We start from the raw sequence: 144,179 nt of genomic DNA on the forward strand, positions 1-144,179 counted from the left end.
TTCGAAGGCAATGTGATATATATATATTTCTGATGATCAACAGTCGCGCATAGATGACACTGCCAAAATTTCTTACGTTAAGTGCACTCGTTGCGGCGTCCATTTCTGGTCTACCGAGCTTACGCTCTCCGTAATTAAGACTGGCTATTCAGTTACCATTCGAGAAGTGTACGGTCCAGCCTAACAATTATTAGTGTGATGTACAGAGACGTCCATGGCAGCAATGAGAGAGACGACGAAGAAGAAGGTTTTGTTTTCGACATTTATATTTCGACGTTTCATGAACTCGTCCGTAAACGCCTCGGTGAGCTTCAAAAAGGTGCGCCGGGGTAGGCAAAGCTGTCGCTTGAAATCCTGCTGCCATTGCCGGAGAGTGCTGGAAAGCGGCTCCTGTCCACCTTGAGATGCCAGGAAAGAAATGAAAAATAAATAAATAAAAGACAGCACGGAGAAATGAACAGACCGGAGCAAGCAGGACAAACTACGCATCCCCATGACTAAACGTGAGATTGAACGGTTGTTAAATGAATGCGCGACGTCAGTAGACTTCACGGCATGCGTGAGTGTTGCCGTTAGGAATGCAAAAAGGACGAAAATCGGAGGGAGTCATTATTAGACTGGGGGGCCTCAAGCTCTAGAAAACGACTAAAAACCGGCTGACTCGGCTTACTGCATAATACTAGCTTAGTTTCAGTTCTAGCTAAAGATGGAGCTTGTGCTAAAACGAAAAAAAAAAAGTGCGGTTTCGCCCGAAAGGCGAAGCCCTCGCTGTCACAACGCTGGCGCGAAGAGCGCCCACCCCGGCCGCGGCGAGCGAATGCTTCGTGCTGGCTCTCGATTTACCGCGTCTCCAAAACTTGAACTTGCGTGACCTCCGTCACTATAGGCGTTCGGGAAGACGCCATCTCACCTCGCCCTTGGACTTTCCACCCACAGCAGATCGCGTTCAAGATACGGCGCGCTGGCCCTGTATACGCTTAGCCGCGCATACAGACATGCGCGGCCACGGACGCTAAAGGAGGAATGTTATCCTCCGCTAAAGCCCCTATATATTTTTTTCTGCTTTCTAAAGTAGAAAAAGATATCTAGGGGTTCCCCTAGCGCGCTCGATCACGTGACCTCCAACATTGGGTGCGCATGAAAACGGTGCGCATCATATAACCGTTTGAGGAAAAGCTCCCCATAGCGCTCATGCATTGACCGTATGGACGCCGCGCGCCATGACCGCCATGATAAAACTCCGAAAAAACAGCAGGGGCGTAGCCAGGGGGGGGTGGCTTACCGGGCTTCAGCCCCCCCCCCCCCCCCCAAAGTTTTTCGTGCTGTCATGCGCCGCCGACCAAAACAACCCCCGGCGCCGGAAATCATGCTCGATTTTGCCTAGAATGTCCTTTTCACGCTTGAAAAGACATTTTAGCGCGAACATTGCGCAATCGGGCTGGATTTCGCGGCAACGCCCATGCACAGGGAGTCACATGTCGTAACGCCAAGGAGCTCCATCCGAGCACAAAGTTTCAGAGGCGTTTGGATGGCGAGCGGGCTCGTCGCGGCATTTCGCGGAGGCCGCGGAATCTATAGGGAGCGCTTGGATTGAAATTCTGAAACTTTATGGGTATAAAGTTTTCATAAACTTTTGATGCGAAAGATGTATTGACATTTCCAAAGTAGTGCTTTAGATTTTCAATTCCGGAACTATGTGGGTTTAAATTTGGGGCGCTATAACGTAAAACTATACCAAACATTTCTATTCTAATTCAGCAATCAGCCCTCCGCGATTGGTCGAGTACTTTTTTCCCGACGTCACGAAAAGCGCGATAGCTCCCCATTTGATATGACGTGTACACAATGATTATGCGTGATTTGACTGAACAAAAGAAAAATATTTATTTCTGATTTGTCGCCTTTTCGCCATTATCCCTCGGCTACTGGTCAAAAGTTTTCGGGCTGCACCCACTTCACCTGTCTCTCACGCGACGTCACAAAACCGCAAAAACTCCCCGCGTCAAAGTGACGTGTACGCGTTAAAGGTGCATTAGTGAGCCGAAAAAAAAACTGAATTTTCTTCTGAATAGCCGCAGGCTGCCCCGCTCCGAAAGGAATAAAATATGGCTGCCGCCGATCGCTCAGGCACTGGACTCGCACCTGCCGGAGCGCACAGGTTTATTTGCGTGTACTAAAGGTTTTTGCGTATCCGTGTAATGTTTTCGAGCACTTTCGGCACGTTTACTTCCTCGTTCTGCCTACTATTTTTTGCTGAGGATCCGTTTTAGCGTCATTATTAGGCTTCCGTTGCATGCCGCCGCTACACCGCATGCAAGCTAAGTAATGGAGAGAGACCAATCGCAGACGCCGGCACCACCCTCTTTATCCGGTTATCAATTTTCAGTGCACATTTTCAGTGCAGTGGCTCGGCCCCATCGAATCTCTCTCCACTTGAGCGTGCTGCTCGCCTCTAGTGAGCCAATTAGATAAGACAAGCCGCTCAGTGTAGGCAATGTTATTCGTTTTTCAAACAAAGAAAACTGACCTCCTATGAACGAGGAGAGCGTTTGATTGGTCTGTTCAGACAACCCTGTGGTTGACCGCGCGATGCTTCCGCCGAAGGTTACGCAAATTTGACATCAGGAGATTGGAATAAAAACATACTGGAATACTTTTACGTTATAGGGCCCTCGTTATAAACATTTGACGCCAAAGGTGCATTGACTTTTCTAAAGTCGAACATCGGACCATACAACGAGACAAGCCAAATCAACACACTATCACACAAGTTGACAAAGCACGCGACGAGGTCCGATGAGACGAAGCGTTGTGGTGGTTCATTTGTGCCGTCATGTCACGGAAAAGAATATCAACATTTCTTTTCATCTGCGCCAAAGCATCCATGTCATGGCACTAAAGCCAGCGAAGGTAACTACGTTCGTGCTTATTTTTCTACTTGGACTTTTATTCGCGAGGATACACTGAGCCTCTTCAATTTTATTGTTCTCGCTACGCGCGGGCTGCCAGAGTCGGCAAGAGCGCATGCGTTTTTCTCGTGTTACCCCGACCACCACCAACATGTTTATTTGCCTTGTTTGACGCATCATATATAGTTACTTTTTCTTAGATACGTATATTTATTGGAGACTTATACGTATATTTAAATATCTTGTTGAGAAGTTTTGTGTATACGTGCAGTGAAATTTGTTTCCAGTGACTTTATTGCCCTTTATCAAGCTGTATCTTCGCATTTGTATATTCCATTGTATCTTCGCATTTCTAATATACAAAGGCGAGTCAAATGATAGTGAGCCAACCCACCCTGCGCAATAATGGCTTCGTTCATTATCTGCGAGACATGCACGTGGCACAGAGGCATCTCTTATTTACAAAAGTGGCACACAGGTGTGAGGATCAGGGTTCTTTAATGCTCTCATACACTGGGTTGAACATGGTTGTGCGACATAATGGGCACTCCAAAAGTTGAACAGCGTGGTGTCGTGAGGTTTTTGACAGATGAAGATGTGTCCCAAAAAGAAATTAGTCCCCATATGACTGCAGTGTACTTTGAACATTGCATTTCATTGGCCACTGTAAAGCGTTGGAGCAAACGGTTCAAAGAAGGACGTGAAAGTTGAAAAGACGATCCAAGAACAGGCCAAAGCCACCGTGCAACCACCCCCAACACAATTACAATGCCTGGCTAGACAAGAACGGATGTTAAGCATCGATGAATTGGCAGGGCGTATGAACATCAGTCACGGTTCGGGTCACACCTTAATTCATGAACATTTCGGTTATCGGCTCTCGTGTGCGCAATGGATGCCCAAGATTTTGAACCGCCGCCAGAAGACGGAGAGGTTCGGTGCTCTTGACACATCAAATACGGTTCACGATGGGGGTGAGGACTTTTTGTCTGCAATTGTGACCAGGGACCAATCATGCTGCCACTACTACGAGCCTGAAACACGACGGCAAAGCTTACAGTGGAAACATTTGAATTCATCGCCCCCAAGAAAAGGAAATGTCGTCATTTCTGCCGGAAAGGTGTTGTTGACTTTTTTTCGATCGTCAGGGGCCATTGTTGATCGAATTTGCTAAACCTAGAGAGGCTATTAATCGTTTCCGATATTGTGAAACGTTGGATCGGCTGCTTCTCGCAATCAAGAACATACGAGGTGGAAAATTGAGGAATGGAGTCATCTTTCTCCACGACAGTGCCCATCCCCACGTCACTGAAGTGGTTAATACAAAACTGGCAAAGTTCAAGTGGGAAACGCTTCAATATCCGCCATACATCCCAGACCTGTCGCCTTGCAACTTCCACATTTTGGAGCATTTGAAAAAACACATTAAGGGAATTAAATTCGTGTCAGACGATGACGTGAAAAAGTCAGTTGCAGACTTTTTTTGAAACAGCAGCCCAACGAGTTTTATCTGATGAGAATCACGCAACTGTTTTGTCAGCGGGACAAATGTCTAAATGCTCATAGAGACTACTTTTGAATAAAGTGCCCCGTTTGTCATATATTCGCATTGGCTCACTTTCATTTGACTCGTCCTCGCATATTTTGCAGAACTTCTGCTTTCTATATGTGCTCTCTGTTGCGACTACAATTTCGGAGCAATTACTCGCAATACACGACCGGTGGCAGCTGCTCCTGCGCAATACATTCTAGCAAAGGACAGCGTTAGTGAGATTTTTCCTTGGTCGTTGCATACGTACAAAAATGAAAACAAGGTTCTTGAATGACAGAGAGAGAGAGAGAGATATGCAGATGAGAGAAAGGCAGGGAGGCTAACAAAGTTGTTTTAAAATATTCGTCCTCAACTTGTTCATTTCATGGCCTTTACATTTTGCATATCAGCGCCATGCACTGCTTTGCTGGTTTCAAACTGATATAGTTCTAAACTTCGTGGGATATTTGCTTTACTTCTTAATTATACAGAAAACATAGAAGCATTTATATCAGTTATTTCGGGCACAATTTTTGAGACTTACAGGTATATTCTTATATGAAAAAAAATCATATTTTACTTGTCTTGACAGTGCGTAGCGTTCAAGAATTCTTTTGTAGTTTCTCTGGCAATGGCATCGCAGTTAGTATTAATGTTTAATGTATTTGATCCCTCGATAATTTCTATAAGGAGGAGGCAGAGCTGCAAAGTAATCCCCCCCCCCCCCCCCCCCCCGAACGAAATTTCTGGCTACGCCACTGAAAAACAGTTTACACTTTTCGGGGTGTATCTTTTTTCCACAACCGTAATCGTCATCTGTCTTGCCTGCGTTTCCTCTATTGAAAACTCTGCACTTGCTACTTTCCTGTCAAGAATGCTATGTCGCGCTGATAAAGCGCATGCCGTTCGTGACCTGAAAGTACCGGGAGCGCAAAGTTAAAAAATGGAAAGGCAGGCACGGTAGATGACGATCATTGTTGTGGGCCATTTTTTTTTTTTTTGGAGTGAGCGATGTCGGTACAAAATATGATTGCATAGTGAGGTGGAACAATAAAGGTCTATCGTATTTAACAAAGCTGTGTTTGTCACGTCTAGTACGGGTAAAGTTGAGTTCTCTGTACGAGTCAACACCAAGTGTAAACCACGAAATGCGATTCAGATGAGACGCGCGATCGTACGCGATACCGAGCCTCCCTGGATGTGGTTGGGCCATCTAGTTAACGCGCCTGCCAACGCACTCTATCACGCACAGTATTGACCCTTTTCGCTGAATAGCTTGTTCTAGAGAAAAGAGATGGCGCTTTCGGCGCCATCTCGTAGTAGAGCAACAGCTTCCAGGTTTATTTTATGCGGACGACATTGTGTTGCTAGCTAGCAAGAAAAGTGATTTGCAACGTCTGGCTAATATCTGTGGACAGGAAAGCGAGAATTTAGGTTTGAAATTTAGCGTTAAAAAAATCAAGTGTTATGGTATTCCATGGCGATACAGTGTCAATACAGGGCCAGAAAATACCTCGGGTAAAATAATATAAATACCTTGGTATACGGATAAACGAAGGCAATGGATATATGGAAACACAGGGAAAAACAATAACAGTAAAGGGGAAGAGAAATGCAGCCATAATGAAACACAGAGCTCTATGGAAATACAATATGTATGAGATGCTCCGGCTTATGTGGAAAGGTGTAATGGTTCCAGGACTCACATTTGGAAATGCGGTTGTTTGCCTGAAATCAGGCGTGCATTTAGGACTCGATGGTAACCAAAGGTCGGTGGGACGCCTCGCATTGGGCGCTCGCGAGAAGACTACAAATGAAGCTACATATCACCCTGCATAGGCAGGGTGATATGGGCTGGATAAGTTTTAAAGTGAGGGAAGCTCACAGTAAAATTGATTATGAAGGACGACTGAGGGAATGTGGAAGAAAGTAAATGGGCTGGGAGAGCGTTGAGGTATTTGTACAGGAAAAACGTTGATTCACAGTGGAGGAAAAGAGCCAGGAAGCTTACCAGCAAGTATGCGGCCTGTAGCGTGAGCAACACAGGAACAAAGAATGTCAAGAGGAAAGTCAGAGAGGCTGACGTAATCTCATGGGTGGCGGCAATGGAAAAGAAACCTGTCATGAGTAACAACTTAAGAGGAAAAAACGAAATCAAGAAAGAAACAATTTATGATAACTCAGAGGGAAGCTCATTACTTTTCGAAGCGACATCAGGATGCCTTAGAACACGCACCTATAAAGCGAGATATGAGCAGGAAGAAGAATTATGTGCTTGCGGTAGAGAAGCTAGGGAAACGATGGAGCATGTTTTATTAGAATGTGAAGATAGCTGCCCAGCAGTCGATTTAGGCACCACTGTCCTCCTTGAAGCCCTTGGATTCAGCGATAGCAAGCGGAAAGTAAACATGTCCGCAATAGAGATTAGTAAGAGGCGATCGGAAGATTGGTGGAAGAAAAGTAGTGAAACGACAAAAAACGGAGACATACAAAAACAAAGTTCACAATAGGGGGTCAGAAAACTTGGTTAAGAGAATTCATCGTGGTATTTTTTTTTTCTTTTTTAACCTAGGCAGGACATTAGGCAGTAAAATAGAGCTTGGTGGGGCGACCCACCGCCCCGTTCCAAAGGGGACGCTAATAACATCCATCCATCCATCGCACGTAGCCTCAGCGACACTGCACGAATGCGAAACCATTACCGCTTCTACCTTGCTCCTGTGGAATCAGCTCTCGGAAATGCGACTGAGTTTTCACTAACGCACTTTGCTCCAATCATGCTGGATTGAAACATGTGGATTGAAAGTGTGTGCAGTAGTTGCCTACAAAAATAGTGACTGGCATATTAAGGAATGGAATGAATCTGTGTAGCCAAGTTCGCAGACTGCTGGTGCAACTGTCCGTACGTGTTACCGGCACTTTCAGATGTACGGCTTTCCTCGAGGATACAGAAATTTGCTCATCCGCCACCGTTGTATTGCTAACCTTCAAAGAAAAGGCGTGAGCCCCGGAACGTAGGAAAGAGTGAGTACCGCTCGTTAAACAATGGAGCAGCGCCGCGTCCGATCATAGTGAGTTTTGAGCACAGTATCTACACACGTCTACCCCAACTGGCACGGAAACTTACGTCCACTCTATCATCAAGGTGTCAAGAATAAGTGAATGGGCGTACACTTCAATATATGCGCACTATATACGCACACTAAATGACGGACTACACCGATAGCACACGAATGGTCGAAGCGGAATGTTTCGTGACGGCCCACAAGAGTAAACGAGTTACTAGCAATAATACATATTTGGTACAATGTATTGCAATGTACAAGATAGCTATGTATTAAGCGTTGTGCACAGCAAGAACAAATCTATCGGAACTGAGCACACCCGCGAGTTATTAGGCAGAAAATAATAAGATACCTTACTGAATCAGAAACATGAAAAACCGCTGCTTCAAAATATTTGCCAAATCAAGAACGAAGAGCAAAACACGCTAATCTTGACTCATTTCATGATCGGAAAGTTTGGATAGCTTGGAATACATATAGCCCCGCTTTTTAGAACAAGCACCATATACAATGCTCGCGCCGTTTGGACATAGCTTAATCAGCTCTGAAAGCTCTTTTGCATGTTCTCTGAAGCTGTGGCCAAGGCTTCGTGTCGTCCACCCAGTAACCGTCCAGAATATCTCCCCAAACAGGCGTCACACATCCATTGTAAACACGGAGGCAGTTGAGGCAAGAAATGGACGCGTCACCACGTGATCAAACATGGCAGCGCCCACGGGATCGCCGCGAAAAGGGTCAATATTTTAAAATGGCCATCGTATATTTTTTTAACTATACAGAATGAACTTGATGCGCTGTTCATGCTCACGGACTACGTGGAAATGCTTATTTTCCATTATATTTCGAGTATCTTCAGGGTTTATATAAAACTAATTCTAGCCAATCTGGAGATAATTCTTGGCTCGCCCTGGGCTCACCTTCCCGGCTTACCTTCTCGGCTCACTCTCGGACGTTTAACCTCGGTGCGTGGGGCACGATGGGATCTTACCACACTTGGATTTAAATACGGAACATCACGGCAACGGCGGCGGTGACGGCAAAAATTTGCCTGAGTCGTCCATATAATTTCTTACAGTTCTGCACACGTACATGCTTTTGCTCATCAATCGCCGCATCAGGTGCCTCCGAGATTTTGATGCAAGCCTTGCGTATTTTTTCGGGCTTTTTTTTGCATAGACATAATAATTATCATGTGCATAATAGTCCTGACACGCGAACCGGGCAGACACTAAAATAACTTGCTATCGCGAGTAAAATTGTGACACAAAAGTCTTCACTAACGTGAAAAGATTTTAAGTGCGAACACTAACTTGCTGTCGCAAGCAACTGCCGATAGTGTAACCGTGTTATCTGGCCAAGCGGACACGATTTCTAACGCGAGAAATGGCTGTCTCTTGTGGCTGCTTCGTGGTTACGTCCTTCTTTTGGTCGACATTGTGTGTGGAAAGCGGGCAGTTTTCATTTTTCTTTTTTTTCTTTTTATTTCCTTAAGGACCCCCGAGGGAGCTTTACATAACGGGTGGGTTTTGGTACAATCAATATTGTTGTCATAACTATCAACGTGATGTTACATTTGATATGCTATGTATATCAAATGCAGCTATGACATCTGACTCAGCGGTTCCGTGAAGATCGATAGTGCTAGCACCCACCCGCGTTTGCGGAGCTCAGACAGGGCCGACACCCTCTCCACTAATCTGTTCTTTTTGCGCTTATGAATGTATCAAAATACTAGTTGATGCAACCGGCACGTGAAAGTGAACCACCATCTAACTCAGTGACACGTACTTCTATATTGTCCCCTTGACGAAGAATGAAGACGCCCAAACAGCCCAAATGCCAACATTATTGCTGTACTCTATAATGGATAATGTGCGCGTATACCTGCGTGGCGATAAACTTGGAGACCTCATCCTGCAGAGCGGCCTCGATGCGTCCCTGGAAGTGGCGCGCCACGCGGTTGGCTACGATCCTGAGCAGCCAGTTGAAGGCCGTCGACACGCCCGTGATGCGCGTCACCTTCAGACCGTCCAGTTTGTCCACCTGCGGATGCGTCCGGCCCTTTCCAGTTAATTCTTTGTCTCAGCCGTGTCAATTCCGACAAGGTCACGTCTGTGGCAACCTCCTAGAGATGGGACGCACTAGTCTGCGCTGTGACGTCCTCCCACTCAGCAAACCGGCTCCTATGCGCGAGCCAGCACTGACTTTGAGTTCTCAAGCGTAAGAGTTTCCTCCTAAAAATTTAATATGAAACTGTATATGGCTTTCTGAGCAGTATCGGTGGGTTTGGCCCTGCGTTTACGTACAACGGTTGCTTATGGCAGCATTAATTAGCAAAAGCGCAGTTACATTTATACGTTTCAAAAGTTTCTTAGGGTCTTGTTAAAGGCCAACTGCAACAAAATTTCACTTTGGCTAAAGTAGTTATAAATGAGTATATACCGCTGAACCAATCTGGCAAAGCCGCGCAGGGCTGGTAAATGTATATTTTTCTTTCGTGGTCTGAATATCCTTGGTCCCCTTTAGAGTATACTTTTCTCAGCAAGCAAGAAGGGCTGAATTCTCAGTCGCCGCTTGCTCCGGTTTTCCTGCACGTGGTTAATCAACGTTTTTCCGCGGCAAACGCCGTGGCCGGCAGTACGATAGCTGGTAAGTCGGAAACCCATCATTCCACTGAGGAGTTCCTCAGTGGTGCCATCTACAGCCATAGCTGACTAGACTAGCTAGACTAGCTAAAACAAATAGTTGCAGACGTAAGAAATGCTTTCCAAGGGCACACTTTGATGTCGTCCATTGTTTGCTCAAGGTTGACCCACACCGCTGTCGTCGAACAGGCGTGTGGCAACCGCGGTGCTCAGAGCGCCGTTGGCACCCCGCATATTCCTGCAGCTACAATCACTCTAATGATTTGCTAAATGAACTAAAATTCGCCAACTAACCTTGAATTGGAAGGTCACTCAAGAACTAAACTAATTATTTTTTAGTCTGGTGAAGTATTTTTTCAAGGCTCATTCTGCATTTATTTAGCGGAAACAGGTTTGCTATCGGCAGATAAAATGAAGGACTAAGTTTTCATTTCTTGCCTTTCGTGCCCAAACGCATCGCCAGTATATTAATATGACATCACGAATTGCAACAAAATTTCGCATGCTCTGGCCATTTTTGTTCAGCAAACGTTTTAATTGAGGCTTTTTTAGTTTTTTTTTATAACCCACGAACTATAGTCACAGGGTAAATGCGACGCTGTCCAAATCTGAGGATCGTCACAAGGAGCTGGCGCTGGAACTTCAAGCGCTTGTTTTCGAAGGAGAGCTCCAGCAGTTTCTACAAGTGGGCGTTCGATGGTGTCGGAGTTGGGGCGTATTAACTATCCAGCATGACACGGCCAATGGCCAGCTGCCAGCGTGCGTGATACTCGGGAAGCTTTTGGACAGAAAGGGACACGTTTACTGGCCTGAAAGTACTCCAGGCGTGCCTCTCCGCCCTTGATCGGCGCTCGGTAGACGATGAGCGTGTTCACGCGGTTCACCGAAGCCTCGATGTCGCCGGTGATGGTGAGACCGAAGCGCGACGCCCGGTGTCGGCCAGTGAAGAAGACGTCGTTGACAGCCGCTGGCGTGGTCACGATGGCCGTGTCGTGCGACAGCTGGACGGTGCTGTTGCTGGAGCGGTAGAAGGCGGACAGGCCAAGCACCTGGCCGCCCGTGATCTGGAAGCTGTTCTCGCCGACGTCCGGCACCTGGAGGGGGTCAATCGCGGCCAACAAATCGCGGTCGTTGCGCATCTTCTCCAGCACGTTGTCGACGTAGTCGTTGGCCAGAGCCACGTCATCTGCGGAAAGAATCGGGGTGTGTATGTGTGCCGTGTCAGTGAAGCGGCTTGCTAAATCGATATTGTACGTGTTCGACCTAAAGTTTCGGAATGATTCGCTGGTTATTAATTTCACGAAATACAAGCAACGAGTGTGTGCTACATATCTGTAAAACTGCTTGGAAGCCCTTCGCGGTAGCAGTCGTTCTCTGCAGACGAATCGCGAACATACAATATGTAAATGTATGTACACAGTGGATGCCAGGGCTTTGTACACCGTCAAAAAATAAGTACCTTGTTACGTTCTTTTTTTAAATTACTTTTTTCTTGCAGTTGAGCTTGCCGAGCAATGCAGGTGAGATTTCGTTGAAATTCAAGTTTCTTTGGTTTATACTTTGCCTTTACGTACAGCTTCTTCCCAGCTACCCATTTTGTCCCCTTCAGAAAGACATCCTGTTGCGAAAATCATATCATGTGAGCGCATGTACAACGTTTTGATATCTCTTTTTTGTATCGCCGTTTTCCCCCTCGACCAGTATAGAGAAGCAAACCACGAGCAGCTTGTTTAAGCTCCATGCCTTTCTGTTTGTTCTCCATGACCGGTGAAAAAAAAAGTAAAAACATATCGGCACAAACGAGCGAGCTTGCACGGACGAGCGACTTGACAACTTCAGTTGAGGCTGTGAAATTCTTCTGTACGTGGAAATAGGGTGGCCAGGGGTGTATTGTAGGAGACCTCGCTCTGCCCCGCTGTCTTATAATCAGAAAGGCACGTCTAGCTATGAGCATCAGATGTTAGTTTTGGCCAAGTTTACAGGCTCGATTGCTCGGCACGAATAATATTCATTGTTTTTATCTACCGCGACGACGAAGGCCACGACCGTCACGGGCGCATAAAACACAAACCATGAATTAGACGCCAAAACAACACACTGTCGCAAGGCAACACGGATCGGAATAGGGGTCTCGCATGGAGAAACACCCTTTCGCTGGCGGAATTCGCTATGGCTGCATTGTAATGAAATTTGTTTATTTATTTATTTATTTCAACATACTGTCAACCCTGTGACAGGGTTATTACAGGAGTGGGTTACAGGAAGAAACAGTAATAATAGTAATAGTCAGGGTAGATATGCTAAACAAGTACAAATAAGAAGGAAAACTATACGTACAACAGTAAGTATGAATACGAGTATTGACAAGCATGTCAATAGAAAAAAAACATGAAAAAAACAACAACAGAAAAATCATGTTGATATCGAGCGCGTGACGTTGCGCTGTTGGCGGTGATGTCGTATGTTCTTGAGTGTTTTTTTTTTTCTTATTGCACTACCAGAATATGTTGACGTCGACACGCAATAACATTGGTTGTTAGTCGGCGCTGTTTGTCTCCCCTTGTCTTGGTCCTATTTTAGTGATGTTACCTTCAAGTTTCAAAATATACCAACCAGACCAATTCAATACGCTACTGGAACGCGCAGCATTACATCTTCAGCAACGTCAGATTTTCATGGGTATACATTAATGTATAGAATATAAATATTCGTGAAAAAGAACGGTCTCGAATATCCAATCGAATATTGCGTATTTTATCACTTCTGAACAAAGTAAAATACAAAAGCTTCTGTGTGGTCTGTTTGGCAACAAAATGTTTATTTGAGTTATTTGATACATTTAATGCCGTTGTCAACTGGATTCTAGCTCATTTGGAAAACTTGTAAATGGGAAAAAAGGAAATGTGACTCTATCTGACGCGCTATGACAATGACAGTAAGCAAAACCGAGCACGTCAGCAGACTCACATGTAACTGTAGTGCTCATTAAAGGAGCGAAGCACATTACCATACATTGCCGCACGCCGTTGTAAAGGGATCCAAGCATGGTGAGTTACCCAAATAGTGAGTAAATATGCCTAAATATGGAAAGAAAATTGGCAGGCTACCTAAGGAGAGGTATGCGTGTTTAACAACTGGAAGCTATTGTGCATAAATGATTTCCTCCATGCACTCTCGCACGAACTTATGCGTCTGCGCAAGAACCGTGGTTCTCGTGCAGCAGAATCATTCGGAAGATTCTCCACTTTCATCAGTCTTTCCTCCTGTAGGCTTCAAAAAAACCCTTTCTGTCCGCTTGCAGTGGGACGAAACGAATATTCGACAACTTGGAATATTCTAACTCGTGAATGGAATGGCGAGAACTATTCGATTCGTATTCCAAATTTCTAATATTCGAACATCTCTATTATGATAGAAAGTTACGCCCTTCAGGCAGCAACAAGAAGTATAACTTAACTGGAAGGTCGCAAATAAACAATCTTGATGCGTTATGAATCAATCGTCCATACTCTGACTGAATATTTGCTAAACCTATTTGCTAAACAAACGAAATAAAAAATAAATGCATTGCGAACTTTGCATTTTGGTGCTAACGCCAACTCGCCATAATCGCCACTAACGCCGCCAATTTATAATACAGGAACCACAAAGTAAAATCGAATAGCCCACACGTGAAAGCAAACAGGAATCATCAGTTAGAACGGCGAGTGCGTGTGTACTTTGCATAAATACGCGATTATTTGCGCACACTAACAAGATCTATTGTGCACGCTTTCGTGTGTTAGTGGGCAATGCATAATAATCAATTGAGCATCATTTTGTAAAAACAAAGATTGACATAGATATTTTCTAATGTCACCATCATAATTACTGCCAGTACCAAAACACCTCTATAATCTTATAAGGATTATACTCAGTGCCTTTCGTACATCCTTAAATCCATTAAAGGAGCAGTATGAGTGTTTTCGTGACGGTTACGCCGTACGAAAAATAGAATAGGGTTATAGGGTTGAGTCAAGTGCGCTTGTACGGCATTTTATCCTTAAGGGTGTAAATTGTTTCACGTTGTTGAAAGTTTGGCTTCTGGGAACCGTGCTCGTCCCGCACTACGGAGGCCCGGGTTCGCTTAACACTCAAACCGAAATGCAAAGAAAGAAATTTTTTTTTTTTTGAAGTCACTGATTTACTTTGTTTACAGGAACCTTCCCTGAGAAGTGTGGCGTTAATCCGAGCATATTCTGACGTGTTTTTACTCTTTGCGTCATCGGCCATTTTTCGTCACGGCGCAGTTTCGCCAAGGTCACCGCCAACATAGACACCTAAGGCTTTCGCCTTCAAAATACAATAAAAATATCGGCCACAGCCGCGTAATAAAAAAGGTCTGAATGGCTGCCAGTACAGTTATTAGACGTCACGTCGCGCCTACTGTCACCAGAGACAGCGCGTGCGCGCGTGTTTAATTAAGGAAGGCGTACTATATGTCCCATGGCAGTTTTTACTCTTAATATGCTTCACCGCATAACACGACTGTATAGAGGCAAACCTGACTTATGTGAACCGGCCGTTGTAGAAAGCATATTTTAGACATTTGCTTCACGCGCACTTCTCAACGTACTATCGCGCTCAATGTGAGTTGCAATATGGGCGTACACTCGGCAGTTCTTTCAATAATAAAAATTAAAAGTGGCATTTTTATTGTAAACAGGGTGCTACTAGTGATCGGAACGGTGTTCAGCAATCTTTTTGTGTAGGTGCCGCCATGCTACCATACGGGCACTGTATGACAACGCCTACACACACAAAAATAAAGAACAAATTAAAAAAACGCACTCGTGTTGCAGCTCATATTGAGCGCGATAGTACATAACGATGGGAAGCGAACTGAGTTAGGCCGACACTGCATACACTCAAATTTGGCTAGGTACCGAGGACATAATCGCAATTATGATGCGTCTGTGCTGCATGACGCGTTTTCTTTCATTCATCTTTTTTTTTTTTTTGCGCTGGGGTTGCGGCAGTTTTTCGGGAGTTTTATGGCCGTGTCCGTACAAACCGGGAGCATTGGCAGCTATGGATGTCATTGCGATTCATAATTCGTCGTTAGATTGCAATAGTAAATCAGCATGGAAACTTTAGTGTGGCTATTGAAAACAGAAGCGGTCCTCGAAAGTAATAAATTTACCATGTTGGGAACACCTTTATTTATAGTCCTGCACAGCTTTCGCCGACGGGCCCTTAGGTCTCCCACGTGGCGACGTGGAGGCGTTGCCTCGCCGCCGCCTCGCGGGCCTGCTGCCCAGAGTTGGTCGCCGAGGCAGTCGAGGCTGGGGCTGTGCAAGGCAGCGGCCCACCGCGGTAGAAGGGTTCCAGAGTTAGCACCGACCCGCAAAAATATTCAGGAATATGATTGTTACTTTTTATACAATCAAGATATTCCTAAATGTTTTTAGATCACCAGGCTGCTTGTTTTAAGCAAACTTGCATCAAATTGCACCTTCGAGTCGCAGTAAAAACGTACTCAGAACCCTTTGGTTTCACGATATAGAGAAAATGCTTACACACTCTTAAGCAAAATTACACCCTTTTGCCACACAACAGTAATCGTCATCTGTCTTTTCCGCATTTCCTTTCTTTAACGTGGCCAGCCCGGTACTTTCCAGTAACGAACGGCATGCGCGTTATCAGCATGACATAGCATTCCCGACAGGAAAGTAGCGGGCGCGGCGTTTTCAAGAAAGGAAACGCAAGCAAGGCAGATGACGATTATTACCTTTAAAACGGTTGCACCCTTCGGGGTGTATATTTGTCCCACAACAATAATCGTCATCTGCCTTGTTTGCGCTTCCTTTCTTGAAAACTCGGCGCTCGCTACTTTCTTGTCGAGAATGCTGCGTCACACTGATAACGCGCATGCCGTTCGTGACTGCGCTCTAAAAAAAAAAATTATGGGGTTTTACGTGCTAAAACCACTTTCTGATTATGAGGCACGCCGTAGTGGAGGACTCCGGAAATTTTGACCACCTGGCCAGGGTTCTTTAACGCGCACCTAAATCTAAGTACACGGGTGTTTTCGCATTTCGCCCCCATCGAAACGCGGCCGCCGTGGCCGGGATTCGATACCGCGACCTCGTGCTCAGCAGCCCAACTCTAAAAACAGTTGCACCCTTTGGGGTGTATATTTGCCACACAACAATAATCGTCATCTGTCTTGTCCGCATTTCCTTTCTTTAACGCGGCGAGCCTGGTGCTTTCCAGTAACGAACGGCATGCGCGTTATCAGCATGACGTAGCATTCCCGACAGGAAAGTAACCAGCGCAGCGTTTTCAAGAAAGGAAATGCGGGCAAGACAGATGACGATTACCGTTGTGTGGCAAATATACACTCCAAAGGGTGTAACCTTGCCTAGGAGTGCACTCTTAAAACCGTTGCACCCTTTGGGGTTTATCTTGTCCCACAACGAGAATCGTCATCTGCCTTGCTTGAGTTTCCTTACTTGAAAACTCAGCGCTCGCTACTTTCCTACCGAGAGTGCTCTGTCATGCTGATAACGCGCAATCAGTTCGCGACTTGGAAGTACCGGGCTCGCAGCGTTAAAGAAAGGAAATGCGGGCAAGACAGATAACGATTGTCGTTGTGGGACAAGATAAGCCAAAAAAGGTGTAATTTTTTAAGAGTGTAATCGCTATATCTCTCTTGCCCGAATTTCCTTTCTTTAACGCTGGGAGCCCGGTACTTCCAAGTCGCGAACCGCTTGCGCGTTATCAGCGTGACACGTCATTCTAGACAGGAAAGTAGTGAGCGCCGAGTTTTCAAGAAAGAAAACGCACTCAAAGCAGATGACGATTATCGTTGTGGGACAAGTTAAACCTCAAAAGGTGTAAACTTTTTAAAGAATGTACACTCTTAAGCAAAATTACACCCTTTGGCTCGCACACTCTTAAACCAATGTACACCCTTTGGGGTGTATATTTTACCACACAACACACTCCTAGAAAAATTTACACCCTTTGGGGCTTATTTTGTCCCACAACAATAATCGTCATCTGTCTTGCCCGCGTTTCCTTTCTTTGACGCTGCGAGCCCAGTACTTCCCAGTCACGAACGGCATGCGGGTTATCAGTGGGACGCAGCATTCTCGATAGGAAAGTAGCGAGCGCCGAGTTTTCAAGAAAGGAAACGCAAGCAAGGCAGATGACGATTATTGTTGTGGGACAAATATACACCCCAAAGGGTGCAACCGTTTTAAGAGTGCAATAATCGTTATCTGTCTTGCTTGCGTTTCCTTTCTTGAAAATGCCGCGCTTGCTACTTTCCTGTCGAGAATGCTCTGTCATGCAGATAATGGGCATGCCGTTCGTGACTTGGATCTACCGGGCTCGCCGAGTTAAAGAAACGAAATGCGGACAAGACAGATAACGATTATTGTTGTGTGGCAAAAGGGTGTAATTTTGCTTAAGAGTGTATCTTGCCACGCAACAATAATCGTAATCTGTCTTGTCGAATCGCTATCGCGCTCACCTATCACCATTTTCAGCATGCTTCCAGTAAACGACTACATTCTCACTGCAGATCGAAAAATTCTGATAAAAAATGCTACACTGCGTTTTCCGCGTAATCACTTCATCATTAGACGCTCTGACGGGTGAGCTTTCCATTGCACTAAAAAAAGAAAATTGGTTGTCAGTCCCTATAGGAGTGTAGACGAAAAAGTACATAACATACGAACGTTTTGCACTAACATTTATTTCGCCAGAGATGTCTTGTAATAAGGAAAAAAAAGACTTAAGAAAATTGGCATACAGTTGCTTCATTAGCGCGGTATGTTATGAATCGCGCTTTTGTTGTGTAAATGACGGCATTTCTCTACACTTCTGTCTATGGATTGGTGGGTCACGTGACAGCCGGCTGCATCGTGAGTTAGGTCTTTTTTTTAAAGAAATGTACAAGGGTTAGGGGGCGGCAACTCTCAGCTATATGCTTTAAGCACGATTTACATAAAGTACTTGTATTAGCAGCATCTTGCGGTCAAGTAATTACCCGCTTCGATTTTTTGCCAGAGAGTTAATTGGGAAAGTTTGTTGCACCATGCCAATCTACAATGCGTATCACACACACACACACCTAAAAACTTAATTATTAGGCACAGCGTAGATATATTTTTAGACAACGCATCATTCGCGGCAGCAGCCGAAAAGATGTATGCGAATCTTACTGATGGTGCGAATAAGTAACAGAATGCACTAAATAATCACTTCTTCCCTGAAACACCTTATATAACGACGTTTACCGCCATGTTATTCTGGCTTTCCGGGAAGTAATACGTTCTTCCCACTGAACAGTGGACACCGAGAGTCCGATTGAGCCCAGATGGTCGACGGTGCGCTTCAAGGAACTCGGAGAAGTTCTCTCGCCTGCATGCCATCGTGCGTTCATTCGACGTGCGTGCTACTAATTGTGCAAGGTCTGCCTATTACAACAGCGAAGCAGAGCGCGGCGCATTTTGACTGGCGCGGACGCTTCGTGCAGCCGGCGCGGCGGCGTCACTTGCTGCTGTCTATGCCGAGCGGGCTGTCGATGGGCGGCTCGTACGCGATTATGGTGTCCGCGAAGAACGTGAGGCTGTTGAGTACGCAGAGCGCGGCGGCGAACAGGCCGGCTTTGGCGGGCCCCGGGTGGCTCTCCTGGCTGATGTACGTCAGGCCGGACACAATGAAGCCGACGGTGGCCAGCACGCCGTGCACCCGGTAGAAAATAGAGTACGGCACGTCCGTGCTGCCCATCACGATGGACATGAAGATCACCAGGCTAGTCAGGAAGAAGCTGAAGCACACCATGGCCATGAGCAACGCGTGCGGCCGCATCGTCAGGTAGTTGGAGTTGAGGTCGTAGTGCGCCACGGACAGCAGCACGATCGAAGTGAGCGCCGCGATCACCTGGAAGATCTTGAGCGAGCCCGTGAACGTGCGGATGTAGTAGACGTGCCACGTCATGGTGGCGCAAATTGCGGCGCTGCACAATCACCGGGCCGCTGCACGGTTTTCGGGAGATCGCGGGTGTGGGCGAGATGCGGCAGTGACTCAGCGTGCGCTCAGCATGCCGACCCTTCTTCCTTCTCGTTGGCGGCGGCGGGTGCCACGAATTGTTGACGTTGATTCCTCCGGACATGACACGTATGCCCACGGCGGGGATACGAAAACTGGCTCATTGGGCTCGACCGGCTGCGTCCGTGACGATGATGATACTCAAGCACGGGTCGTGTCCGCAACGGAGAACCGGGGGGGGGAGGGGGGGGGAGGGGGATTAGGATAAACGGAATAAAATATAATAAATACGGAAATGAAACCAAAAATGTATAGGAAAAAGAACTGAAAAAAAAAAGAGAATATTGCCTAAGTGTGTAATCAGAGCAGATGAACAGACAAATAAAAGATTTAAAAGACAAGCTCCGCTCAACGATGCAAACCGTGCCACGGCCGCATCCCGATGGGGGCGAAGTTCCGAAACGCTCATATATACTTAGATTAGGCGCACGTTAAAGAAACGCAGGTGGTCGAAATTATTTCGGAGTCCCTCACTATGGCGTGCCTCGATCATAATCATATCGTGGTTTTGGCATGTAATACCCCAGAATTTAATTTTTTTAATCATACAGAACAGAAAGGTTTTGAAAAAATGACATTAGTGAGAGTAAATAATTCATTATAAATTTTTTGTTTGGAGGAAATCATTTCGCATATTGCACCAAACTCATCCCTGCGGCTAAATGCGGTGGTGCCGAGTTCCCAGGAAAAGTAAAACCGAAACACTCAGATGCAATCCAAGTTTACAAAGCGGAGCTTCGAGAAGCCTTTTTCTTTGAATAAAGGAATCGACGACAGAAAAAGAATAATAGGTATTGGATTCAGTTTTGTTTTAAAAATGGCACAGATCACTGGACCAGACCTGTGTAAATTTAATAGTGTCGTGCGGCAGCGTTATTGACGTAATCTTGTAATCGAAACCTCACATTATCTTAAGGAACGTGTACTCCTGATTCTTCCAGAAAATATGGAGATGCTCAAAGTCGCATGATGTTATTGATGATTTTATGTCATTTCTGTGTCGGACAGAGAAAGACGAGCCATTTTCTTTTTTCTAATTTGCTTTCACTAATATTACGAACAGGTTGGTTGACGTGCAAAAGTCGAAACCAAGAAATTATTTAAGTGGACAGCCTCGGTACTTGTATACAATTTGTAGCCTAACTCGCAATCTGTAGGGAGTCTTTATTTATGAACTCGTTAAAATACGAAAACGCGAAATGAGAAAACTTGAATGAGCTGGCAGAATAACTCTTCAGTCATACATCGCTATTTCAATGTTGTGAAAGCAGCCGTCTCATCATCACTACGCCGTATTTCCAGCTTCGAGAGCAGTGTAACTACGACGCACCGCCTCCGCAGCGGTCGTGTTGCGGTGGAAGACGACGAGGGCGCTGAAGCAAAGCCGAGCGCGCGCTGCCGACGGGCGCATCTCTGGGACGACGCTATCGGCGCAGCGATGACGAAGCACCTGAACTACCTCAACACCTTCTCGGGAGCCATGAAGGTGTTTCAGGTGGTGTCGGGCCTGATGGCGCTCACTTTCCTGGTGTACTCGCACTTCGACACCGAATCCAACCACGTGCTGATGGACTCGCACGCCCTGTTCCTGTCGCTCATCTCGTTCTGCTTCTTCGTGACTTGCACCATCATCCTGTTCGCCGTGCTCATGGGCAGCACGGACGTGCCCTACTCCATCTTCTACCGGGTGCACGGCGTACTGGGCAGCGTCGCCTACATCGTAGCCAGCCTGACCTACATCACGGAGGCCAACACGCGCTCCGCTGACACGCCGGGCCTGCTGGCTGCCTCGCTGTGCGTCATCAACAGCCTCACGTTCTTCGCCGACACCATCATCGCGTACGAACCGCCCATCCTGTCGCCAATGATCAAGAAGCTCCAGGCGCAGCAGGAGAGGCAGCGCATGCGCAGGGGCTACATGATGTAGGCACATGCGGCATCGTGAGGCTTGTGCCGCATACCACGCCGCAGCTGCCTCGCAAATGTGTGCCGGATGCTGTGGCTACAGTGACCGCACAGAAAGTAAACAGTGGCATTGTTTCGCCGTTTCTCACTTAGTTTGACTCAGTTTCTTGTTACCATAGGTCGAGCCGGCTGCAATCATTGCTCATGGCCAACAGGTGAAACATCGCTTACTGATTGAGGCAAATTAGTATAAGGTGTGAAAAGCGGGCTTACCTTGAGCCAGAGATGCCCGGTAAAATAAGATGATGACCAGTGCCGTCTCTTTGCCTATTATCTGCAATGATGCAATTATACAAGTACGTCGTTAAAAACGTTGGCTATAGGGATGTGACTCTAAGCGAGGTACGTCGACACCATATACGTATATAGATTTAGAACCTCTTCCTGGGCAACAAACAGCTCGTGTCCCCATTCTGTTTAGCCGCTCCTTGAGAGATTATTGACATATATAGAATCAAAAGACGAATGCATGGCAGGTGCTTCCTTCGCAGAACTCAACCATGCAGCCGTCGACATTGGGCACAAGAGCGTGTGACCAAGTGCCGCAGTCACGTGCAAGAACATGAGTGGCCACGCTAACATGAATGCTCCACAGGGTGTCGAACTGAACTGGAACCGAACCAAACAGTTCCCGCCATCTTGGAACTGAACTCTAACCAGAACTTATCGGAGGAGCCGTTCCGAACCGGTTCAACGGATGGTTCAGAAGGCCCTGCATGTGGACCTTGTGCTAAGGCACGTCAGAGGGGAAACGCTAGGCAAAGGCTTAAATGCTTCCGTAGTCGGCAAGCAATTCTTACGCTACAGGCAAGACTCAAATAACTTAATATAAGCTCAATTCAGTTCTGACACTCAGTGTGCTGTTAATTTTATTGCAACCAGGACTGGTGCAGTGCCGCATGTGCATGAAATAATTTTTCTCCATCATATATACAGCAAACTGCAGAATGGTGCAAAAGCACGTAACGTGATAGGCGTTTAAGTTCCAGACACTTGCATGAGTACGTCGTTAGAACACGGCTGTAGGGTATACAATACAAATATTTTTTGTAAGAGCAAGGCCTGTCGCATTAGCTTGTGTCGTTGCCAAATCTTATTATATTAGTCCCTCATTAGTCCTCCAACCTCAGTGAACGAGGTCTCCGCACCTGTAAGACTGTCTACAAGCACACTAAATGGAATTAAATGTGTTTTTAACGAAGTGTGGCATGGTGGCCTTCGAAAAACAAATGACAGTACAGATGCGTGTCTCGGGTCATGGTGTAATCAATTCCGTGCGTGATATTAAAGGCACACAGATACATCTGCCCATGTTACGCAAAAGTAGAAATACTGTAAAGCCCTATAGCTTCGCATCCCCGGCTCTTCACGAATCGGGAACCTTGAACATATTCGTGGCTGCTAAACTTCGCGATTTCGGCCTTGTACCTATTCGGCTCACTTCTGCAACCTCTAGACATGCACTTTACCACTGATTAAAACACAACGCCGCCCGTCGATTGAAGACAACACTGCCCTCCAGCAACGCTCCTTGGTGATTCCTACGGCGAGGAATTCCCTGAGAGACACCGTGACACCTTCGCTCTATTGCAATCGAGTTTGCGCCAATAATGTCTGGTTGTTCGACGTTTCTCCCAGAAGTTGCTGCCATTGAAGCGCACTGAATCATTCAGTCGAATGGCGACACTTACTATACTTTCATGCAGGTTCCCTACTGTCCGATATCGTTGAGATGGTGTATCGTGTGGAGGAGCGTTCTGGAACACAGGCAGAGCTTAAAGACAGGACATGGAGATGAGCGGGGATGCATAAGGGGTGTGCTCCCCAGTAAATTTTAGTGGAGAGGCCTGGCTCTGTCGTATGTCCAAAGGGCTTATCTGCTGGGAGTTAGAAATCCTTATTTATTCCCATTGCCTTGTTATAGCAGCCGGAGAGGTTTGCGACCATTCTATTGATTGCACCCCTCAATGCGCCCGTTATCCTTTCGGCACGTTTACTCGTCAAGCTTTAAGCATACGCAAACGTGGTTTGTTGTATACGTCTTCTCAAATATAACTGCAGTCAGCACGGGGTATCTTCTTTTTCGTTAACCTTTCTCGTTCTTCGAACGCCGATCTTTTCAGTGAGCTGTCGGCCGGCGCTATAGTTGGCTTACGCGTACAGAAAACCGTTCAGGAGGTATACGGACCAGCGTAGGTAGTTGACACAAGCGCTGCGCGTCGCTTCTGTTGTCTACTCACTAGTCCGTATCCTTTGCATCTTCAGCATGCAGCCAAGCTTTTGTAGTCGCATAAATACGTTTTTTAAGAGCTAAAATGTTTCGAAAATGATGTATTAGATTAACACGACCACCCGCATATATGTTGCCGGGCATTAAACCGCCGCACCATACGTCGGCACATGTCACGGGACTTGCAGCGCAATGCAAGAATCCTGCATCGCAGCACCACGGTGAGCGAGTTCCAGCCGACACTCACCATTACTGCGCGTAGATGGCTTTCCTTCAGACAAAAATCGTCACTGGTAGAAAAGTGGGTTTTGACGAGTTCGCTGGGCTGTGTGTAAATGTAGTCTGTGCACATAAGCGCCCAGAAGGCGCAACTCCGCGGTGTCGCACGTAACTTGTGAACACAGCCGCCAAGGCCGGGTGGTCCCGGAGGGCCACGCGACAAAACCGCGGTGTGCAAACAGCTGCCGGGCCTTTTATTCTGTGCCAAGGTCTCTCGCCATTCGACTGCGCCCCGTCACCACAAAAGGCTCGGAGGGCAAGAGTTTTGTTGATGGGTCCCAGATGCGATAACAACCGCGCCAAGGTACGTAGGAGACGTGCTACACACATGCCGCCAGGGTTTTATCTACTCGTATTACATTAGTTCAGATTAATGTAGTCGCTCACGCAATAAGGAATAGCGTTACAGAAGTAATGGAAAACGGAAACAAAATTATATACGAGTTAGACGGCAAGAAGTATACTAACCGACAGAGAGAGAGGAGGAAGGAAGGAAGCGAGCGAGAAAAACAAGAAAAATAATGGGAAGACTAGAACACAACTAAATGTGCGATTGTTGCAAAGTCAAACAAGAGGCTGCTCCCATCTGCTGTGTGGGATATTTGAGCGGCACCCGCCGTGGTTGCTTAGCGGCTATGGTGTTGGGCTGCTACGCCAACACCCTCTAGAAAAGCCGAGAAAAGCTTAGGGCCTTAGCTCTCTCCCCGTGACGTCACACGAGGAGGCGGATTGGTAAAAATACGGAGCGCTGTTGAAGAGAGGTTGTCCCACAGATGCACCGTGCGGAAACTTTTTTTCTTGCAAGAACGAGCATCCATGTATTTTAAAAGAAATTTGACCGCAAGGAAGTTATAGGATAAAAACATATATTTACACAATCCAGTTTTGTGTTGTGGTTGCGCTTTATCAGGAGCAATACACCTATTTGTTCTGGAGAGTTGTAGCTTTCCTTTTTCTTTTTTTTAACTTAATTATCGGCAGCGTCGAGATTTGTCATTTAGCTTGCCACAAAAGTTATTCAGCAAAACGTTCGTGCTGCACCGCAGGATATGTTTTAGTACTACTTCGCTCGTCGTTCTCACAGGCGGAGTCTGATTGCTCTTCGTTAGCCAGCAATTGCAGTGTCAGCTTCGCGACAACCTGGCGTTGTTCGGGCACTAGTAGTAGTTCTGGCTCCGTAGCATGTTGCTCTACGACAACGTAGCTGCGAGCAACAGCGTTAAGTGGAAACATCGGTGGGTAGACTAGACCTGCTCGGTCCAACTGCTTCACGAGGTCGTAGTGTTCATGAGCGGCAAAGACTGATCGTCTTATCCACAGTCAACGCGTCCTCGCATTTCGCGCAATTCAACTTTTTCAGGGTGCCGTACGCTGCATATCCTGCAACGTTGACCAGGATCGGAAGGGCGCCCTGCATCTTCGACAGAGTCTCTCTGCTTACAACAACGCTGCAGCTGCATGGGATGTAATGGCTTTACCTGGTTGCGCACACGTTCCCAGCGGTGGTCGGTGGAAATAGTCGGCACGGTGCTCTGCAGGCGCAGCTTGTTTTCGACTTCATAAATCTGCCTGATAGAAACGTGATACTGCGCACCTGGCCAGTTGCCTCTCTTTTCCGAACCGATCTTCTAGGCAGTCAGTCTGTATTAGTAAGATCTTGATGAGGGCTAGTTGGTTCATACTTAGAACTGAGGTTAAACAGTGCGAAAAAGACGAGGACACAAGGAAACAAATACCACAGACAAGCGCTGATTACCAACTGGAAGTTTATTTGAAATTCACCGGACATTTATACCTTTTTTCAGCATAGGCATGCGCACACCAGTCGCAGAAACATCTGCAAATCAGCAACATTATAATCTTTCATCCAAAAATGTTATTTCTTTTCCCGACAAGGGAAGAGAGGGGGTGCTACACATTTATCTCCTTCCTTTCTAATGTGAAAAGCCTCTACTATTTCACTTTTCCTCTTACCTTTTCCTTTCCCTATGAATTTTGTCTTTTCAAATATGAGGGTGCAGTGACACTTGTTACAGTGCGCAGCCTGTAACGCGAGTGTTTAGATATGTTGACGACTACTTAATTGTTATGAAGAAAGATACCTGTATGTATTTTCATGACGCGGTCGAAGAAATTTTGGACTTGTTCATCAACTCATCGGGAGGACTTAAATTCACGTATGAATTGCCAATTAACAACCGTATTCAGTTTCTTGATATTAACCTCTGTTTTTCTTTGGACGAGCATGTATCCTGGGGATATCATCCCAGATCTAAGAAAACCTTGTTGGGCTACGACCGCGCACATTCTAAATTGATTAAGAGAGGCATATAGCTACAACGTGCATTAAGGCAGCACTTAGTAAGTCATGTGAGCATGAGTGCGATCAAAGTTTTTTTAAATCAGATAGCGCGATTACAGAACTCAGGCTTTCCCAGTTCTGTGATCACTTCAGTATGCGAAGCAATTTTGCAGAAAGAGAAAAGAAGTTCCGAAACTTCCCAAAAAGAAAAGAAAGACAAAAGACAAGCACATGTGGTGCCATACTTGCACAAGTTGTCACACAATCTTAAGAAAGTTTCCAATAGACATAATATTAATTTGGTTTTCAATGCCTCTTGTAAGCTGTCCTCAATATGTAATCGCATGAACAAGCGCGAAAGGCACTTGTGCACCATAAATCATAAAACTCGTTTCACTGAGTGCAGGCGCAACGTTATCTATCAGATACCGCTAAGCTGTGGAAAATCGTATATAGGTCAAACGGGACAGTGCTTCAATGAAAGAGCTCGTCAGCACAGCAGTAACCTAAAGAATGGCTATGGGAGTCATTTAGCTGCACACTGTAACAAGTGTCACTGCACCCCCATATTTGAAAAGACAAAATTCATAGGGAAAGGAAAAGGTAAGAAGGAAAGGGAAATAGTAGAGGCTTTTCACATTAGAAAGGAAGGAGATAAATGTGTAAGCACCCCCTCTCTTGCTTTGTCGGGAAAAGAAATAACATTTTTGGATGAAAGATTATAATGTTGCTGATTTGCAGATGTTTTTGCGACTGGTGTGCGCATGCCTATGCTGAAAAAGGTATAAATGTCCGGTGAATTTCAAATAAACTTCCAGTTGGCAGTCAGCGCTTGTCTGTGGTATTCGTTTCCTTGTGTCCTCGTCTTTTTCGCGCTGTTTAACCTCAGTTCTCAGTCTGTATCTTGCCAAAAAAGGACATATGACATCCCAAGCTCTTCGAAGCTGTACCTAGCGAGCTCAACAAGCGCATAGGTAGTGTGCTCGAGAGCAGCGTGAGTCTCCTTTGCCAGAGTACCCTTGTCGAGGCCTTTGTTTTTCCACTCATCCAGCCATTTCAAAAGCGTGGGCAAGAAGTCGATTTTTGGATCGTTATCAACGGAAGACACTGGTTTTGTAACTGGTCTCTCAGCCTTCTTCCCTTTTCCCGGAGTTTTCAGGTTTACAATTTTCCACTACTTGTAGTAGCAGTGACCTCAAAAGAGAATAGGTTGTGCTCTGCTCCAAGTACACGTAACGCCTCAGGTAAGAAATCATTGAAGATTTGTAAGGCAAGCTTTACGTTCTGCCTTTCAATATTCGAAGGGTAGAGGGCTTTTCTCGACAGCCCATAGCCATGTTTCAACAGCTGGTCACACTCTTTGCTGTGAAGGTCCCTGATTGTCGCAAATGACGCTGTTTGCATGCGCCTTTACTGTGGCGCGTCTATTTGGACTTCAGGGAAGTAGAAGCAAACTTGGTCATTCTTCTGGTTGATCCAGTTATTTCGTATGAATTTTAGTATGTGTACCGGGTCTGTAACGAAGAACAGCGGCCTGTGGCCTTGCAGGTTCTGACGGGTGTTGACACACAATTCTGTTAGAAGGAGGTGATTCGAAGAGGGACATCGCTTTTCTGTTCACAGAGTTCTCGCTCACGACGCACGCAACCCGGTCCCCAATCTTTTCCAGCCCGCAAATCACGTATTTAAGCGTATTGTGCAGGAACTTCGCCTCTACTCTGTGCACTGGCACGATGTGCGCAACTTCTTTGAGTTTGCATATCAGGCTGCGCACCATGAATATGAGAGCACGGTTTGGAGCTTCGTTTGTGTTAAACGCAGCGCCGGTAGTATTACCCCCTTTGTAGTCAAAGTAGGGATGTACTTCGTCTACCATCACCGTGACAAAGCGCTGGTCATCTTTCAGGTCGGAAATCGTTCTTGCCATGTAGGTGAGGAATGATTCTCTAATATCTTTGTTGAGGGCAAATACCGTAAGACGAGCTCACTGACCTGATTGTCATAGGATGCGGCAAGGTGATGCTTCCATGGCTGCGTACGTAAGCGTACGCATGGGGCGATATAGTGAAAAGAATGCAGCAGAACACCACGAAACCAGCATAGTGTCTGCGCTGTTTTTTCGATAGGTACACGGTGACTTGCTTTTTCAGAAATCGAATGCAGTCGGCGTCGTCTTCTGGTTGGGACGTGGACGTGGTTGGTGGTGGACGTGGCTGGGACGTGGTTGGGACGTGGACAGCCTCGTTAATTTCCGCGACTGAGTTGGACACCACGTCACCGTCCCACTTCTCGATGCCTTCGAGGAGTTTCACGATACCCCTTTTACTGTTAGCAGTTTCGGGAACGCACACATTTGCGGCTAGCTTTCTTACGGCCGTTTTCATGACATGTAGCGCCTCGCTCAAGTCTCCTTTCATGCAAACAGATGATTTCAGCCACGGTGCTTCATCGTCGACGATGTGAACGAGAAGAAGCCTTTCATTTTTTTTTTCGATTACGTCCCAGGGAACTTCATCTCCTGGTTCCTCAAGTGGTTGGTAAGCTCGCTCAAAGAATTGACTTTATCCTCATCGCGTGCTCTGTTAAACGCCTCGTTGGATTCAGCGATGGCTTTCTGGAGGGCAGCATGCTCTATATGCGCGCGCGCTTGGAGTCAGGGCCTTCCCCTTTCGCAGATTTCTTAGACATGTAGCTCGGACACAGTTCTGGAACTTCGACGGTACAGCGTCCGGGTGAAGGCGCACATGAGATAGCGGCACTACAGGTGATGGCGCGGCCAGTTGTTTGATCGGTATCGAGGCTATTCGGATAATGTTCTCCTCCGTGAAGTCAAGTTCGCATACCTAGAAATATATTTTACCTCCAATGAGCAAACCCATGTGTAATAGACATACAAAAGTGCGGCTTGTGAGCAATTTACACGTGTATGTATATCTTCTTTCAATGAAATTGTGGCAGCACCAACGAGGCAACGCGCCGAAAGATGGGACAGAGCTACCGCCGACGCCGTCCGCGGCGACGGCAGCTTGCGACGTGGGGAGTGACGTTCCTAACCTTTCGTATATAAAAGAACCAGCCTAGCAACTTATTTAAATGTTGTTGCAGCACCCCTATGGGCGGCGGCGTACTGTCAGTTACAATTACTACAATTACTCTAAATTACCATTACTGGCATACCCGCCTCAGCAGTTGTAGTGGCAGTTTTCAACAGCTTCGCTGGACATCCACTTTCGCAGGGTAGGGATGGCGACTCAACTTTTTAATTACTACGTCGAGTAATGCCTCTGTGGCCAAAGCAATACAAAGGAAATAGTTTATCTCAGTCATTGTTGTGTGCGTTACCGAAAACATAAACGAAATACATTACTCGTTTCGTTCAAATGAAAGGAATGCGTTACCGCCTTACGTTACCTACAAATGATAAGACAACGCGTTACCGTTACAAAAAAAAAAAAAAGAAATAGTGTAACGCACGTTTCTTAGTTGTTACTCCATGCTAAGGAATTTGCGACAGTGGGCCAGCAGCAGCTATAAAGTATTAGACGAACAATTCTCTAATATTTACAAACTGCTGTTGAACTTGAGCAATACCTGCATTTTAACGTTGGAATCGGACAGCTTGCCTGGATTCTCAGTAAATACGTGCGTGCCGACGCTATATGCATACCTGCCAACCTGTGAACATTAAAATTCGTAAAAATCCCACGGACGTGACTATGGGAAGAGGTGAGGGGGATAGCGTGCATTTTTTAAAACTTCGCCCAAGCCCGGACGGCCCCCTGTGTGGCGGTAATTATGCGGCCTTCGAGCATGTCCTGTGGGGCTGCGCCTCTGCCGGTCCCCCTTTCACCGAAGAGGAAATGATGAAGCTTATTAAGGCCCAGGACCAGACCTCTCAAATCCTGGCAGTCCAGAGGGCCCGCGAGAGGGCCGTCAGGTATGACCCGATTGTCCCCGAGTGGGCCTATAGCCATGTGACGTTCAGTTTACTCGCGTCTATTGTGGACCGAATAAAGTTGCTGTCAAGAACAGATGCAGCCACAAGTCTTCGCTCCCTCGCATGCGAGCCTTCGCTAACTCTGTGGAACACCAGTGAATTCACGAACACACGTCTTCACAGATTGGATCGAAGTTTGCAACTCGGTCTTCCACCAGGGTTGCCACGAGCGGAAGCAACACTTCTGTGCCGCCTATGGCTCGGCGTGGCATTCACGAACTCCTATTCCTTCCGCATTGGAATGGCCGACAGCCCTGCTTGCGACACCTGCCGCTGCGAGGAGACGATCGCGCACCTCCTCTGTGACTGTCCACGTTACAATGTGCAAAGAAAAGTGCTCGTGACCGTGCTCGAAAAACTGGACAATCGCCCCTTAACAGAAGAGAAAGTTCTAGGACACTGGTCCAGACGGGTTTCGGCACTCAAGGCCTTGGCCTTTGCTCAAGTTCTTAAAGGGACACTAAAGGTTACCAAAAACTCAAGTTAAAGTGGTAGAGCAATGTTCTAGAACGTCTAAGGCGTCAATGTAATCACGAACAAAGTTTTAGTAACCGAGAAATTGAGGTAAATGCATGACACGATTTGAGACCCCCCAGCGACATTCCGGTACTAGCCCAATGACGAAAGCACTCCTCATAATTTGTGTTACTAATACTCAACTACTCGTATTAAAAATATCATTTCATTCGATTATAAGACGGAAAAAAATGCTGCTTGTCTACGTCTATTCGATTCTAAGAAAAAATAACATTTTGACGTTACCCTTCAGTAATATGGGTATTCGAAAGGTTTCGTTTTCGCTCGACTCTGCGCCGCGCACACTGGAGTTTCAGTAGCTTCGTTATCGCGTCGTGCTGTGAGGGTTCTGCTGGCTCGCGAAACTTTCATTTGGAACAAGCAGCGAGAATGCCACGTCCATGTGATGTCGTGGGAAGCCCTCGTTGCTTTCCCGCTCCGGAGAGCCGGTGTCGAGGCCGCCGTCGTAGTACGCAACGACGCCGGCAGTGCGAGCCCTCAGCAGCAGGTCGCGCTCGCCGGTGCTCAAATCGCTGAAGTTGAGCCCACCATCGCGAGCCAATCTGTCGGTGTCAGGGTCCATTGCGACGAGCGTCGAAGTTTGCGTCATAGAATGAAGTACCAGCTTCTGGGCGTCTTGCGCTGGAGTTTGAGGTATAGTAGCGGCGCCTGGTGGCAGTGCGGGAAACGACATCTGGTTCGTGCCAGCTTGGGTCGTATTGAGCCCTGGCTGTGGCGAAGCACGTTTCTAGGCCGAATTTTGCGTCGATTCGCACTCTTTTATGCCCTGTTGCGAGTGCGAAAAGGCTCGTCACTTCTCACAGACCACGCCGACCACGCTGCGAGCTCGCCGCAGCCTATTGGCCTCGAGCTCCACCACTGGAAAAGCTGGCGCCACCGTCGGCGTGACGTGCTAGGAGGGATCACGTGGACATAGCGGCTGCGTCGGCTGCTTCGGGCGCGCCGAAGCGAGCTGAAAACGAGTTTAAATTCCCTCGTACGCTGCCTGCGGTCCTCATTTAGTGGCGAAATTTTCCCGCTTCGAGTGTCTCCTTTACAACGCTTGAAAGCACTACAATAGGTAGTGGCTGCCTTTGAAGGCGCGCAACATGGTAGGCTACTGCTCGGTGCCGCAGGGCCAGACGCACGTAACGGAGGCCGGTGTCAGCCTTATTCACACGTAGCCGCAGGACAAGAAGCTGCGTGAAGCTCGGCTCGCGAAACATAAAACCGGCAAACAGTCATCGGCTACAACTAGGGTATGCAGCAAGCACAGACGCGAGGAAGATTTCTGCTACGACGCCGGGTCTGCGATGTTCGGAAAACGCGCGCTGAGACGCTCGCCCGAGTCCGCTGCCCGACTAATGTCATGACGGTTTGGTGTATGAACTTGTCGATGCTATAGATACTGGCAAGTTCACTGGAGTGGAAAGGCAGCGGCAAGAAGCACATTTAAAAAAAGCATGGCATATGGTCATGTTTGTGTTATGAATTAATGCACTGGATTACAAAAAGAGGAGCAGCGGGAAATTGCACGCTGAGAACAGCGATAAACATACAGTGCGACGCAACTCGAGAAATAATATTGAAAGGTCAAAAAATTTAGAAGAAAAAAAGATTGAATCGTCGCGACGGCACATTACAGTCCCCGTAGGCGTGGAAGTCTCTACAATGAAATTATTTTTGAACAGCTCTGATAGCGCCCACGCAACAATGGTTGCTTGTATACTGTCAAATGCTGACATTCTGCGGCCTAAAGCTCATGGCACGGTGAGAAAACGCGCGCGCGGAGAAAGCGAAACAGTGCGCGGACAAGCATGCAGACGCGCAGTCGGTCGCTGCGAATCTGCGCGATCGCTGCATTAAGGCTTCGTTCTGTTACGCTCCATTTAGTTATACAAACACTATAAGAACATATTTCACATAGTTTGCTCTCGGCGTTTACCTACCTTTCACGCAAGAAGCCGGTTCGGGAGACTCCATCGCGGCGACCGCGCGCATGTGGCGTTCACTGTACGCATTCGGTAAAGAGATAGCGTCTGTAAACGATTCTGTGCTTTCAGTTTGCCTAAGATTATTATTTAGACACTAAGAAACCTCTCTCGTTTCGAAAGTACGTACGGAAATGTCCGGGAGAGGTCGCGCGTGGTGTTTTCAGTGAGCGCTGACAGCAAAACCTATGAGGAGCGCGCCACGTGATCCCTCATACTACGCCAGCGAGGCGCTTCCGATAGATGGCGACTCCGTAACTCCTCGCCGCCAATAGTTTAACGAAAACGGACTCTCCGTGTGCCGTTGGACGTAATTCGTTTATCTTCCCGCTAGCCACCATACTATGCCACCATAACCATACTCCCGCTTTCGCTCTGCTGTCGGCTCTGTCTTGGCTCTGTTTCTGGCCGCGCGTTTGCGTTTTGCGCAGAAAAGCCGTAGCGCCGTCTGCGGACGCTGTTCTACTCACCGATGGCGCAACGTCACTATGAGACCATGATGTCAGTACTCCTCGATCGGAGTGCGGGCGATTTGAACTGCGCTAGAGGTACGCGGACGCTTCAGAACGCATTTTCTCTTAAAATATGTCTCTCCTTGGCACGAAACAAGCGTTTCGAGGTTTCTGTGATGGTATTTCAACAGTCCACGTTGACTTAATAGTAACCTTTAGTGTCCCTTTAAGGACATGTGAATTGTGCGAACGCCTTTGACTATTGTTGCGCGTAACATCGCGTTACTGTGTGCATTTTTCTTGTTTTTCTTCTCTTCCTGCTCCTTTTATTCCCTTTACCCCTTTCCCCAGCACAGGGTAGCCAGCCGGTATTTACACTGGCTAACCTCCCTGTCTTTCCTTCCCTTTTGTCTCTCTCTCTCTGCTTCACTCACTCACTCACTTCGCCATGAGCACACAGATATTGTGGAATACATATGAATGCTTTATTAACTATGGCTTACACTTAGACACAACAGCAGCAGTAACACATTCTTTGTATCAAAGTGACCTTTCAAGCTATATTGATGCTGCCGACGGTGCCTGGTTGAGGAAATACACCGAGTAAATTTACTCGAGGCAAGTATACCCATCTTTTAAATGGCGTACGTATTGCGATGCCAGAAGAGGGCGGCGTAAGTACCATCACAATTTGTTTTTTGCATGCGTTCTTGTTTGTAATCTTGTGCTGCTCACTCTTTAAACACTTTAAATTCTATTCTCGAAAATGTTCTCACTTTTCCTAAAACATGGCGCCATATTCGTAAAATCGTAGAACAAGCCCAAGTTCTTAAATTGTACAAAAAATTCGGGAGCGTTGGCAGGTATATGCTGTTCTCGACGGATGCACTGTATGGGGCGTCTGTATTAACTTGCGAAACCGCGGAAATTGTTTTGCTTGAGCTCGGTCAGCGCAAAATTAAGCAGCACAAAGGAGAAAGCTCCTCATCCTAAGTTGGCGACGAGGAGTGACATTTCGAGAATGCGTTCCCAAAGAAGTCGTCAGCTCGCCATCATCCGTTGTGCTGGATCATGCGTGACTGCGCGCTCGTGTTAAAGCTTGGTGGGAACTTTATGATTTATTTTTGCCTGCATCGTCGAGGGAACGTGTTTTGTGGCCCGCGTGCGAGCTGGGGAAAATGGTCGTCGCCGAAAACGTCTGAACATATTCTTTATTTGACACGCCGCTTTAGTTCAAGCGCTGTACGCCCCTTTTTTTCTTGCAAAGTGTGTGTGTAGTGGGTTGGGGTAAATAAATTACGGTGTTTTACTTGCCAAAACTACGATCCGATTACGAGGCACGCCGTAGTGGGGACTCTAAATTAATTTTGGCCACCTGGGGTTCTTTAACGTGCACCTAAATCTAAGTACACGGGTGTTTTTGCATTTGGCCCTCGTCGAAATGTGGCCGCGGTGACCGGGATTTGATCCCGCGACCCACCGATCCCGCTTAGCAGCGCAACACCAAAGCCATTAAGCAACCACGACGGGTTGTGGGCGGGATGAGGGTACTGAAATGAAAGGTAGCTAGAAAATGTTAGCGTTACCTGTTAATTAGAAAATGCTAGTACGTTACCTGTTAGTTTATAAAAAGCAACGAGTGCGCTACCAAGTTTTAAAAAATTAGCGCGTTACCGGTAACGCGTCACCACAAACGCTGATCTCATCTTCCCCAGTTAAAAAAAAAATTGGAACGCATTTCGTGACGCGCCCTGTGTACTCACATGCAAGCGCGCACCCCCGCCGTCGCTACCATCACCCAACACTCGACTGCATCTGAGTGCCATAACGGAACATTTCGACGAGGGCCCACTGACATATCAGCGAACTGCAGCACAGGCTGCGCCTAAGTGGAATGCCATTCGTCCGAGTCGCGACTCGGTGGCTATATCTACACACAGGTGGACAATTAGCGCAGGCCCTATAGGTGCACCATATGCCTATACGGTGCGAGCCGGCAACAGCGATACAACACAACTGCTGAAAATTCCTTCGCTTAAGCTGCGGCCCCGGTGTAATTTATTCCTCGTGCGTCATGGTGGCCTGCACGAGCCTCCCATGCATAGAGTAGAGTTCACAAATGGCATCCATGTCCCTCGCGCAACCCCCAGGCGGTCTGTGTGGTCAGGCGCTACTCTGTGGCTGGTCGCTGGACTGTTGCTTGGCGTCTGGCGCTGCCAGTGCGTCCTTCAGCACAGATGTCAGGTCTTGGTCGCCGATCGCTTCCTGAAGCACGTCTTTGACCTCGTTTGACGCTAGCCTGGCGATCACCTGGCTGTTGTCGCGAATGACTTTCTTGATGACCTTGGTGGCCAGCCACTTGAGTACTGTCGGCACGCCTATCAAAGACGACACGTCAAAGTCGCCGATGTTCTCTACCTGGAAAGGAGAAAACGCTACTCAAGCTTTGTGACTGCGCAACGAGATGGTAATATTAAAGTGCTGGCCTTCGACTAAAGACACGTGAATATACCGGGAGTTTCAACGAACACTTCCATTTTTTTTTTCTTTAAATAATAGCATAATTCTAGACCATGAGCTGGTCTACTCGAAGAGGCGGGCATTACTTGCGCAAGAAATTGAAATGCATAATTGACTAATTAACGAAAATTGCAAATTAAGTTTTTAACTAATAACCTGATGGCACATACTGCAACTTACAAATTCTAGCCGTGGAGTGCGCGAGGCGGATCCAATTCGAACAAATTCTCAGGATGACACCAGTTTCGAGGTATGAATTCCCAAACTTTGCGGAGAAATGCATTGGCATTCCAGTTACTTTTGCGCTTCAATGCAGGAAACGACGTTTTGTTAAGAAAGTAAGTGGAACGACAGGTCACTTTTACCGCAAGTTTTGCGGCACATATCTCGTAAATGGTGTCATTCACAGAATTATTGTTAAGTGGATATGCCTTGCAGTCTCACCCACTAGAATTTGCAAGTTGAAATATGTGCCACAAGGTCATTAGTTAAAAAAACTTAATTAGTGAATTTTCTTAATTAGTTGATTACGCATTTCATTTCTTTCTTTTTTTTTGCAAGTAATGTCCACCTCATCGAGTAAACCAGCTCATGGACTAGAATTGTGCTATTTGCCACAGACACTTAAAACATTTTGAAAGTGTTCGCTGAAACACTTCTATGAACGAAAGGCTGGATCTTTGCTGCATTAGGTTGTACGACAAAAGTTCCTCCTTTCATTTTCACGTATGCATGGAAAAATGTTATTTTTGCATAGACTTCGTGAAAATAAACGACCTTTTTACTACCGCACGGGGAGCAATTGACGCTTGTTGGTAGGTTTATATAGCTCGCCACTCCAATCTTTGTTAATGAGCTAGCACTGTCCAAGCAGAAAGGAAAAATGCGGTTTTTTAGGTAGCTTTAGTCATGCTTCCTGTGAAAACGCGTTGGCAGTATAGTATATACAAGGTGTCCCAGCTAAGTTTAGCCAGAGATTAAATATATGCGAATGCCACGTATACGTGGAAACAACCAAGGTAAGTTGTTTGCCGTCGCTTGTACATGCTCAAATTATTTCTCATTTTCTCATTTTTCTCAAATTTTCTCATTCCGCCTAATTAGATTAGTCTTAATCAATCTATGATTTCCTCAAATGTTATGATTAGATAAAAAGTGTCCTTGAGAAAATTGTAGAGCGACATGAAAAACTCCCGATACAGCTTTCTGTTACTCAATACGTGCTTTAATGTGTTTTTTTCGAGCGTGAAAGAAGCCCGCAAATGCACACAACATTGCCGCACGACTGGCCGCTCGAGGCACTGCGTGTATTCGCGGGCTGCTTTCACGCTCGGAAAAACACTTTTATGTAGCAACAGAGAGCCGTATCTGGAGTTTTTCATGTCGCTGTACAATTTTCTCAAGGACACTTCTGATCTAATTATAATATTTGAGGAATTGATAGATTGATTAAGACTATATAATTAGGCGGAATGAGAAAATAATAATTTGAGTATGTCCAAGCGACGGCAAACAACTTACCTTGGCTGTGTTCAGCTATACGTGGCATTCGCACATTTTTAAACTCTGGCTAAAGTTAGCTGGGACACCCTGTATACACGCTTATTTAGCGAATGGTAACCACGGCCGGAGGCCCAGTCACATTTCCTTGAGCGACCCTTACAAACTCTAGAGCTCTGATCTAATGGAGCCCTGTACCAGCGCTGTCGTCGCACACACAACGCGCACTCGTAGGCCGTACCTGCAGTGACTTGACGTCGGGGAAGCCCCCTCTGAGCACCAGCAGGACGCCTATGAGTACTCGCTCGAAACTCAGTGCCACCTGTCCGCGGAAGTAAGAATAGGCGAAGTCGCACTGAAACTTGACTTCCCGACAGGCAACTCGCGAGCGTAGCCGTACTTCAACTGGCAGCTGTCCCGACGTGTACGGGCTGGCACGCATGTAGGCGTCCCCCTCGCGAAACACGGCGTTCAGGTCCCAGAAGCGCGGCGAGTAGACTCGAGCCTCGCCCGCGGTGAAGTCCGGCAGCGGCACATTTCCCAAGCGCGCGTGGACCACGGGCCGCGCGCGGAACTCAGCCAGCACGCAGTCCATGACGCGGTTGGCCGTCTTCAGGTCGCTGAAGGTCAGGTCCTGACCGCGGCTCGGGCCGGCCTCGGGCTCTGCTGGCGACGTCGTGGTCACGCTCACCGTGACCGAGGATCCCTGGCCCTTGGCAGCGGGCTCCACGTGGAATTCCACCTCCGGCGCGCCGTCTGGGGTGGGTCCCAGGCGGAACTCCACCTCGCGCACGGTCGCAGCCGCCGATGGTAAATCTACAGAGCAATCGTCGGTGTGAAACGTTAGTTCAGCCTGGTAACGGCGGCATTAAAACGTTGTTCCGTTCGCACCGTCGCCGCGCTACATTTCGCGTGTGCCAATCAATTGAGGCGCGTCTGATACTCGAGACGAAGCAATATAAGCTTCATGACCTTCAAGGTTAGCCTGTCGGTGACTTTAAAAAAAATCTACGTTATAGCTGCGCAAATGCTGATTCAGGCGCTTTGAGCGCTTTGGCGGATACGCTTATAACCAAGTTCATCAAACGAAAGTAATTGAAACAAGACTGCTAATAAACTTTCTTTCAAGTATTGCGATTATGGTATCTGTTTATATTAGAAGCTTATAAAGACAAGCGCATTCGGAAACGACTTTATTCTGTTTAATGTTTGCAGATCACTTCTGAGATTTGAAAAAAATCAAACTTGATGCTCAGTACGCTAATTTCGCATTCAGAGTACGCGCAGCTCAATGCGAGGAAAAACAAAAACAAAACAGGCTTCTCACTTGATAGTGATCTAAAGAAAGGAAAGACGCTTGATTCTCACGGGTTGCAGAATCAAGCGTCTTTCCTTTCTTTAGATCACTATCAAGGCAGGAGACAGTTTTTTTTTTTCTTTCCAGAACGGCACGACACGGTTATTTGGTGTGGAACAGCTATTCGTCTTTCAGTGTGGGCATAAACAATTTGTTGAACGAAACAAATTGAATGCGCTGACGCTCAATTACGCGAGAAGGAAGGAAAGGTCATGAACTATTTTTGTTATCAGATATTTTAAAACTGATGAGTGTGACATACCTGACATTTTGGGCGGCCAGGGATGATGCTGAGTCGCAACGGTGAACGGGCGGGGGAGGGGGGGGGGGCAGGGAGGGCGCCGGTCTTTTGCGGCTTCACACCTGGAAGTAAGTTTGGGTGTATATCAGTCATTCGGTCACTTTGTCAAAATACATATACCAGTGCCTTCTACAGAAAACCGAGAGCGGTCGGCACTTGTATTACAAATCCTACAGGGCTACACACAGGGAACGTAGGTGATCAGGATAGGATGTACGCTGCACAAGGAAGCATCATTCGTTTAATACGCACTTAAGAAGCGCACACCAAGTTGTCGTGAAGTGTTGACGCGTACGCCGCCTAACAAAAATAAGATAAAGGAGCATTGTTCTGACGCCCATGCGCGCCAGTGCGCTCTCAGCTCTCCATGACAACCTGCTAAGGCTATGCGTGCGTGGGGTAGGCATAAGGGTTACTTAAGGGTGAGGGTTCCAGATCATGAAAAAAGAAAGCGCAAACGCCTACTATTCGTGTGGGTCCGCTCGCTGTCCCTGCACGTGCCCCAAGCATAGTGCGACGCCATTACATAGTCTGCCGATACAATGTTAGAAGTTTCTGTCTATTCTGCGATATCGGCGTGCGGGAAATTCTGGTTACAAGAAGAAATATCAGAATTACTATTCCGGTATTGTGGGCAGTTACTGCTAAACAGCTATTGTTGGCAGTTACCGCTATACCGCTATTGTGGGCAGTTACATGGGTTTCTTTCGCATGCGATATTTGAATCGGGCATTCTCTTCAACGATTGCTTGATCACGGCGCGTTTCCTTTACTAGGATAACAGTATTAAGCTATATAGAGAATCACGTCCAGATTGCGTATTAAATTTAAAGCATCTTAATTCAATATTGAGGTTATTACCTGTTCCATTGCCAAGAGGTACGGCAATTGGTCTTCACTAATTAACAAACAATGAGTACTCCTAGGAGCACCAAAGTAGCCCAACAACAAAACTCCTAAGATTTCGTTCGTTATCTCGATAGCGTATATCTTTATCCATATATGCACCCGAAGCACTTATTTCGGATGTTGCACTCAGCCCTACATTATTTCCGTTAAGTTGCTGCTTACGTAGTGACGTATATACAGGACCTAGCTTAAGGTAGGATGTATAATCGAAAGCGTAGTAGTATTTGTAATGAATAACTGGCACTGACGCTATAACACGGTATTATCATTATTGTTTCCCAAATGTATGTGCGACGCGTGAAATATAGCAGCCTTCGCACCCGCTACATCTTCAGTTACTTACAATGAAAATTTGGAACAGTATATCCGCTTGCGCATTCCGCTCACATCGTGCCTTCGCTAGAGAATGCCGCTTCAGGGGCGAAACTTTGCTACGTTCCGCTTGATAGCTGGTTCATACAACCAATCCATCTCGTGGAACTACCTTTTTAAACGCTTCCACATGAGCAAGATACCAGAAATGATGACGTCTTTGCTCTGCTGGCCGTAATGCTGTGCTAACTTTATCCAAGCTGTTCAACGAAAAAAAAAAGAGATTAATAAAATACGGCGCAAGGTATAATTATAATACGGTTTCAGGTCGTCAGACCTCTGACGACCGAACACCATAGGTCTTAAAATCGTGTCTTCCACCGTGCTCTCTCTAAAAAAAAAATTTTTTTTTTTTCGTTGAACAGCATATATTGGTGCAGGAAAGAGGTGACAATCTTTTTGGAAGTAAGACTTGTTAACGCTTTCGGCTGGTGGACCAGCCTTCGTCAGAGTACAGGGCACAAAAGTTCGTCGCCTCTTTCTTTCGTCGGCTCAACGGCTCAAGCGTACTGAACTTTCAAGAAACCCCCATATATATATATGCGCATTTTGGGCGGCCAGAGATGATAGTCTGGCGCAACAGGGGCACGGGACGCGCACACATACACACATACAAAAATGGTGTGGGGAGGGGTGAACCCTGACGCTAAGATAATCTGGCAAATAGCGAGATGCGCGCTTGCGTCGTCTTTTCTCGCTTACAAATTCCCGCTGTAATACCGAGAAATGTTATACCCTCCACACATTTAATTTCCACAGGCCGCACAGGACATCATACGCGCGTCCCCATTGACTGGTAAGCACCCCACGCATGTCCGATTCGATCCCCTTTCGTACGAGCTCTGGCTACGCTTGCACTCTCAGTTGCCGATCAATACAGTTCAGAGGACTGCAAGTCCCCAGCGCTTTGCATCTGCCAGTCAGGCACGCCAGATATCTAAGACATAATGATTAATAAACGGTAGAGGCGTACTCACCATGGCCGTTTACCCGACTGCTGTCTTCGTTTTCATCGCAATCTTCATGTGACCTTCGCGCGAGCTACAGCAAAAGCGCGCACTTCTTGTCGGGCCTGTGCAGGTCTTTTTCTTTTTCTTTTAGTACCACGTACGCAGACTTTCTTCCGGTAAATCGATATACTTGAGTGAGTGAGTGAGTGAATAAACTTTTATTTGGTCCAGCAAAACGCGATAAAACGCGCACCCGGCTAATCCCACGACGGGACTGACCGATCTAGTCTGCCGGCCCGATCGCGGGCGCGCTGGGCGGCCAGGATTTGGTCCTCAAAGATGGAACTTCGCAGGAGCGCGTCCCACTCTTCCTCCACGGCCTAAAATATACTGAACAACAGAGCTAAGGTCTTCTCAGAGGGAATTCGTAATTTGGATTGACAATACAAAGGAAACAATTACGGCTTTACTTCAACAGGTATGACACATGTACACACGAGGGGTATTAGCCACACTGATAAGGTGATAAGACCTTTCATTCTAGACGGCACTTTTTTTTCTTCACCCCCAACTTGTCTTGCGAACTGACATATGTCACGATGGTGTGATGTTTTTACTAAACAGTGCATGTACAGCGCCCAATTTCTGTATGTTAAAACGTGTTCTTTTATTACGCTACCTTGTCAGGCCACAGATGACCTAGCTAGCTGACATAGATTCTGCATAATAGTGCAGTTGGATAGAAAATAGATAATACTACGTCATATGTTTTGTAGTTCTACCCGTAGAGTTGGCTCAGCGGCTATGCGGTTTTGCTGTTGAGCACGAGGTTGTGGGTGCGATCCCAAGTCGTGGCGGCCGCAGCATTGCTGTGTTCTAACGGATCGAATGACAAACCCTGTGAACACCATGCAGGTGGTCAAAATTAATCTGGAACCCTCCACTGCTGCGTCTCTCATAGACCGGAAGCGCCTCTCACAGTCTAGGAGTTTCCGAAAATTTCGATTTGGAATCATAAAAACAATTAATTAATCTTTTTGCGGCTTAATGTTCTAATGAGTTGAGCGGAAAATGCTGGATTTGTTATGCGTATGCGCATTGATTAGTTTCGGTTTCGTGTTCTTGATAGCGAGCCAAGCAGCGTTGAAGCTGTAGCTAGTCACAATCGTAGCCAATCCGACAAGTGCGTTTACTGCATGGTTCGCTGAAAGCTTCGCAATGCCGAGTGTTTTTAATCAATTCTAACTTGTTGATTTGCTTAGAAAATGATGTACTCTATGCTAAAAGTGAGCATTATGCTTCAATATTAAGACAGTACAACAACAAAATGACAGTAAATCTTGTGGACTGTTGCTTTACTTGGAATTTCCTGCTTTCCGTTTCGGCATTCATTTTCACAGAAGCAGCGCCTGTGCAGAGTAGCTTCTTCTTTTTCTTTGGCTGTCGAAAAGAATATTCATATGAACATAATTACAATTCCCTTAGTTAAGACGTTGGCAGTGGTGGTCTGTGTGGCTGTCGTCCTTGTTTCTCGGACGTTATTTCTGTGAGCGACCAGCCTCAAATTATATTGTAAATAATGTTTTAACTATGTATCGTTTTAATTCTGTATGTGTGACTGCGAAACACCCACACGAGTTTTTTTCACACATGCGCACGTAGGTTAATTGCCACTCCGCTTCTTGCATCGCTTTCATATCCGTGCTACATTCATTGAGGATGCACGCTTGCTCGCCTTGCTGCGTGGGTGTCGCCATTCATTTCCGCCAACAGCTGAATGCATGAATTTCGCTTTTTGTGATGTGGCGTAATTATTGACCTTTGCAGGTGGCGAGACGGTGCTTTTGTTGCACAGCAGTAAGGTTTTCTTTAAATGGCGTTGGTGCACGGTCATTAAAAGTTGCGACTCCAAAAGTCAAAAGCCAACGCAGTCCCTACGTTCTTGCGTTTATTGGAGTTGCCGTCTCGGCCCCCCTTTTATGGTACCAAACCCTGAGTACCCCTGACAAACGCTTTGTTCGGACCTCTCTTGGAGGACTTGTCAGATTTGCAAAGTAAGCACCATTGCTCAGGGTAATCGATTAGCTTCTTACCCAGTTTCTTTCCATCTTGGCAATCTACTGTGAATACTGAAATTTGGTTTGTTGCTGTTTCTCTCATCCTAGGACATTAAAAATTGGTCTTACAATATCTTGCGACTACTCGTACAGTGCAATGGGATATACTGAGGTAAGTAAGAAGTAACATTATTCTGTAGTGTTCATGAGGTGTGCGTCTTTTGTGTTCTTTTTTTTTTTCACTCTCATCTTCGTTGGCGTAGTAGCTTGATATATATATATATATATATATATATATATATATATATATATATATATATATATATGCTTGCTGAAGAGCAGCTTTATTGAATGCAACTTATAATTGCTCTTGTGTAAAATCACATACAGTGGGCTCTGGATAAACGAAACTCGCTTAAATGGATATACCAGATAAACAGAATGACAGTATTAACTTTGGTTGGCCACCCATAGGCTCAATGTTAACAAACTTTGGTTAAACGAAACCCATAATTTTGTGCACACTGGCTAAATGAAACTTTGAAACTAGCATCTACCTCAACGGCGTTTGAAACAAGAAAAGTAGGAGAAACATGTGAACCGATGATAATATATAGAGTAAAGGAAACCTAATCCATATAGCAGTTTTGCGAAAGTTAGTGCGAGTTAAAGAAGTTGAAGATGCAATGGTGTTTTCAACATTAGGAATTTGCTATGCATGTAATAATCCCTGAGGAGAAAGGGCAACAAATGTGGTAGTGCCTAGCTTACAGGCTGGTTGTCACTAATGCTTCATTCACAAAATCGGGAATTAGAGAACCCAGATGATGCTCTCATTACCTTCTCTGAACAGACAGTTGGAAATATTCTCGGTGTAGTTTGTGGCAGAAGTCACGATTCTGGTAACAAAGATATAGGTGTTACAGTTCCAGTGCATGTTACTGTTTCGGACCAAATGGGAAGAGATGAAATTCTAAGCCCTAAGCACTATGTTGAATGCAAGGACTATGCAGAGATATACTGGGTAATTAGTCATTATTGTTGGTAGTACTTGTGTACTTCGCTTAGATGAAACTTGTGTTGACTTGGGTACAGTAGTGCATGCAGTGCAATGTAAAGTTTTCCAATGATTCACTTCTCAATGAGGTGAGTTAGGGTGGTGATTTAAACAGCATTTACAATGGCCTGCATTGATGTTGCAGGGAACTGAGGATTACAAGGCCATGATGAAGCGCTGTCACCAGCGCAATGCTGAGCGAATTCTCAAGGGTTGCCTTGAGAATGGTGGCCTATACATCAAGCTCGGACAAAGTCTGGTTGCTCTTAATCACCTTTTGCCACGAGAATACCTTGACACCTTAGAAGTGCTTCATGACCATGCATTGGTGCGCAGCAAAGATGAGGTGAATTCTGTCGCCAAGTGTTGATCTGCATGCAGCTCATTTTGTTTGAAAAGGTTTGAAATGTGTTGCTTTTTCTAAATTCACTTTATTTTATGCACATTAAAAACTACTTATGAAATAATAGCTGGTGTACTAGAATGAATACCTTCCCTTAGTACAGTGCCATTCAGTTTTATTGCCTCGTATTAAGCATTCTACAAAATGCATTGCCGGGTTGGTGGTGATGCTGCAAAAGCACTCAAATGTAAAAAGTTTTATATTTGGTAGAACTACTCAGGCAAACCTTTGCCACCGCAATTCACCCTGAAGAATGCATATAATGTTAAATTGCCTGATGTGTTGGAAAGGTTTCACATTCCTTCTGTGCACATGTAGCATAATGTAGCATTTTAAATTGTTCTGTTTTACCAAAGGATACATTTTTGTTGCAACTAAAGTTTTTCTGATGTGCGAGGAAATGAAGCACCGAAAAATGTGAACTGGAAAAACAGCGTATTTTGTCATACATATTGAATATGTATTTCTTAAAACTGGCACTATACATAGGATTTCTAGCAAATGGTTATGTTTTGTGTACTGGCCGGCTTCAAATTTCCAAGTAGAACATTCCCATTAATATGGTTAATTATTGAGTTAGTTTAGTTAATTTTCAAGTTTAGTTAATTATTCAAGTTACCAGTAATTCTCGCATTGAAGCTAATGTCTGCTGCCATGACTGACACATTGTAAAAAAATTGTCGTATTTACTGTTGTGCTGCATTTAATGATCACTTAACAACCTTCCCTGGAATACACTGTGTACTAACACTTTGCCCTGCACTTTCACATCTCTAGGCTGCATACTTGGTTTCCGTGGTACTACAGATTTTCTTGCTTGTTTTAATCCATATGCCAAAGAAATCATCTGTGCGCCGCACTATTTAGTCCCATTTAATCTAGGTTGCAGCAGAGCTCAGCCAAGTGCCAAGAAGTTTAAGTTAAGTGCCAAGAAGTGCTGGCACATTGTTTTCAAGTACCACCAAATTTAACCCAAGCACCAGCCAAAGGTTACTCAAGAAAAAAAAAGCATATATGCAAATGATAATGGCAAGAAGGCAAGGCTAATTTTGGTCATCATTTCTACCATGTGTGGCAATTCTTGCAGTATTCTTAATGGTGATTACTGTCTCTCTGTTACCATGCAAGTCTTAGAAAAGTAGTCTTGTGAAAATTGGTGTCGAGTCCAGTCAGTGTGTGTATGCAGCTCCTTGAATGTGTAAATATTACGTCATGCCCTGCTGTTTATATGGTAAATTGCATCAATGAGAATAATTTATGTGAAGCACTCCTGAGATAGTACATAATTTCAGGTAAGTTACTGATGCCAATTTAGTACACAAATATCGCTGTAATATTAATTATAACAAGCAGAGAATGGATTGTTAAAAAGGCATTATGCCTTTTTCATACATTTCTTTCTATCATACGTAGTTTGTAGCCATGGTAAGTGCATCCTTGGTACCTGCTTTCATTGGTCTGCAAATAACTTCAAATTAAGATTAAGTTGCAGTCCTTTAAACGTTCTCTTGCCAGTTGCCTGAAAGTCTGTTTGGTAATATTTCATGATAATAGCTGTGTGACTTGAAAATAGTGGTTACTACTTTCTTCTGCAGCCTATGCAGGGCAGTGTAAATATTTGTTCCCCTTTGTGTGTTACGTAACGTGATGTAACTATAATTTATTTGATGCTTTTCAGATCAGTGAACTGTTTAGGGAGGACTTTGGTTGCTTGCCTGAAGAAATGTTCAAGGAGTTCAACCGCACACCGATTGCAGCTGCCAGCCTAGCTCAAGTTTTCAAGGCAAAGACTACCGAAGGAAAAGATGTTGCTGTAAAAGTAATGCCTGTTTTTGTTTATGTGTTATCTCATATTTAATTTTCTGTAGATTATTGCACATTTGAATTTAACATACTGGATTTTATATTGAACATTTTGGAAAGAAATTCATCCAAATTCCAACCTCGTTTATTGCTTTCATTCCTAAGAAAGTGATGTGCAGGCAGCTGAATGGTATAGTTACTTTCTTAAAAAGGAGGAGTGATAAGCAATTTGAAATAGTATACAGGGCTGTTGTCCAGGTATCACATTCCAGTTCTTGAATGAGGTACTAAGAAAAACATTGCAGATGTATGCCAATTCACGCAACTAGTACTTCATAGACAGCAAAGCTGTGTAAGGGAGTTCTCACGCCCGATCAGGAGTCCTACAGGTCTTTTTTGTCACTGCCCCGAAATCTACCCAAGACTTGGTAAATGCGTTACTATATATGCTATAAAATTCCTTTGCTGTGCACGAGCCTTTTCAAACACTTCACTATATACAAGATTAGCACTTCTATACTCTGTTATAATCCATGCATTTTCCTGTATGTTGTGCCAGCTCTACAGATGCAGGTATCCACCTGTGCATTCCAGCAGCCTGGTTGAGCTGTGTGTTTTCTGTTCTTAGTGATAGCTCATCACTGATGCCAGCATTCGGCTGTACATACGGCTACTTTGTGGCTCCAAAACAGGCTGCTGCGTTGCTTGCTGTTCTTTGATTGACATTTGATATGGACCATGCTGCTGCACACTGCTGCCGGTTTTCACTGCTGTTGTGCACAAACCATTGTAGAACTCCCTAACAGCTTCACTGTATAATTTGTTTACTTTTCTTTTGCCTTTGCAGGTGCAGTACATTGATTTACAGGAACGATTTAGTGGAGACCTGCACGGTATTGGCATCTTGGTGAATATCGTCAGTTGGATGCACCCTGATTTCAACTTTGCTTGGATCCTTGATGTAAGTATGACATTGTGGTTGGAAGCTTATACTTATATGTTTCAACGCCATACCGCCTCATAGCTACCAGCTGTGTACAACAGGACAGACTTACATCAGGTGCTTTGTAGCACAGTGTACTTTGGGCAAAGAAAGCATAAAGTAACAGAAGCCACTGGATTAATAGGAGTTGGACTACGACTGTGATTTCCTTGTTCATTATGCTGCCCCTTTGCACAAGTACTGCTTATCTGAATTGGCAGCTGCTTAAAAAGACCATTTTCTTTTTTCTTAACACAATGTCCGAATGTGCTAGACAAAAGTGTGATGTCCTTCACTGACGTCCTTCCATCAAGCACTTGCTTCAAAGCATGCCGGGCAACAGCCGAAAATGTCACATCTCGCAGAGTTAATCTATTGCAGTCCCCGAAGAGCTTTCTACAAAAATTACCAGAGGGAAATCTGGCTCTAGCGTCTACGAGAGCTGCAAGCATGCAAGTTCAGCCAGCCTGGGAATGATGTGTAGTACATGGATTTGCCTGAACTTCGTTGTTCTGGCTTGAAACAACTCTTCGAATTTGCAAATGGACAATTTTCAGTAAAATATTGCATTATGAATGCAACAATTTGCTATGATTATGATTGTGGGTAGCACTTATTACCTTGTTGTGTTTAGAAAACCATGATTGCTTCGAAATTTAGAAAGATAAGATATAGTAAGTTATGCCACAAGAACATTCGAAGCCACAAGCATAAAGGTCAAACACTTTCATGTGCTACCAATCATTACCATGGTAGCCAAACAATTACAGCAGTAACCCGAGGCTTACACATTACTTGATGAGCGGCATTAGTATTGCACATGCACACACAATAAAATACTTGGGAATTCATTTATCTTCCAACGTTTCATGAAATCAACACATTGAAGCGATTACTAGTAGTGCATGAAAACCCTTGGCTAGATTAGGTGTAACCTTTACTCGGTAAACAAGTCCACTCAATTATTGTGTAGCCTATACGACACTGGTTCGTTCGAAAATGGGGTACGCATCTTTTATTTGGAACCCACATCAGTCGTACTTCATAAACAAACTCAAATCAATCCTAAACAAAGCAGCCCACTCCATTACAAAAAGTTACGAACTTCTAGCATCACTAACATTAAAATATCTCTAAATCTCCCCTCTCTAGAAAATTGAAGACTGGTAGGACTTCTTTCCCATTTTCACGAGCTTTATCTCTACAGGTTGTCTTTCAGCGCATGCCACATCAGGCCCCCCCATCGTATCTTCCCCCACCTTGATCATCCTTTTAAAGTTTGACATAATAGTTTGGCAGAAACCCACAAGTTGGAGAGAACTAATTAATGAAGGGAAAAAAATCAGACATCCATCCAATCGTAGCAATTGCTACAATGGAAACCCATACGGGTTCCTTGAAAGAAAAGCCTTTCAGTTGAAGAAAAATTCCCTTTATTAATTACTTCTTTCCACTTTGCGGGTTTCCTCAGAACTAGTATGTCAAACTCTTGCCTTTCCTTCGAGTTGTTAACAAATTTGGGATGCAAAAGTTGTTGACAAATTTGGGATGACAAATTTGGGCTGCCTGGTTAGCTCAGATGGTAGAGCAGCTGCCTGGGAAAGGCGGTGGTCCTTGGTTCGAGTCCCGAACCAGGGCGAATTTTTCTTCAACTGAGAGATTTTTCTTTCAAGAAACCCGTGTGGGTTTCCATTGTAGCAATTGCAACGATTGGGTGGATGTCTGATTTTTCCCTTTATTAATCCCTTTAAAGTGCAGCCCGTTCTTGCGCGAACTAACTTCTTGACTCATCCACCCTTCTTTCTCGTGACATATCACTGGAATATGTTACCAAATGAAATTGTATCCGCTTTAAGTCATGATGATTTCCTAGCAAAACTAATACTATTTTAACATACGCACGTAGGATTCTCTTGCTCATTCATTCAAGGCATCAGTGTGTTCTTGTGCTCTTCTTGTTATTTTTTTTTCTTCACCATATTTTGATGTTCCTTACACAAATGGCTTTCCTTTAAGTTAGCACTGAGTTTCTTGCACTGCATAAATTTTTTTCTTGTTGTGTTGTTCTTTCATTGTTACATGCGGTATGTGCTGGTATGTGTACCTCTTTTAGCAAGCACTTACCTAGTATGAAGTAACCAAGTAACATTGATATTGTGTAACACTGATTTTGATGCTATAAGTACCTTCAACGTTTAGGATGTGTCGTGGTAATGCTCTTACGGTTTTTGTTTTTCTTCCGTGTTATTTCTGCTTGTGTTGTTTCTATTTTAACATGCATTATCTGATTAAATGCGTGTACTGTAACTATCACTGATTTATTGTAACACCCTTATGTAATGCCCATATGGGCCTTTAGGGTACTTGAATAATAATAATAATAATAAAAATAATCAGAGTTCCCTCTACTAATTTTTTTATGAAACTCTATGCAGTTCACACTGAGGTGCATTTATTTGAAACAAGTGCTGTAATTTTTTGAGGAGACTGCGCACAAAACGAAATACGAATCTCTCTGTATGCAGCCAGTTGTATAATGTATATGCTAAAAAAACGATGTAGATGAGTTATGGCACTGAATTTCCTGAGGTCGAGGTCACAGTATCAGTTCGTTCTGCGTATTTAAAGTTTCTTATAATCATGAGAGTTGATCATAACTTGCACTAGTTTTCCTCTTTGTTCATTCTGCTGTACCTCTCCTCCTTTTTTTCCCTCTTTTGTCTGCCTTGGACCAGGTGGGGAGGTTTGTATTGTGACTCATGTCTTGAATGGTAGAAAGTCATAATCATTGATAATTGCTAAATGGCTTCCAAAGAAAATTTTTTCTTTCTTATAAATTCTTGTGTATGTTGCCATGCCTGTTAATCCTTAAGAAATAGTGAATCATAGCACTAAAGGCATCCTGAACATGTGCAAAGCACCTTGTTTTCATGACATCTTGAAAGAAAACAAAATACATTTGTGACATTCGCATTAAGCTCATTTTCCGCTTGCATATTTGGGAGCGGTTCTCATCATCTTCTTTATACATAGCTACAGTACGGGATTATCCTATATTATACTGACCAGGAAATTAACTTATGACTAGGGATGTGCAAATATTTTGAATTTTGAATACTAATCAAGTGGTCTTTGCTATTTTATTTGTGTTCGATTTATCAATTCACCATTGAAAATTGTTTATTATTTGTTTCCGTCCGTATATTAAGGTCAGCAAGAATCGAGGGAGACTCCTCAATAATATACAATCATTCAATAAGAAATCCCTGCTTTTAGCAGCTTATATACATTTTTGTAGTCTCAACTTGGTCAAAGCAATTTATCATCTTGCCAGTCTTGCCATGCTTGCATCCCATTTAAGCAGTGTGGAGTGCAGTAATACACGCTTCTCTCCTTCCAAAGACACAGCAGTCTATGTGCTGTTTCCTTGTTTCATTACTGTCCTTGTCATGGTTTACCAGATAACTGAAAGTAATTTTCTCATTTCTATGTTCCTCAGTTGACCAGTCGTTCAGTTTTGAATGGCATTACATGTGTTAATCAAGTAGTGTAAATGAGCCTCATTTTTATTTACCGAACAGACTCTGCTCAAACTTCTCATTTCACTTCATTTAGAAATGAGAAAATATTTGCTATTCGATCCGATGTTCGGAGGTGGTTTTTCTTGAATATTTATGTGTGGTTCGATTTGGAAGTTTCACTATTTAAACATCCCTACTTATGACTTCTCTACATTAATTATGAAGACCACCTACTGCTCCAGCATGCATTGTGTAAACCAAAGAAATGAAATCATTTTCATGTCGAACTATTTTTCCCCAGTATCTTAGGTCATGCTTGGTAAAGGAGTTGGACTTCCTGCATGAAGCTGGCAACATGGAGCGTTGTGCCCGAGATCTCGCCCACCTCCCCTACGTTTCAGTTCCTGGAGTTCACTGGAGCAAGACAAGTAAAGTAGGTAAATACTGCCAAATTCACATTAATATCTTCTATGAGAAGCACCTGCTGTCTGCTTGTTTCTGTGTTGAAAATATTGTTGTGGAAAGGAAAGCTATTGTGATAAGACACTGCACAGTTGCCATCTTCAATTGCTGACCAACAGCTCCATTTAGAGGGGAAGTGAAGCTAGTGCAGCAACATTTAGAATTGCTGCTTTTGGAATTTGATGGGCTGCATGGACTTGACTGTGTTGCAGCTTCTATGGTGTATGAAAACGTTGCCATCAGAACAGCTGAGGCCTTGCTGGTTGCAGCCTGTTGTTCTGCTTTTAGTCAATAAGGATCTCCTGCAGTTAATTGCTACATTGATTCCCAATATATAAGTTCACTCCGCATTCATTAATGTGCAGTTGAGAGCTTGTGCAACCTAGAATTCACTGTTGTTTTTCAATGACTGCCTTCACATGTTGGTGTCGGATTCAGTAAAGTTGCTGTCGAATTCAATGAAGTTGCTGATAGTCTTGCATGCAAAGCCTTGTAGTTTAGGTCAATACAAAGGGTTCCTCAAGACACTAAGGAAATTTTAAAACAAGCTTCCTTAAAGGGCCTCTCACCAGGTCTGGCCATCTTGAGCTGACAAGCGCTGTGCATACAATGCGTGCTAATGATCATATCTGCTTTGTATTACATCGCTACACGCCGAGGAAAGAGCTGAAATTTCAAACCGGACGCCGTTTGCCCTTCTCCTCATGGGCGCTGCGCTCCCAGCTGGAGAGTCGACATATATCGCACAAGTGCACCCACGTACATTCACTGCTGTGACGTCGTTCGTAGAGACACGTGACGTCGAGAAATATTCAAGGCAACATCTGTTATTTGTGTAATCTGTTGCTTCAACAGACGAATTAAAGTTTAGAGAAATAATAAAACACACAAACAGAATGTCTCCATGTTCTTGTTTTACATCGCACCGCAGCAAGGGAGATGTACTTCTGTTTTTGTCTACTTGTTCCCACATTGTGCAGTCGCGTGCACAGACAACGAAAGTATGTCATTTTCTAACGTGTTCCAGCACGTGATCATGCTCTATGAATTGCATGTGTCTGCCTCAGTATTTGTGTAGCACTGACTTATGCTACTAGTCAGGTGTTCTTGTGCACAGCACGCAAAATTGTGCGCTGTGCGAAGTGAGAAAAACAACAGCTCGGGCACAATGCCGTCAGCGGAACATAAGTACGCCGCGCGGCAAAGAAAGCGCGGGGAAAAGAAGTTACGGTGGGGCCCGTGATGCATCATGCGATCCTCGAGCTCCGGTATGGGAGAATGCAGGAAAGGAATTTCGCTTGAAGAGGCTAGATGGGGCACGTGGAGAGAGTGTCTCTCTTGACAGTGTCCCTTGCCTCCTGAAATCATGGGTTTGTGGCACTGAAATATTTCTATCTCGGCTATTAATAAACCAGATTGAAAAGTTATTACGGCAGAACGCTTCCTAGAGGGCACATAACAACTGCCAGTGTATAACCGAAATGTACTATGTGGCCTGGTGAGGGGCCCTTTAAGCCACTTCCGTTTGTTGTGGTCTCTGCTGCATCAACTTTCCTTGACTAAAGGACTTCATAGAACCAAAGCCATTCTCCCGCATTGTACGTATAGGGGATCAGCATAACTCCAGCACAATGATGCCTTGTTACAATGTTGATCATTACCTCACAAGATTTCTGTAACAAGTTGTGGCACTGTATACAAGTGCAGGTGACATTGTGTTTCTGCCAAGACACTGGATATTTAAATTTTTTAGTTCCTGAATGCCAGCCACAGGTGCTGGCTGGCCGGGTGAGGAGGTTAGATTGGGTGCAGTCTTATCTATTGAACCTTGTTCAAACCACTCCACTCCTTTGGTCTTGTCCACACATCTCGTGACACACTTTTGACAAAGATGCTGTTTGTACTCGCCCACTTTTTACACTTGCTGAGTTCTCAGTATCCTTACACATGCATCCTAACACAGCATTTTCTGCAAGTATAGGTGCAGCTGCCTTGAGCAGTGCCCCTCTTTCTCATTCACTCAATGGCGTGAACATATGCTTTTGTTTTGTCGTCCGAAACTTAAAAAGGCACTTGCTAATTTGGCTCCATCGTGTTTCAGAGAGTACTCACTATGGATTTTGTCAATGGAGTCAAGATAAGTGATGTCAAGGGAATTAAAAAGCTTGGTCTTGACCTTGCTGATGTGAGTAGTGCCCATGTTTTATTTTCCTTTAGTTTCTTTGCCAGTATAATTGTGTTTGATAAAGCTTCCTTTTTGCCAACAGTATTCTGCATTTTAGTGTGTGTGAAAGGTGATGTTCTCACATCTGCCAGAAAGACTTAGGCTTGATAAATCATTACAAATGAAGTAGGTCTTTTTACTTGAACTGAAGCAGTTTATCATGCACAGGGTGTCGGAACGAAATATTTTTTGTTGTGGTTTTAGTTTCGTTCCACTGAATATGTTCCGGTTCTGCTCTGGAACGAAAAAAAAAATGATGTGTAGTGCATAATGGTTCATAACAGTTTTGGTTCACACACAAGAATTGTCGAAGCAAAGTAATGATAAAAACATAGTATTTATTTTTCTTAGTAAGTGAATTATGAATCTCAGAAGCAGCACATCATCAAGCGTGCTCGCCAAAATGTGAGGCCACTGTTCTGATAAAACAAACATAAACTAACGATAAAACATTGGTAACAAAGTGTTGTACCCGTAGAAAACAAAACTGTAAGCTCTTTAGCATGCAAGCCCCGGGTTTTTCTGCACTGCCAATCAGCTAGTGCACCGAGCGACAGGCTTAGATTAGTGGAGCGCTTGACCGGCTTTTGCTCTCACTATCCTTGCCAGAGATACACATGCTGATTGTGACGTTGCCTGACATTGGTTGTTTCGAATTTCCGGCTTTGCTCTTGAACCAAAAACCAATCAAAAATATTTTGGTTTTTGAAGCAAAATAATAAATAATGTTTCAGTTACATTTTCGTTCCGGGCAAAAATATTGTTTTTTTGTTTTCGTTTTTATTCTGTTCCAACAAACTAGTTACGGTAAAAGCTCGTTAATTCGAATTCCGCGGGGATGCTATGAAAATTCGAATTATACAAAATTCGAACTAATGAAAGTCAGAGAAAAAAATCGCTCGGTTAAGGCGCGTATATAGTCTGACGTGGCGTGAGCACGCGCGCACACGCTACGTCACGTTGGCGTGAACAACGTTTATACTTCGAAGCTCTGGCGCAACCAACGTAACCGGACGCGGCCAGCGCGGTCCGACGCGCCCGACGTCGAGATGGCTCTTGCTCCATCTGCGCGTTTGTCGCGCTGACTGGGGCGGAGAAAAAAAAAAAAAGAGTCTCCGTCTCGCGCGAAAAGCGAAGCACCGATTCCGATAGAAAATTAGTAGATAGCTATACGAAGTAAGGATAATAGTTTTATCGGCCGTATAAACTTGTAAGCATGCGCTTACTAACTAAATTAACAAGCACTGTGTCACGCGCGCACAGGTGAGCATGAACGCATCTCGCTCGATGACCGCGGAAACTCGCTGAAAAACGCTGGAGTGAGGGCACGCAGCAGTAGCAGCGAGCGAATTGACGTTCGTACAGCCCTCGCTTTAACGCGAACGAAACGTAGAAAGCACATCGCATATGAAGCCACCGGCAATACGCGCACTACTTTGGCCACGTCGCAGATCGCTTTCATGGCCGCGCGGCCGCGCCAAGCAGCAGCCGCCTCAGCCGCCGAAGATAGGCCCCCGGTCCCTCCCTCGCCTCACCCCTCTGCCTCGCGCGCGACAAGAGAGGGCGCACTCCTCCCCACCTTCTCCTCTCGCGCACGCGAGATTGAGCCGCGTTCGCCGGCTCACCCTCGCACGCTCGTACGCAAAGAACATGGCGCGCGGCGAGGGCGTTATCGTCCTTGCCGCTGATCGAAAAAGCAAAAGCTGCGCGACCCGCGAGGCGACGCCAGCGTGCTCCCGCGCTCTAGCACTCTCCCCATCCACGATGATGCGGAGTTCGAATTATCTGTGGCGGTGCGGATTTCAGTGTGAATTAGCGGGATGTGTTACATATTGCTTTCAATACATTGTGGAACGGACCGCGGCAACTAATTCGAATTATCCGAAATTTCGAATTAACGAGTAGTGAATTAACGAGCTTTTACTGTATACATCTTTTAAAACATTTGTATTAGTATTTCTGTGCTGTTTGGTCCAATTTGTAGAAGGTAACCCATACATAGTTTATGTGGTTAAAGGTCTCAAGCATGATGTTCACACAGTTGCCAATGCTTAGGTTCATTAGGACAAGTGCCCTTGCATGCCTACACATGTTTGCTCATCTTGTGTATTGCTTACCTTTCACCCATCTGTTTTACACCTATCAAAAACCTTTTATGAAATTGACATTTTGGTGAATGGTATGATTGTTATATACTGTTGAGAAGTGGTAGGTCTTTTTTTGTAAGCTCTACAGCTTTGAAGAGCACTGGCATGTAGTAGTTGCTAAGAGTTCATTTATTGCTATTATCAGATTACCCTGCTAGCAGACAGGCACATGCAAAACACCTCCACTAGTGCTACAGTGTACTGACTGAAAAATCAGCATGAAATAATATAAGTTGGTTTGTTCTTCAAAGGGCCCCTCACCAGGCCACGTAGTAAATTTTGGTTATATGCTAGAAGCTGTTACGTGCCCTCTAAGGAGTGTTCTACCGTAAGAATTTCTCAGATTAGTTAATTAATAAATGAAATGGAAATACTTGAAGTGCCGGGAATCCATGACTTCAGGAGGCGAGTGTCTACGCCATCATACACACTCTCTCCACTTATCCCACCGCAAGCGAAATTGCTTCCCTGTGTTCCCCCATTCCAGAGCTGTAGGATTGCGTGACGAGTATGTTACGGGCCCCACCTTCTTTTTTTTTTCTTTTCTCTCTCTTGTGTTTTTTTGCTGAGTGGTGCTCTTCCAGTGACAGTCTCGCCCGCATGCTGTTGCGTTTGTCTCGCGTTGCACAGCGGACAATTTTGTGCACTCTGTACGAGCACACCGGGTTGGGGGTATAAGTCTGGGCCACAATTACTGAGCACTGAGGCAGGTGTGAGAGCATGTAGCGGCACTGGAACACAGTAGAAAATGGCAGTTTCTGTGCACACGACTGCACGACGTTGGAACAAGCAGATAAAATGGAAGTACATCTCTCTTGCTACAGTATGAAGTAAAACAAAATCACGCAGACATCTTGGTTTGTATGTTCTATTATTTCTTTAAACTTTAATTAATGTATTGAAGCAACAGAATAAACAAATAACTGATATTGCCTTGAATAATTTTCGAAGTCACTTGTCACTATGAGTGACGTCACAGCACTGCTAATGTACGGAGGCACACTTGGGCGATAGACGTCAACTCTCCGGCTGGGAGCGCAGTGCCTGTGAGGAGACGAGCAAACATTGTTTTGTTTGAAATTTAAGTTCTTTCCACGATGCGTAGGGATGTAATACTTAGCAGACACGATTGTTAGCGTGCATTGTATGCACTGCTCTTGTCAGCTCTTGTCAGCTCAAAATGGCCAGACCTGGTGAGAGGAACTTTAAAAGACTGTGACATGTAACAGTTGGCAGCCCTACATAACCGTTGCCATTGAGATGCATGGTGATAGACAAGCATTGTGAAAAAGGATGTGGACTTGGAAAAGAAATGGATGCAATAAGTGCTGACTTAAAAGCAAGGTTGGTTCAGAAGAACACAAGTAATATCTGTATACATCTTATCCCAGTAAACTTAGTAAGAAGTGAAAACAAGAAAATAAAGATTCATCAAGAAGACTATTTAAGTAATGATGTAATAAACCATGGCATCGCATAGTGCAGGTGCACATATTAAGCTCAATAATGAGCAATAGTATCAACAATCCCCCCCTTCCCCCCCAAAACAGTAAAACTTCATTTTTATTATCTAGTCAGGTAGGCCATCTCATTTTCTAGTAACTACACAGATGGGTAGCTCACAAACATGGCACCCCGCCTTTAAAAGGACACTAAAGGAAAATACTAAGTTGACGTGGACTGTTTAACTATAATTCCAGAAACCTTGAAACGCTTATTTCGTGTCAAGAAAGGACTTAGTTTATGAGAAAATTGCATTGGAAGCATTCGAATACCTCTATCGCAATTCAAATCTCCCGCCACCCAACCGGGGGAGTGGTGACGTTCCATACGGCATCACCACCCTTTGCTGCTGTCGGTGAGTAAAACGGCGCCTGACAGACGGCGGTACCGAGCCAAGGTGGAGCCAAGACAGGTGGACTCGCCACTGCAGCTGCTTTTCGGTTAAGAGGCATAGACCGTTCTGGCATCCGACGACTTCATATAGAAGTTGAATTCTCTGCTACTTGCAGTTTGTGCAAGCTTTGCGAGCCAGCCAAACCAGGGCAGCACTACGCGATAACTAAATTACTGAAGCGTGAAAGCGTGTATGGCGTGGAGTTGAGCGGAAATGAAACCTTTTTACCGCCCGCGTCGTCGTCAATGTTAATTTCAATGAATTCCTTTTTCTAAATATGAAATAGAACTGTACAACTAGCATTTTATTTCGTCTTATAATACAATACAAGGATTTCTTTTGCTACGAGTGGTTCAGTGTTAGTCACAGAATTTAACTGAGGAGTGCTTTCGTCATCGTGCAAGTACTTGAATGTCCTGGGGGAGTCTCTAATCATGTCCTGCATTTACCTCAATTTCTTGATTATTAAGGCACTGTTCACGATAATATTGAATCTTTAAAGGTTCTCGAGCACTAATCTATAACTTTAGCTTGACTTAATATTCGCCTTTAGTGTCCCTTTACATACAAGAAGCTTCAGGTATCGCCCTATATATCTGGTGCCTGTGGCGAAAAAAGAAGTTTCATTGTCACAATAGTGTTGATATTGCCCATTATTAGTTGACTCTGAAATGTTTGCGTGTGCTGCCATCAAGTTTTTTCATAGTTGCCGTCGTCTTTTTTTTGTTTGTTTCATTTTGCTAATGTAAGATCGCTGGAATAAGATTTGTAGTATTACTCACGTCCTTATGAGAAAGCCTTTGTTTGAAGTCGGTGCTTGTCAAGTACACTTTTTTCAATGAAGTCCATGTCCTTTGAGCTGTTTATCCGTTGTCATGCAATTTTACCAACTTGCCGCACTGGCCATTAAGGTGCCACTTAAAACATCATCAGACCCACCATAGTGGCTTAGAGCCTATGGCATTGCACTGCTAAGCATGAGGGATCAAATCCTGGCCGCGGCAGCTACATTTTTATGGGGGTGAAATGCAAAGATGCCCGTATACCATGCATTATATGCAAGTTAAAGAACCCCTGGGGGTCAAATAATCTGAAGCCCCTAACGATGTGTTCCTCATAATCTGATCATGGTTTTGACTTGTAAAACCCCATAATTTAATTCTTAAAACATCATCATATACAACACATGTGACATTTTTCACTAACTTTTATGATTCCTCTCTTGCACATTGTCTTTTTGTTGAGTAAGCTTTTATTCTGTAAGGAACAGCTAGCTTACCTGAATTATAGATTACGCAATTTAGTTATGGTAATGAGAAGCAGAGTATGTTCCAAGGAGCAAATGAGGTCCACGTAAGTGCAGTTGATGCTTAACAATTCTTTGTAGAAACTCTCTATCTTCCTTGGAATTCCGCTGTGGATACTGGACCAACATATCTTGATTGTGTCTCCCTCCTTTCCTTCTGTGATAAAGAGCTGAGAGTGTCACTGTGTATACAGGGTGTCTTAGCTAAGTTTAGCCAAGGTTTAAAAATATTCTGAAGTACTCTAGGAGGATGTGGCTAAATGCATGTCGTTGGATATTGTATGGAGGAAGTCGGACTATTTCTTGTATTCTGCTTAACTGCGTAAATAATCAAAATTAACAAATTAACTTTTCAAGCATTACTTCATGTCCAATAACAAAGTTATAGAACCCTCTAGCAAACATCTAATTCAGCAGCTTCTAACTTTCTACTTGTTAAGCAATATTTTTTCTTTTGCATCCTAATGAAAGGCCGTGAAATATGAGAAAGAGCACAAGACATGTCTGCTTGAGCGCCATGATTGCAGTGCTCACAAACGTGCCAAGTACAGTAGTACCTCATGGATGCGTTCCCGTTACGTACGTTTTCCCGGTGCCAACATTCGCAATGATGAACGAAAAAAATGACCCATTAGAGTTGCGCCCAATTTTTACCGGTTCATACGTTCCCGGAAAACACGATTTGTCGGCAGCAACATTCAGTGCGTTGCCAAACTGCGATCGTATGATACTTTTTCTGGCCGCAAGATCCCATGTAAACAAGAAAATGCGCGAGGCACACGCGATCGGGAACAAAATATAGCTGCCCGCCACGGCAGCTTCACCGCAGTACTCGCCCGACCATCTCACATGAAAACGATGGCGCGCACTCAATTTCTCATTTCAGTACCAGCTAATTTTCCCCGGGGCATTCACAGCTATCGCCGCCAATCCTATTGCGATAAGCATCTTCGCCTATCTGTTTCACAGCGTGTGGTTTCGTCGGAAGCAAGCGCAGCGCACTCTTTTAACAAGCGATAACTGAAACGCGCCGCCGTTCCCTGCTGCAGACGGTGATCGTATACGTTTTCCGGCTGTTAAATCCCATGAGAACAATGAAAGGCGCGAGGCACACGCGATTGAGAACAGCATATAGTCGCCCGCCTCTCGTGAAAACGACGGCGCGTAGTTTCTCATTCCGGTACCAGAAAACCTCTGCCCAGGTCATCGCACGCCACATTCCAAGCTATCGCCGTCAAACCTATTGCGATAAGCATCTTCACCTATCTCTTTTACAGTGCGTGGTGCGTAGTGCCATTGGTAGCGCGCTGCACCCTTTTAGTAGGCGATAATCCAAATGCACTGCCGTTCTCTGCTGCAGGCGGCGCGATGTGGGTATCACGTTTCGCTTAGGCGGCATCGTCGTCGCCCACCAGCTCGATTTCATTTCGGTTTCCTGTCGCCTTCTTTAAACACCACGCAGTTGGAAAACAACAAAACGCATCTTGGTCCGCCGGAGCACCACCAGCTCGACGTGTGTCCGTGTCTCGTGTTGCAACGATCCGTGCGATGCTTAGCATTATGGAGATGTCAACAGTAGTTGAGTCTGACGAATTTTTTTAGTTACTTCGGATCGTACGTTTTTCCGCTTAGTACATTTTTCTAACATTTTTTTTTAAACGTATGAATGAGGTTCTACTGTATTGGCGAACAGCATATTTACCCTGGTGTAGTGGCGCTTAACGTGGGATGGGCAGTGATGTAGGCGTTGGCTGCTCGGTTTAGACTAGGGATATGATTACCTTGCGGCGGTTCATGATAGTGATAAGCAGACGAGGCAGTTTACCAGGCTAAATGTACGCTAAGTTGTAGTGTTATGGCATCTTCATTGTATGCTCACTGTAGTAATGCAAACTGTATTTTTACTAATATAGTTGCTGTTTATGGTAATTGCTTGCTTTTATGCTATTTACGTTGTTTTCATTAGATGTTTTCACTCATGATTGCAACGTATGTGTTTCATGCATCGACCCCTTTACTCTATGCCCCACTTGGGCTCTGTAAGGTATTCTTAAATAAATAAATAAATAAATAAAGTATGCTATTTGTTCAAATGCAGCAAGCTTGAGAGCACTGCAATCGTGGTGCATAGTTGAGCATGTCACATGCTTCTTGTCATATTTTGCAGGCTTTCTTTATGATAACTATTACACACAGCACGCACTAAAAAACACAGACGAAGAATAGACAAACATGAGGATTATCTTTATGATGCAGAAAAAGTTATTGCATAAGAAATAGTAAGTTAGAAGCTGCTGAATTAGATGTTTTCTAAAATGCTTTGCAACTTTCTCACTGGTACTTTTGCCCTAAAGTCAATGGTTGTGAAGTGGTAAATAATCTTGGCTAATTATCTAATGTAGTAGAATACAAAAAATAATGTGACTTTCTCTGTACCATATCCAGCAACATGAATTTAGGGGCATGCTTCTAGAGCAGACTTTTACAGGTTACAGAAAAAATGTAACCAATTACAATTACTCCATTAAAAAATGTAACTGATTACAGCACCAATTACTGTTCCATGACAGTAATTGAGGAGTGAGACAATGGTAATCAATTACTTTTATGTTACTTTCCTCCAAACATTTATTAACATCGCATAGGTAAGTAAGCGGGACAAGCTTGCCTGGCACTTTTCAGTGCGTTCTGTGCAGCCCTTCATACATTGCTTATCTCCACTACCAATTGCTTTAAAAAAATTTCTTCGGTGATTGTCCTTCTTTTATACTTGTGACGATATGAGCAGTGACTCTGAATACTTCCTTAAGGAGGAAAAAGAGTGACAAAGAGGGAGGTTAGCCAGTTTGCTCGGTGTGTGCACAAGCTGGTAGGGCGGTGTTGCAATGTGTACAGATCTTGCACACAGGATTGTGGTTGCTCAGCATCTGGGTCCTCTATGGACAGCAGCGCTTCATTGTTGCTGGGACTTGAAGAAAGTGCTCCCAGTGAGGCCAATGTAAAGCTGAAAAGTTTATCTGTATGTGATTTCCTGGCTTTAACATCCTAAGTGGCCTTTGCTATTGAGAAATGCCAGCAGCTGGTCAACTTATCTGCCAACATCTGCTGGAGCATTAAGATGAAACTAATACTCAGCCCCCAGGTTTGCCTGTCTGAATATGTGCATTGGTGAGGCTGCTGCCTGGCACTATCTCTGGTGTTATACTGTAGTTTCCGCCAAATTCAGGTTCTCTAAGCTGCGTCATTTCTTACAACTTGTCTCGACAATAAAGTAACTGGTGACATGTAATTGGTTACTGAAATAAAGTAATTGAATTACAATGATAATTACAGAGTAAACAAAGTAATTTATATATTACAAAAATGTAATTGATTACAAGTAATTAATTCAATGTAATTCTTTACGTATAAGTCTGTCCTAGAGTGCTTCGGCATATTTTTAAACCTTAGCTAAAGTTGACTGGGACACCCTGTATAAGGCAGTGATGCACGTTGGGGGCTCCTCATACAGTTGACTTCCATTAATTAGACTCTGGTTAATTCGATTTGTTCGGTTGACTCGATCTCGACCGAAGGTCCTGACCAGTGCTCGTACATTTCTATGGGCCCGAACTTCTGTTATTTGAATCTCGGAGTTGGCCTTCACCGGATAATTCGAACTTGACTGGTCAGGTTTGTCGCAACACAGCTGTGTTATGCGGTGAAGCATACCAAGACTGGGAAAGAGCCACTGTCACGGGAAGCATTTCTTAATTTTGCTGATGCGCACGCGCATTCTCCGTTCACAGTACAGGCACCTAGACGCCTAATAAGCATATTGGCAGCCATTCAGAGGTGTTTCTGATGTTGCTCTGGCGATTTGAGCCCTCATTTCGCCCGCCATGCGTTGTCAGAGTTTTGCAGTCGTAGCTGTAGGAAGGAGCTTGACTCTTCGTCGGGACTTAGGAGAGCAGGATTTATTTGCAGTATTTACATATTAAGCAAGATACATTGACAGTCTAGCGTGACTCCCATATGGAGCCCACAAGACTAACATACAGCAAACAGCTTACGAGCACACAGCTCACGAGTACATTTCGAGCATGACAACGAGCACTCAGCTCACTACGACGAGCACACAACGAGCACACCCTAGCAGCCGGCAAATGCTGCTTATAAGCACTTATCCCCCCCTTGATTCCAAGCGAACGGAAACGTTCGTCCAGTCATCGTTTGATGTCACCGTTCGACGGCACCGAAGATGACCCGCCCTTTTGGAGGAGGCGGGCTCACATACTCGTGTTGCACACACACACAGGTGTAAAGGTCCGGAGCCGACGTCAGAGGGGCTTCGTAGAACTCTGCTCCGTCAAGGGTGGTGCTGGCAGGTAGCACATTCCTGAGCTGACCCCGCGCCACGTGGCTGCCAGTTATTCGCAGTTCTCTGAAGTGCGCCCCGTCCGGTTGATTGGGAACACGTGCAGCGGGCTGAAAGCTGGCATGTTGTCACCCCGTACGGCCATTCCTAACAGCGTGTCTCGTATATGGATGCCGTTAACGGGGCCTAGTACGCGTTAATTATACGCACTCACGCATGCCGTGCACCAAGAAGCAGAGAAAAACCATCTGTATTTTTGTAAAGCTAGTGAAAAGGAAGGCGGTAAGATGAAAAAGCTTGGATAGTCGAGGGGACATTTAAAGCCAGCAAGAGACCGGGGGGGGGTTCTATTTAAACCTCTGAAGGCCTGCCAGTAAACTTGTTAGGCGTCTCTGTGCTCGTAATGTGACCGGAGACGGTGCATATGCGTGTGTGGATTAAGGAACACGTACTATGTCCCGTAACAGTGGCACCTTTCACCGCTTGGTATGCTTCACCGCATAACACTGTATTGCTGCGAACTTTAAAGGCAATACTGCCAAGTGAATCAACAATGCTTCGAAGTTTTTTCTGGCATTTGCTTAATTCGACCCGCAAGATAATTCGAGCATTTTCGTCAGTGCAGTCAGGATCTAACTAATGGAAATCGACTGTATTCTGAAGACTTTTGTCTGTAGTAGCAGAATAGTACAATAGCACTATGTTTCTGAAGATTTAGCTGCATTCTATGCATGTATTTATTGTTTCTTTCTGTTATTTCAAATTGTCAGCTTATTCTACGTTTGCCATTTGTTTTAGGTTGACCAAAAGATGGTGGCAGCATTTGCTGAGCAGATATTTCACACTGGCTTTGTCCATGCAGACCCGCATCCTGGCAATGGTCAGTTACGTGATGAAGAGTACTAAGTTTTCTTTTGCTCATCTTAAAGGTGTTCATTCTGTTACTACATGTGTTTTTCCATCTTCTTTCAGTGTTTGTTGAGAAAGGAAAAGATGGAAAAGCAAAAATAGTTCTTTTGGATCATGGGCTATATGAGTGCATCTCTAAGGAAAACAGACTTTCTCTTTGTCAATTGTGGAATGCCATCATAATGAATGATCGTATTGGAATGAAGACACACTCTCTTGAGTTGGGCGTTGCAAGTAAGTTTCTATTGCACTTGTTTCATGAATGCTGTGATAGGTTCTTCATATTGAGAATTAGTGCTTCAATATTTACTTAGACGTGCTCTTTGCATTATACTTTGCTAAAGAGTTGGCGACTATGATGATTATGTCATCGAGAGCTGAGAACAGGCACTGTTCAGAACCAGACAGCTGTAATTTTTTCTTGCCTTTTTTGATAAGAAAGAAGTAGCCAATGGTGAAAAGTTGATCTTGTGTTCTGAAAGTGACAAAATGTTCAATTAGAGTACGGAGAAAAGTGTAGCAAATAAGCCTGAAAGAGTAAACATTTACCCTGACTGAAGAAGCTGTTAGGAGCATGCATAATGATTAACTGGATGCAAATATTATTTCATAATATGGCATTATTAATTGCTGTATGTGGGTTTTATTACTTTGTTAATAGCCCAGGACATATGGCGGCATATTCACTCACAACTACATGGGCTCATATTCACTCCAGGCTGATTTCATCGGAGTGAGATACTATAGCATGCATATTATAGATACTATACCATACATAAGTAGATGCAAGTTTGAGTGCTGACGAGTGTGGGTGTACATGAGTGTTAGTGAGTACATAGCCTGTGGAAATATTAGGGAGTGAGTGATGTCTAGGAGCTTTATTTTTGAAATGTGTGTACCAGGAGTACAGATAACTGTTGTTGTATGTAATCAACTTTCTCATCTTTAGAAGGGGCAGCTTTGCCTTAGCTGCTTGTAATTGCTCCATAAAGATAAACCTTTGGGCATATCGGAAAGCTCACTTTATAGGCCCATGGTTCTGTGTTTAATTTTCTGCTCTTTGTGGCAAGACCACTGTAAACTTGAACTGTGAATGGACAGTAGGATTGTAGGAGCATCCGTTGCAGCAAGTCTCTTGACGTTGCTTGACTGATTGTCTCCTAATTAAGCAAGGAGAATTGGCCAGAGCATTTTATTCTTTATGCACAATCAGCTGAGACGGTCGGTGGCATTGTGTGTATGCTTAGGATGTACACCACGCTCTTCCAGAGCTAGTTGCATCTTTCTGCTTTAGATTACCCCATCTTCTGCGAGATCCTGATGCAACGACCTCTGCAGCGACAAACCTTTCGCTTGCGCAATCAGCTGTCCAGTGAAGACGTGGCCTACATGCGCACCATGGTGCAGAATCACTTTGATGAGGTCATGGACTGCATTCGCAGCCTCCCTAGGCCCATGCTGCTCATATTCAGGTAGCACTAACTGGTCTTCCATTCGTGAGCACAGATTTTAAAGTAATGCTGTGAGTGAAATTTTGAATGTGTCTGTTTTTTTTGCTTGGTGTTTATTCTTGCTTATAGATGCTGCTTATTATTTTATTAGGTGGTCTGTCATTTTTGTTTTTCTCTTTCTGCTAGTTATGAATAGTGCTTTGTTTTAACGCTGTACATCATAGTTCTGAAACCACCTGAGACAGGCATGGGTCTAGCATGCATTTATTTGGAGAGGTGCATCTCAGGAAACCATTTTTATATATATATATATAGATGGTATTTTTGTTTCTGCTTTACATTTAGGTAGCTTCTTTATGGCTTGTTTTATGGAATATAGAGTTGCAATGTACAGTTTATTTATTATTTTTTGTGCACACTTTTTCATTTGCTTATCTTTTTAGTGATTACGCTGCAACTGTTAATTTTATTCCTTAGTTACTGAAATTTGTCAGTATAAGAAAAATTTAATTTTCTATGTGCTGATATTTCAGACCGCTCTTCTAGAATTTTCTCCTTCTTCTTTATGACAATCTATGAGAAACTGCAGATGTAGATAGGTATGATTGTACTGGAGGTACATTGTAGAGTGCATATGCAAACTTTATTAATGATAAAGATATTTTTAAGTATGCAAGCAACTTCACAAATTGTGAAAGCCTGTTCATGTCACAACACAACAAAACACCTTTGAAGGTAATGTAAAGTATTATGTCATCAAAAAGCCAGCCATTCTTTTTTTTCTTTATTATTTTGTTATAATATAATATTGAAGGGGGATACACAAACTGTCATGTGGGTTGCTTGGACTCGGTTACAATGGTAGTTGGCACCTGTTTCCCAAATTGCAGACACTCATGAAAAAATTGGCAGTTTCAGAGGCTACCATAAGTTTATTAGGTGCTCTTATTACTAACTTCTAGTTTAAATTTTTCTCTGGTCTTGTAACAAGCAAAAGTAAAACGTGAAGAAGGCATAATTTTACAACGAAGAACTTACACAACACGAAAAATGCAATTTTCCAACTTGCATCTATCCTTAGAGGTTTATTTGTAAGACTACCATGATATTATGTTTTAGTAAAGCTAAGTTATTGCAGTTCTAAGCTAATGCAACATTTAAATGTAACATTGTTTCTGGGGCATTGGCTTCTAGTGTGTTGACTGCAAAGAGCATTTCATAAACTTGTGATTTCCAGAGGGCACCTTTCTCTTCTCTGACTTAATGCTGCTGTGACACTTTCAGGAACATAAATACTGTGCGCTCGATCACAAAAAACCATGGGCATCCTGTTGATCGCTTTACTTTGATGGCTCGCATTGCCACTCGGCGGCTGACCTTGAATCTGGAACATGCCAGCTTGCTGATCATACTGCACCACTGGTGGAATTGCATGGTGTTTGAGTTGAGGCTCAGGTGCGTGCACATTAAGTCATTCTCCACCCCTAAGCAGCCAGGAATTTTTGATATTTTATAAAGCACCAAGGTTTTCAGCTATCTATAAGCTTTGTAAAAGAAAGAAAATCTACAATGTCAGCATGTGCATGTTGCTGTGAAAAAAGAAATTGCCTTCCTGATGCAAAGTGTTAGCATAATAAACTTTTTCTCATTTTATGCTATAAATTCTGCCAATATTTCTAGATTACAGTCAGTTAATTAACAGGTGACCCCTTTTCATTGACTTCCATGCCCACCAGCCAAAGTCTGTAATGTGTGCCATAACGTGGCAGGCTATGAAGAGGGTCATGAAAAACATGGCCTGCGAGATTGCATGCAAGTTCCCAATTTCGGATCTCATGCCACACAAGAAACCTCTTCTTTGTCTGCCATGTTGCGGCACGTGCAACGGAATTTGCCTGTTACAAGCAGCAGGTAATGAAAAGGTGTCACATATTAGTGGCTCTCCTAGGCAGAGTTGTTATTTTAGCAGCATTGGGTTTCACTACTGGCTAGTGCAGTGCTAAGTTACCCTGGTTGTCAGTGGGTAAGAACAAAACAAAGCAAAAACAAATCTAGTACTTGACTTGTGAATGAAACTGCTAATCATTGTCATGGACTTGATGAATGATGAATGAATAGAATTTATTGATAGGAAAGACAGAGAGGTCGACCTGAGCTAGTGCGCTCTAGTCTGCTACTCTGCACTGGGGAAGAGGGAAGGGGAGTGAAAGTATTGGGATGGATGATGATGATAAGAGAAGTGGTGAGTGCTTATGTACATGAGACAGTTGCCTCGCTAGGGCCGCTCGTCAAGCTTGGTGTCCTGCAGGAACTTCAACAATACTTTTGTTGCACGCATTGAAATTGCAGTGTCAGGCCGTGGGCCGAGGATAGCTTCCTCCGACAGTAGTTGTCTGCCAACGTTGGCTAGGAAACTGTCTAATGTCCTTCGCTCCAGCATATATGCTGGGCAGTCGCAAAGTACGTGTTGCAGTGTTTCGGGCATCTGGCAGTGTACACAATCAGGGCTGTTCGATTGGCCGATGAGGTGTGCATAGCGACAGGTGAAAGCAACGCCGAGCCGAATCCTGTGTAGCAATGATGTTTTGCTCCGTGTAAGCTTCGGGGGCAAACAGAATTTACCGTCTGGGTCAATCGTATGTAGACGTCTGTGAATGTTATCAGAGTGGGCTCTGTAAGCCTTTGTAAGGTCCTGCATGAGTGCCTTGATCATGGAGTTGGTGTCAGGTCGCGAGTAGGCAATCCGTATTTCATCAGAGGAAGAGAAGGCCAATCTTGCCTCACTGTCAGCGAGTTCATTACCAAAAACACCACAATGGCTAGGCACCCATTGAAAGGTGATCACGTGGCCACTTAACTCGGCACTGTGACAAAGTTCGACGATTTCCAGCACGAGCAGATAGTATGGTCCTTTCTTTAAAAAGTATTTTAGCGCCTGTAGCGCTGATTTGGCATCGCACAATATTAGAAAACTAGGCACGCCTGCAGATCGTAGGTGTTGAGTGCAGATGATGTGAAATTATATATATATATATATATAACTACTGGTTTCTTTTCTTACTAGGTTGGAGTACTGGCAGTTGAAATTCTCACTGCTGTACCTGCGTTTATTGCTTTGGATCAGAGGGCCTTGCAAGGACATCGAATATATGATGGAGCTTGCTGCTGGGGATGTATCTCCACTGTAATGTCGACCTACTTTGGAGGACTGCAACTGTGCTGTTATAAATTAGTAATATATTTGCTATAGCTAATTTTGTATTTTTTTGACATCATGTTGAGTTAATGTGAATAAACTGTTGCCATATCTTGTTCATCACAATGTGCACACCAGGTTGAACTTATATATTTTTCACAATCATTTTACCAGGTTTGTTGTGTCATTTCTAAGGGGGACATTCTAAAGATTTTGTGTTTTCAAGAAAGTACATTTTTAGAATGCATTCACAGACAAGCCTGGCTGCATATCTGTGAGGTGTAGTAAGCAGCCAAGTCCCAACCAGGGAGTTGGAGCACAAAAAGGATCCTCTACTAGATGGCTGTAGTAGGGGTCACGGCCATTGTTAGGTATATCTGCATAGTATAATGCAAATGTAGCTCATTGTCAGGCCTCACCAAACTAGAAAAGTTCTGAATTATTGAACATGACCTTCAACAAGGATGAAATGTTCGAATGGAATGCTAGATTTTGATTTCCAGCCCTTGGAATACTGCCGCGTGATGTGTCAAAGATGTAAAAACATGTGCGAACACTGCCTGTGCATGTACTGTCTAGCTTGTAACAATATGGCAGGTTTAGAACCTGCAATATTGACTTTTTTATACAATTAAAGCAGTGAGTATCCAGGTGCAATAAGAAAGTGGTCTAGGGTGTCTTGGCATCTTTGAAATTGGTTGTGAGAGGCATAAATGTTGTGCCCAAGTTTCTGGGGAATTGCTCTTCATGGTTTTTAGACGTTAATCTGACATTGTTACCGAGCTACACTTGTTATTGATGTACAGCCCTCGAGAATTATTACCTTTTGACTCAGTGCAAGAAGCAGTTATGGCAACACTTCTCCAGAAAGTGAAACAAAAGCCACTTCGTTAAATTAAATTTGGGGTTTTACGTGCCAAAACCACTTTCTGATCATGAGGCACGCCGTAGTGGAGGACTCCGGAAATTTCGACCCCCTGGGGTTCTTTAACGCGCACCTAAATCTAAGTACACGGGTGTTTCCGCATTTCGCCCCCATCGAAATGCGGCCGCCGTGGTCGGGATTCGATCCCGCGACCTCGTGCTCAGCAGCCCAACACCATAGCTACTGAGCAACCACGGCGGGTAGGAAAGCCACTTGGCATAGAAAGACAAAAATGAAGTAAATATATATATATATATATATATCGGGAGACAATTTAACCTGACATTTCAAATTGACATCGCTGGCTGCCTCTAGCCCCTCCCACTGACAGTGACCGCTGTTTTTGCGTGGCTTGTGTGACGTCAAAAAATGCAGGAGCAGCGCTGTGTGCCCCACTCTGCTCGCTCCGCACGCACCGAACGGCGCAGCAAGGGCGTCGCCGTTGCATTGCGCCCCCAAATTATTTCATTTGCGCGAGAAAAACGGCACAAATCAGTGAACGCCTGCAGAAGCTATCTTCGCTGAGCGAAAACCAAACTACGCTTGCATACCGCGCACATTGACCACGCAGAACGCACTTCATTTCGTCACCCGTCAGTATCATTGTCGCACTGCTATATACGGCTAGAGTAAGGTATAAAAATATTTACAAATTTACTACCGCCCCGAATGCGCTCAAGGTTTGCCAGCTTGATGCACACGCTTTAACTTGCAATGCATGATTCATGCTCGAACTTTGCTGTCATTGTCCCCCTAATTAGCTAAGTTTTAGGTATAATGAGCTAAAATGAACTAACTTCAGTGGACGCCGTAAACACTAGAGATAACTGCCACGTTGGCTTAGCGTCAATGGCACTGCGCTGCTGAGAACGAGGCCGCGGATTCGATTCCCAGCCGCAGCGACCGCATTTCGATGAAGGCGAAAGGGAAAAAAAAAAAAAAAGAGAACGCTCGTGCGCCGTGCGTCAATAAACCCCAAGTGGACAAAATGAATCCAGAGTCGTCCACCACGGCGTGTCTCACAATCATATATTGCGGTTTTGGCACGTAAAATCCCAGTATTTTTTTAATGCTTAGCCAACGAGAAAAACCGTCTGTCCGTCCGTCCGTCCCGTAAGACGATCGCTTTCAATATAGCGCTCGCAGCAGCGAGCGAATTCATCTTCGTGCTGCCTCGCGCTTCAACGCCAACAAAGCGGCGAGAACACAGCGCTCAGCACACGCCGCACTCTGCCTCTTCCGCAGATCGCTTTCAAGATATACGGGCCCGTGCGTCTCCAACGCCAAGCAAGCGACGAGAACACGGCGCGCGAAGCTATCAGCAGTCTGCACACACTGTCGGCATCGCAGATCGCTTTCAAGAGACGGTTCGTGCGGCCGTGTCCTATGCGGCCGTCGGCGGTGTACGTTTGGTCACGGTTCGTAATGGTTCGACGCGGATGGATGGTAGAGCGACCGCCTCGGAAAGGCGTTGGTCCCGGGTTCGAATCCCGGACTAGGACGACCAGGACGAATTTTTTCTCAGCTGTGAAGCGTTATTTCTGAGAAACCTGTATGGGTTTCCTTTGAAGCTTCATGCTACATTCGGGTGGATGACAATTTTACCTTTCATGAATACTTCCTCCGCCTTGCGTTTTTCCACAGAACTGATTTACCACGTTGTTTTTTGTGTGAGCGCATTTGGCGAGGCTTTCGCTCCTGTTTGTGACTTAATTGCGGTAACAGTTTTTACTACGTTTAGAAATGCTGGCACCAAAATTTCAGGTCTGAACGCGCCGCAGATTTTGCAGTGGTATAGCTGTTATGGGTTTGTGCAGTTTCCGACGAGCCATGTAGGCTGCAGCCATCTGAGGCAACCTCCGTAGTATATTGTTTCGGGTACCTGCGCGGAGGTTGCCTTAGCGTTTTTTTTTTTCAGCACTCGTAACGGTCGTAATGCACTAACACTATAGCGGTATTAAATTCTAGTGCAAGTTTATTTTTACTTAATACTGCTGTAACAGCAAATCCGAATTCTTTGTTCGGTATTGTGGGCAGTATATCGCAGCTGTGTGGTAATATCAAAGGATTAACGAAAGGCAGCTCCAAGGTAATGGAAACCAAGATTTATTCTAACTGAAGCGAAGGTAAGCGTTCATTTGTAAGCACTGCCGCATACATTCATTGTTTGAAGCCAGCTTTGGAAGAAAAAAAGAAAGCGCGCGGGCGCAGAACGTCGGTGCTGGAAGATACTTCCCCGCCTGGCTTTAATCTACGCATAAGACCCCTCATTGCAACAAGGTGATCATATATCGTATCGACAAGTCATAGCAACGAGCTTTAAATATTAGTCGCTGCAAAAGAGACGGAACAGTTACCGCTGTTGACCGTTGGAACTTGACACCCTGGTCCTGCTGCGGTGACCCTGTATTCGTTTATTTTCCATCTTCTCAGTGGTCAGGCCATGGACACTCTAAACGTACCTCATATCGTGAGCCTCGAACAACACGATTTCGCGCTTACGTGGGCAGATTCGCTGCTCATTCTGTATTTATTGATTACGGGGTCACCAAAGACTCAAAATCGCTGCGTGTACTTACCAATGGTATCAGCCACCCTGTACTACAAATTTCTCGCTCCCTGTTATGCAACGCCACGCCACCGCCGATCATTGCACTACCGAAAGCAAGGTGTAAAATAATCTGTTGAATAAGCCAGGATGCTGAACTTCGCTGGCTCGTCGTAGTAACAGCGATTTCGATCCTGACGAAGAAAGAAAAAAAAGAGAAAAAGTGTTGGCACAGCAGAATTTTACTGACCCCGATCTTGCGTCTTCTCGGTTGTCCCGGTTGTTACCTTGCGGGAACGCTGTCCCGGCAATGCGCTCACAAGACCGTGTAACCGATCCAGGTATTTCCTGCATCAGTGTTCGCCATTTGACAAAATTGCGAACAAGAAGGAAGAAACGCTGATTCTTCTCTCTCCGCAGAAAGTTGCTCGAATTTTCGACAGGCCTTCTAGGTTTAATTTTATCGACCTCAAGGCTCTACAGCGTCTTTGGTACATGTCAGTTAGGTGTCAGCCGCAGGACCATTATAGAAGTTCTGCATAAGTGCATGCAGTGGGAAGCTTGCGCTGCTAAGGGCGCCGATCACGGTGCACTTTATAGTCAGTTTTAGTACTGCGCCATGACGATACGTACGCAGCCCGCAAGTACTTTGCGGAACGTAGGAGCGCGTGTCGCGTTAGGGCTTTTAGGTGGTGGTGGTAACAACTTTATTGAGATACTGCTCAGTTATGATCTGGCAGGCCCGAGTCCTAGGATGGCCCCTCACGAGGAGCGACCCTTTAAGCCCAGGCAACGAGGGATTTTTGTAGTTTTTGCTCCGGCGTTCTGTGCAGCTCCTCTCACGTCTGTTGTGAGGGAGCTGGCAGGAGCGGCCTGGGACGGGGTAAGCCCTCACACCCTCAAAGAATGTGATTTTGGGAATATGGGGGCGAGCTCCACCACTGGAAAAGCTAGCGCCACCATCGGCGTGACGTGGCATGAGGGATCACGTGGACACAGCGGCTGCGTCGGCTGCTTCGGAAGCGCCGAAGCGAGCTGAAAACGAAAGTTTAAAGTCCCACCTGCGCCGCGGTTCTGATTAAGTGGTGATGCTTTACCGCCTTGGGTGTCTGCTTGACAACATTTGAAAGTACTATAATAGGTAGTGGCTGCCTTTGAAGGCGTGCAGCATGGTAGGCTACTGCTCGGTGCCGCAGTTCCGGACGTACGCAACGGAGCCCGGTGTCAGCCTTAGTCACACGTAGCCGCAGGGCAAGGCGCTGCGTGAAGCTTGGCTGGCGAAGCTCAGAACCGGCAGACAGCCATCGGCTACAACTCGGATATGCAGCAAGCGCAGACGCGAGGAACATTTCTGCTACGGCGCCGGGACTGTGTGACGTTCGGAGAGTAGCAGAAAACGCGCACTGAGACGCGCACCCGCGCCCGCTGCCCGGCTAATGTCATGACGGTTTAGTCTATAAACTTGTTAATGCTAGATACTGGCAAGTTCACTGCAACGGAAAGGGAGCGGTAAGACGTGCATTTAAAAAAAGGCCCGGCATATGGTCATGTTTAAAAAAAAGTTACGGGGTTTTACGTGCCAAAACCACTTTCTGATTATGAGGCACGCCGTAGTGGAGGACTCCGGAAATTTTGGCCACCTGGGGTTCTTTAACGTGCACCTAAATCTAAGTACACGGGTGTTTTCGCCCCCATCGAAATGCGGCCGCCGCGGCCGGGATTCGATCCCGCGACCTCGTGCTCAGCAGCCCAACACCATAGCCACTGAGCAACCACGGCGGGTATATGTCATGTTTGTGTTATGAATTAATGCACTGGGTTACGAAAAACAAGCAGAGGGAAATCGCACGCTGAGAAGACCGATAAACATACAGTGCGACGCAACTTGAGAAATAATATTGAAATGTCCAAGAATTTAGAAGACAACAAAGATTGAATCGTCGCGACAGCACATCACAGTCGCCGTAGCTAGGAGTCGAAGTTTCTATAACGGAATTATTTTTGAACAGTTCTGATAGCGTCCACGCAACAATGGTTGCTAGTTTACTGTCAAATGCCCATATGCTGCGGCCTAAAGCTCGCGGCATGGTGCCAAAACGCGCTCACAGCTAAAGCAAAATATTGTGCGCGGACATGCATGCAACGCGCAGTCGTTCGCTGAGAACCCGTGAGATCGCAGGATTGAGGCTCCATTCGGTTATGCCCCATTTGGTTATACAGACAGCCCACTATAAGAACATATTTCACATAGTTTACTCTCAGCGTTTGGCTACCTTTCACGCAAGAAGCCGGTTCGGGAGATTCCATCGCGGCGACCGTGCGCAGTGGCGTTCACTACGTATTCGGTAAATAGATAGCGTCTGTAAACGATTCTGTGCTTTCAGTTTGCCCAAGATTATTACAGCGACAGTCAAAAACTTCCCTCGTTTTGAGAGTACCTACAAAAATGTCCAGGAGGGCTGCCGCATGGTCTTTTTATTGAGCGCCGTAAACGAAACCTATGAGGGGCGCGCCGCGTGATCCCTCATACTGCGCAAGGGAGGCGCGTCCGACAGATGGCGACTCCGTAACTCCTCGCCACTAATAGGGCTTTTAGTACTGCGAAATGCCTAGGTACGTAAGCGGGCGAGCGTTAGACGCCGGGCTTGTCGGAGCGCATTGGCCGCTTCCGCCTACGTCGAACCGTCGGTCAAACTAGACGCTGTTGATCTCGCTAACGTGATGTAACGTGTGGGCGCGTTCCCGCTTCGTCGAACTATACTTAGGCCTTTAAGAGACTCTACTTTTAATACAGATGAAATACACGAATCATATCGAGAAAAATAAAAACCGAGTATACTTACTTTCTGAGGCTGGCACAGTCATTTGCCACGAACTGCGCCAAAAGCAGGTCGAGCCTTTCGCGCAAACAGCACACACTGAACACTTTCTCAAAAACAGAGTTCATATTTTTTTTGCAATGCATTCCCACCGTGCAGGATCCGGGAATGGCTTCTGCGCGTTCACTTCACGCAGCAAAGCCATATCGTAGGCCATTGAAAAGTACAGCCTTCCGCTGGTCGCCTTTGACGCTGCCATTTTGGGAAACTCTTTTGTCTCGCGCTCTCCCAAACAAACGAGAACCACGAGAGCAGCACGCAAGGTTCCCTACGTACGCACGCAAGAATCGGATGCGTGCGTACGCAGCGGCCGCGTACGCATCACATACCGTTCGTGTTGCGTTCTGCACATGCGCACTTTGCAGAACGTAGCTATCGTACGTACGCAGTACTAAAACGGTCTATTAATGCGAGAGCATTATATGGCCCAAGAAGCGGAAATACCGGCGTTGGTGTGACCACGCCATGTCCAAAAAGTCTATGAACCCTCAACCTTTGGTGGGAGGCGAACCTTCGACCTTCGGTGTTAATTAGGACTAAGTTAATTACGGTAGAGTTAGAGCACTCGAACCCACTACATTTGGAGGGAGTTGAACCCACGACCTTGGGTGTTAAGGCGAAGTTAACTAAGGCACAGTTAATTAAGATAGAGTAAATTAAGGCACTCGTACCTACGACCTTTGGCGCGAGCCGAACTCATGCCGTTCGGTGTTAAGGCGAAGTTCAGACACTCGAATCCACGACTTTCGGTGTTAGTTAAGGCGAAGTTAGTTAAAGCACAGTTAAAGGGCCCCTCACCAGGTCTGGCCATTTTGAGCTGATAAGCGCCGAGCATAAAATGGGCGCTCACGATCGTCTTTACAAAGAAGTACATTGCTACGCGCCGCGGAAAGGTCCGAAATTTCAATGCGAACGCCGTTTTCCCTTTCCCTCGTGGCGACCGCGCTCCAAGCCGGACGGTGACGTACTCGTGTCCTTGCGCCTACGTACTCGTGCCCGCAGTGGGACGTCGCTCGTCGTGACACGTGACTTCGAGAATTATTCAAGGCAACATCTTATCTGTGTGATCTGTTGCTTGAATTGACGAATTGAAGTTTAGAGAAATAAAAAAAACATACGAACGGAATGTCTGGGTGTTTTTTGTTTTCGCACCGAAGCAAGAGAGAGATGTACTTCCTCTTATTCTGCTTGTTCCCACGGTCGTGCAGCTACGTGCGCAGGTACCGAAACTACGCAATTTTCTACATGTTCGAACTCTTGATCATGCTCTGCGATCCGCTTGTTCTGCCTCAGCATTCGTGTAGCACTTAATTATGCGGCTAGTCATGCGTCCTTGTGCACAGCGCGCAAAATCGTGCGCTGCACCGAAACGAGACAATCGCAACAGCCTGCGCGCGCAACGCCGTTAGCGTAAGTGCGCAGCGCCTAAAAAAAAAGCGAGGAGAAAAAAGAAAGGCGGGGCCCGTGACGTATGCGTCACGCAGTCCTCGAGGTCCGGTATGGGATAACGCAGGGAAGGAATTTCGCTTGCGGAGAACTCTATGCCGGAGGCTAGACGGGGCGAGAGGAGAGAGTGTCTCGCTTTGCAGTGGAGCTCGCCTGCTGAAATCATGGGTTCGCGGCACTGAAATATTTCTATCTCGGCTATTAATGAGCCGATTTGAAAAAGAGAATTTTACGGCAGAACGCTCCCTAGATGACACGTAACAACGTCCAACGTATAACTAAAATTTGCTATGGGGCCTGGTGCGGGGCCCTTTAAGGTGCAGTGAATTAAGGCACTGGAAAACCATAACCTTTGTTGGGAGTCGAACCCACGCCCTTTGGTGCTAATTAAGGCGAGGTTAAATTAAAACGACTGAACGAGCATAGGCACCGCACAATGGTCGCAATGCTTTCGCATTCATCCAAGCATTCATCCACGCATTCATCCACGGGTCACTAAGTGCCCCTTCAATTTTTCTTTGCGTACTATGTCAAATCACATTCTCCGGTCTTTTCTATCACCTATAGTTTCGTTTCTTAGTGTTCGTTCATTCTTTCTTACTATGAGTAGCTGTCTCCTGTTTGACCAATCCCTCTCATGGGTACGAGCCATATGCCTTGAGGCTTTAACAAAACAGTTGTGTTTCGACGCAGCACCGCGTGAGTGGCATGCTTTCTTACCGATGCACGCTTGCGAGAGTTACACGTGTTGTCAACTTCGTTGACTTATAGCAGCTATATAGGTAGTCCGGAATCGAAGCGTACGACCTGTGCGACTAGTTGCTCTCGTTTTGTGTTGCCTTCCTTCGGTGCCGCGGCATGCGGGCACGAGCTCTGAAGGCGAAACGTACGGTCCCGAAAAAGAAAAAAAAACCATCTGGAGACCGCAGATGTCGCTTAAAAAATAGAAGTGTTTTTCCGTAGCCTATGCACGTAGTCGGAAATAATGTGGCGCATTCCACCGCTGTGTCCTCGACCAATGAGATGTACTGACAGAATTCCACGTCGCAGAGTTATGCTATAACACCCGCACGCGCATATATATATATATATACTTTTTCCGATGCCATGGTCTCTAAACTTTTTCTTTCCGCATTCTGCTTGAGAGAGAGGGGCTGCGGATAGGAAGAGGCGCTATTCTCCGCAGCCCTATAGGGAGCACAGCTCAGCGCCTACTCGCGCTGAATAGTGGTCACTGGCCCGCTACCTCTCTCTCTCTTGGCAAGATGCTTAGCACAACTGCCCACGTAGCGGTGGAGCCTTGTACACTCGCACGCATGCGCACCAGTTGCTAGCCGTAGTACGTCCTGCTGCTGACGTAAACGAAAGCGCCCAGACTGCGGCCAAGTGCCGGTCGCTGCGCAGATGCCATAACTTTCGCATCGTTCTGCCGGTACTTTTTATATGCGCATATTATACGCTATAGTGTAATAAGTATAATATGTAGTGGTGTCGTTTGTTTTCGTCTAAACAGAAACGTTTGGCTAATGCGCCTTCTCCATCTTGCTCTTATTTCCTTTTTGTACATTTTCTAAACTGCAGGCTGCAGTCCCGTGAAAAACGTCATCAGCGACTTTGACGTCCACACTCTCTCAAGCAAACAAGTGAGAAGTTAAACCAGACTAGACTTCTGTATAATATATTCCTTTAGAATGCTCTCTCGGAAGCTTGTTTGGTGGAAAGGGCACACTTTCTTTCATTGTTCCTTCTCCAAAGCATGGTGTCGATGACGTCATGCCGCGACGTCGAAGACCTCGCGCTATTTGCGAGGATTTAGGCCCTTTTTGAACAAGAGATATCTACAAGACTTTCCAGGTTAAATTTTCCGTTTTCCTTTAGTTTCCTCTATCCCAATCAGCATTTCAACGGGCAAAAAAGAGAGACAGCTAACTTAGCCTCTCAAATTACTGCTGAAAAACTCTCCCTGCTTTTCTTCGGCGGAAAAGAATCGCTAACTAGGAGAGGAAATGATGTCCAAACTGCTGTTTGATATATCGCGTTTAAACTGCGGCCCCGAGGTTTGAATATTTGGATCATTTTTTTTCTTCTTTTCTTGCAGGGACAAGTACGCGAAAGTTAACATGTTGAGATGTGTTTATTTTTTAAATGCAGTGGTACTTTTTTTAAATATGGCAAACAGTTAAAGGGACACTAAAGGCAAATACGAAGTCGACGTGGACTGTTTAAATACCATTTCAGAAACCTCGCAACGCTTGTTTCGTGCCAAGAAAATACTTAGTTTACGAGAAAATTGCATCTGAAGGGTCCGAATACCTTTTCTGAAATTCAAATCTACCGCCACCCAACCGGGGGAGTGATGACGTTGCATATAACGTTGGTTGCATATGCCGTCACCATCCTTTGCTGCCATCGGTGAATAAAACGGCACCCGACAGACGGCGGTACCGAGCCAAGAAAGGACTCGATGGGAACCAAAGGTCAGTGGGTCGCCTCGCATTGGGCGCCCACGGGAAGACTACAAATGAAGCTGTGCAGGGTGATATGGGCTGGACTAGTTTTGAAGTGAGGGAAGCTCAAAGTAAAATTGATTATGAAGAACGACTGAGGAATATGGAAGAAAGTAAATGGGCTGGGAGAGTGCTGAAGTATCTGTACAGGAAAAACATTGATTCACGGTGGAGGAAAATAACTATAGGAAGCTTACCAGAAGGTATGCGGCCTGTAGGGTGAGCAACACAGCAACGAAGAACGTCAAGCAGAAAGTCGGAGAGGCAGAAATAATCTCATGGGTGGCGGCAATGGAAAAGAAACCTGCCATGAGTAACTACTTAAGAGGAAAAAAACAAAATCAAGAAAGAAACAATTTACGATAACTCAGAGGGAAGCTCATTACTTTTCGAAGCGAGATCAGGATGCCTTAGAACACGCACCTATAACGCGAGATATAAGAAAGAAGAAGAAGAATGTGCTTGCTGCGGTAAAGCTAGGGAAACGGTGGAGCTTGTTTTATTATAATGTGAAGACATCTGCCCAGCGGTCGATTTAGGCACCACTGGCCTCCTTGAAGCCCTTGGGTTCAGCGAGAGCAGGGGAAAAGTAAACGTGTCCGCAATAGAGATTAGTAAGAGGCCATTGGAAGGTTGGTGGAAGAGAAGTAGGCAAACGACAAAAAACGGAAACGTACAAAAGCAAAGTTCGCAATAGGGGATCAGAAAATGTGGTTGTGGGAGTTCATAGTGTTTTTTTTAACTTGGGTATGACATTAGGCAGTATATTAGCAAGAGCTTGGTGGCGCAACCCACCTCCCCGTTCCAAAGGGGACGCTCATGACATCCATCCATCCATCCATCCATCCATCCATCCATCCATCCATCCATCCATCCATCCATCCATCCATCCATCCATCCATCCATCCATCCATCCATCCATCCATCCATCCATCCATCCATCCATCCATCCATCCATCCATCCATCCATCCATCCATCCATCCATCCATCCATCCATCCATCCATCCATCCATCCATCCATCCATCCATCCATCCATCCATCCATCCATCCATCCATCCATCCATCCATCCATCCATCCATCCATCCATCCATCCATCCATCCATCCATCCATCCATCCATCCATCCATCCATCCATCCATCCATCCATCCATCCATCCATCCATCCATCCATCCATCCATCCATCCATCCATCCATCCATCCATCCATCCATCCATCCATCCATCCATCCATCCATCCATCCATCCATCCATCCATCCATCCATCCATCCATCCATCCATCCATCCATCCATCCATCCATCCATCCATCCATCCATCCATCCATCCATCCATCCATCCATCCATCCATCCATCCATCCATCCATCCATCCATCCATCCATCCATCCATCCATCCATCCATCCATCCATCCATCCATCCATCCATCCATCCATCCATCCATCCATCCATCCATCCATCCATCCATCCATCCATCCATCCATCCATCCATCCATCCATCCATCCATCCATCCATCCATCCATCCATCCATCCATCCATCCATCCATCCATCCATCCATCCATCCATCCATCCATCCATCCATCCATCCATCCATCCATCCATCCATCCATCCATCCATCCATCCATCCATCCATCCATCCATCCATCCATCCATCCATCCATCCATCCATCCATCCATCCATCCATCCATCCATCCATCCATCCATCCATCCATCCATCCATCCATCCATCCATCCATCCATCCATCCATCCATCCATCCATCCATCCATCCATCCATCCATCCATCCATCCATCCATCCATCCATCCATCCATCCATCCATCCATCCATCCATCCATCCATCCATCCATCCATCCATCCATCCATCCATCCATCCATCCATCCATCCATCCATCCATCCATCCATCCATCCATCCATCCATCCATCCATCCATCCATCCATCCATCCATCCATCCATCCATCCATCCATCCATCCATCCATCCATCCATCCATCCATCCATCCATCCATCCATCCATCCATCCATCCATCCATCCATCCATCCATCCATCCATCCATCCATCCATCCATCCATCCATCCATCCATCCATCCATCCATCCATCCATCCATCCATCCATCCATCCATCCATCCATCCATCCATCCATCCATCCATCCATCCATCCATCCATCCATCCATCCATCCATCCATCCATCCATCCATCCATCCATCCATCCATCCATCCATCCATCCATCCATCCATCCATCCATCCATCCATCCATCCATCCATCCATCCATCCATCCATCCATCCATCCATCCATCCATCCATCCATCCATCCATCCATCCATCCATCCATCCATCCATCCATCCATCCATCCATCCATCCATCCATCCATCCATCCATCCATCCATCCATCCATCCATCCATCCATCCATCCATCCATCCATCCATCCATCCATCCATCCATCCATCCATCCATCCATCCATCCATCCATCCATCCATCCATCCATCCATCCATCCATCCATCCATCCATCCATCCATCCATCCATCCATCCATCCATCCATCCATCCATCCATCCATCCATCCATCCATCCATCCATCCATCCATCCATCCATCCATCCATCCATCCATCCATCCATCCATCCATCCATCCATCCATCCATCCATCCATCCATCCATCCATCCATCCATCCATCCATCCATCCATCCATCCATCCATCCATCCATCCATCCATCCATCCATCCATCCATCCATCCATCCATCCATCCATCCATCCATCCATCCATCCATCCATCCATCCATCCATCCATCCATCCATCCATCCATCCATCCATCCATCCATCCATCCATCCATCCATCCATCCATCCATCCATCCATCCATCCATCCATCCATCCATCCATCCATCCATCCATCCATCCATCCATCCATCCATCCATCCATCCATCCATCCATCCATCCATCCATCCATCCATCCATCCATCCATCCATCCATCCATCCATCCATCCATCCATCCATCCATCCATCCATCCATCCATCCATCCATCCATCCATCCATCCATCCATCCATCCATCCATCCATCCATCCATCCATCCATCCATCCATCCATCCATCCATCCATCCATCCATCCATCCATCCATCCATCCATCCATCCATCCATCCATCCATCCATCCATCCATCCATCCATCCATCCATCCATCCATCCATCCATCCATCCATCCATCCATCCATCCATCCATCCATCCATCCATCCATCCATCCATCCATCCATCCATCCATCCATCCATCCATCCATCCATCCATCCATCCATCCATCCATCCATCCATCCATCCATCCATCCATCCATCCATCCATCCATCCATCCATCCATCCATCCATCCATCCATCCATCCATCCATCCATCCATCCATCCATCCATCCATCCATCCATCCATCCATCCATCCATCCATCCATCCATCCATCCATCCATCCATCCATCCATCCATCCATCCATCCATCCATCCATCCATCCATCCATCCATCCATCCATCCATCCATCCATCCATCCATCCATCCATCCATCCATCCATCCATCCATCCATCCATCCATCCATCCATCCATCCATCCATCCATCCATCCATCCATCCATCCATCCATCCATCCATCCATCCATCCATCCATCCATCCATCCATCCATCCATCCATCCATCCATCCATCCATCCATCCATCCATCCATCCATCCATCCATCCATCCATCCATCCATCCATCCATCCATCCATCCATCCATCCAGAGCGGTGGACTCGCCACTGCAGCTGCTTTTTGATCAAGTGGCGTAGACCGTTCGGGCATCCCGCGACATTACATAGAAGTTTAATTCTCTGCTACTTGCAGTTTGAGCGAGTTTCGCGAACCAGCAAAACCATCGCAGCACAACGCGATAACGAAACTACTCAAATGTGAAAGCGTGGGCGGCGCAGAGTCGAGCGAAAACAAAACCTTTCGACCCCCCGCGTCACTGTCAAGGGTAATTTCAATTAGTTCTTTTTTCTAAAGATGAAATGGAACAGGACAAGTAGTATTTTATTTCGTCTCACAATACAATGATGTATTATGTAACGTTGTTGAGTACTAGTAAGGCAATTTAACTGAGGAGTGCTTTCGTCATCGAGCAAGTACTTGAATGTCCCGGAGGAGTCTCTAATCGTGTCCTGCACTTACCTCAGTTTCTCAATTATTAGGGCTCTGTTCAGGATAATATGTGCGTAATTGATAATATGTGTGTAATAGGATAATACCAGTGCCTTAGAGATTCTCGAGCACTAATCTGTCACTTTAGCTTCACTTAATATTTGCCTTTAGTGTCCCTTTAATTAGCCCTAATTTATGACGTCGCGGTGAGCTAATGCAGGAATCTCAAAGTGGTGCCGCCAGCAGATTTTCGTTTTTACGCCCTCTCCGACATTCGGAACCCCCGCTCTCGGTAAGTCACACTTGTTTGCGACTCTGGAGGTGTAACTTATCTGTCTATTGTATCTCAACAGCGCCCCTTAAACGCCTCGGGCAGACACTGACGTTATTGGGAGGTGACTCGTTCATTCGAATGGGCGTCAACAGCCGCACACTTCTTGCTTTACGTCGTTCTGTGGCGTACCGAGGTGGCCTCGGCGTATGTCACCTGTTTAGTGTTTATAGCTCCACAAATTAAGTTCACCTTTTTCTTTTTGTGTGTTTCCTTAGTGCTAGTCATTTTGTTAACTTGCGCGGAGACTGCGGGTCGCTGCTCTTGACGCGGCAGTTATGGGCCAGCGTCGCGACATACATGGCGTATACACAAGTTAGGCGCAGCTTGCTCGAGGCATTCCACCTGTGGGCAAATTCAGCTACGGCAAAAGATCTTCGTGCGGGTGACAGTAAGTTGCAGCATTGTGGGTTGTCGAGTGAAAAATTATGTAGTTTTACGTGCCAAAACCACTTTCTGATTATGAGGCACGCCGTAGTGGGGGACTCCGGAAATTCGGACCGCCTGGGGTTCTTTAACGTGCACCTAAGTCTAAGTACACGGGTGTTTTCGCGTTTCGCCCCCATCGAAATGCGACCGCCGTGGCCGGGATTTGATCCCGCGACCTCTGCTTAGCAGCCCGACGCCATAGCCACTAAACAGCCGCTTTCTCCTTACCTCATCGACGGGTTCCTGTTCCCCGACGCAGCAGCCGCCGCCACGTGACCACCCACGTGATGGGCAGCCTGTAGAGGCTGTCGGTGCCACTGCCTTAATTCTAGTATTTCTTCTTATTATTCTTCGTATTACTAATATTCCTCTGAGTAAATTTAGCGGAGGCTATAATGCCACGTGCAGTAAGAGTGGCAAGCTGCTAGTCGGTTCGAGTTGAGAGAATGCATTCTTTTAGCGGAACGATTAAGCAGACAGGGACAGAACGCACAGGACAAAAGCTATAGGCTATAAACCAGTGTGTTAATCCCAAAAACGACAGGCTAGAATGTACATAGAAGCGACAGATAAAAGCAGCGCAGGCATTCTACACAAGTATGTCGGTCAACCATTGTTGCAGATAATTCTATTTCTTTTTGTGACACGGACATAAACGCTATATGATCCCACAGTTATCTTGTGCTCGTGTTATGCAGTACGCCTCGTAAATGTCCATTTCAATTTGTTGGGGATACCGTCGAATAACACGTGTGAATGTAAATCCGGGGTGCATCCGTAGCGTCGGTGATTATCGGCTCGATGGCCCCCTGCCATTTGAGCTTTTACAGCTGCGCAATGCTCCTATCGTTAAGGCACCGTCCCATCTGCCCAATATATACAGGCTTTGCTTACGGGCAGGGATATTCTGTACACAACATCGGTGAAAAGAAACCGGTATCAGACGAAAAGGTCACGACATTAGTGGCATATCAAACACGCGTAGAAACTGCAGTAATTCTGCGGCAAGCCCTATATCGGGCAGATGGGGACGGTGCCTTATCAACTGGAGCATTGCGCAGCCAGCTGTGAAAGCGCAAATGACATGTGATACTTAGCCTATCATCGCTGAAGATACGCGTAAACCGCATATTTGCAACAACACCGTGTTCTTCTATATACGGTATCCGCTTTTAGATTGAAATTCAGATTTATAAGGCGTATACTGCATAACACGAGAACTGCGCCCGCATGGCATCGATATCGTTGTCACAAAAAGAAGTACAATCACCTGCAATGTGGTTTGACCGGTGCACATGTGTATGTAGTGTGTCTGCGCTGCTTTAGTGTGTTCTTTTCATGTGCAGATACTTTGCCGTCTTTTTGCAAGTTAGCTGCTTACTTCATACTGCAGTTTTTTCCCCATCCCTTCTGTTCCTATATACGTCTTCGATCGTTTCCCTATATAGAATACATTCTCTATGCCTCGTGCAATTGGCTCCAGGTCTCCAACTGCTGTGACTGGCGCACTGCGTGTCCCCGTGCATGCTCGCCCTCCAGTGCAGGTGAGCCGCAGACACAGGGTTGTTTTCCATAAACATCGCTTTATCTGTTTGAAAAGGAATACTCTGCATACATAGTAGGTATAGGCTCACTGACCAGAACAAGAATGACAAAATAAGTGACCGGGTCCTGAAATGCGCGCGCCGTGTGTGCCCTATAGCTTTGCTCTGTGCCACGGAAGCTTCCGACCCGGGGAGTCATTCTGTAATAATTATTAAAAAATATGCATGTCAGTCGCAGGAACAGTGCATCACGCTCAAAGGTGTACATGACTCGAGAGTGCCCTGTTCGCTGGCAGAGCGAAATTGTATAGTGAGGTGAGACAAGTGGTCGTACAGGATGCCCCACATATACTGAGCTATCGTTTACTGCAGCCAATCTCTTTTCCACTATAAAGGCTATTGCAGTAGTTGCTAGCGTGGTTGGTTTTTTGTAGGTTTGCACGTTTGTTCCCTAGTTAACCGCACCCTGATAGAATGCCGCGGCGGAATATGGTTTTCTGGAAGCTGCCTGCATCGAATATTGGCCTTACGACTGATTACTTGGCTCGTTAGCCACCCGCATTCGCTGACGATGCGCATGTCACTTTCTCCTACGCCCCCGACTCCTCAACGCTGATTCCTGTATGTTTGCAGCTACCCGAGGAAACCTCCACCAAACACGTAGCATTTTTACTCGCGTGCAACGAAGCTCTTTTGGGAGACTAATTAGAACGTGATAACATTAGTTTGATTTGCATGTAAGACTGGTTCGAAATGCAGCGCAAATTTGTCTAAGCCAAACTGCTGCGCTCGAATTTGCACAAAATACAGGCTTCTTTGAGATACCTATATTTTGCGCAAATGAAATCTCTGGCGCTCTTTTTATTTGGTTTATGATGTTGGCCAGGCAGGCCTGTTTTAGCACAAATGGGAATCGCTTTCGCATCTGATCCGTAAAACGAACGTTGGTAGTGGTGGGATTTTTCGTTAATTACGGCATAAACTGTTTCATCGAGCGCTGGCACGAGTTTGTATTCGCAGTGTTTATCTGTTTCAGCGCTGAGTTCTTTTTCTGTCCGAGCTGAGGAACACCAAAGCGTTTCTTTTTTTTTTTTATAAGGTTGTATAGGGCATCCTGCAGTACACATAGGCCATGTATATGAATAGAGTATCTCAAGTGCGAATACCGGATGTTTTAGCGAAGACTGCCAAAAGTTCCTGTGCACAGTGAATTGGAATTTCGAACGTGATTTCTTCTCGATTGCATGACCAGTTGGTATAAGATAAATTTGTAACGTTGAAAAACGCTAAATAAATTTCATTATCATTTCTACATGGCCATTCACAATGAACATTTGTAACTTCCTAAGATATAGATATTATGGATTACTAAGGATAAAAAGTATTTGTCTGGAATCCTCCAGGGTAAGAACATATCCTTTTTTTTTTTTGCACGAGAAACCCAAACGGGGTTTGCAGTACGCATGAATCTACGTAGAAAGAAAACGTCAGGGGTGACGTCTCGCGATGTTTTCCCGTCTAGGCTACGCAATCGTAAGCAACATCTTGGCCGCGTCCCGCCCGGATTGCGGCCTTGCCTCACTTTGGCATCGTCAACGATGATGCGGAGAAAGCGTCATACAAAATAAATGTACCTCTCTTTCTTGACATCGACGTTCCAAAAATATAGGCTGTCATCAGCTTCTTGGGCGTCGCTTCGTATGGCCCGCTATGATAAGACTTTACCCCATGACGACCACGTGCTAAACAACAAAGCTTGCAGCTTCGACTTAAACTGGAAGTGTCTTTTTCTTTTTTTTTTTTGGTCACATTTTGGTCACAAACGCATGTGATTCCGTTATGATGGAGCACCGTCACATTTTCCCTTTCAAGCTCGCCCGTTTCTCGATCAAAAGGTTCCGGGCAAGTGGATAGGGCAAAGCGGAACCATCGCCCAGCCACTAAGATCGCCGCATTTGTCGGCCATAAATTTTGTCTTTGTTCCCGTGGAAAATTAAATTTCTGCGCCCGAACGCGCCCTGGATGATTTGAAGCAGCGCGTGGAGAACTCTCGAGAGCATTCTACTAGACATGCTTGCGCGTTCTGTCGACGCAATGAATAACCACCTCTTTCTTTGTATTATGGGGGGGAAAAACACTTGGAGTACCTCTAATGACTGCGACGTGTTACTGCTGATATTCTCATTGCTTTTGTCCTGTATATGAAGAAACGAATGGTATTCCGAAAGAAGGCTCTCTGGCAGTCAGGTGCCATCGCTCCAAGGTGGCACCTGAATATGTAGCTACTAGATACCATGCCGTTTGAAATCTGTTGGAAGCGAACTTCTCTTGCATAGCAACTATGCTTAAATATATTAAAAGATGCCTTCTTCTACATCGCAAGAGGCCACCAGCTGACGTTACTTGGCCACGTGGTTCTCTGCGCTCTCCAGGCGCTCAGTTCGTTTTCTAAGAAAAAGAAAAAGAGAGTTCTCGTGCAGCAGGGCTTAAAATGGCATTTTTTGCGTTTTGAAAACTGTTTGTAACATCTCTTCATCAGCAGAGTCCGCCCTTTCATTGTGAACAGTCGCCTAACTGCACTAATCAAACATGAGCACTTAGCGAAAACGAGAACATACGACCAGTTTCGTGTCCTCCTGTTTCAAATATTTTGGGTTTAAAAGAATGAAATTGTACCTTTGTCGATCTATTTTTTCTGGGGGGAATTTCTAGCAGTCTCCGCGCTAACAGCCGGCGTATTGCTTCGCCGTGTGCCGCTAACATCGTGGCGCGTGTGGATTTTCTCGGGAAAGCACGCGTTCCGGCGAGCGTCTACTTTGTACTAAACGGAAGGCAAGGCCTGAGGACTCGCTGGTCTGGGCGTGGCGCGCTCTGCTCGCGCCGCTGTTGGCACCTGTCCAGGGGCTCTCCTCGAGGTCCGCCAGCGCGCCCAGCGGCGGACCAGCACCGCGTCGATCGGTGGATTCGTGGAGGCTGTCTTGAGCGTGGAAGGTAACAGCACTACGCGTGTGTTGCGTCGCCGCAACCTTGTGGTCGGCACCTCGTTGGGGGAAGCACTGCAAGGGGCAAGTTCTTCGACCGAACGGCATGCAGAGAGAGAGTTCGAAGCGGGCCGAGGCTCGCCACCCGGACACGGAGCGATCGTTCCACGAGGACGCCGAGTGGGCGAGTTGACGCGCTGGGGCACGACGATCCGACGGCGCCTCTGCAGCACGGCAGCTGTCGCTGGCGTCGCTGCGCCTCTGGCCGCTGAAGCACTATTTCTTTCTCGGCAGCGCAGCTTAGCTGTACTTGCACATCGTGCGTGTAGGCGCGGGCGTTCCCACGGAGCTCACACAAAAATATACGCAATTTGCGGCGGATACTCGCGTGGAGTCTTTCTTTTTTTTTTTTTTTTTCAGCAGTGGGAATCGGAAATGCTGTGGTGCCGAACCCGTGGGTACATTAACCGGCCGTCTCTGCGCGTGGCGCGTACAGGTATATACTGCAGATCGACGCTTGGCACAACAGAAGGATGCTTCTACGCAATTATTCTCTGCGTGGACGCACACGTGCAGTTACACAGATCGCCAGGGAAAAAATACTATCGAGGAGGACTCAGCTGTATTTAACGCTCGTCGCAACGATTCGCGCATCTGTATACGTACGCTCCACGACAGCACACGCGCAGCGAGAAGGCCGCCGAGATATGCGACCGTAGCGGTATAGCACCGGTACAAGGAACACTTGTTTCACCACAGTATGACCGCGAGTGTTTTTATCGCCACTAATGTTCCCAAGCAAGAGTGCAGATTTAGCGATTCTCTCCCCCCACCCCTTATATTTTTGTACTCTGTGGCCTTCTGAGTGGCCGCTACTTTGGCCCTCGAAGGCGAACTGTGCTTTCCGAGCGGATGTCTTCTTCAGATTCGGAGCACCCTATATTGTACATGCCGACCCGAAAGGAATGACGCGGGAATCGCCGAGAAAGAAACGAATGGAGAAAAGAATGTGAAAAAAAAAAAAAAAGCGGTCGTGGGCGCGCATGAGTGTTCATGCGTTTCCGTATCGTCTTATGCATGCTTTGCCACTCCACTTACTTGCTTTGAAACGAAGCCCGTAGGCATTGCGCCGCCCGTGAGGCGAAGTACGCAGGAGTGACGAAAACCTGCGGTATTTTGCGTGCACGGGACTATTCAGAGCAGAAGTCACGAACTACGCTAATTCTTCTGAACCACGTGAAAAAAAAAAAAAAGTAACGGCATTAAACCGCGTGTTGCTTCGCGGGTGCTGGATTTGATAAATGCATCCCCGTCTCGCGGCTGTCTCTATTGCTGCACTGTGTTACGCACACTAAATCGAAATAAGAAGGAGAACCTGCACATTGAGCACCAAGTTATATTTTACAATGCACTCTCCTTTCTTTCTCTCGATGGAGAAAAAAGTGCAAGGAGATCTTTGTGCTGTATTTACGGGAGCCTCGAGTTCTGCTCCGGGCTGGAACGGCGACATTACTGTTCATGGGCAAGAGGTTACATTGGTCGTATTCATATAGATCTTTAGTCAAAAGTATGCAGGCATCGGCGCGCATGACGAGAGCTCACATCTGGACATCGTGTAGGTGATACAACTGGTCACAGCGGCCAAATGGTCGTCTGCTAGGACGCACGCAGCCTGGCTTAATATTTAAACGTCTTAAAGAATGTGTAGTTTCGCCCTAAGGTGAGTCATAGAAAGCGATAGCAAGTTTTAGCTTTGCGCGCGAGCTTCTCACACAGTGTTTCAACAATACACGGAGGCGACATGGCGCCACACAGGACGCGAGACGACTGAAGATGCGCGGCAGGAACGGCGCCCAGATACCAGGCGTGCCACATCGCTGGCGCGATGAGGAACGCCATCAGTGACGTCACTGTCATCGCACCTCAATGGTACACGAACTGAAATCGATGGAGAATCTTCGGCGTTCGACAGCGCTCAGCGAAAGGACTACGTGGATTTAGATTGACGTTTACTGTCCGTTGCGCTCAGACCAGTGCGTGCACCGCGGTGTGGTGTGCACACAGCTGCTCAGCATGGAACGCTAACGTGTGCGAACACAACGCTCGATCATGCCAGCAGCGGTAGCGAGAACGCTGCCCTGGCACTGTCACAGCCGATCGAGTATACAGCATTCGCGGTGCGTCCCCTTGGCTTCGTCGCGTTTGCCGCCAAACGTTCTGCGCGTCTTTTTGATACCGTCCCTGGAACGCGCGGCCGCCGTTGCTATAGGAATCGAACATGCGACCTCGTGCGCTCGGCGGCACAGCGCCTTAGCTACTAATCGAGCGTGGCGGGTGTTTCTTTTTAACTATTCAGAGCAGACAGCGAGCACAGTGAGGACAGATATTGATCTTCATCATGAGACGGCATAATAAATTAGCGCGCGAAAAGCAGGAGGGATTTTTTATCGCTGTCGAAGTGCATCCAACACTCGATTAAACGCCATAGCCTGGCCATCGCAGGGGGTGGCGTGCACGAGTAGCTTGGGCGTGCTTGTGCTTGTTTGGATGATCGTCGTGAACGCCATAAATAGATATTGCAGCTTTAGTGCGCCGAGCAAGAAACGTTGTTGAGATAACTGCCCTTGCGAGAAGCAATATATATATATATATATATATATATATATATATATATATATATATATATATATATATATATATATATATATATATATATATATATATATACCCTCCGCATTCAGATGGGACTAAGTGCAAGCACGCATGTGTGCTCTGCTTTGTGAACGCGTTTGGGAGCAAGTACCCCAGGCCACAGCGTTCAACTACGGCGTCTTCCATAGCCTGTGAATTTCTGTCGGGCTTTAAACTTCGCGTAATAGTTTTTAACCCTACACACACCAATTACACGAGCTCGTGGGCAGATAGTTGAGCTAGCTAGGAGCCTAACGTTATAATCAACGAATTAAGTCGTCGCTTAGCTAGGTTATCAGTAACCGTGTACGTAATGCAAACTTCTCGCACATGAATATAGCTTTATCTCTTGTTTTTTAATGTTCTATGGCCATCTCACAGTCGGTTCTACTGGTTCTACTTACAAAGTTTTGTTTCATGCCACTTCGAAGTGGCCAAGACCTTGTGAGGTGCTATGCAACGACGGCGAGTGTGCGAAAACCGCCCGTGTACGGTTACTGCAATCGCCGCCGCGCGCGAAGCGTACATAACGGCGGGGCTGCTAAAAGCGAAAGGCAACAAATGGCGCGAAGTCCGAGCGTAGGAACCGCTGCCTCCCGCGCACCAGCACTTCATCCGTTCGCTCTCTTTCCTGGTATGCACGGCTCGGTGTGCAGATAAATAATGCTGGCGGCGTTTTTGAGCGCTGCCTTATGGTGCGCTGTGAAGTCCCGGCGAGTCGTTAAGGAGCGGCCGGGTATTAATGTTCCCGCGGTGAATGAACGCCCTCCCGAGTATATATGTATGGTGCTGCATACACGGAGCTGCTCGAATGATCGCATGGGCGGCACGAACGAACGAACTATCCAGTTTTGATAGTGTACGCCTGGCGGTAATTTTTGACGGGCCCTGCTCGAACCTTTCGACGATCGCGCGATGGGGTTGCGCGTAATAACGGCGGCGTATCGGTGCGCGCTTTTCCCCCGAGCGCGTCTCGCGCAGCAGCAGACGCGTCGGCCGGTGTTTTGCGTCGGTTTCACGTAACACGCGCAGTCAGGTGGCGCAGCCAGAAGTACAGTCCGCTGCATGGGGATGAGGAGAGGGGACCTTAAGAGGCGACATGTGCGGGGGGGGGGATCGGGTGTGGCTGAAAAACGGGCCTTAAGCTGCCTCAATTTCGCTGCATCCCCATGGCGCATGCGCGTGCACGCCCTGTTTTCTCGCGCGCCCGTTTACCGCCTTGGCTTGCGCCTTGTTAGAGCTGATGGAGCAACGGCAACAGCGAGACTGTCGGTGCAAACTATAGCGGCGGCGAGCGAGCTTCCATTTGGTATGAGTATAGCGCCTACCTAGACCTGTTCGTTAACAATTAAGCTGCCTCGTTCCTGGGTGCAGTAGCCCGTGGGCGGAATGTATCTGCAACTAAAATCGAAGCGGAGGGAAGTACGCGCGCTCCAGAGAGAGCCGAAATTCCGCGGCGTTTCCTCTCGCTTGCGGAATTTCCGTTTTTTTTTTCGGCCTGCACCTATTGTAGGTTTATAGCAGCTCCCTTGCGGAACTGAGTCTGCGCTGGTTCTGTTTGCGCGCTTCTTTCCTCTGCGGTGCGCTAAATGCGCGCCGATGTGTACGTGGTGTGCGTGCAAGTGCTTTTTCGCTCGACGCTTAGCTTTCACACTATCGCTGGATCGAATTGCAGCGCATTTGGATAACCAGAAAACCACTGAAGAACTACGCTAAAAGCGCGCGCAATTCATGCTCGAAGACAGATTTTTTACTGAGTTAAGTTATGGCCGCGCATACATACATACATATATATATATATATATATATATATATATATATATATATATATATATATATATATATATATATATATATATATATATATATATATACATATATATATATATATATATATATATATATATATATATGTAGAATACTCACTGTGACTAATAGTCGCAATCCGCTTGGCTACGGTAATGAAGGAAATCTTTCTTAACATATATATATCGCTTGAACTAGAGAGGACTCGTGTAAAAGCTGATAATGCGATCGACCTTAAGAGTCCCTCGCCCGCCAGATTTGGGTGTTGAAAACACACAAGCAAGCCCTGGGCGTAGATCACGCAGTTATCATGGGCCGCCCAACGTCGCCTCAAACAGCAGCTTGTGCTTGTTGGTTTTCTATCCTGGTGTTAGCAGCGCAATTAGACGGGGACACGAGACGAGAAGACGACACCACAAGCGCTTAAGATACCTCCACGCTGTCTACATTTTATACACCTCCTGCGAACTTGTTTCTTCGTTAAATGGATGGAGGATGTCGTCCCATCCTCGGCAAACACGAAGAGGGATTCACCTTTCAAATAGCTGAGAATCCAGCGCAATGCGAGGCCCACCTATCCCAACCTCGGTCAAAGCTTCGATGATTGATTTGTTTGTTGTATTATCATACATACATTTGACTCAACATTGCGACGGTTCCGAATCAGTGAATGAACGACTGAATGAAAAGCTGTAATTGTTGTCATTTGCCTTCCCAGTGCTTGTGCGGGCAGATTCTCTTCTTTTCTCCTCATTTTTTCTTCCCATTTCCACATGCCCCAGTTCAGAATAGCCAGTCGAACAGTTATTATGGCCAACCTGGCTACCTTTTATCTCTACTCTTTATCTTTCTTTATCTTGTTTCTTTGTTATAATTTCGCGTTTCATGTGCACTCAACGGGGCTAGCATTATAAATACGATATCAGTGGACGTTAAATGTTAGTTTGACGCGACCTTTGACATCTTTGGAACCAATTGACGTAGCTTCACGTTTCGCACATGTCAGTGTGGTGAGTCTAACCTCTGACGTCGGCTCGAGGCGCCGCAAACATCACGAAAGAACAAAAAGAAACAGCAAAACTCGCGTTTACATGGTTAACGTGGGGCTAGTTGACGGCTATAGTTGCACAGTGAAAGGAGCGTGAACGAAGCACAGCACGCAAGAAGGGACACCTCCGTTTCTCTCGCCTTTCTCAGCATTTTTTTGTCATCAAACATTCACGCAAGTAAAACGCGAGCGCTAGTAAAGGAGAAGGGAAAGTTTTCTCGGCGACACGGCCCAGAAAATAAAGAGCAGGCTACGAATTCCCTGACGATATAAAGCGGAATAGTCGATCCAAAGCGATGGAGAAATTGCAGGTTACCCGGAGAGAAGAGAAACAATAATCTATCACGTCATTGCGCTTTCTTTCTTTCTTTCTTTCTTTCTTTGCAGCCGACAGCCTAATGAACGAAGTGTCAGAGGGAGAGAGCGAAAGAAAATGTAACGAGCTGCCCCGGGCGGTGGCTCTTGTCAAAGGTGGTGGCCATATATAGCCGTGTGCGAATCGCGGCCCTCTTCAGAAATCGCCTAATCTCCAAATTACTGGCGCCCCCTTACAACGTGCCGCAATGGCCCGCATGACACTTCGTAAAGCGACCACCTATGCACGTCCGCCTCCAAAGATCTTTATAGCTGGAGTGTGGGTCAGGGGACACGTGCTTTAATAATCGATTGACATCGCGCGACTTGTTTGTACGGTTTAAGGAGCGCGAACGAAGCTTTCCGTTCTAAGCTCTCTTCCGTCCATTTGCACCGCACGACGCCAATCCTGGACGTCCGCGTGACACATCGGACGTTTCTCTGAGCGAGGCTCAATTTTCTAATGCTTTGTACGTGAGCGGTTCCTGCGCGCCGTTGTTAGTTCAATATATTAAGTTTAAGGTGGGCGGGGGGGGGGGAGGAGAGAAAGCAGGAAAGAGGGCTGACAGCATGGCTTCATTTCTCACGAGGCTGTCAACTAAACGAGGTCACGGTTTACACGTGTCCACGTACGAGGTTACTCGAAACTTGAAGGTTGGACTGCCTAAAGGGCAGCGTATGAACTCCGGGTCTGCCTTAATGATTGAAGCACTTGCAATATGCCTGGAAATGGAGTAGAACCCGTTCAGATTTAATTCACTTTTGGGGTGCGTGCAGGGCACGCGCCTATAGTTTGGTGTCTATGCATCTTACTTGGAAAAGTCCGGCGCGTTATCGTTGCAAATATGTGCGTGTTTTTACTTCGCACTTAGTTTTGCACCACCGCGCGCCTTATAGTTAGTTATAGGGCATCGGGAAGCAAGAGCAGAATATAATCCTCAGTATCACCTTGCGGGTTCAGATGGATCTGGGAACTTTTCGAAATTGTCCGCGACATTGTTACGAGTCATGAAATGTGTCAAGGTAAATTAAAAATTAAATTGTGGGGTTTTATACGTTTCAGAACCGAGATATTATTATGATGCGCGCCGTAGTGGGGGGACTTCCTGGTTAATTTTGACGCCATGCGGTTCTTGAACGTGCACTTATTGCGCGGTAGACGGTCATATATATATTTTTTCATTTCAACCCCGTATAAATGCGGCCGCTGCGGCCGGCATTAGATCCCGTGCCCGCGGGATTCGCAACGCAAGGCCAAAGCCACTACGCCACCACGGCGGGTGCCAAGCTAACTGCGGCGTTTACGGTGCAACGAAAGCAGACAACGCAATAGAGAGACACTAAAATTAGTCGCCTCTTCAGTTGTCCTTATTAGCTGTAAAGAAATGACTCGTGCAATGCTGGATTTCACTGAAGAGAGAGAACAAACTCTGTATATGTATAAGGTACTTCATTGATTTTATGCCGAGAACAAACGTTCGAAAAAAAAAAAAAAACTTACGTCTTGTTATTCAAGAGATTCTTGTACCTACCCTACATTAATGGAAAATTGAAGCTGTTTTAAAAATCTACAGCAGGGATGTGTTTGGCTTACTATAAGATGAAGTAGTAATATGAACACGGTTCTTCCAATAAACTGATTTTTGGAGCTGTAGAAAAACTTCGTTCGCCGCGCTCCAGCCAACCTTGCGAGGATCGTTAACGGCTGCGCCCATGAGGCCTCTCGCCTGACATTACTGGAGGAAGTTCTCACCCTTCGTATGACCCACACATTTAGATGGGTGCTTAGTGCCTGCTATGACGTCACTACTGCGCTCAGCTCACGTTCTTAGGAATCCCGTCGCTGCTCTTTAATTATGTCTTTTTTTTCCCCGAAACCACGTGACGCACGAGCCTGTGAGTGCGCGTATGTGTGAGTTTCAGCATGCTGACCCAGATCGTGAAGAATGAGTAACTTTGTTTTTAACTAGGAAACAAAAATAAAATTCGTTTTTTTGGGGGGAATGAAGGAAAGTGTGCACTAAAGCAGTGTCTACAGATGGCTCAGAGAGGTGCTTGTAATTAAGTTATTGAGAACATTTTCAGTCACCAAAAGAATAAGGTTTGATTAAATTTGCGCTAGTTTTGGTGGCAATACTGAACTTTTCGAAACATCGATGACCAATGCCCACTCCTGTACCCCAGTGGCTGCAAGGACTTGAATATTAACGCAGCAGGACACGATGCCACGCGTTGTTAACTCGCGTTCGGCTGTTTCTTTCCGACTTCCGTACACTTGCTGTAGCGTCTAGTGATCGCACACTACACTGCCAGCAAGGCGTTGCCCAGCTCTCGCAGTTCCGTCTCCGTCCGATGAGCATGTCGCGTCAGCGGAACAATCGCGCACCTGTCCATCGCGCGAAACCATTCTTTGTGGCCGTCCCCTTAACAAACGCAAGCCGTCGTACCGCTCGGCGTGCTAGACAATGCTGGAGCGGCAGTCTGCCTCGTCTGGCATGTATACGTGCAGACGTCTGCGGCGCCGTATATAGGAAAATGGGCGGCCCATATGAGGGGACAGAGGGTGATAGTGATGGCCGGTAGAGTTTTCTGGGCACGCGCGTGCACACGCACGCACAGACACTCCCGCGAACCATACAGAACAGTACGTCGTGACCAAGCCGGATGCGCGCGTTGTTTTCTCCCCTTTGCGTGCTCAGCAGACGAAGCGGGCCGCATGGCTCAGCTGCGGGTGGCCTTCGGCATAACGGGAGGGACGCGCCTCGAATTCCGCCGCTGTCTGCTCTCTCGATCTGCACTTTGTCAGGCGCGCTCACTAGGCCTTGCTCTTCGACCCCCCCCCGCACACACACCTTGTATACAACGAAGCCAATAGTGGGTATTGTGAGGCTGCAATTAGCGCTGACGTCAGCAGCGATGGCTATTAGGAAGTGGGAGAAACGCGTGCGCCTGGGAGTCGATCTGCGGGTAGCGGTGCCTCTTCTGCGGAGAGACTTTGCCGGGTTCGTCCTGGTCAAAGCGCATTGGTCTGGCCGCCGTACCGCTGGTCAGGTATTCCGCGGCCGGCTTTCTTCGCACTCGGGCGTCGGAGGCAACGGGTTAACGACAGAAACAGTTGTTCATTGCGCGTGGCGCATGCAGTATTGCGCCATTTTCTCTTTCTTTCTTTCTTTCTTTCTTTCTTTCTTTCTTTCTTTCTTTCTTTCTTTCTTTCTTTCTTTCTTTCCTTCTTTCTTTCTTTCTTTCTTTACATTCAAGAGCAAGAAACGGGAATCGTCAAGCTAGCCGGAGCCAGCCCGCAAAAGCGCTCTTGGCGGCCATTCTATAACAGCAGACCGTTAGCGAGAGGAAGGAGAACTGCCTGCGGGTTTAATAGTTCTTACGGACCTCCCAAAACGCGCGGAGTTTATGAGGCCTCCTAACGGTATTTATTATACGGATGCAATGAATTTTCGCTCATTGCGATGCAATTTGCGAAAATCGCCGCCTGGCAACGCAAGAACCGCAACAGGCTGGCACACTGTGAAAACTATCCAGAGTTCCGATTCTGCTTAGTAATAGTGCGCCTTCTTCCCTGATTATTGGTCTGACGCCGTTCCCTAGGATTCGACGAAATTGTTTTTCGATGCTAAGGCTCCTGTGCCACTCTGCAGATGTGCTCTGTTTATCTTCGCAAGAGCACCGAAATGGGACAACATGCGGCAGCCTATCCGCAAAACTTCGGCGATTGCTTTCTTCGAATGTTTCGCGGCTGGCATTTCTTCAGAACGGTGCTTTCGACTGCCGGGCCGAATGTCATTGCAAAGCACACTTTGCTGCTGTGCACTTTGCCGCCGGTCCGCTCTAGTTGCCGCGCATGAAACAAAATGTAAAAGGATATCTCTCACAAAAATAATGCAGCGTGGCCAAACATCAAAGCTTTTCCGCGTAACAAATCTCGATATTTTCCATTTCTTCGGGAGTAATTCTCCCGTCGAAATCGTTAATACGCGAAGCGAAGCTACTCCTTAAACGCCTTACTTTAGGAGGGAAAATGGAGATCTGGACAGCTGGATCTGCATGCATAAGTGGATCGTCGCGGGTTTCCAGATATAATATTGTAAAAAACGAAATGCCGGAGCGCATGAAAAATTGAGCTTGTTCACTGTGTGTTAAGCCGGCATCGCTACCGTTTTCGACGCGTGCGTGTGTAGTGCAGTCAGCCAGCGCCTAGCTGACTTTTTCATAGGTATGGCAGATTAGGAACTTTGCACCGTTAGTAGTGCCCAACTACTGCCCCCTCTCCCTCCTTTCTATTTTTTTAACGCTGTAAATGTGATCGTCACATATCAAGTGTAGAACAGCGCAACCCTCACAGGCTTCGTTTCAGCTTCAGTTTTCGTTTCGAGGATGACACAGAACACCGCAACAGCCCCTGTTCCAGGTAGCTGTGTTTCAAAGTTTCGCTCATCAAAAGCGTGGCAAGAAATGTCAAAGACCGCCTTATTTCAGGACTAGGTTTTGAGGACAGTCATACAGCCACGATACACTATATACCACGACCGCAAATACTGGCGCCTCATGTCAGGTTATAGGTCTGGACAGAAGAATCATTGGAAGTAAGTAATACACATTTTTTTTTTTTTTTGTTCGGCGATTCAGAAGGGATTCGGTAAATTTCGTGAAAGGCCCTTTCTTAAATGCCTTCGATACTTTTGCAGGGTGCAGTACACAAAAGCGCGTATGCACAGTCACAATACAACGCAGAGAAGTTCGCCGAACTCGGTCGCGCCTCGCATGATGACGCAGCTATGGGAGAAAACGTCAAAGTTTTGACACGAAGTGTCAGTTGATTATCTGTTGTGCACGATATTCAGCTCGTTATGAACGCAGTAAACGACCGAGTGAAAGGCGCAAGCGGTTTCTTTCAGCTGCAGTTCGCGCCGCCTTTATATGCAGGGAAACGGGAAACGCACACCGTCAATGCAGATTCAGGCCGCAGAACCGAGTTCCACGAGAACAGACCGCCTATCCGTTTCCCCCAGCGCAGCGCGGTGCCTCGGGTTAACTCGAAGAAGCTGTATACATCGAGAATTTCATCGTACCAAATATAAGATTCCATATTGGGCTATGATATATGGAAGCGAGTAGTGTATAGGCCAATCTACAAAGGACACTGGATTCGCGCAGATGTGTCTGGAGTATCGCTACCGTGCGTTCAGTAATTCGCTGCCTTTCGGCGGTAGTCGGATACTTATGCTCGCGGAAGGAGCCAGCAGTTTCCACACGCAGAATAGTCTGCCCATATGCTGCGCATTTCCTGGGTCTCGGAGGGATTCACACGACGGACACGCGTAGCACCATGAGGCTGCGCACGTCCAGCTCCGGCGAGCACAGCGAGCGGTCTCAGTGGATCGCATTGCGCGCCGGCAGGACCGACGCGGAATCCGAGCACAGGGCACCGCTCGGGATGCACGCTAGCGGGACGACGCGGTCGTGCGCCGCGGCCATGTCGCGGCGCACGCTGGGTGCGCGCGGCTGGGGCGGCGGCTCGGGGGGAAGCGCGTATCGCCGCAGCTGGCAGGCCTCGCGGGCGCGGCAGCAGAGCAGTAGCAGCAGCACGCAGGCGGCCATCACAGTCACGGCGAAGTAGGCCCGGCTCACGATCACGCCCAGCATGAGTCCCAGGCAGGCGACGGCGCCGCCGAAGCCCACGCACAGCACCGTCGAGATGGCGCGGCTCGGCGAGTTGCCGATGGAGGCCACGCCACCGCCGCCGCTGCCGCTCCGGATGCCGATCATAGCCGCCGCCTCTGCGTGGAGCAGCGCTTCAAGATCCGCGGGCCGCAAAAAGCGTCTCTTGCATCGGCGCGGCAGTGCACGCCAACACTCGCGAGCGTTGGTGTTACCGGTTCACCAGCAGTTCTTCCGTGATATGATTGAAACGAAAAGAACGGCTCGTTGCCCCCCACTGGAAAGTTGAGGGTCACCACCACCCCCACCACCACCACCACCACCACCACCACCACCACCACCACCACCACCACCACCATCATCATCATCATCATCATCATCATCATCATCATCATCATCATCATCATCATCATCATCATCACCACCACCATCATCATCATCATCATCATCATCGCAGAACTCGCGCTGTCACATTTCAAAAGCCAGCGCCCTATGGGCGCTGAAGAAGTTCGACTAACGATCCCCGGCAAAATGTCGTCGACATGCTTTAACAGTTCATGTACCTTGTGTTAATCGGGCAATAATGAAATTTTAACAAGCCTCAGTCGCAACGCCGAATGTCCCTGCTTTTCCAAATTTTAAGCCTAAGTATACATTGCGCATCACTTTGGTGGGAGTATGTCGTGCATTTTCACTGCATGCATGCTGGGTGCAATATCACCGCTGTTCCTGAGTATGTTTTCCAGAAAGACCGCTATGTCCCCATTCCTCTCTCTCAAGGACAGACGCCGCGAGACAGCTTCGCGTTCTAGCACGCACACTTTCTTTAGCTGAGTGGAACACCGCACATACAAGGTGCACCAGACTGCACAGACTCAACCCTTCGCTGCAACTGGGACCTCCGGCCTGACTGCACCGACGCGAAGCGTCTCCTCTGTGTCGGTTGTGGTTGGGAGTTGCCTTCACGAAAGCTTATTCGGCACTAATTGGAATGGCTGACAGTCGTGCAGGTGATGTCTGCGTCCTACGAGGAGAACGATGACCACCTGTTGTGCCACTGTCCTTAGTTTGAAGCACAAAGACAATCCATGTCCAACGCATTCAGGAAACTAGATGATAGTCTTCTGAGTGAACATATAATACTAGAACACCGTCCCCACCGATCATCGGCTCAGAAGGCCATGAAGGCTTTGTTGTGCTTTCTGAGAACGTCTGGCTTGTGCGAGCGCCTTTGACTTTATAGTGCTGTCCGTGCACGTCTCTCTACCCACATTTCTCTCTTTCTCTCCCTTCTTTATATTCCCCTTCTCCCTTAGGGAAGCGCAGGGTAGCCAACCGGACTCTTGGCTGGTTAGCATCCCTGCCTTCCTTTTGCCTCTCCCTTTCTTTCTAGGAAAAGAAGAAAAAAAAAGTTTACTTATGTATTCCTCGCTAAATGTGGCCAGGTTATAAAGAACGACAGCGTGATATGGACAAGCGCAGCGGCGCGAAGGTGAAAAGATTAAAAAAATAATTATTCATGCTTGTTACAAGCGTGTAGAGTATTTGGTCTACGTTCAGCGGCATCGAAATCGGTGCGCAACGGAAACTGACCATGGCGTTTCGTAACGGTCAAAATTTGTTAGCTTTTAGCTCAGTGTACTTTTTCATTTCGTCCGCTTCGCTCGCGTCTGACGCGCTTAGCCACACAAAGCGCCGCTCTGATTCCACATTTTGGTCCAGATGGAGCGTGCTCTGCCCAGCTGTGAAATGACAGAGGCTCCTGGGGCACGCCACTTCGCGTTCCGCGCTCTCCACCTGAGGCGGAGCAGGCGGCGGCTATTTCGCGCTTTTCGCTCACGCCCGATTGAACATTCTTTGCACCCGCAGTCAGTAAACGAAACAACCGACGCTCCAACTCTGAGGAGAATGGATTTCCGAGGCTACGGCGAACGACGCCATTTATTCGCACTGTATACGTGCCGCACGCGAGCCCACATTTCCTTTTTTTTTTACGTGCTTGTCGTCACTTTTAGAAATACGATTCGTTCAGTCGTAATCATCGCTCGGCGCCGCGGACACATCGTCATTGTTTTTGGCTTGTCTCGTGTTACTTACAACTTATCTATGTTTAGCTGCGGCGCCAGCGTGAAAGTTGCGAAAGCTATGGGACATTGACAGGAAACTACTTGGGACTGAAAAAAAAAAGCATAATAATGAATAATACCCACACTGTGCTCCTTTAAACTTTGTTTCTATAGCACAGACGTCACCCGCCCTTTAATTTCTGTTGCCGCAAGGTTGGCAGAATGAGCACAATGTCATGCACACGAAAGGCGCTGGCGAAATGTCGCGTTACGTGCACACTTGTGTAATACACAACACTAAATGTTGCTTAAGTAAGCTTACGCGCGCAATTAAAGTTGGCTGTCATATCCGAAAGGACCGCGCATGCATAGAAAAGAAGGCATCTTGCTCGCCCAAATAGGGTCAAAGGCGTGTTTTGTTTTGTCTTTTGTCTTTCTTTCCGATGTGCGGATACTAATAACACTTAGAAGAAAAGAAGCGCGCACAAAAAGACTGGTTGGTTCCTTTTCACAATGATAATGACCGCTTAGCTTATCCTTTATGCGAATCCATTCTTGGTACAGCTTTTATGAACGGACACAATGCAGCCTCCGTACTCCCTCGGACGTGTTCTAAAAGATACGAGCGTTCGCTGTAATTGGCACGGCTTACATTGCCACTGGAACTTTCTCTTGGCCGTTCTCACAGCGACATAAGAGCTTTTTGTAGGGATTATTGCTCGAGCCTAAATAGTACAGTTGCGACAAGATGTCGCGCACGGAACATCGTGTACATTTCAGGCGATGAGAAGATGCTTTCACATGCCTCCTTCTCCATTTTTCCCCTTCCTGGCGAACGTGGTGCTCCACACTGAAGTAATAACACAGAGAAGGCGAGCGCAAAGCGCCGCGTATTTGTGTTTCGGTCTGGGAGAAACGCGGCATTATTCGAAAAAAAGGTCACTTCCCTCTGCTAATGGACATGCTTAGCGATGCAGACCATCCGAAAACGAATCAAAAGAGCCATCCTTGCCCGGCTTGAATTTCAAATCACTGCTAAAATTACGTCTCGCTTTTTTTCCCTCTCTTCTTATTTGCCCTCTCGATGCGAACGGAAACGAATAAAAAGAAACATGGGGGTGCTCGGGGGCGCGGCAGTTTTCCTCTGCGCCGACTCGCCTTTCTCTCGTCTCTGTCTAGTCGCTGCCCGCGGGAGCATTGCGACATCTCAGATTATAAAAAGCGCTCATTCGATTCGGTTGCGCAGAATATGTGCCTGCCCCAAGACGCTAGGTAAGGAAAAAAAAAATAGTAGAAGAAGAAGCGAGCGAAAGGTGAACGCGAGAAGAACGCCTTCTTTGTGCCGACTTTGCCTGCGAGCAAAAGCTTCGCAGACGGCCCCGTCCACGAAGAGCGCAGGACGGCGAAGATAAGATGAGAGAAGCGAGTAAAGAACAACAAAAGAAGGGAAGCAAGCAAGAAAGATAAACTGTGGATGGCGGGACAGAAATGACTTTTTTTCATTCGCCTTCTCTTCCGAAAGCCGCAAGGCAAGATTCATTGGCTGGGTGTCGGCGATGGCGTGGTGACCGGGTATATGGGAGTTGCTGGGATTGGCTTCGCTATAGTTTTGTTCGGGCTCAGCCGTTTCTCCCTCTCTTTTTTCCTTGCAATATTCTCAGTCTTTTAGCAGGCCGAGCGGGTGCGAGCAATAGTAGAAAAAAAAAAAATATGGTGGAAGAGTGGGGAAGGCGGGGCGTCAAAAATTCTTACCGCATTATTGATGCCACAAAGGGAACAGGCATGGCAGCGCGTAGGGGAAAAGAATGACACCCATAGAAGCTCCTAAAGCTTGTCCAAAGTGCGCCCAATACCTGCGGTATTTTTCTTAGGTCGCGTCTGTCGTCGTTTTTATCGCTTGGACGCGTCGCAAATTTGAAAATTTATTGTTGTTCCTGGACCGTGCAATCGATGTGTAGCTGCGGGAATTGTGGTCGGCTTGCACGGCTCTTTTTTTCACTTATGGTTCGCGTTTGGTTTGGTCTGCAGGTAACGAAGCATAAAAATAGCTTGTGCTGTCCATCCACGAGCCCCCTCCCCCCCCCCTCCCCCGCGCCTTTTTAAAGCGCAGCTCTTAGGCACCTGTTTCTGCGTTTAGCATTGGTCGTCCTCGGCGTCGTCCCTCGGCGTAACCGAGTCAACGAGCACAGCGAAGGCTGAAAGAGCGAACGGGGAGCGTAGCGGGGGATGAAAGACGGCGATAGCGAAGATAGCGCGAGGAGGAAAGCGGAGGAGGAGGGTGCAGCGGAACCACGATGCGGAAAGTGGAGGAGAAGGGTATGGAAAAAGCGTGAGAAGAAAGTGTAGTGCCGCGCAAGATGGGCTCGGCGGTGACGAACGCCACGAGATAGCACCAGAGTGGCGTAGCACCGTCGTCTGTTCACCGATGGCATGCGGCGAGTGCGTCTACCGATACCATAGAGTTTCTAAATGAATACCCTGGAGGGCAATGCTGCGTTAGTGTCTACAGGGACTCTCCTGAGCGCTGCCTAACCTACATGGGAATGATGGGAAGTGCAGGCTTCGGATTGACTGCTATATTTAGACTAGTGACGTATGCTTGCGGCGCAGTAAACGAAGCTATAATAAAATATTTTCGCGTAAAATCTAATTTTATTTCTGCAGCATTTTATATAATGCACAATACATTGCATAAAGTTTGTACGACTTTGAGATCGAAGCACACCAGGGTATGCATATTTCTGCAGTTCTGTTCCCAATTTTCCGGCAGTGAGTAATTAATTATTTATTTTTACAGCAGAATTAACAACCGTACATGTGTTTATATAATTATCCTCATAAAATATTTATGGAAATAAAAATTTTGTATTGTGAGAAAAGTGTTGCACCTCTGAGAGAAATGCTATAACTGTCGTCTTCTACGACGCCTGCTCGTTGCGAACACGAAAAAAGTGAACCATTCTCGCAGATGGTAGGCACTTGAGAACTCTAGCGCTTTGGAAAGGCTGCGTCGATTCTTACGATTACTGAACGCTTTCCAGAACTTTTAAGCACATCTGCTGACGTGCTTGCTGGGTCGCTTGTGGCCTCCTACGAGTATGCTTCATTATATTTTATGTTGACGTGCCGGTTTTTCTGAAGCGCGCTCTAGCAGCTGTTATGCCGTGGCTTTGTGCTTAGCCGTTTTGCGATAGCAGACTACAGCCAGGAAGCAGCAACCATTCCTACCACAAGTAAGTTTTTTCACAAATGTCCCGAAACACACATTTCACCTTGTTTTTGCTCTTCTGAAGTTTGATAAAACAGGTAAGGCTACGGCGCCAACCTAACACACTTAACAAAGCAAGGTGAAAACAATCAGAACACGTTCTCCCTCCGTTTACGATGCCGTCGCTTTCTTGTCGGGGCTTCGTCGCCACGCCGCGACACTAACATCGGTCGAGCCGCTAGCCCAGCACGCTATCGCCACTTCGAGCGACGGAACAAAGGCAGAGAGCTTCGAGCCGCACTGCCCCACTGCGGGGTAGAGCAACTGCGCTTGGAGCGAAACCAAAACTGCCATAAAAGCGCCTGCGGACTAGTTCCCCAAATCAACAGAAAACCAGTCCGTAGCCTGTACTTCCCGTCATTCCCATGATAGCTGAACGATCGCAGTGCCAGATTTTTCTCTAGGTATAGTAGTATGAAACTCTATGACCGATACCATATATGGAAACAAAGCGCTGCATGAGCGGAGGTCTGTCTGCGGCGGCTGCTGGGATCGCGCCCACGAGTCACGCACGCGCTGCCTCTCGCGATCCCCCGATTAGCGAGGCACTGGTGCCACAATTCGCTCCGTTTGCAACATGCCGCACGAGGCTAACTGTCCGCGCCAGCCAATGTATCGCGAAATGAAAACACGTACAGAGCTGCGCTCAAATTTCGCATTAGGGAGCATCGTAATCATTGATGAATTTTTGTATTTCACCTTTTTCTTCTTTTCATGCTTGCTATGCTGTTTTTTGAAAGAGAACTCGGTCACATCTTGTTGAGAATACGTTGCAACGACGAAAACCACGCAACACCGAATATACCAGCAATGTTTAGGCTGTTCTAGGCAATGTGTCAACACCTCCTCTGTTCTAACATTTCCGAGTTTACGCGAGCATATAAAATAATGGACAGAGGGACGAAGAGGATTGTCTCAGTCTGCGTGCTTTTAAATCATACATACGCCCAAGAGGTATGAGCCTCACGTTACGACATGCATTTCTCTATGCCTAAAATAACGTTTCTGTGTGTGTTACCTCATTTGTTTGTTAAGATGGGACAGGTGTTATTTGTACAAATTTTGTAAACTTTGCCGCGCGGCACGATGAGGGACCAAGGTTAAATAAAGGTTTGCCGGTTAGTTTCTTGCAGAGGTAATACAGGTGTGACTGAAATATTTCTGTCGTTAGCCATCGCCCATAAGCTATGCATGCATGAAGCCGATAAAGTCGGGTCGAGCCGGCGTGTCGTGCAGAAAACCGCTCATCGGGTTCACGTAAACGCTAGGGGGTCGAGCCATGAGAGCGTCAAGTCACCCCACCTGCATGGGGTGGCTTGTCTCACCGAATGAAACTCTCTTCCCTCCCCCTTCTCCCTGTTGAGAAGGACTATTTAAGGGCTGCACCCGCCACCATCCGTCATTAACTCCTTGAAAAAGGAACCAAATCGGCTCCAAAACGTCTGGTCTCATAAATCCGCTTTCTGGTTGGAGTCGCTCCTAAATTCCTAGTTAATTGTCCTAACCAGACAGGGAATTCGGCCGAAATGTTTGGCTTTGAAGCCTCAATCTGGATCTTTGAATTTGTATACGATGTATAGCGCATATATGATGTGATGACATGTTGTATTAGATTTATTAGATGGCATTAGGTTGTGTTAGGTTTGTTTAAGTTACTGTAAGTATTCAAAGACTTATGAATACTGTCATGCTCACCTCCAGCGATTCTGAGTTACTGCGCCAGGACACGGGCTATCATCAACTCTAGCCACACGAGCACCCTGGCTACAGTTTATTATTAAACCGGCGAACTTCTTGAATTCACGTGACCAGAACGTGTCCTCTTGAATGTTGATCAAGTCGAAAGTCTGGCGAAATCCTGTCTGGTCGGGAAGAATTATACAGGAAACATAACTGAACAAGGTTCATACTTTCATTATGAAAAAGAATTCCGTGTGGGGGCCGAAAAGTCAAAATGTTAATTTCTTCTCCTTGGTCGGCGTCCATTTTGTTTTATTCTTGTAGGTTCTACGTGTCTGGGGGGCATTCCTGCCTTTAAGAAAGTTGCTCTCAATCGCAGCAGCATGCAGAATGCGGTTATTTCTGTTCGCCGAAAGTAGGCTTGGCAAATGGTATAACGTAAAACGCGAGTATGAAGAGTCAATAAAGGAAGTCAAAACGGCTGATTCTTGTACAGTAAATCTGACACATTATTAATAATTTCCAACTCCACAGTGTCGATATGCCTGTATGGATGACTGAAAGATATGCGCTCTGAAATGAATAGTTTCGTTCCTGTATCTTTGCGTGGCACCTGTAAATGAGCCAGTTCATTTATGCGATCACTTTATCAATTGACGACTGGCGACTTTTCAAGTTAAGAATGCTGTCGACGTCCGGCGCTGCTGTGCTGACGGCGATAAGTGTACCTAGGGGCGTTTCATACAATACTTCTGTTAGCGATCTTACAGTAGAAAATATTGTCGCCTTACCGACTTTCCGCGATAATATCTACACTGACTTGTTTAATATGCTTGCGTGACCCACCCTTCCTGCTCTGGGCTAGTCCCAGTGAGCGAATATTAGGAATTTCAGTGTAGTATTTCTCCCTGCTTCGAAATAAATTATATTCTGAGTTCAATGTCGGCCCCGTTGCTCACTATTACCTTCTTTCACTTTGTGGCCAACATTCCGAACAACGCCTTTTATTCCAAACCACGTTCGCATGCTGCGGAGGTCTATGTTCCGGCGACCTTGAGCTGCTTCATCCACTCTGCCTACCCCCAAATTCGTAGGGCCATCTGGCTCTTTGTAACGTTCATGTGTGCTGGCGTTTCGAAAGCATTTCAGTCTTTCGCTTTCTCCTTGCTTGTCTGTTAGAAAGAGTTGCGCGTGCCGCCGCTACTGCCCGCGATACGCTGAGTGTACCGTCTTTCCATTTTCTCTTTGGGCCAGTTTTCCCGACTAAGGTCTGCATTCTCTCTTTGTGTGTGACCTGGTCATTGTTATTCCTAAGAGCAACCACCTTACGGTCGCCTGCAACTATCCGCCCCCGTAACTCCATGCCAGACACCGTTCTTTTGGGTTGGCTTTTGTGGATTGCACCTAGTTCTCACAGGTAAAGCATGCTTTACAGAATACATGTTTAGTGCGCAATAGCTTACGACTGGCAAAGCAGGAGCCTTCTCTTTCTGCAACCGCTGCTGCTGCACCAGGTCTAAAGGCCATTGTGCTTAAAAATAGAGTGATGTTCGCGGAGCTGCTAATAAAACATTCTTTGTTAAGCTGTCGGTGGGCGAAATAAAAAAAGAAAAGAGAAAAGAAACGAAACGAAAAGAAAAGAAGCGATATGAAATATTTTTGCGACATTCATTTAACTTCGTTTTATATTTGAAATAGCGTTTGGAACTAACGCATTTAGTCCAGCTCAGCATTTCACAAGTGCACTCCGCTGCCATCTACCCCACATAACATCAGGCTATGCCCTTCCATATCACCCCGTCAAACCACCATGGGTGATGGTTCAACCTTCCGTATGCGTACATGTCCCCGGCATACTAAAGAAATCATTGGTTCCCGTCAGTGGACTACAACAACTTGCTCTCGCGTACATCTGGTCAGAATACCAGACATATGTTCATGTTTACACAGACGGCTCCGCGTCACCTAAGGCATCGAAAACAGCTGTGGTGATACCAGCCCAACAGATGACTCGAGGTTTCATACTAGACCATAATTCAACATCAACCGCTGCAGAGCTTGTGGCTATTCGGGAAGCGATTCGCCACATCTGCGGGGAAAGACCTCAAGAGTGGTGCATTTTCACGGACTCAAAACCCGCGCTACAAATTTTGGGATGCTTCCTGCGCCACACCGCATATCAGGTTCTGGCCCTGCAGATCACCGAGCTACTTTCATACGCTCAAGAAAAACACCACCGCATAGTGTTCCAATGGATCCCGGGACACTGTGGGCTCAACGGTAATGAGATGGCCGATGCTGCAGCAAGGCGCGCCCTCAGCAATGGCCTGCGAACTGTAGTGCCATTCTCCAGACCGGACATCACATGCCTCCTGTCGGAATTAATGAGGAGTGCGACGAGAAGATACTGGGCCCAGCCAGACGCTCGTCACGTCCGCCTTAAAAGACCGGATCCCGATATGAAATTTCCTATTCTGCGTGGAATTCCACGCCCTCATAAACGCCTGATACACAGACTGCGATTAGGCGTCGCCTTCACGCGCAAATATTTGCACATTATTGGACGGACAGACTCCCCGGACTGTTCAGTGTGTGGCGCTGTAGAGACTATAGAACATGTGCTCGTGGTGTGCCCTGAGTATGCGCGAGAAAGACTGATATTGGCAGATACATTGAGACATTTACACAATGGACCACTGTCGGAGGACCTCTTGCTAGGCGCGTGGCCACAGAGTTGGCAGACGACAGAGACAATGCGTGCACTTTCACGTTTCCTAGGTGACACGGGCCTGGACTCACGCCTGTGATACCAGTTGTGTAATGTGTCATTCACCTCGTTCCTCCCATTATCATCCCCCATTGTGACCCTTTTTCTTCCCCTCTTCCCCTTCCCTTACGTAGAGTAGCAGGCCAGATGCTCCATTATCCGGCCGACCTCTCTACATTTCCAATCATTAAAATACTTCTTCTTTAGTCCAGCTCATACAATTCCAATGAAATCGATGGTTTGGCGCCAAGGTTCTGTAAATACATGCATAAGCTCCCTGATAGAATCGCGACGACGTGAGGGACAGAATTCGAAAAGTTGTTCGCGCATGACCACAGTTGCTGAGACGTCGGTACCAGTGCGCTGGCCATTCGCATCAACAAAAATTGCGATAGGCTTGGTGTATCGTATTCAATCTTCGCGCCCCGGAAAGTCTGGGAACTACAACCCAGTTATTTGTTTCCGAACTGCCCGTTCTGGTGCTTCTCGTTCTACTGCATTTTTGTCGTTGCCAGACAATGTCGCCGACGTAGCAAACATTTCCTTCAAATGAATATAGCGAACCTTTTCTTACTTCAGAATGGAGATTTACAGATTATTTTGCGCCGATTAGGCCGAAATCTGGTTGCGCATGACGCTGCTTGTCGCTCGTCTGATTCAGCAGTCCAAAACTTCCGCGAGCTGTCGGCTGCCCGGCCACAAGACTGACAGTCCTCGCTGCCAAGTTCGGCAGCCACGCACGCAGTGTACCGCTGCCGCCCTGGCACCGCTCTCCTACCAGTGCCGCCGACTGCCACACTCTTCGGCGAAGTGTGCACACAGCACGCTGCGCGTTTGTCGAAGCTCGTGTAGTAATGCGCCGGGGCGAAACACGTCAACAGGGGAGCGTGTGGCTTGCTGTACTTGGAGGAAAGATGATTCGGTACATGGTGCGCTGTCGAACCGCGACTTGCGATAAACTATACTGCACATACGCAGTCAAGGGGTTTTTCGCATCCTGTCACCGTAGTTCATAAAGAGCGCCGCCGTTATTGCTAGGATCGGGCACCCGGCGCCACAAAAGTTAAGAATGCAAAATGAAATGGGTTGTTATAAAGTACGACCTCTTGTGTTCTCGGCGATCGCTCGGCTTGCAAGGGTTTCGTGAACATAATCCACCGGCGCGATCAGAAAACGCTGTAAGGGTGTACGCTGCTACTTTTGTGCGCACTATGACGACAGAGATGGATACCTTTGATAGCTGTAGGAAGTAATATCGCTGATCAAGACGCAGCAAGCAACAATCTGTCGCGGTGCTTCCTAATTGCGCAGCAGGCTTTAGCATCGGCTTAGCCGTTCGTTACGAACAGCACCGCACCCTTGCTAGCTGCCAATGTCGGATGTGAGGTCGGACAACCGTTATAACGAAGTAATGCGTATTATGAGGTAAGCTTAGCTCCCTATTCAACTTCGTTATCGCGAACATTTACTGTATTGCGAATCTTATCATCCTTTGTATTTAATTGGATGGTGTTTTTTTCTGTATGACAATGTTTTGCAGTTACGGCACTGAGAACTTCGTAATCGGAGGTCCACTCAAAACAACTACTTTTAAAACAGTCATAAAAAGCGAAAATGGTGTTGAGGTGTACACGAAGTCAACATGAAAACAAGCAATGAAAACGAAATAAAAACGACGAGGGACGTGAGGTCACATTGACTTGTGAGTGTAAGGGCATTACGCATAAAGCAAGAAAGTGTGGCCTGACACATTCAAGATCCCACAAGGCCGTAATTAAGCTGTGTCATCCGAGGTGATTAAATGTACACATTTGAAAAGAACGCTATTGCATCGGATCACACGGCGTAATTTCAACATTATGGTTTCTTGAGTCCCCAAGCTTTGCTTTCCTTGCGTGCGGCAATAGACGAGCTCTGTCGGTGCGCCTGTACACCTGAGTTACATGCACAAAACGTTTTGCTGGAACTGTTAGTCATTTGTCCATCCCCTATCTGTAGTATCTTTCGATGTTACCATTCGATAGCTTACTTCGTTATGATACATCATTGCATACAAATGGCTTTTCCAATGCCGGCCCAAAAGATACCCTGTGCTAGAGCGGCTACTTGGACGTGTGGTGGCGTTAGTTGCAAATACCTATCATACAGTAAATCACCTTTTCGTGAGCTATGTTTGTGTAATTATGTCTAACCGTCGTGCGTATTTTTGTGCTCATTATTCGGTCTGTTCCCTTTCTACATCGCTATGTGTATATATTATTTTGTCATTTTATGCCAGAAGGAGTGAACGGCGCCACTTAAGGCCCCAACATCTCCTAAAGTTATGTAAAAAAAAGGAGCGCCATTGCATTTGTACGATTTACACAAGCGCGCGTTTTAATAACTAATGTTGAGATACGACGATGCGTAAGTGGCAGTAGCTCCGAATGCTTTCTCAACTGCGAAAAACTTTGCGCATGATAGATTTCGGTGCAGTTTACACGAATAATTTGCGGGTCATGGTGTAATGACATTGTACATAGTGTTACTACACAGCGCGAGTGAGTCCCGTAGCCTAGGTGACAGCGTGGCTAAATAAATGTGCACATTCAAGAAACTTGATTACTAGACTTGACTGCCAGAGTGCGTTTACCGCTACCGTGGTCCATATTATCGCTAAACTCCTGATAGATATCTCGCATATGGAGCCAATAATCCATTTGCCATTACACATAATACAAAGATTAAACTTTTCTGGCTAATCTTGTTTTTGTTGGTTGCGCTGGCCAAAATTAAGGAACGAATTGACTTCTCGGTGCAGAGGATGTTTTCAACCACTGAACGTATTTTCTCTGTTCATAGTGGTTTCAATTTACAGGTGGCTGCTATTCTGTGTGTATTATATGCATCAGACAGGAACGAATTTTTCATTAAACTGCTTGTCAGTTGTCACTGCCAGTTGGCAAGGACATTACACCACGTGTTTCAGTGACGACTATCGCTAATGGTAAAAAAAGGAGGAATTTGAGACAATGATAGCTTTAGTTATCCAAGATTCACATCAGGGACGGACAGAAGAAATATTCCTGACGCAGCATTAACCTTTTATTGACCAATGTTGCCTACAGGTATCATACCGGATATTTGTTTTTCTTGCTGAGAGTTTTGGTATTGAGTACGAAGTTTCTGGCTCAATGTCTTCGGCCAACATTAAAGGACAGGCAGCAAACGTCATTTGATGGTTTAGAGCAGGCACACAAAACGAGGAAGAAGTTTGGCACTTGGCTCGTGTTTTTTTTTTTTAATTCTAGAGACGTATTTGTGTTCACTTGAGTCCTGGCTAGATGGACCTCATATGTTTTTAAATGTAAACAAATGTGCCCTCCTTGCATTTCCTTTATCCGCTCCTGTACACATTTCCCTCATATATCGCCAAAAAGTCATTCCTCAAGTGGATTCCCTAAGGTATCTAGGAGTGATATACAATGTAAAACTGAATTGGCGCCTTCACATTTAATGTGCCGACAAGAGCAGCGCGTGCTGTAGCTGTGCTTCGCAAGCTTAGCATGAGACGTTTTGGTTGCGCAGAAACTCGTTGATCATGATCTACAATATGCGCGTACGACCAATATTAGAATTTGGTTGCGTGTGGTTTTCTCGTGGTCCAGTGTGCAAAATTAATCCCCTTGCAGTAATAGAAAGAGTAGTGTGGCGAGATTGCTTGGGACTTCCTAAGTTTGTGGCAAATTCTGGGCTTTACCAGGAAGCGCGTTTACCTGCTCAATCAGATAGATTCCGGATGCTGACCGTACAAACTTTTTATTTTAATTGTTTGCATCTCCCCAGAGAGGATTGAAATATATTTTTATTGGGGAATCAAAATTTTTTTTTGAATGTGAATGGTCAGGATTAAACACACTACAAGTCCTTTCTGTGCGATCACAATCAAGAACATTAGGCATAGATATACGTACTATCGTTCCACAAGTTACATCTTCGCCAAATCTCACCATTCAGTTCCAAGATATTAATCAGAAGAATGTTAAGATGTTGCCTTATACTTATAGTATTATACTTAAGTACTTATGCTTAAGCACTTATAGTATATGTGGTCTTTTAGAGGAACACATAAACTGTCTCCAGACTAATACATAATTGGTACTGATTAGTCCGTGTGTGACGAGAGAGCAGGAATGGGCATATTTTCTCCGCTCCTTGGCTGGTATTTTTCTCTTCGACTTCATCATTATACACCTATTTTTCAGGCCGAATTATTGGCCATCGTTCTAGCCCTTTGCAAGTTGCCATCAAATGTGTCGACATCCGTTATTTTAACATATTCGTTATCCATGTGCTCAGCACTTACTGGGAGAACGAACTCGAAAATATGGCGGACATCTGATTGTTAAGCTTTTCAACATTTATAGGTAATAAGCTTAATTTGGGTACCGGGTCACTGTGGAATAAGTTTAAACGACATGCCAGAATTTCTTGCCAAAGCTTCTCTGGATGGCCGGGTAGTTACCGTTTTGGTGGTTACGGCGTACGTCACTTCAGCGAGATAGCGAAAATTCTGTCCTAATCAAACGGTTACAAAACAACCAATACTGTCGAATTCGTAATTCGAGCACCGGCTGTCCCCGTGGAATTATCAGTGGTGTCTTTCACGTCAATATGAGGTTGCATTTACAAGATTGCGATGCCGCATTCCACAATAAAATTTTTATTTGCACAGAGCTGGTCTGACGCAGTCCACTCCCTTCCACTGCTGTAATGAACCGGATAAAACTGATCGTTTGTTTTTGTCCTGTCGTCGATTCTTGCTACAACGAAAAAGACTTCTGAGGCTCCGTCTCACAAACTCGGACTTCCATTGCCTTCCCAAATTATCCTTTCTATCCGGGCTTCGGCTCTGGGCTTCAACTACAGGAATGTTTACCTTGCCATGTGCGATTTTAGCGGCAACACAACAAAATTGGTGCGATAATTTAATACTATGCTCCCCATTTATTGCGAATTCTTCATGAAAAATTTTGAGTTTATTTCAACCGCCTTTAATAAATGCTTGCACGATTACTCTCCGATTTCTTTTCTTAGCGCTTGAATTGCCTTTTATTTATTCTTATAATATTATCTTACTTTAATAGTACCACCCGCTTCTTGGCCAATTCCCCGAGGTGAGTATGTGTCATGTCAAGGAAATCATCATCATCATCACCACAACCACCATCATCATCATCTTCATCATCTACAAACGCGCGTGTACCATGCACGTTACAGGTGCATGTTAAAGAACCCCGGGTGATCACAAGTAAACCGTAGGCCACCACATACTACTACAGCGTGCCTCGTAATAAGATTGTGGTTTTTGCCGCGTAAAACCCCAGTAATTTGTTCAATTTCATTAGTAGTAATTACTGTTTGCTTGCTTCTTGGCAATCACGAAACAACTGAGATCCTCTCGCGTACCGTCAGCATTTTACGTAACCGTTAAAGTGTGGTTACTCGTGATCCTCACGGGCTCGGTTTGGAATGTAACTCTTCCAGCCAGCGTGCTTTAACCAAGGCTATTTTATCCGTTACAAAAGTTGACTTGTTATTATTATCTCGCAATTTGCTACAAACGTCTAATTGGCGTTGGTAGCCTAACGTATGATAAGTAAAAATGTTAATTAGAGAATCTTAATTAGGCTGCAAACGGCACCAGAGAACACGAAGGAGAAAGTAGCGAGGAGATCGAGACGAGCGCCTTGTGATCGTCTCGATCCAAGGCGCTCGTATCGTTTATTGGGGTATGTTAAAGATCCCGTGATGACCTAAATATTTTTGAAGTCCCCCACTATGGCGTGCCTCATAATCAAATCGTAGTTTTGGCACGTAAAACCCCAGAATTCGGAATTCCTTTTTGTATGATCCTGCCGAGAATCCTGGCCAGCAAAAAACTGATTGTGTCTGAAATACAGTATTTGTAATAATTACAGACAGTCGTCGCTGAAACAGCGGGCATATGTGCTTTTCAAACTACGCCGCCACCACCACCACCACCACAATAATAATAATAATAATAATAATAATAATAATAATAATAATAATAATAATAATAATAATAATAATAATAATAATAATAATAATAATAATAATAATAATAATAATAATAATAATTTATTTCCACTGCAGGACGAAGGCCTCTCCCAGCGATCCCCAATTATCCCTGTCCTGCGCCAACCGATTTCAACTAGCGCCTGCGAATTTCTTAATTTCATCACCCCACCTAGTCTTCTGCCGTCCTCGACGGCTTTTCCCTTCTCTTGGCACCCATTCTGTAACCCTAATGGTCCACCGGTTATCTAACCTACGCATTACATGGCCTGCCCAGCTCCAATCCTTTCTCTTAACGTCAATTAGAATATCGGCTATCCCCGTTTGCTCTCTGATCCACACCGCTCTCTTCTTGCCTCTTAACGTTACGCCTAACATTCATCATAACTGTATTACTATTTGTCAGAAAGGCACCAATCTGTTAGGTTAGAAAATGCGATAGGTAATGAAATGTCTACAAAACATGGTGTGCCCCGGGCCTCAACTATCGGTCCTTTACTGTTCAACGTACATAAATATGGTCTTTACGCACTCAAACTAAATTTACGTGTGTATCAATATGCTGATGACATTGCGCTTGTTCGTAACCATTCCAAGTAAGCAGAAGGAACTACGTTCCTACAAGAAGGCGTGAGTAAGTTGTTAAGCTGGATGAACAATAACAGCATCTTCGTGAACAAAAGTAAACAAATCTGATGTGCAATTCGAGATACTCTTTAAGCATATAAACTTTACCAGAAAGCTTTACATACGCTCATTTATTTGCGAGAGCTGTGACTGTTCTCCGTTTGAGTATACCACAACTGTTAAATATTTGGGGTTGTGCGTAGACGAGCACCTTGCATAGCACGCACGTTTTTCACAAATGTATAAAAAACTAAGGCCAGTGTCACCATCTAATTGTAGGCTGCGAGATGGAGCCACTTATTAATACACGGTATAAGGTGTACGAATCGATAGGGGAAAGCGTCATCCGAAATTGCCTGGCAATATACGGCGGTCGCTTGCTGAGTAGGCGAGATGAGATTAATAAGCTTATTCGAAGAATTGTAAGAAACGTAGATTTTGCGTTCGCCATTACACACAAATTGATTCTAGAATTGTGTTGACTGAACATCAAATGCTCAATACACACCAATTATACCGTTATGCTATACTTGGTTCCAAGTACTACAATGCGGATTATAAAAAAACAACAACTATGAAAGTTAAAACAGTCAAACAAACAGAAAGGTACGTCATACCGAGAAATTACACTATATTAAGAGAACGCATCGATATTATGTCATATATATTTAACTTCATTCCAGAAGAAATTAGCAATATATGTAGCATTAAGAATGCTAAAAAGTGTTAAAGAACTCGTGTCTTTCTTTTTCAGAGAGCTAATAACTCGAATTATTATAAATAAAAGATAAAGTAATCCTTGAATTTAGTTCATGTACGCAAGTGTTAAAGCTTTATCATCACCATATTGATTGTTTCCTTTCCCAACAGACAGGTTCTCAACCTGAAACCGCTAAAGAAATTCTAAGGGTTTTACGTTACAAAGCCGCGATTTGATTATGAGGTACGCCGTAGTGGGGGTACGACGGAAATTTCGACCACCTAGGAATCTTTAACGCGACCCCATTGAACGAGAGACGGGCGTTTTTGCACTTCAACCCCATCGAAATACGGCCAGCGCGTCCGGGATTCGACCCCGCGACCTCGTGTTTAGCAGCGCAACACCATAGCCGCTAAACCACCACGGCGGGTGAGTCTCAAACTGACCGTGTTGCTGTACAACATTTATTCTCATTTGTTTTGAATACGTATGCTTGTGTGCAATATGCGATAATCTGTATTAGCTGATTTTTCTTGTACCCCATTCAATCATGTCAAGAAAGCAGATTAGTATTTATTGTTTCAAGTAAAGCTATCTATGCTCTTTTCTTTTTTTAAATTGTTATTATCATTATCATTCGGCAGGGGGGTGGGGGGGGGGGGTTACTTAGACGCTTCTGCAATGTCGGCCGCCTTCGCTGATCTGCCTGCCCAACCACGAGCTCTGCGTGCTACAGATGTGGCAGTGAATGTTTAATGCCTTCGAAGAACAATAAAATTATTATTAATTATTATTATTAATAACTCTTGCTTGCATTATAATACAGCCGTACATTGATACACAAAAGATACGTGCGCTTTCTCTAGGTTCTGAATGCGTCGTGTTGGGTGTTGTGTGCGACAAACGTTGCGCGTTACTCTGTTTTCTAACAAAGTTGGCGATCCTGAAGATTAGAATCGATTAGAACCCCTCAACCACAGCGCCTACCCTCCAAGATGGCAGCCAAAACGAAAAAATCTATGATGAAGAAATTGCGGTCACTGACCAAGTCAAGGCGAAAATAACACACAGAGATGTTTCGGGGCCCGTACGGGTTCCTTGATCACACTAAAAGCGGGCAAAAGCCGCAAGTAGCTTTTATGCCAAAATGTGATGTAGGGAACGGGTGCAGTTGGTAGTCGAATTTCCATCAGTCCTGTTGATACTGTTGTTTGTCGTCTGAGTAAATAAAGATTCCAACAAAAGTCGTGCCATTGGCAGGGGTCCCGAAACGTCTCTGTGTGTCATTTTCCCTTGACTTGGTCAGTGACCGCAATATCTTCATCATCATATTACCTGACCAGACGAAATTTCGTCGAACACTTGACTACTTAAGTGAATCCAGGCTACGCTGGAAATATTACGCAGAACCCATCTCGCGATGACTTTCGGCGGTAATTGCGATTAGCATAAAAACAATGAATCGGCACGTCATCGTACTGCTAAAAGTCTGTAGTGGTCACTCTGACGCTCTTACTGCATCGGCTGTATGCGACATGCACAGTCACCTGTATCGGCCCACTTTTGTATTGCACTCGCTTGCCATGGTCGTCCGTAAGCATGGCGGCATGACGACAATGCAGTGACAACGACGGAATGACGAAGAATGGCGTCGATGAAACGACAGAGACGAAATGACGAAGATGGCATGACGACACTGAGATGACAATTCTGAAATGACGGCCATGGTATAAGTACGACAGCGTGACAACGACGGCAGGAAGACAGTTCGTTGTTATTTCTTTGAAGAATAAATAGGTTGACGTAACTTGGCTGTCCCTGGGTTCTTGGAGGGCTCACGAGAGGGCGCAGAAACTAAAGTTTGTGCGTCCTCCGCTGCGCCCCCTGGTGCGAGACGTTCCTTCCGTTGGAGTGTTGTACAAACAAAAAGCTAAATGCTACGGCACCTCGGGTCATATCTAATTCGAATAAGCGAAATGTAGGCTTATCAGGACCGTCATATTGCACGTGAACCAATAAATACAAAAAAAAAAACGTTTTCTAACATTTTTGTTCTTACTGCAAGAAGTGTGGAACTAGGGATAAACTTCGAAACGGTTTAAATATTAAAAAAAAAGCAATGATTATAATCCCCTTCCGACAATTCACATTGGAAGGTTTTGGTTATCGCTAAAGTAAGATTAAGCATCGGATAAAGCTCTGGCGCACTTATTAACGAGCTACACATACAGAGCTGGAGCCGACGAAGGAAGGGAACGGGAGAGAATCCTGTAGCGCATACGCGTTCTCTGAAAAACTTCGTTACGGAGAAACGCGTGTGCCCGGTCACTGTCTGCGGGAGGCGCTGCAATAATTTGTTTTTATCTCCTTATAGGCCGCCGTGTGTGCCTCTCGAACGTATATATTCTCGCGAAAATAAAGTCCCAGTGCATTTTACATGGGCTCCCTCGCTCGCCATTATGCATACGGCACGGACTGGTTGGTGACAGGGCCTGCTTTTGCGACGGCACGTAGTCCGCAGCTGAAGGAACAGACAAAAAAAAAAAAAGGAAAGAAAGAAAGGAATGGAAGGAAGCTGCGCGCGCGCGTTTTATTCCTGGGGATAGTATAGTGGGTCCGTGAATAATGAAAGCCCGAGAGCTCTTGTACGTCCAGAGACTCGGAAAAGCGCTTCGTTGAAGTCGCGTTTTACGATTCGTCCTGCACTTTAAGGCCAGGAATATCCTCGTCCGCGAACTAAGTCAAAGCCATGAGGAATGCGCGAAAAGCAAGTTGTGACAAATTCTTAATTGACCTCGCGCTTTTCCGTCCGGTAGCGGCGCGCGAGCTCATAAGCGCCGAGTCTAGACGACGACTAGTGCACTGCGCAGCCGCTGCTGCTTTTATAGCTCGAGAATTTCCTCTCTCTCCTTTTTTTTTCGGCGTCTTTCATGCACTGAAGCGTCTCTTGAATCCCTTGGAGGCAGCCTCATTTGGGTGAAGTGCCTTCGAGTTTGGTCCGCTGACAAATGTAGCTCGCTGTCATAAAGGTACGGGCCTCGAATAAGAGAGATATCGAGCGTTTGGTGCCGCTAGATGCATGCAACGCATCGGGAAAAGAAAAAAAAAAAGAAGCAGCTGCGCATCTTGTGGACAGTGTGCAGCTGGTGGTGGTGGTGGTGTTGGGGGCGGTTTTGCGTGGTATCTGGCGGCGGGTTCCGGCGATCTAGGCCGCCAATTCTTCCCCATTAGTGTACCTGACTTCGATACTCAAGAACGTTCACCAAGCGTCCGATAAACTGGCACCACAGAGAGAAAAAAAAAAAAGGGGGGGGGGGGGAGGGTACGCAGGCGAGTTTTCCAACAGGTCACAGATTGACCCTTCTGGAAACAGTGTATAGAGTTTGCAGGTGGGGGGCATCAGATACCGCAAGTTTCTCATAGTTTATAGCGTCTCGAAGTAGCAGCCAGATTAACTGACTGCCGATGAAGCAGATTTGCCGCGTTTTATCTCTCTTTTGGCTAAGTGCGCCAAATTAAAAACAAGGGGGGGGGGGGGGGGGGGAAGAGATACGAAAATGGTGGCGTCAGCTAAAGTAGAGATATGACGCTGCTATTCGCTCGTGATGCTTGGTAGCTTTTAACTAACGAATCGGCCCGCCGGCAGGAATACGGGAGCTGAACTGCAGCGTAAGAAACGGAGGTGCTCCTTCACTTTATAGAAATTACCGAACCGTGAATGCGTAAAAAATGTAGGACGGTAAATGGCAGACGCCTTATTGAAAGGGGAATCGAAAAAAAAAAAAAGCTCGAGGAGGCGCGCCGAGAGAGCGTTCGAATAGAGGCTCCTCATTCGCCGGTTGGGAAATATCTTGCCGCAAAATAGGGCTGGCGTCGGCAACGACCGTGCCTGCTTGCATCCGTGCCCGGCTTCTCTGCGCGCTCTTTTTTTTTTCATCCCGTAGTTTGCCCATCTCAACGAATGTCTGGCTTTTTCGTGATAGGGCCTGACACGATCGTTTCCCATTTTGAAAACGCCAGTGTTGGCGTAAGCTAAAAATAAGCCGAGAAAAAAGAATGGAATGATAAAAAAAAAGCATTTGGTGAAAAAAAAAAGAGAAGAAAGAACGACCGTGCCTGAACTATTTGGTATGCGTGCGTTTACGAGAGAAAAAAAGAAAGAAGAAAAAAAATGAGCGAGTGAGAGAGAGAGAGACCGCACACAATGTCGGGGTAAGAAAAAAACAACAACAAAAACGCGCGGTTTGCCTGCGTACACTGCGTTCAACACGATTGCTCGGGCATCTAAGCGAGCAACACGTCGCGTGCAGCTCTCCCGCAGATGCGCTCTCTCAGGGTTTATGTACTGATAACAGAAATGGAGAAACGTCCTGATTATACAGCAGCTGCCCCCTCCTTCTTTTCATGTTCTTTCTCTGCTCCTCTCTCTGTCGTCATAATAGGAGGCAGCAGAGTACATATATAGAGTACGGAGCATATATATATATATATATATATATATATATATATATATATATATATATAATCTACACGTGTGTATGTACATTCGCTATAGCTTTATCCCTTGCCAACGCACGTAGCACACTTTTGCCTTAGTGACCTTGGCACCGATTTCTCTTTCCGTTAGCGACCGCGTAAATGGTATACCAGCACAGTATCTTTTTCTTTTGTGACACTTCTTTTCTTTTGTTTATTTCTTTGCGTATTTATTTATTTTGCACTGAACGAGCTTCGACCAAATTTTCGCCTTGCTGCCATTATGCTTGTAGGGTAAAGTTAGAATTCCGTCATACTCTAATGGTCGCGACGGCAACAAGTGACCAAAACCCCCGCCGATCCCCCGTCTTTTTTCATGTACGTGCTTCTGTGATATATATGAGCCCTGTCACGTCTGAGAATCTCGAAGGGCAATGTCCGGAATATATCTGCATATACGCGATCAAACTCAGAGACAATGAAATCGTCATATGTGACGGTTTCGCTGGATATAGCTTGGCCCATTGTGGTTGACTGAGATCGAACAGCCTAAGTAAATGTGAAAAAAAAACCTTCACTTTTTCTTGTAGAGTTTTTTATCTGCTGTGCGCTTCCATGAATGGGCTTACCACACGTATGGCACGTAAAATGTGTTACGAGACACCAGCGCTGTGTCTCGTCCTTGTTCCTTTTTGGATGCATGTGCTAGCGCTGTTGTAATTTTCAAATCTAGTATGCACCAGCTCGCCCAGAACGAAGTTTTAATGTATTATTATATGTTATATTATTATGCAGTGTATTACACAACTGGCAACACTCAATGTTTCGTTCAGGAGCTGAAATTGTCTTTAATACTGCGCTGCTTTTTACACTCGATCTCGCGGCGGAATCGCTAGTTGAGCACGAATTAAGGTCACCTGCAATGTAAGGAGTCGCACTGTACGGCCTGCCACAAAAGTGTCAAGGCCGCTGCAATCGTCGCCAGACTGTGCTAGTTCCTGTATACGGTGGTGCTGTGCTGGTCAGCATTCACCTCCAATGAGATGCAACTTTGCTACCTAAAATAACGTCTAGAAGACAGCACCGTGGGCTAATTCAGTACAGTGTATTACTGAACAGTGCAGTACTAAATGTACAGTGTGACGTAAACAGCACGAAAGACGACAGCGCCGTGTGTTCGTCTTTCCTGTCGCCTCGCGTGCCCGGTTTTTGTTGTACCTAATTGCCGAGGAAGGCCGGGGATCGTAGCTCCACTGTGCCGGAGACAGCACGCTCTTCATTCCTCAGGATGCGTTGACTTCGGGAACTTTTGCAGCAAAACTGTACCCCCGTAAACGATGACACTGAACGCCCACATTTGCACTCGGAATTTTATAGTCATTGCACGTGTGAGACGACCAAAAATATGCTCCGCTAGTTCAGCTGGAAAGCTGCATTTACATATTCACATGCAATATTCGAATTCGCTTGTCACGAGCCATTGTTCGTTGATAGCACACTTGGTATTCCCTTTCGTGCTTTTCGCGACTGTGTCTGGCTTTATATCTGTCACAGCCAGAGCACAGCAGCCGCGGAAGTCAGTAATGGTCAGACGCGCCGTTATTCACGTGGCTACCGCGGCTGCCGTTTCAGCTCATCATAGTCGCCGTGTTTGATGTACAGTGCTCTGCATCGAACTCATTCGGGGCAGAAAGAAAATCACCTTTCTTTGGATGAAACAAAGCTCATAATTTAGAATAGTCTGACATGCAAGAGCGGGACACTTGCAACTCGGAAAATTAATAAAGAGGCGCGGAGGGAGGCTCTTCATGGAAAATGATCGATATCATTATCAAAACGCATTACTTCGCACTGGACTTTTCAGCGGAGAATGAAGCTCTCTGTACACCACCCGCCTTGTATGTATTGGAACATTCTCCAATTTTGCGTTGGAACGACTCACGACAGATCGCTTCATTACCTGCGCAACTATTTGTTCTGTTCACCTTGCGTGGTCATGGTGAAAGAACTCAGGCTTAAAAATTACCGCGGGTCGACTTGCATTATTATACTTTGAGGTGAAGAAGCGAAAGTTATACAGAGAGAGATATATAAAAAAGGAAAGCACTGCGTTGCGCTGAGTCATCAACGAATGATGTGGGACCGAAATGTAAATTATGAAGATATATATATAAAAAAAGAAAAAAATAGAGCTAGAGAGCTCTAAATTACACTTTTCTCGGTAGCGGTTGAAAGCGTTGGCCAGCCATGCAGAGGACGTTATCACATAAGCTACCGGCTTTGTCTTACAACGAGAGAGAGAGAGAGAGAAACAAGCGGGTGAGTAATCGTCTTGTGCAAGTCTACTATACAGTGCATTGACGTTCAAACATGCGTACGAAATGAACATGCTTTTTCTTACCGTGCGGTCTAGGGGCCGTGGTAGGGTGTCAGGAAAGGGACGATGCATCGTCGTTTGCCAGTGCCTTTGTCCACGCACACGCGGACCTAGCATCTTTTGTTCCTCGCTCGTTCAGCAAGATATGAACTTTGCCGCTGTACGCTTCGCTAGTTTACATTGTTATGGTTTATTCTTCCGCATTCCACGTATAGGGAAGTCTGATGATATTGGCTGGGGTTCCGTGTAGCGTCTAAATTTTCGTTATTTCTTTGTTTTGAAGAAAATGTTGCAGTGGAACATTTTCGGCAAGTATTTTATACATGATCGTTTCAGAATGGGCGTGCATCAAAAGTAGCACGAAAGATTTATACCGCTTTAGCTGGATGTTGATATCTTCTTTCAGTTAGGCACATGTTTCTTAGCAAAGATTGTCTTAAATCGAGCACACAAAGGTCGCCCCGTTCTACGGATTTCTTTTTTCGTTTATATTTTTTTAGTCTCAGGCTTTTCGAAGAGTTACTAAGGCAGTTAGGCACTAAATATCTCGTGTGAACGATGTGGCGACGTTACGGTGTTTGGAATGGCAAATCGCTCGCGTTAGCAAAGTGCATACAATGTCATTTACTATTAAGGCGTTTACAGGCGCCAAGACCGACGCTTTTGTACTCACCCCATCGTCGCTTACCCCGCGCAGGGTCATCTTGGCAGATGCACTTACGACGGCGTTCGTGCTTCATTACTAGCGGTGACAACTAGGACATAACTGTGAAAGGTATGTGTAGAAAACATCTGTATGGGACTTGGAACACACCACTGACCTCGTGATGCTGTCGACTCAATTGAACAGACAGCAACCATTGGCTTCAATTTTGGTTCGTCCTTTCCGCTGGCAATTAAAGGTAAACCTTTCATTTGAGCGGTGTGTGAGCGCCTTTCATTGAATGAGAACTAAGAGAGTGTCTGTGTGGACGCACAGCTGAAAGCATCTCTCGGCGCTCGGAAGCGACCGAAGTGAGCACATGCACCTGTGATCATCTTCAGTGTGGACTCCTTGGCTTTGCTCGTGCAGGAAACAGTTGGCTCGTTTGCTCAGATCGAATAAAGGAGTGAGGCCCGCGTATGAGAGGACTGGGAAAGTGTGACACCCGCGTAAAATGGACAGGCTGTGCAGTGTTGTGGTGGTGCAGGCAGAGGAGCGGGAATAACGAGCCAGGCATCGAGCACGCAGAGTGGGGCGGCAGTGCGGCTCCCTTCGCTTTATTGAGAGCGCCGTTTTGCGGCTACACTGGGAACGGTGAGGGCAAGGGGCGACAACTACCAGGAAAGCCGCTCGGGCAAAAGTCGCTGTCAGGCTGGCGGCGGGTCCCCCTTACCTGCAGCTGTCTAGCACGCGCACTTTCTCCCAGCGGCCATCCGAAACACTGGCGTCCCGTCGATCACCGTCGCGTGGCTGCTGTGGGCCGGCGGCCCCTCGTTCCTTGGCTGGGCAGCCGGGCGACGCGCATGCCGGGGCCCGGCAGCTCGTCCCGGTCCGAGGCGCGCTGCTGCTCGGCCGTCCGTGCTCCAGCCATTGCCGGCGCCGCGCGCAGTTTTAAAGCGGCCAGCCACCGCGCGGCGGCCGGCAGCAGCGACGCCGCCGGTGCCAGGGGGCGCGCCGCGGTTCCAGATTCGTTTTCGAGCGCTCGGACGCGCGGCGGCCAGATTTCGCGGGCCGGGCACCCGGTGTGCCCGAGAGGCACACTCGAATGAGCGTCACGTACGTAATTCGCGCGTGTTTGGCTAGGCGTCGGCTCTTCCTTTCTCCTCGCGGACACGACAACTTGTTCGGGCGCTTCCCAGGTGGCGCGCCGGTGCGCGACACTGGCTATCCAGTACGCCGTCGCTGCTGGAAGAATCGATAGAGTGGATAAAGTGAAAAGCGTTGCGCTTTTGAAATAATTTGCTCCCCTCTGGCTGGCGTAGGCCTCGGTGCTTCTTGATGTCTTCGGGGCCCCATTTGGCCGCTGACGCACTCTCCGAGAAAAGGAGGAGAGGGCGGCAAGTGAGGCTCACTCTCGAGGGGCAGCTGCAACTCTTCTCTCGTTTGCCACCCGTTCGAAGCCGGCCCCAGCACTTCTTCGCGGCTCCACTTTCATCTCGCTTTCCTTAAGACATTACCGAGCATGTTCCCCGGTAGATAAGTTCATTACGCTCAACAGCTCGCGCCTATCTGGAAGAAAAGAAAGAAAGAGCCTCCGAAAGCACAACGCACAGTTTACCCGCGTGTTTTCTCTCTTCACGGGTGAAGCGAAATTCTCCTGTGGCACGGAGCATGAGCCTGTAGGGTGATTCGAATGATAAAAGTGAAAACAGAATGAAGTAGATAAGACAATTATGGTGGTGTGGAGCTGCGTCCGTTGTTCTCTTATAATCAACGCGTCCCGGTATACGCTCGCAAACGGAGAACGAGTGCGCACGGAAATATATTCCGGTACACTTGTGCACGTTTCGTCAGCTCTCCGTGATCAAGTAGCTAAATCAGAGCTTAAGAAGGTGCGACCACTTGTCCGGACTTTTCTCGTAATCAACCTCTACTTATGATCTTTTTGCGCTCGCCTTTAAGGAGTAAGCACATTAATTATTTTTGTGCTTCTTTTCGTGAGTAATGAACAATCAAATGATGAAACGTTTCACAGCGAGTAACACTCTGCAGTAGCTTATAGTTACTGCATTATAGTGACACCTGTGTAGTTAAACATCATACCTTTTTTTCCCGTTTTTCTCTTACATTGTTTCCGGTGCATCGGTCGCCATGATTCCGAATTATGTTCAAGAGACTAAATGGTATAGAAATGAAGTTGAAGATGCGATAAGTTTGTACAATTTTTTTTTCTTTAGCGAGCTGAGGAGAAAGGGATTAGGAGATACATGAACAAGACAAATAAAATCTTGTATGCCAACTGAACTTTTACAATGAGTCATGAACCTTTCACAATGAACTTTTTCTGCTCTGTCGCAAGTAGTGAATATGTGAGGACCCGCCGTGTTGGCGTAGTGGCTGTGGCGTTGCGCTCATAAGTCCGAGGGTGCGGGATCGACTCCCGGCCGCGGCGGCCGCGTTTCCATGGGGTTGAAATACAAAAACGCCCGTGTATCGCGCACTGAGCGAAAGTTAAAGAACCCCAGATGGTCAAAATTAATGCGGAGTCACTCACTACGGTATGCCCCATAATGAAATCGTGGCTTTGGGACGTAAATCCCCAGAATTTCATTTAATATGAGTGCACGTCTGGCTTACAACTGTAGTAATTTTCCCAGGCGTGCGAAAACACTCAAGTTGTAATTATTTTTGTTAAATATGCCGTGCTTTTACTTCATAGGTAACATATCCTACGCGTTAAGTGAAACTCATATAATTGCCCTAGAGTATGCTACTTGCGAAAACGCAGCTTATGACTTCTTAAAAGAGCTGTATGCTGCAGTAGTTGGTTCATGCGTAGGGAAAGCATAACAGCGTAAACCAATACAATCACATAGTAAGAACAAAAGGACGAGCGCTACTCACAACAAGTTTATTCATCACCCGAAGTATAAAACATCTGCACAGAAATACACAAGTATAACACATGTATAGCGCACATGTTTAACACATGTAAACATATGCATAGCATGCAGATAAGCACTGGGCATGTGCCACTGGATATGTGCCCATTCTTGGCCAAATGCGTATGTGCCACTGCTACATAAAAGGTGTAGAACTCTTACTTTACAAAAAAAATATGTGTAGCATTTATTGTGCATATAGCTCTTATCAGCATTGTTCACTCTACAAGCATCGTACATCGCCTTCTTCCTCGTGATACACGAACAGCTAACAGCTCTACAGGTGGCGAGGCCACGCGCGTGTCATCTGCTACTGCTGCTATACCTCGCTAATTCAGACAAGCTTCGCGTCATTCCAACATTACGCTGGACATACGTTTTTTTTTTTTTTTTTTTGTTGAGTTGCTACGCCGGTCATAAGTTTTTTTGAAACACTACGATTGAAGAGCGCGCTTTTCGTATGGCTGCCAATTCGTATCCGAGATTCAGTCGCATAAATTGTTAAGCTGATTCCAGCGGTTTTATGCTTTACGCATTTATTAGACATCAATTAACGGCAATGATTCTGTCACCGAATGGTCGCGATTGATTCCTTCGAAGTAACACCCACGCAGAATGTTCGGCTGCTTCCATAGAGCTGCTGGCGGAGTGGCTGCGCGGTTGGGACAGGTAGCTGCACTGTTATCACGAAGTAACAATTAACCGTTCCTGGTTAACAGTGCAGGAAACAGACGTCTCCTGGCTTACGTCTCCAAGAGCCGGTCACGTGATCTTAGGGCACCTGCGGGAGTGCTTGGTGGCCAAAAAGCACGCCGCGCGCGCGTTGGCACACGCTGACATGTTCGTGTACCGCGGGTGTCCTTTCTTTTTTGGTGTGTGTTTTATGCACTTATACTGAGCTGGCTCGTCATACCGGCAAGTCGTCCCGCGGTTGGACGCGTAAATCGCGCGAAAAATAAAGCCTGTGGGATGGGATTTTTTTTTCCGTTTCCCAAGAGACGAGAAGCGACGACAAACGTGGGGGCCGGCAATGCGCCGCGGCAAATGGCAGCCGTCAGTCGTCGACAGAATCCATTTTAGCACTGGTGATTGCGTTTCTCTGGTGGCCGTCATTGCACGTATCTACGCTGACAAAGCCGGCAATATCGTTACTAATATGGATGAGGTAGTTCAAGTGGCTGAGGAGTTCTATAGAGATTTATACAGTACCAGTGGCACCCACGACGATAGTGGAAGAGAGAATAGCCTAGAGGAATTCGAAATCCCACAGGTAACGCCAGAAGAAGTAAAGAAAGCCTTAGGAGCTATGCAAAGGGGGAAGGCAGCTGGGGAGGATCAGGTAACAGCAGATTTGTTGAAGGATGGTGGTCAGATTGTTCTAGAGAAACTGGCCACCCTGTATACGCGATGCCTCATAACCTCGAGCGTACCGGAATCTTGGAAGAACGCTAACATAATCCTAATCCATAAGAAAGGGGACGCCAAAGACTTGAAAAATTATAGACCGATCAGCTTACTGTCCGTTGCCTACAAAGTATTTACTAAGGTAATAGCAAATAGAATCAGGAACACCTTAGACTTCTGTCAACCAAAGGACCAGGCAGGATTCCGTAAAGACTACTCAACAATAGACCATATTCACACTATCAATCAAGTGATAGAGAAATGTGCAGAATATAACCAACTCTTATATATAGCTTTCATTGATTACGAGAAAGCGTTTGATTCAGTCGAAACCTCAGCAGTCATGGAGGCATTACGGAATCAGGGTGTAGATGAGCCATATGTAAAAATACTGGAAGATATCTATAGCGGCTCCACAGCCACCGTAGTCCTCCACAAAGAAAGCAACAAAATCCCTATAAAGAAAGGCGTCAGACAGGGAGATACGATATCTCCAATGCTATTCACAGCGTGTTTACAGGAGGTATTCAGAGGCCTGGAGTGGGAAGAATTGGGGATAAAAGTCGATGGAGAATACCTTAGCAACTTGCGATTCGCTGATGATATTGCCTTGCTTAGTAACTCAGGAGACCAATTGCAATGCATGCTCACTGACCTGGAGCGGCAAAGCAGAAGGGTGGGTCTGAAAATTAATCTGCAGAAAACTGAAGTATTGTTTAACAGTCTCGGAAGAGAGCAGCAGTTTACGATAGGTAGCGAAGCACTGGAAGTGGTAAGGGAATACATCTACTTAGGGCAGGTAGTGACCACGGATCCGGATCATGAGACTGAAATAACCAGAAGAATAAGAATGGGTTGGGGTGCGTTTGGCGGACATTCTCAAATCATGAACAGCAGGTTGCCACTATCCCTCAAAAGGAAAGTGTACAACAGCTGTGTGTTACCAGTACTCACATATGGGGCAGAAGCCTGGAGGCTTACGAAAAGGGTTCTGCTGAAACTGAGGACGACGCAGCGAGCTATGGAAAGAAGAATGATGGGTGTAACGTTAAGGGATAAGAAAAGAGCAGATTGGGTGAGGCAACAAACGCGGGTAAACGACATCTTAGTTGAAATCAAGAAAAAGAAATGGGCATGGGCCGGACATGTAATGAGGAGGGAAGATAACCGATGGTCACTAAGAGTTACGGACTGGATTCCAAGGGAAGGGAAGCGTAGCAGGGGGCGGCAGAAAGTTAGGTGGGCGGATGACATTAAGACGTTTGCAGGGACAACATGGCCACAATTAGTACATGTCCGGGGTAGTTGGAGAAGTATGGGAGAGGCCTTTGCCCTGCAGTGGGCGTAACTAGGCTGATGATGATGATGACGCTGACAAGAAAAAATGCGACCGTTTCTATCGCAGTTTGAAACGGACGCTGTTCGGGTGTACCGCAGTTCCATTTGATATCCATGGTTTATAAAGACGAAGTCTGTCTTAGCGAGTTACCACCACTTTTCCATATCGGGTATGTATGTAGCCTTTCTCGTGGCCGATCCCGAAGATACAGCAGCCTAAAAATGTGCACCGATGTGTGCTACTAGGACCACTGGTCACCGTGATGTTCCGGATATAGATATATATAATAAAGAAATAAAACTGACCGCCTTCGACGTTCCGCCTGGGACGGAGCGTCGCTTGATCACTCACGAACGCGAAAAACGCCGCGGAAAGGCATTGGCATCGAGAAGAGGCCTCGCTATAAAATCGCGGCTCTGGATTCGATCAGAGGACCCCTAGCAGAGCAGCTCGATGCTCTAACCACTAAGACACGGGCGCGTGCCTCAGCAGACGAAATAAGCGCGCTGAGACGTTGGTGCGTTTTATTATCATGTCACTTATATGAACGCACTCTAAGCGATTTTTCGCCGTCGTCGATAATTGCACATAAAGATACTGATTTCTTTAGTTTTAATACGTTTTCTGAAGAATGTTACTCATATCCATCCATAATATGGATGGATGGATGCTATGAGCGTCCCCTTTAAAACGGGGTGGTGGGTTGCGCCACCAAGCTCTTGTTTTTATTTTGCCTAATGTCCTACCTTCATTAAAAAAAAAAACCCGCAAAAAACACTCGAGCATTCCATGTCATCTTCGGAGGGCGCGGCAGTTAAACTAGACGGCATTTAGTGGAGGCGTCGCAGAGGGCGACAGCGACAGTGACAACAGTGACGTGTGTTGGGCCGTTCCTGTGCGAACTCTGTTGAAATAAATCGGGCATCTGGTGCTTCAACGTGACGAGCTTGGCGAGTCTGTGTCTGAGAAAGGGCTAGCAGTAGCGCTCGGCTTCGACGTCTCTGAGGGTGATGTGCAGGCTGTGGCAGTGTCCAGAACTAAGGGACGCCTTGAACAGTGGAGGGCAGCTACATTGCAAAGCAGGCGGTTGCCATCAGCGTCAGTGGAAGACCGGGGGAGAAGGGTCCGTAGCAATGTGGGTGTGCGTTGGGGGCAAGAAGTCGGCCACTCTTCCTGGAATACGCCTTTGTAATTTCTTGTTCTTTTGTATGTTGTTATTGCTTCTATTTTGCCCGGCCGTCATTGTAATGGCCACCCGCTTCAAAGGGAAAGGCACCAATTCTTCTTCGTTTTCTTCTTCGTCTTCTTCTTCTTCTTCCACCACCACCATCATCATCATCATCATTATCACATGCCACTCCGTTTCAGGCTAGTTACACAGTTTTTTTCTCCCTTACTTGCTGGCTATTGACACATACTCTTTGCATGACGAGGTATCATTTAATACCGCTGTCAAGTTCATTATACATCTATAAGTCACTTAACCGACCGTTTTTTTCTAGAAATGGCTAGAAGATACCCATATTCCAGATACGCCAAATACATCTAAAGTCGGCTAAGAAGACCTTCTCTTCGTAGAAACTCACTATATGTAGGGGAACTGAACATTTGGTCCTGAAACATCGCACATGTATAGTTGAACCTCTCGAAGGGCCAACACAGGCCTCTGAAACTGCTCTACAAAATAAAATAACCGATATTTATTTGGCGCGTTAGTCTGAACAGGGTGCACAGAACAAATGGCAGCGGTGGCGAAAAGATTAAATGAGTAGCGCGTGTCGCGGGAATGAAATAGTGTCCAGAAAGTGGTGAAACTGCTTCAGTGTTCAGAGAGGGTGGCACGTAATGTTGCCACGATCCTATTTCACGGGAAAGTGCAACAGCTACCAGTTTTAAAGCGAAAGCTTTACTGGCCGCGAACTTGCGATTTCGCTGTGGCGGTGCTCCGAGGAGGCACATGACGGTACAACGCGCGCCTCGCCGCGGATATTTCTCTCTCTCTCGCTCCCTAATCACTACTGCGCATGCGCCACTAGTAGCACCGAGCCACAGCTGTTCCGCCGCTGCGCAGCGCCGCGCCTCTCCGCCGCCGCCGTTTGGTATGACGTCACGCCGCGTTCCTCGTCGTTGCGCAAGTCTCCGCTCGCTTCGCCAGCGGCGTCGCATGCCTGATAACATGTCGGAGGATTAAACAGGAGAGCTCGCGTGCGCCGCAACCACAGTTGAGGCGGCAATATGGACGGCGACAATTCTGATAAGCAGGAGGAGGCCTGAAATCGACATCGGAACGAGATGAAGAGGAAACGAATCACACAGGAAACAGACGAACAGCGCGCCGAACGACTGGCTAAAAGCCGCAACATAGCTAGACAACCAGACTAACCTGGACTTGCAATGAAGATTAACCAAGGCTAACCATGCTATGCCTTAGCTTTCGCTACGTATACCCTGGCACAGTCGAGCTAAGCCACTGCCAATTTTTTTTTATCAGCGCTTTGCCAAAAGCTAATCTCCGAAAGCGAAATTTGTCGTCTTGCCACGTTCCTATCTTGCTGCGCAGCACATTTCCAGTGGCAGTATTGCGCGCTCTATGTTTCTGCGGAACTCCCGTGATGTTCGAGTTGTTGCTGGTACTGCAGGCAAACCGCGTGATGTGGTAGACGAGAGCCGAGACGTCCTCTCTGCTAACGATGAGAATAAGGCGTGCGCGGCATTTCATTTGAATTTGCAGCTGTTTTCGCGGCGTACATCGGTATAATATCCTGCAGACACGTTCGTCACCACGTGATCTATGCACCACGCTGGCCGGTTTTTTTTTTTTTTGCAAGGTACTAGTCGCCAAAAAAAAAAAAAAAAAACCTTGACTTTTAATGCCTGTAAAGCGGGCTTTGCTGTTAGTTAAGAGTGCTCTGCAACGGAGACTTTTCAGACTTAACACGCGAGCAGGTACATACATACATACATACATACATACATACATACATACATACATACATACATACTAAAAAAATTTTGGCGTAACTTTTGACAAAAAACTGAACTGCCTGGCCCACATTAACACAACTAAAATTAAAGCAAATAAAGCACTAAATATCCTCAAGGTTTTATCGCTCAAGCACTGGGGATCGGTCCGAACATATCTACTACGTATATACCGGTCCCTTGTACGTAGCATCCTCGACTATGGTAGCGTAGTTTATGGTGCAGCTAGGCAGTCATACATCAAGCGACTTGATCCAGTTCATAATCTCGGCCTACGACTGGCGAGCGGTGCCTACAGAACATCGCCTATCCAACGTGTATACGTTGACTGCAATGAGCCTTCCCTACAGCACCACAGAGCACAACTTACACTTTGCTATGTACTGAGAATTCGGTCATCACCACTACATATATGCTACAACATCGTAACATCGTGCAAATCACAAGTACATTACATAAATAAACCAAACATGATTCGGCCACTTATTTTACGACACGAATAATACTGTCAGACTTATGATGTTCCTCATGAAGTCCTGCAGGTTGCTGAAAGGCCACCAAGATAGCCCCCATGGTGCAATGTGACTGGACACTAACACATCTAAAGAAAAAAGACATTCCACAAGAACATATAATACAAGAGTTCCGAGCTGTTCAAGAAAAATATAAAAACTACACGGAATTTTACACTGACGGCTCTAAAACACAAGAATACGTAGGTGTCAGGATCATAGCGAAAAATAGGGAAAATAGCATTCGGATAGATAATTTTTCTTCAATGTATACCGCTGAAGTTTGTGCAATATGGATGGCAGTTAAGAAAATTACTACCGACAAGAAGAAGAACGCTATTATTTATACCGATTCATTAAGTGCCCTGAGAGCTCTAAACTTAAACTCCGCATCTGAGCCCCTGCTTGGCGATATCTCAAACATGACCTTTAATAATAAATGTGGAGGAACCATATGATTCTTCTGGGTCCGAAGCCATGTTGGGATACCAGGGAATGAAGCAGCAGATAGAAGCGCATCCATGGCAGCGCAGGAAAACATAACTCACATAACACTTCCATACAAAGACAGTATCCGAGCCATTCGTAAGGCCCTAGCATCAAAAGGGCAACAAGAATAGAACTCAGGCATAAATAACAAGTTATATATGACTAAACCCCTGCTTGGCGAGTGGAAATGATGCAGTCACCAAGATCGGTTCTATGAGGTGATATTGTGTCGACTTCGAATTGGACATACGCGTCTAACACACAATTTTCTATTTCAAAAAGAAAACCCACCAACTTGCGAGATATGCCATGAATCGCTTACAGTAAATCACATCATTTTGTCATGTCCACATACTGAAGCACAAAGACGGAAACATTTCAACGATTTGTATCACTTGCACATACCTTTACACCCTGCCTTAATGTTAGGCGATGAGCCGCTAGTGCCATTCATTAACTTGTTAAAGTTTTTAGATGAAACTGGGTATTTACATCGACTTTAGCGTAACGCAGCTATTGCTTCTTTAACATTGGATCTTGTACTGTCCTGTGACTAGCGCAGCATGGTCTTAGTCGCTTTTGCGCCATTAAACTCGAATTAACTAACTATACATACATACATACATACATACATACATACATACATACATACATACATACATACATACATACATACATACATACAATGCGCGCGTGCACACAGTTATTTGTTCTTGTGTTTGCCGCTATAAAGTCTGATGATTATTTGTTTGGGATTTATGTCTACAGCAGCGCTCGGAGGCATTGCCCAAGAATCTGGAAATTACGTGGATGTGAAAGCGAAGTTTGCACCTGAATGTTTAATTACTAGCTGCTTCCAATGCTGAATTTTCAAATAACTAAAAAAGAAAACTCTAGCAGAACCCACCTCACGATGAATGTCGACGTTAATACGATTTGCATCGAAGCAATGTAGCCACAAACTGCTCTGCCACCTCCGAAACGCGTCATGAATGAAGCGTGTATGCAGCCGGGCTCCTCTCTCGTGTTTCCCTTTAGACATGCCGCACCTTTTATAGCGGCGCAGCCCCCTCCCTCTTTTTTCTTCTTCAGGAGTCAGTTTTATTGCAGAAGGGCTGTGTGACGTTGTATGCGTTTGGAATAACTGTTATCACAACTGAATTTTCCTTGGCTATGTCACTGGATTCGTTAATAACGTACTTGTATACATCCTCCCCTCCTGTTTTTTCTTTATTATTTGTCCTTTGAAGTAACCTTGGTTCGCTTGCAGCAAATAAATGCACAACAATAACATCCAGCGAATGTTTTTCTGTATCTTTTATTCAATAAATAAAATACTGCTAGGTAATGCGTGTGGGTGTTAACTAAACTTGGATGTATGAATATTTATGAGATGAATTCTTTGATATTTTAAAACCACTATCAAAACTGCATGCAGTACTAAGCCTACCGCTGCTGATCGTGCCGTCATTTTGAAAGCTCTGGGTGACACCAACGTTACATATTTTCCGATGCTAATGTCCTGATGAAACTCCACACCATCGAAATAGTGGCTTCAAGAAAGGGCGCTGCATCTGGCAATGTTGACATATGACAACGTAAAAGACACATGCAAGGTGCATTTATGAATTAGCAGCACGTGGGAAAGAAAGATGTGATTTGGCATTAGCTTACCCACAGACAGGTAGTGAGATCAGAAATCAAAGTAAAGAATTGATTGTAAAAAAGACGATAAAATGAGTTGGAAAATTGGGCCAGGTGATATTAATAGGAAATACGAATGCGCACATTTAGTATTTAGACTTATATACTGATTACAACGGTTACATAGCGCTGGGTCTGTGCAAAAAATAGCTTATAGTAGCTAACAGGGAGAATAAGTGTCATGCATAGGTAACGTGACAATACAGGAATAGATAGTCAAGCATCGACTACGCCTTAGTCTCAGAAACGGTCTACGAACGACTGGACCAAATGACGCATAATCTTACAATTTGGGAGAGATACCTACTGAAGACAGAAATCAATAATAGCAGGTTGCTTAAAAATAAGTAAAAGCAAATAGCGGAGATCGCAAATAGCATGGAGAAGAAAATGGAGACGCTTTCTGCAGCCGTCTTGAAATACAAGGCACTGGTAGACGTCGTGCAACAGGAGATAAGACAAACACTGCAAAAACATTGTTGGAGCGAGAACAGAAAGTCACGTAAGTGGTCGAACAAGGAAATAAAGCAAGATATAGATGAGCGTCAGCAGGAGTCTAGAGATCATACAGAAGACGAAATGTTGGGATTACACGAAGCTGTGCTCTTTAGATGGAACCGGTACCGAGAAGGGACAAGAATGGCGAGTGGGCTCGTGCAAGAGAAAATGAAATGTACAAGTCAACCTTGGGTGCATGACATTCGCAAAATAAACAAAGGCTCACGAAAAAGATTCTTGAGCCACGTAAGAGCACTACGAGCACCAACTAAAGATTCCTAAACGGCTAAAACCAATTAGCACTGTAAGACATTCGAAGGAGACGACATGCTGCGGTACACGAGAGGAGTTATAAGTGATAACTTCGGCTAGAAAGAAAGCGTAGGCCAGACTCAAGCAGATCCAGCAACAGAGAAGCCCGAGAGATCAAAATTTAACGTAAAACCATTTGGCAGAATAAAAGAACAGAAAAAAAAAACAGAAGAAAATGTACCTAATAAGAGGGCAGCAAGACCAGATAAAATCCCAATACAGCCAATCATACTTCTGGGTCCAAAGATCAAGGCGCTGCTGACTAGCTCCATAGAGCAAGTGATTAAAATAAAGAAAATCCAGATTGGATGGCATGAAAACAAGATGAACCTCACCTGCAGAGGCAAAGGTGATAAGGATAATTCGATCTCGTACAGGCCAGTTGCAGTAATGTCGGTGATATAGAGAATAACAATGCAGGCCATAAAATGAGAGTTATCAAAGTGGTTGGGGAAAATATATTGGGAGAACTACAAAATGAGTCCAGACGAGGCAGACGCTTACTATATTACTATATTACTATTATTATAGACAGCAAATAAATTAGACAGCAAATATAATGCTAGGGATCCAAAGAAACAAATTCCATGGATATTTACAAGAATGAGAAGAGAGCAATTAGAAGAGAAAATCTGTGCTATAACACAAAGCGCAGTGCCTTGTTATTTGACGCCCGAGATTGTTGACTAAGGAGAAAAACTTACCGGAGCAAATATTCCCGACATGATGAGGCATGTGTGTGCTGCAGCAAAAAAACCGGAGGCAAACTCATTAGATCCTCATGGAATGTGAAGATATTGACCCAGCGAGACACGGAGGAAACGTCCACGTTGCAGAAATGTTGGTATTTAAAGCGCATGAATGTATTAACCGGTCAGTAGTCGAAATAAGCAAGAGACGTTTTTAGAGTATTGGTGGAAAAAAACCAGGGAAGAGATTGATAGGACCGGATGTGTTACAGGCATAGAGAATATACAGGCATAGAGCCTCCATATTATGCAAATATAATATAGAGGCTTTAAGGAAGAGCGATAATATTAAGGCGATATCGACAAATCCTAGACTCATAAACACATATAGATTTCCTGATTAGCTTAAGCAGGCTAGGTGACAATTTGTCAACACCCCGTTTCGAAGGGGATGCCAATGAATCATCATCATAATAATAATAATAATAATAATAATAATAATAAATTTTCGAGCATATGTTACCCTTTGGGAGCACTTACGCACGAAATACTGCAGCGCCGAAGAAATGGTTGGTGATTGTATCACATGTCAATGATACCAGTTTCAAGATAACCGGCAAAACAGCCATAAAACAAAGCACATTCTGAATACCAACGTAAAGGAACCGCATTCCTATTTAATTTCGTTGCGAGAGTTCGGTGTAAACGCGTACGGTGGCCGCTTGGACGCACACTTACCCTCGATATTAGTGAGTATCCCTCGTGGGACACGAGAAACGCGAGCTACTACGGGAGCTCGTGTTGCCAGATCTCACGGCACGCCGCGGTGCGTCAAGGGGACGAAACATTGCGACCGTCGATGGCAGGTGGCGGTCGTACACTGAACGCTGTTTTCATCGTCACTGCTGGATTCTTCCGGTCTTTTCACCCCTTCGGAGTTGTCCCATTAACATCATCCAGTGCGTATCGATAAGGTGTCCGATTTTTTCTAAAGCGTAAAGGTACCGACATGCTTGCGGATAAGATGCCCGTTGCGAAAGTCCGGACTGTGGCAAGATTTTCATGCCGCGCAGCATATATGCTGTGCGGCAGACAGCAGACTAGTATACGGTTCTTGACGTTATATTTCACGGTTTTTCGAGCGCCAAATAGAGTACCAAATAGAGCCAGTCTATTTAGTACTATGGGCAAACTGTTGCCCTCTTTCGAATTCGGACGCTGGGAAATAAATGGTGAACGTTTCATAGACGCTGCTTGGATACTGAAGCTATCACGTAATTGATCATCACTGAGTCACCGCCTGTGCCACAGAGCCGAAACCGGTGTACTTTCTTGTGAGCGGCTAACCACGCATATTTTCCTGCTACTGTGGTCGTACCTTGACACGACATACATAATATAATAACAACAAAAAAAAAAACAGTACTTATAACACCCCGAGATCCGTTTCAACCGCGGTTACTCCATCGCGTGTAATGCCTGTCTTTGCAGAGTTCTTGCTATGCGGCAAAGCGGCAAAAAGAATTGTATACGTGCGCACTCAATTGCATGTGACAGCATACACATACAGACCACCGTGCAGCTCGCTTGGAGCTACCGAACATAGGAGCACAAACCGGTCTTTTTTTACGTCACTGGAGCAGTGGGTCACCACCCCCACCACGATATCAAAGGCGAGCTTAATGTCTGGTTGGCAATCCGTCGTAGAACAATATGTATTTATGTGCGCTAGTCGTGTCATTTCCGTGTAACTTTGTGGGCCGGCGTCCACGCTGATATCCACCCCTCGGTGGCCAACTGGCTGCGGCGTTGTGCTACTGAGCGCGAAGTCGCGGGTCCGATTCCCGGTCGCGGCGGTGGCAGTTCGATTGGGGAGTTGCAAGCGTCCTCGGATTTAGGTGCGTGTCAAAGAAGTCTAGATGGCAGAAATTAATCCAGGGGACCATCCACTAGCGCATCCTTCATAACCCGTCACTTGCTTCGGAACGTTACAGCCCATAATTCGACTTTTTCTTTTTCTTCTTCTTTTTTGTCCGCGATGACGAGGGATAAATATCGTTCTGCCAGTGGCGTTTTAACTCCCGAATGAACGCACTGACTGTAGAAAACGCCGTTGTCGAGGGCTCCGGAACAGTTTTGACAGCCTGTGGTTCTTCAGCGTTCGCTCACAGCAGGGTACACGAATGTATCTACGTTCCGGCCACAGCGGAATGCAGCCGCTGCGCCCGAGAATCAAGCCCACGCTCAGTATACCGCAGCACCACAACTACTCCGCCACGGCGGCGGGTGAATTAGTTTCTAAACGTACCTGTTCAGTCTTGTAACATGGCTCCAAGAATAAGGATATAGCCTCTTTTTAAAGGCTTCGTCCGCGCTCCATATAAACAAACAATGTGCGTTCAATGAAGCGCACATTGCTGATATCCATGCATGACAGGGCGTAGTGAAAGCGCAGACCATGTCGTTCTTTCATTTAACGTGAATCTGTTTTAAGCCTGGCTCCACGAAAAATATCTCCCATGTACCAAGGGACAAAAAGTCCTCGACAATATGGAAGGAATGCTGAAGCACGTAGTGTTGAGGGCTTTTGTAACTTTCGGGTACTTGTATTAGGCATAATTATTCGAGCCAATTTTACGAGTAATTTGGCAAAGATTTGGCAACGCTGCTGATACTGGACATTTCTCGCAGTTCTTTTAGAATTATGGCAGGAATGTTTAGGAAAATGCTGCAGAGGATGCCTGTGTAGGGACGAAGTCCCTGCAAGATAGTATGCGGGAATTACAGATGACCACATGGCAGCTCAAGTAGCCAACGGTTCAAGTGGCCCCAAAACTGTGATTCGGAAATTTTTGTTAACGATTTATTAAAGAAAAATATTTTCTTCCAAGATGTATATTTAGAAACACGATTTATACAATTTATAATGCTGCGTTATATGTGGAAGCGTTGCTGTGGCAACAAACCTTTTTTTTAGACCGCTAAGAAATGGCCATTTACCCACGGTAACGAAAGAGTCAGACCACGCGACTTTGGTAGATCATGAATCTCTCTCGATAAGCAAATGTCGTGACCTGTCGGAGCTTGCGGTGACTACATGAAATACATGGGACCATACAATTTCCTATGAACAATAGGGTTGAATATAAGAGTTCGCGTTCGTGGAAGAATGTAGTTAGACTGCATAAGTTTTCAAAAGGCTAACTCGGAGGAAGATAAAAGTCACCTTATATTATGGAGATTTGTTTTACAACAATAGCTATTATAAGCTGACTTGCCTAGTCGTTTGAGGTGTCCGTCGCATGAATCACCGAGTGCTTTGCGAGAATTTTGTAAAGAAAAAAGAAATCGCGATGCCCTTTACGAGGATTTGAACACCGAGTCAACAAATCGCTAGTCGAAGATTCCACCCCTCTGCCTATTTTTGTCTTTATTACAGAGGAAAAAATAGACATGCTACGAGAAAGGTAACTATAAACACATGTACTCAGAATTCAGGTAAACAAATACAAGAGTCCAATAAGGATGAGCAGAAGGAACAGAATAAGAAGGATGAACAGCGCTGCTGCGCTTCTTGAGCTTAATATAGACTGCGAATATAAGTATGAGATTCTATAAAGAACGGCTGCATACTCCACGATGTTTGAGCATTTCTGTCATACGATGCTTCAATAAAGAAGAATATTGCGCCTGGCCTCTTGAGCGCTCGCTAGAATTATTGGCTGATCCCTAGCTTAAACATAAACCAGCGTCGAGAGGAAAAAAATTTAAACAAAGCGAAGCGAAGAAAGGGAGGATAGGAAAGTAGAGAGGAAAAAAAAAGCATTGTCTCTCCACCATGCCAGACGAAGACTACTCGGAGTAGATTGACTGAATAAAGTTCTTTTTTTCTCTATCTCTTTCTGCTCCTCCTCGAAAGGACATTGTTTGCGAGAATCTGCACATGTTTACACCAACCGATACTGCACGAAACTGCGCAAGACTTACTGCGTATAATATTACTCAAGCTATCACGTCACTGCTTCGCATTATTTTTTAAAATTTTATTGATGCGTACGGCAGGCCCTCGACAAGGCTCTTGCAAGAGTGGATGCAAACGAAAGAGAGAGAGAGAGAGTGAGAACAATATGTCCTGGAACAAACACATGATTAGACATAAGTAAGAGCAATTCACATCGAGAAAAAAAAACAATATAGTCATACTATCTTACTACGCATAAAAAAATAACAAAAAAACTTCAATTTTACGTTTGCAACTCTGCAACTCGCCAAAAACGAAAAATATCGCAATTCTGCAAATTGCATCGAATATTATCTAAACCGTGCTAAATTGATGTGTTATAAGCCGCTAGCTCCGAAATATTTCAGTAATGTATGAATAGTACTTTTGCAAAACCCTCGTAAACATTGTAATAATTTTACGTAGGCTGTAAATTCATATATAAAAAAACATTTCCAATTTAGATGCCCTAAAATTTGCTTTTGGTGCAAGTTTACGGATGCGGGAAGTTCGTGCTTCAGTTTTTGTTAAAATTATCAATTTTCAGTAATTCTTTTGGAAGTTCCAGCCTCAAATAAAAATATCGCTTTCTAGAGTTACTACAATTTAACTTTTTATGTCGAATGAAAAAAAAAACTTATTCAAATCGGTCCAGAGGTTGTCTCATCAAACGTGTTTCTGCGTTTTACATGCGTTTCAATGGCAAATCGGAGCGGGCCCCGAGCTAAACTTTCCTAATCTAATTTATCACGCAAACATAGAAGTTCAGTATTCACGGACGTGGACGATGTCCGCTATTTACCAACTATATCATCGCGCGTTTCTGTTCACGCGCAAAGAAAAATGAATTCCTTCGCAAAGCGCGTTTGCGTACGTCACAGATCGGCATGTCTGGAAGTAATCCTCTTTCTGTCAACGAACATCTGACTATGACCAATAAGAAGCTGTTTAGCAAAGCGCTTGTTCTAAACAAGGAAAAGAAATGGCGGTTCCTCTGGGCTGAGAATTGTCCTATCAAGGCCCGTAAGTCGGATGACAGCAGGGTCTTTTGGATAAATGCGGAATCTGATCTTCGCGTATTCACTTGACGCCGACTTCTGCAGTTTATGTTTCCTGTTTTATAATCTTTGTTCTATATCATCATGGCACTGCTTTCACCTGAGGAAACAAAATCGTTGCTCTCTAATTCTGCCTGTTCGTTACTGCACATCAAAGCGCGTAGTTTGTGCAAAAACCATGACAGCATTGCTGCCTTCTCCGGATCGCTCTGTCATTCTTTTTCATTTCTGTGTATTACTGAAACGTGGTTAGGCTCTTGTGATGGCAATCTGTATGGTTTTCGCTCGTACGATTCAGAATATTGTCACCATAACTCTGGTCGCTGCGGCGGCTCCGCTATATTTATATCGTCTGAAACTATGTACAAGCATCGGTTTGACTTGTCTTTAAATGTTTTGAACTGTGAATCGGTGTGGATTGAACCTAATGTTTCCCCTTCTTGGCAATCTTGACAATATGATCATTGCATGCATTAACCGTTCCCATTCTTCATCTATCCCGGATTTTCTACGCAATTTTGCTGCAGTACTCAATATAATTTCTGCTGGAAACAAGAAATTTGTGCTGGTTGGTGATATCAATATCAACTTATTGGACACATATAGCAACAGCACAATAGCATATAATGATTGCTTTCTTGGTTTCGTACTCGAGTCCCCAATTTCATCCCCTACGCGATTTCAGCCAATGGAAATGGTACTCTTCTTGACTACGCTTTAAGCAATATTACACCAATGCCACGTGCAGGCGTCATTGATGTACTTATCACTGATAATCTTCCCGTACTTATAACTTTCGCCGCAAAACTGCCTCATTATAACACGTGCCGTTTTACTTCTAGGATAAATCAGGACAACTTTATCAATACAATTCACGATACTGACTGGGCTTCCATTGGGAATTTGCGTGATCCTGAAAGAGCACTAGGGAATTGCTGCTCCTTGTTTCTTAAAGCTGTGTATGCAAACACTAAAGCTGTCAAATGCAAGAAAATATTTAAATTTCCGCATAATCCCTGGTTAACAAAAGGTTTGTTAACTGGCATGCGAAAGAAACATCTTGAAGGGGCAGCGCAATAAGACGAAGACAGAAGGCAGGAACACACAGGACAGCGCTGATCCTGTGTGTTCCTGCCTTCTGTCTTCGTCATATTGCGCTGCCCCTTCAAGATGTTCAACCAGTACCAACTCGCCCAAATGTCGATCCTTCCATGCGAAAGAAAGATAATATATGCACGAAAACTAAAAAAAAAAACAGCCATTCAATGTGGGTCTAAAACTTACGTATAAGAGATATAGTAATCTGTTGAATAACCTTTTAAAAAATCTAAGCGATTTTATTATGAAAAAGAATTTTGTAAGACAAGAAATAACCCCAAGAAAAAACGGAAACTTTTCAATGACTTTTTGAATAGACCGCAGATTAGTAGAATAATTTATAAAATAAATTATAAACAACAAATCTACACTGAGGCATCCGGCATTGCTAACCCGCTTAGTGGTTACTTCTATGAGACATACAATAATAGGCCTATAGCTTTATAGTATCCTCTTGCACGGTGGTGGTGGTGGTGGTG

The 144,179-nt window shown here is 45.8% G+C and overlaps 3 protein-coding genes and 1 pseudogene across 7 annotated transcripts; 1 reads left to right on the forward strand and 3 right to left on the reverse strand.

The window, feature by feature from the left end:
- Positions 1-244: 244 nt before the first annotated feature.
- LOC126543277 (uncharacterized) lies at positions 245-23,840 on the reverse strand. The gene is made up of 5 exons (XM_055061798.2): positions 23,695-23,840; positions 21,431-21,491; positions 10,960-11,336; positions 9,390-9,548; positions 245-398 (listed from the first exon to the last, which is right to left on the reverse strand). Exons 1-5 carry the CDS (start codon positions 23,797-23,799, stop codon positions 312-314), a joined length of 789 nt encoding a protein of 262 aa, XP_054917773.1. The 5' UTR covers positions 23,800-23,840; the 3' UTR covers positions 245-311.
- Positions 23,841-27,974: 4,134 nt separating this feature from the next.
- On the reverse strand, positions 27,975-34,810 carry LOC126543278 (uncharacterized; annotated as a pseudogene).
- Positions 34,811-35,019: 209 nt separating this feature from the next.
- LOC126544761 (uncharacterized) lies at positions 35,020-38,003 on the reverse strand. Of its 2 annotated transcripts, XM_050192234.3 has the most exons (3): positions 37,405-38,003; positions 37,246-37,326; positions 35,020-35,402 (listed from the first exon to the last, which is right to left on the reverse strand). In XM_050192234.3, exons 1-3 carry the CDS (start codon positions 37,597-37,599, stop codon positions 35,148-35,150), a joined length of 531 nt encoding a protein of 176 aa, XP_050048191.2. In that variant the 5' UTR covers positions 37,600-38,003; the 3' UTR covers positions 35,020-35,147. The 2 variants fall into 2 exon arrangements, with proteins under 2 accessions (XP_050048191.2, XP_050048190.2); XM_050192233.3 differs by having other exon boundaries at positions 37,246-38,003.
- A 4,006-nt stretch (positions 38,004-42,009) lies between these two features.
- Positions 42,010-68,785, forward strand: Adck5 (aarF domain containing kinase 5). 4 transcript variants are annotated; one of them, XM_050192222.3, is made up of 13 exons: positions 42,039-42,179; positions 42,721-42,947; positions 43,059-43,122; positions 44,153-44,353; positions 46,089-46,229; positions 47,061-47,174; positions 51,018-51,149; positions 53,280-53,363; positions 63,908-63,989; positions 64,082-64,252; positions 65,313-65,490; positions 66,754-66,924; positions 68,534-68,785. In XM_050192222.3, exons 1-13 carry the CDS (start codon positions 42,159-42,161, stop codon positions 68,655-68,657), a joined length of 1,710 nt encoding a protein of 569 aa, XP_050048179.1. In that variant the 5' UTR covers positions 42,039-42,158; the 3' UTR covers positions 68,658-68,785. The 4 variants fall into 4 exon arrangements, with proteins under 4 accessions (XP_054917776.1, XP_050048182.1, XP_054917775.1 ...); XM_055061800.2 differs by lacking the exon at positions 53,280-53,363 and having other exon boundaries at positions 42,038-42,179; XM_055061801.2 differs by lacking the exons at positions 66,754-66,924; positions 68,534-68,785 and having other exon boundaries at positions 42,010-42,179; positions 65,288-65,484.
- The last annotated feature ends 75,394 nt before the right edge of the window (positions 68,786-144,179 follow it).

Source organism: Dermacentor andersoni, chromosome 1 (genome assembly GCF_023375885.2).
Source record: "Dermacentor andersoni chromosome 1, qqDerAnde1_hic_scaffold, whole genome shotgun sequence".
Lineage (NCBI taxonomy): Eukaryota > Metazoa > Arthropoda > Arachnida > Ixodida > Ixodidae > Dermacentor > Dermacentor andersoni.

Coding starts and splice junctions, on each gene's coding strand:
- LOC126543277 (XM_055061798.2), bottom strand. CDS start 23,799: ATGTGCACAGACTACATTTACACACAGCCCAGCGAACTCGTCAAAACC. Junction 21,492..23,694: donor GCCATCTACGCGCAGTAATG/GTGAGTGTCGGC, acceptor GCATCATTGCAG/ATAATAGGCAAAGAGACGGC. Junction 399..9,389: donor CCAAGTTTATCGCCACGCAG/GTATACGCGCAC, acceptor TGGCATCTCAAG/GTGGACAGGAGCCGCTTTCC.
- LOC126544761 (XM_050192233.3), bottom strand. CDS start 37,599: ATGGACTGCGTGCTGGCTGAGTTCCGCGCGCGGCCCGTGGTCCACGCG. Junction 35,403..37,245: donor CCGACGTCAAGTCACTGCAG/GTACGGCCTACG, acceptor TCTCCTTTCCAG/GTAGAGAACATCGGCGACTT.
- Adck5 (XM_050192222.3), top strand. CDS start 42,159: ATGATGTACTCTATGCTAAAA. Junction 43,123..44,152: donor GTGCAATGGGATATACTGAG/GTAAGTAAGAAG, acceptor TTGATGTTGCAG/GGAACTGAGGATTACAAGGC. Junction 64,253..65,312: donor TCTTGAGTTGGGCGTTGCAA/GTAAGTTTCTAT, acceptor TTTCTGCTTTAG/ATTACCCCATCTTCTGCGAG.